Here is a 144,179-nt window from a genome sequence, read left to right on the forward strand (position 1 = left end):
AATGCTTACACATTACCTTCTAAGTAAATATTAGTATTTCTTTCATCTTAAATATACTATTATTATATGGAAACATAGCTCAGTCGGGTAAACTGTAGATAACAATTGAATATTATAAGTAAATCATTTTGTGGGTTCGAACCTTCGTGAGGGTTTTTTTCATTTTTTGTCTTTTTCTGTTTTTTTTTTCTTTTCGTTTTCATTTTTATTCCCGTATTTTTGTTTCTTTGTTTGATAGTTTGTATTTGTATGTATGCCTTAATATAAAACAATAGTATAATTATCATTTGCATGGCTTAAATGCATGCATTTAGTCAATATCATCTTTGATATAATGGTAAACTTTTCTGATCTGCCATATCGGCTTAAGATACTTCTCGGCTGTGTTGTCACAAAGTTCATGACGGAATCTAAATCTTTAAGAGAAAAAAGATTAATGTCGATGCTGAGTTTCGAACCCACACGGCAAAAGATCTATTTAACACGGACTGTATGCTTTACCACTGAGCTAATTTGCAACTGGTACAAAATCTAGACATAATTAGATTGTAACATGTTAGAAAAATGTTGAATTCCCTATGTTCCATTTTAATCTATTTATAGTCATGTTTGTAAATATCAAGTTATCGTTGGGGCATAGTACAGTTGTATTAGTGCACGGTAAACATTAAAACAACAATAACATCAACTGTTGAACGACCTTTCCTAAAGCCGAACTGTGCGTCAGATATTATATTATTGTTATCACAGGAAGCAACAATTCTATTATAAAGTTTTGCAGTAAAATGTTTTGACAAGCAACAGACTAACATTATATCGAGGGCTGAGCGCGAAACTATTGTATCTTGCTCTTTATTCATATACAGTTACAATAGTTTCGCGCCCAGCCCACGATATCGCGATAATTAATGGCGGTACAATAACATCATCGTACCATATTTCAGGAAAAATGCCAGAATCCAATATGACGTTGAATATATCACATAAATGAGAGGCAATAATATCTATACTCTCCTTAAAATATTCGTTCATTAGTTGATCACTGCTCTTAGCTTTATATCTTTAAGTTGTTTAACAACATTTACAATTTCATCAACTGTGATTTCACAATCAAAGTCTTCAAACGGAAAATCAAAATTATGCGTGGAACAAAAATCTTCTTCCTCCTTATTTTTACATTGAAATATATCGGTTTCTAAATTTGAAAAATAATCATAAAAATCTTTTAACGTAACCTCACTATCTTTGCTCCTTTTCTGTTTCTTACTAAATCACTTCCAAAACTGCTTAGGCCGACAATGTTTTAACTGTTCGATCATTTAATTTCCTCGCTTCGAAACACTTCTTTTTCTTGCAAGCAATTGCCTTATATTATTTTTACGTAAGTAAAAACACTCTCTATTTGAGGGGGATTTACAATTATCAAATAAGCGCAAAGATTCTAAATAATACGCCCTTGCATGCTGACAATCCGTATCAAACCATTCAGCCTTTTTACTCAAGGGCGTGTCACAAAAGGAAATATGTGTGTTACGTTTGATATGTTTTAGAAATATAGGATCCGCAACATCTCTTCAAATGTTTGTAAAACGGTTAACAGTGTTATTAACTGACGACCTTTGTGTACTATATATAGAACTTGTTAAATGGTTCAAGTCCAGTAATCTTGATGCAAGGCAAAAAAGAAAATTATCCTGACACTCGGCATTCCATTTATTCCTTATTTTATCTTCTACTTGTGTGGTAGTTATTTGCTTTTGGCATGATAAAGAAAATGTAACTGGGGCATGATCACTTCATTCATTCATGCTACCAATAGAGAACTTTACGAAACGGTCATGTATTTTTTATAGCTTTTTTATACAAATTATCAAAATTAGTTTTTTTCATACAAAAAAAATGAAAGCTAATAAATTTGCATATTATATGTACATAAAGGTCGTTGACTTCAAATCACTTGCCCCTCACCAATTAAGTTCGAGCCTCACTCGGGGCGTTGAATTCTTCATGAGAGGAAACCATCCAGCTGGCTTACGGAAGGTCGGTGATTATACCCGTGATGCAATAATGCATGGAGGGGCACCTGGGGTCTGCCTCCATCATCAAAGCTGGAAAGTCGCGATATGGCCTATAATTGTGTCGGTGCGATGTTAAGCCCAACAACAACAAAATGATAATAATGTATCCACAAGTTATGTTATTTTTAAACATGACGATAAAAGGATATCAAAATGTGACCGCTCTTTACTTGACGTTCGTCATTCTGTGTGACCATAAATGATACATGTAGCTCAACATTCTTTTTTCATCATGTTTGTAATAAGTGACAAAATATATATTCCTGTTGTTTACATTATAAATAACGGGTGTTATTTTCGTATGAAATATGCAGTATCTTTGAATTACTCAATACTGAAATTATGGCCGGGCAATGCAGTTATAAGCAAAAAATAAATAAGATTATCAAAGAATTTATAAAACTAATCCGTTGTGCTTTACAATATAACAGAAGAGCTTCCCAAACATTACGTCATGTTTAAGGAGATGTGTATTTTAACATAGGCCTAATCATGTGCGTTTCTTTTCCGTTGATAATGACATATTTCAGTTAGTGGAAAAGTAAATACTAACTTGAGTTTCTTCTCGAACCTTACTGAAAGATAAGAAATTAAATAAAGTTTAAAAGAAAATAATTGTACAAGTCTGGAATTCGAACTTACGACGAAAAATTCCGAAATGGAGCGCGTTCCCGAAAGTCCAACGAGAAATTAGTGTTTGCATCGAAAACGTTGTGTAAGGTCTAATATTCATGTTATTCTTTTGATTGTTTACATTTCAAAATGCCATAATACTGTGCGATATCTTAGGTTGCCTGCGCACATCAGCAATACAGGGTCGTCATAATCCTCTTGTCTCTTGTTTTGGCGGGTCATTAATTGTAATTTAATTGTTGCTCTGACCTTTGCAGTCATTGAGTACAGTTCAACTTTCTTTTTATATATTCTACATTAGCACTTTTTGTATATGAGCCGTGTCATGAGAAAACCAATATAGTGGCTTTGCGACCAGCATGGATCCAGACCAGCCTGCGCATCCGCACGGTCTGGTCAGGATCCATGCTGTTCGCTTTCAAAGTCTATTGCAATTAGAGAAACTGTTAGCGAACAGCATGGATCCTGACCAGAGTGCGCGGATGCGCAGGCTGGTCTGGATCCATGCTGGTCGCAAAGCCACTATGTTGGTTTTCTCATGGCACGGCTCATATAATCCGTTTGTAACCATTTCAAATGTGAGAAATTTCCCTGATGGTAATTACCCTTCTTTACAATTTCCTGTTATTCTGAACATGGTTTGTATGAAGAATGAAGTGCTGTGCACAATTGATCGTTGTTATTTCTGCTACCGACAATTCCAAGGATTGTTTTTACGCATCCACTTGTGAGCAGGTTTTACAGGGGTTGTGCTGTTCTACAGAAAAACAACGATGAATGGACAACGATTGCAACACCTGACCATACAACATTATGTTCAGATAAAACTTTAGAAAACAACAGACTATGAGCTGTAAAATTTATTTTATAAACGTTACTTCATAACAATATCCCTAAATAATACGAGAATCTGACTGCATAACTACAACAAGAAAAATCAACCAATAAATACATACTTTAAACTGAGGTAACGTTGGTAACAAAAACGTAATTCAATTACTATAAAAAAATGAAATGCCAAATTGTCCACATATCAAGAAAATATGAAATAACTATAAAAGTTGTTAAAAACTTGTGATCTATGTAAACGTTATTTGTAAAGTGAATGTTCTTATTAACCAAAAGACTATTATTACTAGGCCATGTGGTTTTGTACAAGAAGATTTTCAAAGTTTTTCCCCTATCATTACTAGGCCATGTGGTTTTGTACAAGAAGATTTTCAAAGTTTTTCCCCATAAATGTTAATATAAACCATGTGAACCCAGGGGCGAAGCTATATTTTACCCTAGAGAGATAATTTGAACGATCTTGGTAGAGGACTACACGATGATACTACATACCAAATATCAAAGCCATAAGCCCTGTGGTTTTGAACAAGAAGGTTTTCAAAGTTTTTCCCCATGTAAGTCTTTATAGACCATGTGACCCCCGTGGCGGGGCCAGACTTGACCCTAGTGATATTATTTGAACACTTTTGGTCGAGGCCTACTATGTAATGCTACATAACAAATATCAAAGCCCTAGGCCATGTGGTTTTGGACAAGAAGATTTTCAAAGTTTTTCCTTATAAATGTCTATATAAACGATGTGAACCCCGGGGCGGGACCATATTTAACCCTAGGGAAATAATTTGAATAATTTTGGTAGAGGACAACTAGATGATGCTACATACCAAATATCAAAGCTATAGGCCATGTGGTTTTGGACAAGAAGATTTTCAAAGTTTAACCTATATCTATATAAACCATGTGACCCCTAGGGAGGGTCATATTTGACCCTAAGGGGATATTCTGAACAATCTTGTTAGTTGGCCACTAGATGATGCTACATACCAAATATCAAAGCCCTAGGACCTGTGGTTTTGGCCGAGGCAGAGTTCAGTAAGAAATTCAATTTTTTGAAATATTTAAAGAAGAGCATTCAAGGAACATCCCTATGAAGTTTCATCAAAATTGGCCTAGTGGTTAAAGAGCAGATGTTGTTTACAGGAAAGTAGGTACGGACGATGGACGGACGCCGGACGGACCGGCCGCATGGCAGAGTTATGGACCTGACACGGAAAAGACCCTGTTAACCTTTGACCTCTAAGTGTGACCTTGACCTTAAAGTTAGGAATCGGGGTCTTGCTCATGACACACCGTCTCATTGTGGTAGTTATTTCAAGTGTGAAGGACGGAAGGACTCAGCCTATTTCTGTGTCCCCCTATTTTCCTCCGAGGACAATAACCTTTCATAATCTAACCAAATTACTTTGAGATACAGGAATTTGAAAATACGCGTTAAAAACACGCCTTAAGAAATGGTTTTAAAAACAAATGACAATTATTGTGCTGTAGATAAACATCATACAAATGTATATGTTTATAGGTTAATAGATATAAGTTAAACAAATTTCTGGACACAGCTAACATGTATTTTCGTAATATGTTTTGTAATTACTTAAGGTAGTTCTGCACGTTCGGGTCCAAAAAATTCTACATTGTAGAATTTGATTTAACCTTGATTTCTTTAAACTTCAGTATATGCTTAGAAAATTCGGCAAATATAAAAGATAAGGTCGTGTGTTTGAAATTTTGCTAAACTGATTTGAAAAATTTGGATATCGTACGAGTTTTCATAATGGATGTTTGTGGGTAAATCACAATTTGGATAACATTTTGTCCAATAGTATTCTTTTTACAATTACAGTTGAATATCGTTACCTCGATATCGGTTTGCTCGATACTCCGGTTAGCACGATGTGTTTTAGTCGGTCCCGATTTTTCCCTTTATATTTTAATGTAATTATGTATCATTACCTCGATATGGTTAGCTCGATATTATGTTTAGCTCGATGAGATTTTTCAGTCCCGTCACCTTACCTGTACTGCTTTTACACCTGGTTTCGTCGATATTACAGCTTGTCAAACAATATCCATGTTATTTGTAAGGTGTGAAAATCAACCTATTGTTGTTCGGCGATGTATTAATCATAATCAAGCTAGTTTGTGTGTTTATTTTGTTTGATATTTAATCTTTAATCCAATTTAAATGCCATAAAGTTTGCATTTAATTCCAAATAACTAGTCTTATAAAATAGCGTGTAAGCAAGCAAGCTGTTTTCCAATATAACAACTAATTTGGATGAAATATTTTTTCTGTTTGACGGAGTAAAATTCTGCCATTTAGGATTGAGTAACAATATGCGTATTTAACAGGCAAATTTTCGTTATCGAAACACAGTCAAAATGACTACTCAACTAGGAAATTACCGCTGCATTTAGACTTGTTTAGCGAAGGAATAAAAATGCTAATGTTTACACGTATAGTTTGAATAATTAAAAAGTTGTATGTATGTACATGTATGTACTATTTAATTATTATGTTTTATTTGTTAACAAAATTAAATCGTATTTACGTTTTATATCATTTATTTCCCCTTTCAAACCCTCTGAAAAACGCATTGTATATAATGACAATATAGACGTACGACACAAGTACAAGGTAGTCCCAGACAGTCGATATCGTTACGTCGAACTTCGGATACGTCGATGCTGTTTTTACAGTCCCTTGAATATCGAGGTAACGGTATTCGACTGTATTTTAATCAAATTTCTCACATCCGCAAATAAACACACGGTCTATAACATGGTTAAATAAATAATATTGGTCCGCGTGTTTGTTTTTGAAATATTTGCCCTTGGTTAAAGACATCTCCATATTACACACTGACTTTTAGACATTATTTGGGATTATTTTACGTGTCAAATCTTTTGGAATCATATTTTAACTCAATAAAAATAGCAACATTGCTGTTTAAATAGATTTACTAATCGGTTGCCATTAATTTATGTACATTTTCATTTCTGTATGGTACCGGGTGTGGGCTTTATTGTACGGTATCCGGATAAATGACGGCGTTACGCCAATACTTCCGATTTACCGAACGTACAGAACTACCTTAAATTTATACTAAGAGATACAATACATTCAATAATTTTCACATGAAAGAGCTGTTTTATTTGTACAACGGAACATAGACTTCAAGCAAATATTGGCGTAACTGAGAAAAACTTTCAGCAAATATGTAACAGTTGTATATCACAGATATATGTAAAATCACAATTAACAAATCTAAAATTCCCAACGCAGTTCGGGTATGTAAACTGTTAAATGCGGTTTTAAAATCTATTCTGAGGTAAAAGTCTGTGTAACATTGGTCACATAAAAATCTCAATAGGAATAAACAACAATTTATTAATATATCTAGTAATTTCGCTTAATTTGTTTAATCGAGATCTTCTATATGCATAGGTATATGTGATGTACTGACAATACTGCGTGACGTCATCGGTCTTCTGTCTTTTTGTTCACCGTCTCCATCATTCAGATCTTCCCTTGACATTTTGATTTTGTTCCTCGTATGAGCTCTGTAAATGTAAATTGTTCGCTTTATACAATATTAATAATAGACAGTTCCGCCTCAGCCGATGGCAGTTACGTTGAATAAAAAAATATCAAACACTTACAACAGCTACATGCACTGACGGACAGACAAGCTAACATGACTCTAAAACGTAGTTTTGTTTGGACAGAAATGTATCACTTTTCATCAAAATAATGGCATGTGTAAGTTTAAATATTTAATGTCAGCATATCTATTGTTAAAATGCATGTTTCATATATTATGTTCTTGGTTGGCATATATTGCTAATAAATCTATTTACAGTATGATAGACTAAGATTTATAAAGTTCAATAGTATGTCATTATCATCGTACCTTGATGCCTTGAAAGCTACTGCTGCAATTACTGCAGCAACGAGAACAGCGGCACATAATCCTACAGCTGCACCAATGATAACACTGTTGTCATCTATAAACAAAAATACATTTACATGGAATCTTTAATTGATAGCTTGTTTATTCTTTTCATGTATTTGTACGGATTGACTGAAGCGGCAGTTATGGCTTAAAGAGTGGTTAATACCTAAAATAAAACTACTGCCACGGATAGATAGAAAAGAAACAAGGATAGATAGAAAGAAACAAGGATAGGTAGAAAGTAACACGGTTGGATAGAAAGTAACATGGCTAGAGAGATAAGAAGCAACGCGGATAGACAGAAAGTTACCCGCGTATTGAACTGTCTTTTTTTCTGTTTTTTGTTATTTATTACAATAATAAAACTATCGCTATGGGAAACAATCCTCAGTCATAAAAATCAGCTTCAGTTTAAAGATGCCGTTTAGGTGTTCGAAAATTTCACCAACAGATGGCCACTACCATTGGCTACTTGTGGAGTGATTAACACCAATTCTTTTGTGTTTTGAAAGAGGGTGTATGATGATAAATGGAGTTATACAATAATTTCAGTTGACATCCTCTAAAGCTCTAATCACAGTGAAATGTTTAAGGTTCGAACCTCGGCCGCGGTGCGCAATTTATTCATCACTCTTGCAAGTATCAAAGACTATGTGCGATATAAAATATCACCGTTCAGATAGTTGCGATTCGTTTGATTATCTGAGAGTATACAAACCTGCAATTTAATATGATAGCTAGTCTATTTATAATTTAAATCGGTATGTGTGGTACAATTTAGTGTTCACTATAACAAAAATTAGTTGTTCGTACCTTTCTTAGCTTCGTCCACTTCTGAATCTGAAATTATACACACAATATTTTTTTATTTGATTTTATGTTTAATCTACGGTGCCCGTAAAGTGACATGTGAAACTTTTTTTTATTTCGTTTTTACGAAATAATAATTCGTTTTTACGAAATCTTATTTCGTAAAAACGAAATGTTATTTAGTAAAAACAAAATCTTTTTTCGTAAAAACGAAATAAAAAGAATTCACATGTCACTTTACGGGCACGGTATTAATCGGATATTGAACATTTAATACTTCTAACAATAACTATCATGGAAGCTGTTATAATGAATCATCTCATATTATCCTGATTAACCGCCGATAAAGACGGGTTGTATTTGACGCCTATCCCACTTTTACATGTAACAGAACTTTCTAAATATATTTTGAAAACGAGGACAACATTCTAAATTAGTAATAAATATGCAGCGTTTTAAGAACACGTCCACCTTAAAATCAAACACTTAGGTTGTATACAAATAAATAATGAAGAACCGATTTTCAACCTTAATCAGGTTACTGGAGTGAGCTGCATTCAATTATTTGATATTACACAAAAGAAACAGAAACTGAACGTTATCCTTCGAAAGACTTTTTAACTATTCTCTACCCTTCAGTAACACTTCCATGCTTGTTACCCAGTCATGCCGGTAGATTTACACGATGAGAATATTCCATTTACTCAGAACAAGCATTTGTCTTCGGCATAAAATAATTCGCACTTACACAGCACTTCGCTGAAGAAAACTGTGCGATGAGTCGAAATATCCAGAAAATAAAATGTTTTACTATGTAAAATGGAATATTGAAGAATTAAAGGCCATTTTTGTGCGTTTATACGGGTATAAACACATTGAGACTTCTTGTAAATCAATGAACCGGGCTCAATTCAATTGTATTTCGCCTTCCGATAAAAATACAGCTCCAGATTTTATTTTCTTTCCATACAAAATATACAGTGAATCGGGATATTCTCATCTAAAAGGTCAAATCCAAAAACAAGAGAACAACATTTATATTTGTAATGTAGTCGTAAGTCATTTTCATTAAAGGCATTGTGAATACTTACAGTAGCAGTCGTTCTGGTCGTAGCTGCCAGTGATATTTGTGGTGTATCCATCAGGACAGCTTACACAGGCGTACTGTGCTGCCAGTTCTTGATACGTTCCTAACGGACATGATACACAGTAACCGAGTCCAGAGTGGTACATCGTTCCCGGGGAACAGCCAACTGAATACATGTATAAATATCAGCTTTATTATATACAAATACATTATGAAAGTAGGGGCCTATAGGTTCTCATCCGAAAAGAAAAGAACCAAATAACAGTGTCCATTGTCAAAGTTTGTTCAGATAGAATGCCAACGCATTTACTTTTTTGTGCAGGTAAAGGTTACACACTGACAACAATGCAAGGTAAATATGTTATGTAACTAGTTTGAACAAACACTCCTTTGCGTGCTAAGGTGCTCACTGGTATTTTGTAAAATATTAGTCAAATAGGAAGCTGCCGTTTTTTTTTGTTTTTTTTTTTTAAGTACTAAAAGTTAAGACGTCGACCATGGTCTAGAAAGTCAACACAACGTACCACAGATGTCATACTCGTCTTGCAGAAAATACCCATTGCTACACTCAACACTTGCTTCTTTGGAAACGTTGCTTGAATCAGCAACATATGTAACACCATCTATCTCCACTGACAACCAGTCTCTCCCGTTTGTTGTAATAGGTGATAATTCTTCTTCCACAGTGTCCCAGTATACATCCATATCAGTGCTATTACCTGTTTCAGAAAAAATATAATTTTGATCGGGTAATACAACTAAACACGCTGTCCCGTCCTGACGTTATTTATTTTCATTCTGAAAAAAACACAGCTTATTACAAAACGATTGTGTGGTTTCAAGGTTTTGTTTATAATAGCAATAGTAAGCATACTATATGCAAAAGCTTCACGGAAGACCATGTTGATATTATTTTCCAAAACTATGCTGGAAGACGTATGAAACGACAAATGCATTATATTATTTTGGACATTTCTTCGGCACTCCCGAACCCTTATATCTGCCCCTCCAAACTGTAATGTACGGAAACCGGTACCAAGAAAGCGCTTTAATGAACCTTCTGCATGTAAAATTGTTATAACTTATACAGATTACTTCTCGTCGGCTATATAATATTGAGAAGCCGGATATTGTACTGACTAAAACATGTATAATGATGAAATGACGCTGCAATACGCTCATGTTATTATAGGTCACACACCGGTAAATAGTATTCCATATACATGTATATTCTATATAAAACTGACTGTTTTACATAAAAATCACACTGCTGTGACCTGGAAATACTTCTCATACTAAAACTGAGTTTCACTTCATCAAATACAAGACCAAACTGTCAAAAATACATCCACAATGAAATTTAAACAGAAACCAGCTTTAATTTAGACCTCTGTGGCCATGCTAAGTGAAAACTAAGTGTTTAAAAACCTGTCCGCCATTACGCGACTAGACCAGATGGCTCATACGCTGGTTCCTTTACTATAGTTAGGCTTATAGTGACGCTCATACTTCCGGTGGTATTACATGCGCAACGGAATAATGTTTGATCGTGTTACAATCACAAAACAATAACATATGGCTTATTCAAGGAAGGACATACTTTGATAAGGCGCACGTTTCATAAAATATAAAATTAACAGCCGTTTACAGCCCAGAAAAATATAATGTCACGATCATTTACAGTTCATGGCGATCACGTGTATAAACTGGGATCGCAAGGAAGTTCAAGTCACAAACTGTCATGTACCAATAAAACCACTTGAAGGAGTATAACCCTGCAAAGCGATGACTAGAATAATAACATGTTTCAGACATCTAGGAGTGATGGTAGATCTAATTCTATGTGTATAACGTTTCATTTGAAACATATGTAGGAAAACGCGAAGATACGTTTCTGAAATGGAGATGACCAATCAAAATCATATACTCACTCATTAACTTCGTTTTATAAGGTACAGAAACAGTATTTGAACTTTCTGTCTGATTCTATCAATACTTACCAGTCTCTGTATCGTTTCCGAAGTCAAACGTAAACGTGAACGTAATCTCGCTCTCGTCTGTATCAGTTTGGCGCCTTTTTCTGTTGCGGCACTTAGTCACAGACACCGACTTTCGACAGCTTGTTCCGCCTCTACATACATTGCCAGACACAATACTACTCATACGATCTTCAATTTGGAAAGCCTTGCCACAAGAGAATGCCGGAGAAACTGGCAATGTTGCTCGTGCATTAAGAAATGAGGGTCGGCCTGACCCTTCTGTTACATAAAAGAAAGGATATTCCATGTATATATCAATATATCTTTATATAAATGTTTATTATATACCTATATAAATTCTGTCAAAAAACAGCTTGCATTTCACAAGGACATACGAACAGGCTAAAAATCCCGTATTGTACCTTCCAAAAACCCGTATTGTACCTCCTGTATTGTATGTTGCCGGACTACTTTCGTTAATATGCCTGCGCTGACACAGTTATATAAATAGCGCACACAAAAACATCACTCATTTCATTTTAACATCAACAAACATTTAAGATTTCGTTCGATTACAAATAAACAAACTATGGAGGTATATAATAAATGAGACATTACAACAGAAGCTCGATCTTGGATTTTGTATTCGGCTCTCGTGGATTTTGCAAGAACGGATCACACTAGGCGCATGCGTGCCTCGTGAGATGGCAAAATCCACTCGAGCCGAATACAGCATCCAAGATCAAACTACTGTTATAATAACTCTATTATATTGTGTCGTCAATGGAAACTCTAATACAATATATACTGGACATGCTTTTAATTAAAAAAATTCTATTATCTTCATCACATAGAGAAAAAAAACAAGGAACAGAAGTCAACCAGGAACGGCAACAGGCGCCTATACAGCACTCTGAATCATATAAGAAGAGACAAAATGCTAACTTTGAACTGAGGATAATGGTCACTGTGTTGACAAGGATCAATAAAGGCGGTTTTAATGGAAGCATGTTTTGTTTCTTGACAAATGATAACTTAGAATAATGTAAGCTTTCTTACTGGAACAGGACGGCTTTTCGTCGGTTAGATTCCACTGGTAGCTAGAGAACGGTCCGCATTGATAGACAATTGCCCAAGTGTCTGCGCTGTATGTACTGTTCGGCGGGTAATATCCCGGAAGACATTTCATTGTACATGTAATAACATCTTCACTACTGTTACAACTTTTTATCATACCATAACGCCTACTTAACGAGGGACAAGCTGCTGAGGCAAAGGAAAACTTTACGCTGTAGATTATAAGGCTATGCAATAATGATACAAATATAATTACACTGACAATTCCACTTCTGGTGCCTGTCTGAATCACAAAGATAATTTAAGCGGCAGACGTCATGCAACAGAAAATGCTATTTCCGGTTGTAGCAGCATTTTCGTACACCACTGACCTCGTAATATTTCGTTCACTCATTGTAACAGTTTAGGTTGTTTTTATTAATTTGATTAAACCTTTAAATTTGTATGCATTCAAGTATATTCAATATAAGATAAAAGAAAATATTCGTATTTAAATTCAAATCACCTTTTCTTGCCGTTCTAGTATTTCTTTATTCTACTATAGAAAAATAATTGGAAAGGTTTTTAACAGCAATATTACTCTTATAACATACTTGCATACATTACATATAGTTGGACACCTTCCTGACAGACAGCTTTGCTTTACTACTATCAAATTTTTATCCTTACATGGGCATGAATTTTCTCCACACTCCCTCTCTTCCTTTTGGTTTCCAGCACAGTTTTCTCCTTTAGTTCCCAGTGTACATTCTCGTTGGCGTGCCTGTTTTCCTCCACCACAGGTTGCACTGCAGGAGTCCCAACCCGACCAGGCTCCCCATACACTCTCGTCTGTATTCGGATATCAAAATTATAACGTTATAGTTTTATTATTCCGTTTATTATTGACTTTCTCTTTAACTAAATTGATAAATATATTTGATCTAATATGATCGCTCAATTATTTAGTTGTTCTGATAGCACGTGATGTTTGTTTTTATCTGTTTTACTTTCCACATTCAAATCAGCAAACTAGTGGTAAATAACCTCATTTTCACTTCCAATATTTAAAGATGATATAAAAACAAGCTAAGTTTTAAACTACCTGGTTCAATTCCACAAGTAGTACCACTGTAGCCATCAACACACGTACAGGTGAACCCGTCTGCTGCGCTGACACATTCTGCAGAGTTTTCACAGGGGTTCGGAAGACAATTGTCAGGCGGTATAGTGCAGCGGGAACCAGTGTAACTGTCTTCACAACTGCATTTATACCCTGTACCATTGGTTGTACAACTGTGTTCGGTACCGCATGGATTAGACAAACATGCATCTGTTGGAAAATAACAGAAATATTTCATTTTCTTTTCTATACAAATGTAGTAGTTTTTCAATCATATATTTCCTACGTCTGTTGTTACTTGAGCCATTATTATCATCCAGTTTATAAGGAATAATAAAATTACAATAGGCTCTGCAGGCATAGCTTGTACTTGTAAATCGATTGTAATCGAGAAAAATAGTTTAACCTTACCAGACACTTGATATTACTGAAAGTATGCTGAAAAAAAACTACAAAAAAATTGAGTAAAAGAATGGGGCCTCTGTGGCCGGGTGGTTAATTTCGCTGACTACAAATCACTTGCCCCTTACCGATGTGGGTTCCAGCCTCACTAGGGACGTTGAATTCTTCATGTAAGGAAGCCATCCAGCTGGTAAACGGAAGGACGGTGGTTTTATCCAGGTGCCCGCCCGAGATGAAATAATGCATGGAAGGGCACCAAGAGTCTTTCTCCACCAACTTTCTCCACCATCAAAAGCTGGGAAGTCGCTAAATTACCTTTAATTGTGTTGATGTGATGTTAACCCCGATGTTAACCCCAACAAAACAAAACAAAAATCAAAAATAATTACCATAACATTCTGCATGACACATCTCTGTTTCCTCAACATTCCCATCGCATGTTTTACCGCCAGGTGACGGCGGCGGATTATCACATGTTCTGTTTCTCTGTCTCTGTCCAGATCCACATATTGCACTACAGTCACTCCACAAGGCCCACAGTCCCCACCCTCCATCTTCTGTTGTAATTAATAATTATATGACTTTAGGTTTTATTCTTTAAAAGTTATACCACATCACGCTATTGAAACTGTAAGCTACTATGAAGCTTATGCCCTGTTTTTACTGTGTGATTCACATACATATTTTTCAGACTATTCACGTATTTTAATACATGTAAATAATTACTGCTTTAAAATGCATTGAATCGCTTTAAATTTATTTTTTCACAATTACTTACAAATGACATTTTTTTCTGAATTCCGGTAAATTTTGCACACTTTTGTACCGACAACTATTTAAGAAATAATAAGTTCCAAAGAGTGGTTTATCGTAGAATAATATACGATAAATCACAATTGGGAACTTGTTATTTCGATTCTTACACGACATACTAATATCAACAGTGTTAGAAAAAATAGTAACTACTTTTTACGACCGTGCTACATACTTGGATCGGATGACGTCATTGCAAGCGAGTGGTTTATTGCAGAATAACCCTAAATAGATTTTGCTCTACATGTATGTAGGTTATTGGCTGGTCGTGTTAGAATGAAGGGATAAACTATAATAAAACACTACCAAATAACTGCCCTCCCAGCTTATCTCTGTCTTAAATATAATTTTAACCAGGCCACTTAAAACTACAGATAATGTTTATGCAAATAAACAACAACAAATTTTGACTTTTTACCTAAGATAAAATCTAAAAATATTAAAAAATATGTATTTTATTGTCATTTGAATTTATTGATTTTATTATTCATTGCAATAACATGTCTTTCAGAATGCAAAAACAGTTTTTAAAATAAACATTAAAAACATACGCGGATGAATATTACAGAGGTCCCCATTGTATCCCTCATCACAGATACAAGTATATCCTGATTCTGTATTGTTACACTGCCCATTCTCACAATTGTTCTGTTCACAAAAATCTATGTGCGTATCACATGTACTACCAGTAAAACCATTATTACATACGCAGGTAAAACCTTCTTCACTAGATATACATTGACTGGTTCCGCAGGGTGCTGTCTGACAATTGTCAACTGCAAAATAAAAGTTTAGACACTACTAAAACATTCTTCATGTTAATGAAGCTTAATTGATATTTCTAAAAATAGATCAGATTTTTTTTTGGATATCAAACGTTTCAAACGTTTTGTTTAAATCACACTGGTTAATATATTGGCTCATTTGAGACCGAAAAAATGTATCAGAAACGTGGGACCTTGTGATCAATGAAAAAAGAAGCTTTATTCTTCCAAAACAGGGTCATACCTATGCACGATACATTATTGCATAATCTTGTTTCTGACTGGTCAGAACAAGTGTGATTCTGTGAACAGACACGTGTCCTGCTGGAAACACCACCATTGCATGTCACCGTACATTGCGACCAAGATGTCCAGTAGGACGGTCCGTCCTCAGCTGAAAAGTTAATGAAATTTATTAAACTAGGCACGTGAAAACGCGAAAATAGTATTTCATACAATTAAGTGAAAATTTATTGTAGAAATTTGAAATAAATTCCAGATCGTTGTTTCTAGCCTGCGGAAAAGTAGCCATTTATGAGTTTTTTTTCGCTGAAGAACATAAAACCTAAGGTATTCCATTCACAATAATCTTTATGCTGCTGAAAACCCCTTTATTTGATACCGAATTCTGTACTTGTCATTACTTTAATTTGATATTTTTTATATGAAAATGTCAGGAGCGTTCAGAAAAGATGCCAACCAAATCATTACAGAATGTTTTCATAAATTAACCATAAATAATATTACATTGAAACTAAATAAATTTGATACAATACCATTGCTATAACCAAAAACATAGGTAAACCTTTTATCGTAAATAGTAAGGTACTAAAGGTTCATTTTGATAAACGTAATGTGCATAAATACCTTCATCGCATATCTCTCCGCCAAACTTCTCTGGACAAATACAAGTAAAGTTGCCAAGACCATTTTCGCACGAGCCTTCGTTTTGGCACGGGTTTGATTCACAGTGGTCAATCTGAGTCTGACACAGATCTCCAGTGTATCCGGAATTACATTTACATATAAAACCATCTGGGGTCTCCAAACACCTGTGTTCACTACATGGATTGCTTAAACACGGACTTGTTGCTGTAATACAAGGAATTTTCTTTTACAGGTTTCAGTCATACGTCACTTAATATAATGCTCGTATATTTACATGGTAAGACGTAATGCTGGCTAAACCTCAATACATAGTCTAAATAGAACGTATGATAGTCCTCTTGGTAGGTTCTTTATTATAATATGCAGAAAAGATTTTTTTTAAGATATCTCCAACACACTGTATTCCATACTTATTATTTCCGATTACATGGTTCTGTGTTGCATTGTAACACTTCTATTACATATACGCAATGCGTTCTGTACTAACTTTTACATGGTTCTATGTTACATTTTAACTCTTCAATTGCATCTACGCAATGTGTTCCATACTAACGGCCACATTGTTTTGTGTTCCATTGTAACTATTCTACCAATCTACACATTGTGTTCTTTACCAATTTTTACATGGTTCTGTGTTGTATTGTAACTCCTCTATCATATCTACACATTGTGTTCTTTACTAACTGTTACATGTTCTGTGTTGCATTGTGTTCCTTCTATCATTTCTACTTACTGTGATCTATACTAACTGTTACATGGTTCTGTGTTGCATTGTAACTCCTCTATCGCATCTAAAAATTGTGTTCTAAACTAATGTTAAAAAATGATTCTGTGTTGCATTGTAACTCCTCTATCGCATCAACATATTTTGTTCTATACTAACTGTTACATGGTTCTGTGTTGCACTTTTACTCCTCTATCATATCTAGACATTGTGTTCTATACTAACTGTTACATGCTTCTGTTTTGCACTGTAACTTTCCTATCATATCTACACACTGTGATCTATACTAACTGTTACATGCTTCTGTGTTGCGTTGTAACTCTTCTATCATATCGACAGGTTGTGTTCTATACTAATTGTTACATGGTTCTGTGTTACACTGTTACTCCTCTATCATATCTACACATTGTGTTCTATACTAACTGTTACATGCTTCTGTGTTGCACTGTAACTTTCCTATCATATCTACACACTGTGATCTATACTAACTGTTACATGTTTCTGTGTTGCGTTGTAACTCCTCTATCATATCGACAGGTTGTGTTCTATACTAATTGTGACATGGTTTTGTGTTGCAATGTGTCCCTTCTATAATATCTACACCCTGTGATCTATACTAGCTGTCACATGGTTCTGTGTTGCACTGTAACTTTCCTATCATATCTACACATTGTGCTCTATACTAACTGTTACATGGTTCTGTATTACATTGTTACTTTTCTATCATATCTACACATTGTGTTCTTTACTAACTGTTAAATGGTTCTGTGTGGCATTGTGTTCCTTCTATCATATTTACAGACTCTGATCTATACTAACTGTTACATGGTTTTGTGAAGCACTGTAGCTCTCCTATCATATTTACGGACTTTGATCAGTTAGTATAAACTGTTACATGGTTCTGAGTTGCATTGTAACTCTCCTATCGTATCTACACACTGTGTTCTTTACTAACTGTTACATGGTTCTGTGTGGCATTGTGTTCGTTCTATCATATATACAGACATTGATCTATACTAACTGTTACATGGTTCTGTGAGGCACTGTAACTCTTCCATCATATCTCAAACACACTGTATTCCATACTTAACGTTACATGGTTATGTGTGGCATTGTAATTCCTCTATTGCATCTACACATTGTGTTCTATACTTGCTGCTACATGGTTCTGTGTTGCATTGTAACTTTTCTATCACATCTACACACTGTATTCCAAACTTACTGCTACATGGTTCGGTGTTGCATTGTAACTCTTCTATCATATCTCCAACACACTGTGATCCATACTGCCCAGGACTCGGGTTATCACAGGCCCTTGACCTCTGTCTGACGCCTCCATCACAAGTTACATTACACACTCCCCAGCTTGACCAAGAACTCCAGCCACCATTTACTGAATCACAATTTATAATGGTTTTTTTTCTACATACCCTACATGCCAATACTTAGTATCTTTTTCTATAAAATTATAATGTATTACTATATATAATATTAGGTAAACATCTTCTAAAACATTATATAAATTCTATTTAAATACGGTTAGAGCAAAAGGTCCCCTATTTGTAAATAAAGATTTGATTCGAAATTTAAAGACAGTATTCCTAACTAGTTTGATAAGAATCAAAAGCATGTCACCTATCTTTGACATTAGTTGTATGATGTCTCCAATAGTTGATCGAATATTTTAAAAGTTGTAATATTGCTATATAAAAATGGACAAATCTTTATTACTTACTTGGCGGATTTTGACAGAAATGTCCTCGATAGCCAGGCGGGCATACACAGGTGTAATTTTTGCTGCTACTGACACACGTTGCTCCATTTTGACATTCATTCTGATTGCAATTGTCAGGTGCGATTTCACAGGTTGTTCCCTGGAAACCTCCAGCGCACGTGCAAAGGAAGCCTGACGTTGTTGGTGTGCACAAGTGTGAACCACAAGGATCATCAGCACAGTAGTCAATCGCTTTAAAGGGCAAGGAAAACATGATAATAAGTTTATTCGATATGAAAGTCATTCTCAAGCCTTTCATAACGCTGAAAAAAAATTAAAATCGGATCACTATTAAAAAAAATGTAGCAGTTTGTAATTTGAGAAAATGGCTGATCATGGAGGCAGCTAATTTAGTTTGTTTATGACGTCATTTACACACTGCTGAATTCTTTATTTAGCAAATAACCTTTTAAATAGATTAATTTTCGTATGTTTCTTAAGATCTCGAGTGTAAAGTATAAAAGCATGACGATTTCTTTCATTATTACTGGAAAATGTAGAGAAATTATTTTACAGAAATAAGTAAATACAGCTCAAATCTGAATCTAAAAATTTAATAAATCCGCCATTGTTTTTAATTTTTTTTTTTGCCATTGAAACAAAATGGCCGCCAATTTGACCAAATATTTAAATGCTCATAACTTTCTTATTTTTACTCCGATTTTGAATTTTTTTCACTTCTTTAAATGATTTAAGAAATCCAAAGAGCTATAAAAAATTTATACTTCTTTGAGAAATCCCAGCTGACGAAATTATTATATGAACAACGTTGCCTTTCCCTTTAATATAGGAAACATTATATAGTGATATTGCGGATATGAATATTTATATCCTATTGTTTCATCTACATTTTTTCTGGAACAAGATTTATTCCAAATTTCTCTAAATAAATATAATTTAATAAAATTAATAGCATAGATCATTCTAAAATATCCCGAATGTGCTGAGAGGATTATCAAAATACAATTCTAGCGGGGTATTTTTAAAATAAAAAAGATTCAATCATTTATAACATTCATTTTATTACATGTCAGCTTTTCCTGCTGAATCGCATTTAATTATTATAGACCAAGTTCAAGTCAATTCTACCAATATGTCCTATACTTAACGTCAACGCAAAATTACGAAATGACTTTATTTCACTCCGGCGACGTAAAACATGTAATTAAATTATAAAAAATGGAATTGAAAATATGAAGAAAAATGAATTTCTTTTCATTAATAACCAGGTGGTATTTGCGAAGTCGGTGATTAATGTAACACTAGGAGAGATAATCGCTTCTTGACGTTTGATGATGAAGATTAGAAAAAGATACATACCTAAACAAGAAGAAGGTTCAGTTAAAAGTCCACCATTTGCCTTGACAAAATCGTCAGAGGTAAAGTCGGCTGCTGATATGTCATATTCGCAGGAAGTTCGGTGGCTTGCTATTTCTGCATCCGTCAGCACGTGACTGTACAGTGCCAACGAAGTCAGATGCACATCTGAAGTTTACAATACTTTTCATATGAAACAAAACAATACATTTTTACGTAATACAAATCCTTAACATATGATAATATATACACCTTCATAACACTATACTACAAACGCCTTTATATAAAACATGCCTCTTCATATAATACAAAAGCCATCCTCTGTAACAGACTCATTTTTCATACTGAGTTAATTGCATCAACTCAACAGAAAGAACAGCAAGAGTGGCCGAAACGTTGCCGCAAAGAGTGATAATAAAAGATAGAACGATTAATGTCGCCATTCTTGTATTATTTAAAGGTGAATATAATAGGATTATTATAACAGAAGGTTTTATTATTTATCTATATACATTCTGTCAACACTACGGCATGTATTTTACAACTAAATATGAACAGGCAGAAAAAAATTCTGTATTTTTTTTACCTTTTGTATTGTATATTGCCGGACTACTTTCAATATGCATGACCTGACAAAATATAAATATCGAACATAAAAAAACTTCACTCAGTTCTATTTTAACATTGATAAACAACAAACAAAAAGGTGGAAGTATAAAATAAAAGGGTCATTATAACAGTAGCTAGATCTGCGATTCTGTAACCGGCCCTCGTGGATTTTGCAAGGTCGGATCACACTCGGCACCTGTGCGCCTCGGCAAAATCCACTCGAGTCGAATACATCATACCAGATCTATTTACTATTGTATAATAACCCTTTTGTATTCGGCTGGAGTGGATTTTGCTAGGACGGATCACACGAGGCGTTCAAGCGCCGAGAGTGGTCCGACCTGGCAAAATCCAAGAAAGAAATACAAAATCCCAGTTCTACCTACTCTTATAATGAACCTTTCTGAAACTGAAACTGAAACTGTTTCATTTGATTAAACGCCTATTTTTACGCAAAACATATTCAATGGCGTTTTACAAATACATAAAAATACGACAAAAATTAAGATATTTAATGACATATAACATAAATGAGCATAAATACCATTGTGAATAAACTATTTAGTAAGCATTAAAAAAAAAAAAATGATCAGACATCAGATAAGAGTAATAAAATATTAGAATATTAAGATACAGTAAGACAGCTGTTTGTTATTAAGTAAAAATAAGTTGGTTATTGCGACATGTCCAGAAGTTATTACAAACAACTGTATTTTGTATTTGTTATAATATAGTTCATTTTCGAATGTATTTACACAATAAAATCATCCAGTTCACGTTACTTCAGTTTCTTAAAAATTACAGTCACAGTCTCTAAAAGAGTGCAAAGTAATCTCCAAAATAATGAGTTTTCAACTTCTTTTTGAAAACATCTATTGAGTCCGAGTTCCTTATTTCGAGAGGCAATTCATTCCAGAGTTTAGGTCCAACAGTACCAAAACTTCTGTCGCTGAACGTTTTGCGCTTGTTGAAAGGAACAACGAAACACCCAGTAACGGAGTTTGAAGAACGCAAGTTCCTTGTCTGTGTTTGCTTTATGAGAAGTTCAGAAAGATATTCTGAAGAGTTTCCAACTGAACAATTATACATGTAGGTGAGCATTTTGCATGTGATTCTGGCTTTGATTGGTAGCCAGTGAAGGTCATACAGCGCTTGCTTGGAACTGTCATATTTTCTTCGAGTTAGGACAAGTTTTGCACACATGTTCTGAATTCGTTGCATTTTGTTTACTTCGCTTTGAGCAATACCATACAGAATGACATTACAATAATCTAAATGGGATATCACCAATGACAGGACAAGGGTTTCGGTAGCCTCTTTGGTAAGATATTTCCGGATACATTTTATTATGAAGTAGTTGAGCATTGCTGTTCTACACTTTCGTTTTACATGCTCTTTTAGATTCAAGTTTTCATCCAGGAATGCACCTAGATATCGAATAAAGCTCACTGATTTCACTTCATCACCTACAATGCATACTTTGTCAGTTGAACACTTAGAGAGCTGTTGCCTACTACCAAACATGATGAACTCGGTTTTGGAAGTGTTCATTTTAAGCTTATTTTCATTCATCCAGTTGTTGATTGTTTTAGCACATTGTTCAAGTTCTCGTATTGCCTGGGATTCTACTGTTGGAGATAATGGTTTAAAGCGTTTATTAGCAGTGTGGTCATCCGCAAAGCCGTAAACTGAAATCGACGGCGGAATAACATCAAACAGTGTCCCCGCATATGTCAAATATAGCCACGGTCCTAAGCAGCTCCCTTGTGGAACGCTACAGTTTAATTGGCGTGGAAATGACATGACTGAATTGACACTTACACGACAACTTCTGGGGCGCAGATAGGAATCAACCCAGCTCAGTGCGCTTCCACGAACGCCATACTGCTTGTTTAACACATCAACAAGAATGTCATGATCTACAGTATCAAAAGCGGCACTGAGATCGATGGCAATTAGCGCCGTAACTTCTTTCTTCTCCATAGCATCCAGTAAATCATTTACAAGACGTAACAGTGCTGATTCGCAAGAATGGTTTTTCCTGTAAGCAGATTGGTTTTTTGGCAGAAGATTGTGTTTGTTTACATGATCATTGAGTCTGAACAGAGCTGCTTTTTCAATTAATTTTGACAGAAACGATAGATTACTAACAGGCCTGTAGTTTGCGAATTCAAGTTCCAGTCCCATTTTCTTCAACAAAGGTCTTACAATTGCCTGTTTCCATTTTGTTGGAAAGATGCCGTCGCGCAACGACAAATTAACCAATTTGGTAATAACAGGCAACAGCTCATCCAAGTATGATTTTAGCACTTTTGTTGGTAGAATATCAAGTTCACATGATTTTGTATGTAGTTGGTTTATAAGTTTTCTAACTTCTTCCTCGCTCAGATCTTTAAAACTGTCAAAACAAGGAATATCTTTTTCGCATGGTTGAAACTTATCGAAATGTTTCAACGATTCTCGAATTTTTTCGATTTTATTCATGAAATGGTCTGCAAATTTCTCAGCCAGTGTACTGTCATGTCCAGTTGGCATAGGGTTCTCAGACCTAGTGCCTGTTGTCTCAGATACAAATCGATAAAGCTTTTTCGAGTCACCTTTTGCATTAAGAACTTTTTCACTCAGAGATGATTTTTTCTCATGTTTGAGTTCTTTTTCGTAGTTTTTACGTGCTGTTTTGAAGGCTTCATGCAGATGTGATTGTCTATGTTTCTTCCACAAACGTTCCGATTTGCGAGCCACTCTTTTAAGGTGAAGAAGTTTTTCTGTGAACCAGGGTTTTGGAGCGCGATGGATGATTGTTTTTTCTATAACCTTTCATTATGTATCTCTGTATTTTTGTTTGTTGTTTTCATTGTTATCTAAAACCTTCAATCATTTTAACGATATTATTTTAACTGATTATAATTTTTGTGTGCGCTATTTATAGAACTGTGTCAGGCCATGCATATCAAATGAAAGTAGTCCGGCAACATACAACACAAAAGGTACAATACGGATTTTCTCTGCTTGTGAAATACAAGCCGTCATTGACAGAATTTATTTGAACTAAATTAAATGGTACACATTTCGGCTCTTGTACTCATACCCAATGAGATTATCCATAGTGGGTAGGTACCAAGACCTGCTTTGCATTGTGACAAGTATGGAACACATGCCTGGTCTGTCTTCACCTGATTTTATCAAGAACAGTCCGCAAACGTTCAAAACATTCCAGAACATTCATCTATCACTCTACTGATTGTTTATGCAGAATATTTTGTGCAGTCAAAAGGAATATGGCCCATGTATGGCTCCTATTTGCTAATTGCCAATTGCTATATGCTAATTGCATTTTGCCAATTGCTATTTGCTAAATGCCATTTGCCAATTGTGATTTTGTACTTTTGCACTCTAATATGGGTTATTTTTCAATGGGTCTCCGTTCTATGAGTGTTGCCAACTTCAATGATTGACACCTGAGATAGATGCATCTATGTTACTAGTATTCACATTATTTTACATATAACCAAAGTACTATTTAGCAATGCCAATTAGCAACTAGTAATTTGCAAATGGCAAAAAGCAAAAACATTTATGTAACTGTAAATTTAAATAGCAAATAGCAGTTGAAGGTAAAGGCATGGTGTAACCAAAATTCCATATTCTTATCATAACAAACTGAAAGAATAGTTTATCATATGAAGAACACTTGACTGCATGATGACACTATTCATTATACTGACCAGTTTCACCGTCGTAGATCAATTCAGCAATTGCGTTCGCGGGTATTGATACTGGTGAAACAACTGGCTGTGTAATCAGAACTTCGCCATCGAAATATACACTGAACGTTGTGCTGGTAATTACAACAGCAAGATGGATCCACTTGTTAGACGAAGAGTACGGTAAAGGCATGTCCATAGATACCCCATTCCTAAATAACCATGCATGAGAAAGAGTTTAAAAACCCCTCAGGCAAACTGTATAGCTAAGCAATAAAATAGTAATGTAATGGTAACCACACACAATTAACAGAACAATTTTTAGTATGAACTTTAACTAAATTGGTATTCTTTTAAGAAGTCCGCCCACTTAGCTCAATAGGGTGAGAGCAGATCTATGAACACGGGGTCGTGACATCAATCCCCGGGCGGGGCTAAGTTCTCCGTGACGATTTGATGAAAGACATTGTGTCTGAAATCATTCGTCCTCCACGTCTGATTCATGTGGGAAAGGTGGCAGTTACTTGCGGAGAACAGGTTTGTACTGGTACAGAATCCAGGAACACTGGTTAGGTTAACTGCCCGCCGTTACATTACTGAAATACTGTTGAAAAACGGTGTTTAACCCAAAACCAACAAAAACAATCCTATTAAGAATTCACTCTTTTAATTTTCAACATTTCTCTTAATACTAAGTATGAAAGCTTAATCTTGGGAATTCCATGGTTAACTTTGTAACATATAATTAGAGCATTAGTGTACGAGTGTATGAAAATTTACAAATCGGGATTCGACTTCTAGGAAATGGAAAGTTGAAAACATTCTTAACCTAGACCCACAACATAATGTGGCTTCTATCTGTCTGATGTGACAAAAAACGATAAAAGTTTAATAAAATATATGGAAATAATGTGTTTGGGCGTGCCTATAGTAATACTGCTCGGTTTGTAATCACAGAGGGTAAAGTGATATTAGGAAAAAGACGCTAGTGAGTTATTGTTTGAAAATGGAGAAAATCAGCTTACCAGGATATGAGAAAATCTTCCGAGATAGAAATATTAACATCGCTTTCAAAACGAATATCAAGACGAGATCCATTGCTTCTCAGAATCCAGAGAAGGACACTGATTGTGTCCAAGGCTGTACTTGTATTCAAAGGAACAGCAACTTGTTGAGAATTCTGCTCATTCAGAATTATGTCATAATCTGAGAAAGGAAAACTTTTCATTTGAATTTATAATTTGTACACATTCTTTTTGAATTTGCTAGGTACTGGACACTTCCTAAGTACGTAAATCAGATCCAGATTTATATGCTCATACTAGTTAAGCATATGAAAAAGAGAACCTGATAAATTAGAACATCTGTCAATATAAAAAAATTACCTCAGATCGAGACTAAACTAGAGCTGTCACAGAAGTGACGAGTTATACCCCCACAATAGGACCTTGTCACTGAAGTAAGCCAATGTCAAAGTCGAACCTCAAAATCAATAGGGGTTATCTGCTGGTCATGATCAACCTCCTTATTAAGTTTCATGATCCTGGGCCCAAGCGTTCTCAAGTTATCGTCCGAAAACGGTTGAACTGTTCCAGATCACTGTGACATTGACCTTTGACCTACTGGCCTCAACATCAATAGGGGTCATCTGCTGGACATGACAAACCTTCCTTTCAACTTTCATGATCTAAGGCCTAGGCGTTCTCAAGTTATCGTCAGGAAATGGTTAACTGTTCCGGGTTATTGTGATCTTGTCATTTGACCTACTGACCTCAAAATCAATAGAAGATCCTCTGTTTAAGCGTTCTAAAGATATTATCCGGAAACCGTTAAACTGTTCCGGATCATTGTGACCTTGACCTTTGATCTACTGATCTCAAAGTCGAACTTTACCTGTATTTTATGATGCTACACCTGTGTACCAAAACTTATTTAAATCTGTCAAGCCTTTCATGAGTTATTGTCCGAAAACCATAAAAAAAAACAGACCGACCGACCGACCGATAGACAGACCCATCGACCGAAAGCTAACTCCTATAACCCCCTCAAACTTTGTTTGTAGGGTATAATGAAGTATCCACTTTTGCTAAAGCATCGCAACTTGTGTGATGGCATTCATGGATATATTGTTTTAACAAGAGAATCTTAAAACCAGAAAGGATAATTAACTTATTAACAGAAGACCAATCCATATTTGTTTGCATCTGCTCGTGATCTACAACAAATCGGTGACACCTGACATAAACATCATTGTAGGCACGTGATCTACACCACCGGTAGCAGGTAATCTATGCACGTTGGGCACGTGAGTAGCACGTGATATACACAAGATTGGTAGCACGTGACCTTCACAGCCACTGGTGACAAGTGATATACACACCACACTGGTAGCCAGTCACAGGGTTGGTGGCACCCGACTTTTACACCATTAGTGACATGCGATCTACACATGACTGGTAGCATACAGTGATCTTCATACCAAATATAGCATATGATATACATTCCATTGATGGCACTTGATAAGAAATGATGAGCCAAACAAATCATTTTGACGTGCAGACAAACAGACGGAAATAAACAAATATTGATTCCCATGCCGCAGTTTTGGGGAGCTCTTGTGAAATGTTTCACCATTGAAGTGATAACTTAGGTATTTTTAATGAGATAATTTCTGGTAATGGGTCATACACGAGCAATTTGATGATCCTATTCCGAAAGTAGTTTTTCCAAATTCGCATTTCCGGCACGCAGTCTGTCCAACAACATCCTGATAGTACCCGATGAGGCATGGAGTACATGGTTGAACTGCCGTCAATGATGAATAACCAACTGGGCAAAGTTCTGAAATAAGACGTTTAAATTCTACAACGGCTGTTTGTGTGCTACAGGTGTATGAAACAAATATAGAAATAATAAATCACAGTATAAACAAGAGGGTCATGATGATCCTTGATCGCTCACCTGAGTAATATGAGCTTCATGTTTCAAATGTCAAATTGATGCTAAAATATTAAGAATTAGTAGGTCACATTCATGGTCAATGAAATTCAGTTTTACGATCAATGTGCAAAACTGTGCATGTCATCCAAATGGCTGTATCTTAAAAAACAAGAAAGTAGGTCAGCAGGTCAAGGTCATAGTCAAGTGACATCATATTACTTAGGGTCATCGGGTAATTATTATTAAACAGTCTTGGAAATAAGATCAGATAATTTTTTAAGTATTTTTTCCTAACTCATGTAATAAATAAGTGCTTTTAACCCCAGGGGCATAATTTGAACAATTTTGGTTGAGGACTATAAGGTAATGCATCATACCAAATATCAAAAGCCTAGGTCGTGTGGTTTCAGACAAGAATATTTCTAAAGTTTTTTTTCCTATGTAAGTCTTTATAAAACATGGGACCCCCAGGGCAGGGTCTCTTTTCACCCCAGGGTAAAATTTGAACACTTTTGGTTGAGGACCATAAGACAATGCTACAAACAAAATATCAAAGGCCTAAGTCTTGTGGTTTCAGACAAGAAGATTTTTAAACTTTTTTCCTATATAAGTCTATGTAAAACTTGGGACCCCCGGGGCTGGGCCATATTTGACCCTAGGGGATAATTTGAAAAATCTTGATAGAGGACCACTAGATGATGGTACATACCAAATATCAAAGTCCTAGGCCTTGTGGTTTTGTACAAAAAGATTTTCATATTTGACCCTAGGGGGATAATTTGAACAATTTTGGTAGAGAACCACTAGATGATGCTATAAACTAGATATCAAAGCCCTAGGCGCTGTGGTTTTGTACAAAAAGATTTTTAAAGTTTTCCCTATATAAGTCTATATAAACGATGTGAACCCCGGGGCGGGGCCATATTTGACCCTAGGGGGATAATTTGAACAATCTTGGTAGAGGACCACTAGATGATGCTACATATCAAATATCAAAGTCCTAGACCATGTGGTTTTGTACAAGAAGATTTTCAAAGTTTTTCCTATATAAGTCTATATAAACTATGTGACCCTCGGGGCGGGGCCATATTTGACCCTAGGGGGATAATTTGAACAATCTTGGTAGAGGACTACTAGATGATGCTACAAACCAGATATCAAAGCCCTAGGCCCTGTGGTTTTGGACAAGAAGATTTTTAAAGATTCCTTTCGGTTGCCATGGCAACCAGAGTTCTGCTTGAAATTCGATTCTTTGAACAATTTTGAAAGGGTCCACCCAAGGACCATTCCTGTGAAGTTTGGTGTAATTCTGCCCAGTAGTTTTCAAGCAGAAGATTTTTTTAGGAAATGTTGACGGACACACGACGCACAACGGACGACGGACATTGACAGGTCACAAAAGCTCACCACGAGCCTTTGGCTCAGGTGAGCTAAAAATCCACCAGAATATAGAAAGACCCGTTTGTGAAAGAATCTTGTTCCCTAAACGAAGGTTACTGAACATTCCGTGGCAAGGTCACTAATTTGTCCGAACAGTTTTAAATGTTATTAATCATACTTTGTACGTTTGTTCTGTTACCTAGCCCAACCCTCCCTCCCTACCATTTTTGGTTGCGGGTTTATCCCGCTACCAAAGTTACAAGTGTATTTCTGACAATCATACAGCATCTTTATTTTATTCCAAATCACATCCAAAGGATGTTTCATGTGCTAGACAAAACAGTCCCATTCATGAACAATGCGGATGAATTATCAATGATCTAACAGTTCTGATTCAACCTGTATCCATTCACACTGGCCATTTAGATCATATAAGATCTATCAATGATCAAGTTTTCCAGCCCGTGGTTACATCAAAAGCTAGGTCACAAGCTAGGTCAGGCAGAATTCATCTTGGATATGAGGCACATTTGTATTTATAGATTGACATTTAAACAGAAAATAAATCTACCAAAACCCGCAACCACCAGACGTCTCAAGGCTTTGATTTTTCATATCCAAAGTAGTATCTTCTTGTTCTTTTACTATTATGTAAGTTATAAGGCTATGCGGCTACAGTTACACAATATTTCGAGGACTCTGATTTGTAATACAAAAATTGTGAAACTAGAACTGAAGCAATGAAGTACACGCAAAATGTTATACACCCCTTGTTACAGTTTATCCCAAAATTTTATACATGTATTTGTAAAAAAGGAATACTCACTACACACTGTGGATGCATGTTTACACGATATAAACATGTTTGTGTGTATATAAACAGTAGTCTATTTCAGGTTAAACAGTAGTATGTCTAAGGTTAAACAATTGTCTATTTAAACAGTAACATGTTTTAGGTTAAACAGTAGTATGTTTTAGCATGCATGCAGCGCTACATACACAGTTTTTTCTATTTATCCAAGTTAAATACATACATGATGAAGAGTTCCTACAAATTAGCATGCAATGATATATTATTTCAGGAACAGATTGGCACAAATAAACATTATGATATGGTAAAAATATCTCATTTTATCTTTACATTTGCGTGCTTAATGATTATTGTTTCACATACCAACACACATATCAGCAGATTTAGCGCCGGTGCCACTTGTACTTGTTCCATCAGGGCAACTTATACACATTGTAGCACCATCAGAATCCATATATGTGCCAACAGGACACTCCGCACAGCTTTTTACTCCATTGATTTCGGCAAGGTACATGCCGGCAGCACACGATTCTGACAATGAGAAATTAATAACAATATTTATTTATCAATATTTTTAAACTCAAAACCCGTTTTACCGCGTACTATGTAAGAGAATTTCAAGCATTAACCCTTCGATTATTTTTGAAATGAATACATCGTTTTTCATACATTGTAAAAAAGGTTCAGAATCGACGAAAGTCGCGTGTGAATCATCTTTAATATAAATATTGAACTGCTGGACTTACTACATTTAAAACCTTCTCCGACTTGACCGCTTCCCTCACACTTGATTTGTGAATAATCGTCCCTTTTATAAGTACCCGGAATCACGTCGTACCCATTTAAGTTAAAGGTACCGTCAACAGTAACGGCAGATTCTAAATTATCGGATATCCGAAACAGTTCATCTTCATACATAAGAAGTTCATCAAAATTTGAAACAGGACCGGTGACAATCAGTGAAATTCCAACGCGCACAGAAGACACCTGTCTTTTTCTCCGGTCTTCGTATGTATCTTTTTTCCTTCTTTTCCTTCGGGTGGCGCCACATTCCACAGTTAGATCATCATATCCACATGTAGAGCCAGCTAGACAATCAGGTGCTACGGCTGTACCAATAAAATCTTGGAGCAGTACCAAGACTTGGTCTTTTATAGCATCTTCTGTGGATTGGGAACTGCAATCACCCGAGTAATAGTACTCCACTGGGAGCAGGTTTAACCCAGGCCGGCGAGTTCCTATTATCATATATTAAGAGAATAGCCTTTAAAGAACAATGTAGATTTCTCTCATTTTGTTGAAATATCTAAAAGAAATCTTAAATAGTAAGATGATAAAAATATATGTATAAAATGCACGTGTTATGAAATTGCTTTTGAAACGCAGAAAGAAGAAATGACTCAAGATCAGTGGAAGTTAGGGTCACAAAATTGTGCAGCCAGTTAGATAATTGGCGGCAAAATTACACAAAATATAACATTATATACGACGAAATAGCATGATAACATATTCAATGTAAGACTATCAGAGAAAAACAACATATACTAACGTGTGCAGTCCGGGACCGTGTCTGGATTCCATAATCCTGAATCAAGACAGAAAATCTGTCCATTAAACTGATAGGGCAAGTCAAAATTCTCGTTACAATGCACAAAAACAATCGGTTGAGCATCATTTGTGGATGTAAGCCCGCCATTTTGTGGGGCACTCAGGTTCCTTGGACAGACCTCGGCTACAAACAAAAATTGATAAAACTTATTATCATGAAGATAAAACTTTGCAAGGCAATCAGATAAGATAACAAGAAAAGAATACCTGCAAGACTTGTTTTTAAAAGTAACATTAAGACTTACCCTCACAGTATGGTTGGATACTACCCTCGAACTCCCAACTTGTTGAGGGTGAAGAACCAGAGAACGTGGCTTCACACGTGATCACATCAGGTCCTTTCAACGTCAGAGAAGCTTGTTGGGGACAGGATGGAATGCAGGTGTCGCCCCATTTATATGAAGTACAAATAAAGTCCAGGTTGGTATCGTCAAAATAAAACTTCGGTTGGTTGCAATATACGGCTGAAAGCCAAGAAACGGAATATAAAGAAATAGTCCCTATGCCACATCTTTCTATACTCTTTACGTTAAAACGCTGTGTATTTACAGTGTACGTTGAGATACAATAGCGCATTAAAACCTTATACATTGATAGTTCAATACTTCAGATACTTTGACAAATATTTTTGCTTTAAAATATCATCTACGTTCATATATGTTTCTGTTTTAATACCGTCTAGCTAGACATGTCTATATCCTAATACCTTCTACCTTAACATTATATTTATATTAAAAAAAATTTAATATCGACTATGCTTATATATTGCTTTCTACATTAAAATATGATTACGTTTTAATACCTTCTACTTGACATGGAGTTATGCTTTAATAATCTCTGTTTCTGTTTTAATACCTTTTATGCTGATATGTGTTTCTGATTCAATACCTTCTATATAACATAAACATCTTTGTCTGTTTTAATACATTCTATGTTGATATAAGTTTCTGCCTTAAAACCTTCTTCTTTGAAATATAATCATATCATAATACCTTCTACATTGATGGTTATTGAACATGTGACAACCGATGGATTTCCTGCTGTATCAACTGCCCTGTAGTCAACCACTGTTGTCCCGATACTTATATTCGAACCAAGAGGAGGACCTGACACCTGCTCTATAGTGATATCACCCTGACTGTCTGCGTTGTCAATTGCAATGGGAACTATCCAGGTAGGCTGAGCAGTGTCCAAACCTCGTTCAACGTAAAATGTTTGATACGTATTGCAGTTCAAAATAGTTGGCGGTGTGATATCTATGGTATGTAAAACGTATTCCATGTCATCAAATTTATAATAGTTTACCATATGTGTGCATTTCGTACCAAAATGCTTGAAAATTGTTTAATCTCCCTAATACAAGTATACAATTCCACGATACTTCATAATAATTGAGCGAACTTTGTGAATTTTATAATAACATTGAAAATATATCGAATAAAATGCCACGATCTTTGAATAGAAGTTGTAATATAAATGTTATTTAAGCAATGAATAAAGGTATCCAACAAGGTAGAAGAGTGTGCCTACCCTTGCAAGTACTGTTTGCTGAAACAGCCCATTCACCTGTGGACTGACATCTTGCATAAACTGATTTGTCGGTGGAATATCCGCTCGAACATTCTAGTACACATAAGCTCTGATACTGATACAAAAAGTCAAAGCATACAAACTGTCCATTTGGTACACTTTCAGGAAGACCACATGTTATGGCTGTAAGAAAAGAATTAGTGCAGGCGGAAATAAGCCAACATGGAAATTATTTAAAGTATTTACAAAAGCAATGTCCATTCCCTTATGTTATTGATCATGTATGAATCATGTATACAGTGAAAGAGGAAAACAGAGTACGTGTCTAATTGAAAATGGGATATTATCTAGTGATGACCTCTTTATAATTTCATCGATCACAGTTGGAAAGTTGTCCTGACCAAGAACACTAAGAACTTTGTAAATAACACCACCAAAAAAGTCAGGCTGTGATACACCTTCTAGCATAAGTTATGTGAACGTAGCATTCCCTTTGTATATTCATCCTCGATCTTTCCCCTTCAACATCCTCCCCCACACCCCTTTCTCCCCCACACCCTTTTCTACCCCTTCCCCCCCCCCCCTCTATATATACTTTGCACAAAATTTAAATGTACTTGTTGGATTTTCGAAGCAATCCGTCTGTAATATTTTTCCGTTACAGCTTCTTTTTATTGTGAGCCTACTTTGCATATACGTGGCTTTGAGGCTGTGTTTTTAGTGCTCTGTGCTTCCGGGAAATCTACCTTTACCTATTATCTTTTTTATGATTACTATTAAATCTGAAAGCCAATGCTCAATAACCTTGGTATAACGTAGTAAAATATTTACCAAAATAGTTATAACCATACAGTTTGTTTTATTTAAAACAATAGTCTTATGGTACATGGTAAAGGTTGTTTCGAGATATGTTACATTTTCTGGTCCTTTCAATGTATATCCACTTAATACGAACTCGCTTGATACGATTTTTTGGGTATAACGAACAAAATCTGGATTCCTGGGCCGCGTCACTCTATTTTCTTTGAAAAAATATTTCGGTAACTCGCTTCATACGAATAATCGGCAGATTTTGAAAATACCAATTAGCTAAGATGTTATAATTTTCCATCTTTTGATACGAACTAATTTTAGAAGTGGCCAGCCATTTCGCCGATGTTACGCTTGATTAACAATTTGAAACTATACAATGTAATCGTAATGATTATCACATAAATGGTTAATACATAATAAAGAGATTAACGCTATGTAATTATTTATTTTATTTATAACAACCGTGCGACCACGATGTTTGTTTGGTACTATTATTCTATTACCGACAAATAACACAGTAAAGCAAGATTATTAGATTAAAACTCCAATTGTCATACACTGACTTGTGAAAAATGTCCAATTCAAAAATAGCAAAATTCAGCCAAAAATCATAAATTTCTTCAAATAAAATTTGGTAATTCCATGTGTAACGTGAAACATTGCTGTTGCTAAAATGCACTGACGTATGTATGTATCTCCGCCCGGATCTCTGTTTATTTATAAGTGTTAAACACTTTATGCTAAATTCTCAATACATTTGTACATAAATTTTAATTTTCATACTGTTTTACGTGTTGAAGTATGATTTTTGTTGAGTAATATCATTTTAAACTTTAACTTAATCAGTTTTAAACTGTTCGCTACTTTCATATACCGTTGAAACTGCCGAACTTGCTCGGACAAATTATCTGGGGAGCCATGCATTCGTTAAAACGAATTTCGTTTGATACGAACATATTTCCCAGGTCCCCATGAGTTCGTATCAAGCGAGTTCGACTGTAGGTAACAAGCTTAGCTTTGTAATAAAATGTAGTATGCGCCTTGTTGTCGATTTAATTTCCTGAAAATTGTTTTAATAACTTGATTTAAACTTAAAGAAAGCTCGTTCAAATGCAATTTTATGATGTGAAGTTTGCTTGATTTTACCAGAAATATTAATCGACGCTCATCCAACTTATATTTTTAAAGATGTTACTAAAAGTAAGAAAATCCACAAAAGTAGAGTACTTTATTATTGGTGCAAGGTTATTGAAGTACAGTCTTATATTGTAAAAGTTCTTGAATGAATCTTTAAAAATCTTAAAATTCAGACGGTCGCTCCCCTTTTATAATTAGCTTGGAAATAGTATATTGAATCCTATACAGATACAAAATTACTATTTTTACATTAATTAATTTAAGGTGAACCCTGAAACAAATTCTGCGGGATGAAATAAAATTCCTCTTAAGTTGGTGCTAGGAGACGTGAGGGGTGTTGCAATTTTGTTCCTCATACGGGCAGACAAAGTCAAACCGGGTCTGCTGTTACTTTGCTTGGATATGTTCAATGCTTCAAAATAAATGAAATTCTAGTTACATATGCTTCTACTACTCCGAGAGCGGTCTTAAAGTGCTGTGTGACGCCCGTAATCGGACTGAGAGCTGTTATCTTTTCTGGCTCTTTGGGATCATGTATGTGTGTAACAGAAATCAATTCATAAGTCAGTGCGTCAGTGCTATGTGCGTGTTTCATTAACCCTCAAGGACACATGCAACGAAACCGAGTTTGCTTTTTACTTTACTCGGCTGCGTCTTGTATTTCTAAAGGATCTTGTTATAGATTTTGTGAAGTATTAGCAACTGTTGCTTAGCAACTGTTTCAGAACTATGCATTTTTATGCTCTACGGTAATGATTATAACTTTTTAGTACTTTCTGTATACATGATATTCATGAAACGAGCTTAATCACCAAGCCTATTCTTTCCTTGGTACTGTGAAGTATCTATAGAAATGAAAGCACGTGCATTGTCGTTTAATACCATCCCTATAGTAACCAAAGGTGGCAGTAACGTACCTAGGATACCGTATGGGTCCATGAGCCATATGTACTAAAATTTACTACAATTATAATGTTTTCTTAGGAAAAAAATGACAAAAAGCCGTTTTGAAAAAAAATTTGCTCATTGTCACAGGTGCAAATTTTTTTTCTAAGAAAACATTATAATTGTAGTAAATTTAAGTGCATATGGCTCATGGACCCATACTGCATCCTAGGTACGTTACTGCCACCTGTGATAGTAACAGCAATAATGTATTTATTAAGATAGTAACAGGCCATCAACGGTATCAACATTCATCTCAAAATAAATGTGAAAAACGTACGGGTACACGATGGCGGCTGGTTACCATACGACCAAGTACCATCTTCGTCACAAACAGTTGTTGATGGTAGTGATACGTCATATCCTTCATCACAAATGTAAGTACATTCGCTGCCATATATATCTCCCAGGTCACATGTAATGCTTCCGTCTTCTGGCCACTGAGGTGAGGAACACTGTGTAACTGCAAATTAAAATCAAACAAAAGATATTGACGTAAATTTAAATGTAAACTGCGTTCAATTAATCACATTCCTTGGCGCCTAATGTATTTCAAAACACTAAATTAAAATAATGGATATTGCGCAATTATAGTGGAAGACACCATTTTATGAACGTGTTCATACCTTCAACAGTGATATGCATGGTGCATATTTCAGGATTTCCTGCCTGATCTGTAGCCTGGTACTTCACTGTCGCTTCGCCTTCTATACGATCACCGGGTTCTGGTCCAGAAATCTTTGTTACCGTTGGAATACTATCAACGTTATCGGTTGCTGATGGTACTGTCCAGTTTACCACCGCGCTCTCTAAACCCCTTTCCGCTTTAACTGTTAGCTCGGAGATACAGTCGGTAAATACAGGCGGTTCTGAATCTGTTTGAAATAGGGAGCAATTTTATAAAGCTGTTCAGAATATTATTCACTCTATAATGCTGTGAATGGATTAGGATTGTATTGTTTTACTGGTGTTCATGCATGTAAAAACCGTGCCGAATAACAAACTCACTGACTGTATAAAACCCCGATGGACCTTAGTATCAAATTTGTGCATTCACCAGAAATAAATCAATTTAATCCTTGTAATTCCATGTAAACCTAATTTTTCATTGTTAATGATTCTGCACTCCGCACCAAAAATTTCGATTTTATCAAATTTTGACTAGAAACCGTATAAGCAACTGATATAATAGGAAATGTACGGAAGGCTGGTGCGTCACGCTAATTGCCAAATGGTAACTTCAAAATATGTAATGCAAAATGCTGTTCGCAAAATGCTTAATGTTGAATACTGACTTTCAAACAATAGTCGTCAAATGCTGAATGCTTATTGTTAAACAATAATTTATTATCAAGTTATTTTTCGAATATTAGCGATGTCTGATTCGGCATTGGTGCACCACTGAATTGTATGCATTGATACAAAACAAAAAGCGCATGAATACAAAAATAATAAACAAGGTGTTCATCAATGTGTGTACGTCTCGGCTAAAATATGTTTCTACAAAACTTTTTAAGCAAAATGAAATTATCAGGATAAGTTGCTTTAACAGTGAATCACATACTTTAAATGATAATATTTGTGAATACCTTCGCAGTCAGGAGTGGAAGATGTTTCCCAAGACTGGTCTGCTTTGCATCGTGCGTAGGACCATTGTGACAGAGTAAATCCTTCGTCACAGTCTGCGTAACATATGGTGTTATAGGGGTACGTAATGGAAGGACATCTGTATACGCCATTTTCCGGAGGGACCGGTGCAGACGAACAAAGTACTTCTAAAATAATAAAAAACAACAACATTCTTATCTAAAGCAACAGAAGTCGAAGGTTTCTGAAAAAAGTTAATTCTTTTAAATCTTTCAAAAATTTTATTTAGCAGCGTATTCATCAAAAACGTAAACTAGCATGTAAGTGACAGAATTATGTAGATCTACTAATGGAACGGGTGACATGTGTATTAATTTTGCATCTAAAACTAAAACAATTTACCGCTACATACTGAGGCTGTTTACATTTATCTTCATACAGATTTATGAACATCGCAAGCATGAAACAAAAGAACTACAATTGCTTACTTGTACATTCAAATGTTGAGACAGACCATGAGCCACTTTCTAAACATTCCGCAGATGAAGTGCCACGGTTTTCGTACCCGTCTGAACAACCCAAGTTGCATTCGCTGCCATATATATAGTCCGCCGTGCATGTAACCTCCCCGTTAGAGGGTGGAATGTAGGCATCACATTCCGTCACTGAAAACAATATTGTTACTGTGCTCAATTGCATAAGCTCAAAACAAGAGCATCAGAATATTAATCTAAGCAGGTGTCGAAAAATCGGTTCTTCTTCAACATTTTTCTCAACAACAGAGCTGGCAGTTACTTGAAGAGAACGATTTACACCTAGAAGAAATCCAGGGACATTAAAGAATTATGTGTTGTATACAGTTTCATTTTCGGAGATATATCAAAACCATTAATAAAAACAGACATACATACACATTCTAAGGAGAACTATGTACATACAAATCCTAACACCTCTCCCTTACCCTTATTGATATCATAATGTGATATTATCCTGTCTCTATCACATAAAGGGTGATTTTAATCGTTTATTATTAAATTACACCAAAAAGATGAAGATTTTAGTACTAAAATGATCAGAATAAAGCATTAACAACTTGTGGCGCCCACGAAATCGAGAATAGCTGATGAATTTATGTTGGCGTGAATTTGTCAGAATATAGCATGAAAACGCCAGTTTCTATTTAAATGTGTTCTTTTTTATAGAAAAGATTAGTTTTGACTGAATGTCACAGGGTGATAACGGGACTCTAGCACCTGGCCGCGGGATACTGCTCCAATGCTCTACCGACTGAGCTACAAGGCCGCCTACACATTTTCTCCCAATTTTAATAATCAAGTCCTAAATACCATGACATACTGCACCTCTATATGAAATTCGTCTTGAAATTTCTAACGGGACAGAGAACAAGAGGGCCATGATGGCCCTATATCGCTCACCTGATATCATTGCACTTGAGGACAAGAAGGTCCTCAGAAAAAATATCTAAGTCCAAAGGACAGTAACAACAAAGGGAAGAAATTTAACCAAAAAGAAAAAAATTCTTACAAGGTACAGATATGTCAAAATACACGTAAAAATTGGAGGTACCATCCATGTTGTACCACAGAAAAGTGGTCTCGGTTTTCCCTACGGCCAATAATAAAAAAGTTACGAAATATAAGCTATTTATAGTAACGTAAAAGGAAAGTAATTAAAAAAAAATTATTGTAAGTGAACAAAAGAAGGATCTGCCAAATAAATCTGTTGACGTAAATGAAATTTCAGATCAGTATCTTCATTAGTTACGAAGATAACCCATTTTAATTTGAAATAAAGGGAGGTAATTTGACATAAAATCAGTCCATAGTTATCTACCCTGAATGGCTCAGTCCAACTAATAACAATAATGAAATTTCAAATAAGTCCTATAAGTACTTACTGATATAAATCCATTTTGATTACAATCAGGGGAGGTAATCAGATATAAAATAACTCTGAACCTACGCTTGGATCTGATTTGTCATGGAATCCAAGAATTATTGTTGTTAAAGTTATTTTGGAAGTTTGTATCAAATAAAACCATAAATGAAGTCTCTATATGGCTGCAAAAGCCAAAATAGCCAATTCTGGACCTTTGAGGGGCCATAACTCTGGAACCCATGAAGAAATCTGGCCAGTTCAAGAAAGGAACCAAGATCCTGTGGTGATACAAGTTGTGTGCAAGTTTGGTTAAAATCGAATCATAAATGAAGCTGCTATTGTGCAGACAAGGTCAAAATAGCTAATTTTGGCCCTTTCAGGAGCCATAACTCTGGAACCCATTATGGGATCTGGCCGGTTCAAAAAAAGAATCAAGATCTTATGGTGACACAAGTTGTGTGCAAGTTTGATTAAATTCAAATCATAAATGAAGCTGCTATTGTGCAGACAAGGTAAAAATAGCTAATTCTGGCCCTTTCAGGGGCCATAACTCTGGAACCCATAATTGGATCTCGCAAGTTCAAGAAAGGAACCAAGATCTTATAGTGATACAAGTTGTGTGCAAGTTTGGTTAAAATCAAATCATAAATGAAGCTGCTATTGTGCAGACAAGGTCAAAATAGCTAATTCTGGCCCTTTCAGGGGCCATAACTCTGGAACCCGTAATGGAATCTGGCCAGTTCAAGAAAGGAACCAAGATCTTATAGTGATACAAGTTGTGTGCCAGTTTGTAAAAATCAAATCATAAACTAGAGCTATCACTAAAGCTGATGAATGTACCCCCCACATGCACTGACACAGTACATTGCAATTCGACGCACACAAGATTGCATAATTATGTGGACTGTATGTATATAGACTGTATGTATACAGTATAGTAACAAAAAACAAAGTCCCATAACTATGCAGAATATTTATCTAAAAGAATGTAACATGCACCATGCACAACTAGGGTTGGTACTGATCACTTGTGTGAAGTTTCATTGAATTGTGTGTAAGGGTTTGGTAGATTAGGCACGCACAAGATTGCATATGCAGACTGTATGTACATAGTATGTTAACAAGAAACAAAGTCCCATAACTCTGCAATTTTTGTCGCTGAAAGAACCTAACATGCCCCATGCACAACTACTGTTGTTACTGATCACTTGTGTGAAGTTTCATTAAATTGTGTCAAGGGGATGAGGAGAGATGGTGCGCACAAGATTGTGTCTATGCATATAGTATAGTAACAAAAAAACAAAGTCCCATAACTCTGCAAATTTTTTTTCTGAAAGAACCTAACATGCCCCATGCACAACTACTGTTGTTACTGATCACTTGTGTGAAGTTTCATTAAATTGTGTCAAGGGGATGAGGAGAGATGGTGCGCACAAGATTGTGTCTATGTATATAGTATAGTAACAAAAAAACAAAGTCCCATAACTCTGCAAATTTTTTTTCTAAAAGAACCTAACATGCCCCATGCACAACTACTGTTGGTACTGATCACTTGTGTGAAGTTTCATTAAATTGTGTCAAGGGGATGAGGAGAGATGGTGCGCACAAGATTGTGTCTATGTATATAGTATAGTAACAAAAAAACAAAGTCCCATAACTCTGCAAATTTTTTTTTCTAAAAGAACCTAACATGCCCCATGCACAACTACTGTTGGTACTGATCACTTGTGTGAAGTTTCATTAAATTCTGTCAAGGGGATAAGGAGAGATGGTGCGCACAAGATTGCGTCTACGGACAGACGGACAGACAGACAGACAGACAGACAGACAACCTGAAACCAGTATACCCCCCCTTACAACTTTGTTGTCGGGGGGTACAATAAAGCTGCTATTGTGCAGACAAGGTCAAAATAGCTAATTTTGGCCCTTTCAGGGGCCATAACTCTGGAACCCATTAGGGATCTGGCCAGTTCAAGAAAGGAACCAAGATCTTATGGTGATACAACTTGTGTGCCAGTTTGGTAAAAATCAAATCATAAATAAAGCTGCTATTGTGCAGACAAGGTCAAAATAGCTAATTTTGGCCCTTTCAGGGGCCATAACTCTAAAACCCATTATGGGATCTGGCCAGTTCAAGAAAGGAACCGAGATCTTATGGTGATACAAGTTGTGTGCAAGTTTGGTTAAAATAAAATCATAATGAAACCACTATCGTGCAGACAAGAAATTGTTGACGGACGGACGCACGGACGGACAGACGACGGACGAAGGATGATCACAAAAGCTTACGTTGTCACTATGTGACAGGTGAGCTAAAAAGGTGAACATAAGTTCGGTGTAAATTCAGTCGGGCGCCAGTGTCACAGGGTCAGAAAAAATGTGCAGCCAGCCAAGCTCGTGGTCTTGGAATACCGCTCTGATGCTCTACCGACTGAGCTACCGGGCCGCCTGCACATTTTCTCCACGTTTTTATTTTCAAGAACAATTAGGTTTTACGGTAAAAAACAATATATACTGAAATGTGTGCATTAATTACCATCCACTTCGAGTACATAAGTACAACGGAGAGAGGGGTTTCCAGCAGCATCTGTGGCTTGAAATTCAACATATTCTATATCTTTTTCATCTACGGTATCTCCGCTGTTTGGTCCTGAAACTTTTCTGACCACAGGTGAAGGATCATAGTTATCTGTAGCTGATGGAATATCATACAGGACTGCTGCAGTTGTCTTTCCTTTCTCTGCTGAAAACGTTAGAACTTTTGTTCCTCCACAGTCAACAAACGTAGGTGGCTCATTGTCTGAAGAAAAATGGTTTTCCTAGTATATTAGAGATATTTAAAAGATACTTAAAGGCCTTCATACTTTGGTTATTATTATATCACTCAAGCCTGGAAATGGTATATGAAAGACTAATACCAGTACACAACTACAAACGCTAGCATGCAATCGCTCGATTTCACACACACGCACGCACGCACACACACACACACATGCCCTCGATCTATAACACGCACGTATAACTTCGATCGATTACACACATGTATGCCATCGCTCGATCAAACACACGCATACCTTCCATTGATCACACATACGCATTCATTTGATCGAGCACACATTCCCTTACAGAAGAAAGCCTCTGTGGCATACATGCTGCGTATAATTGCTGTGTATATGCCGCGAACACAGTAGTAGGCCAGAGGAGTACATTTTACATACACCGCATGCCGCGTACATGCCGCGTACTATTTCGACGAGTACACAGCATGTACGCAGGAGGCCACTAGTACACTTCAAGTACGCAGCACAGACTCTGAAAATTTAAGGAGTACACTGCATGTACGCAGGAGGGACTTGTACAAGAAAATAGTACACTGCATGTACACCGCAGATACTTCGAAATTTATAACACTTATATTTAGTTGCATTAAAGTTGTTTCCCCTTGATGCAGTTATGCCATTTTCTTCAGATGTTTACCAAATTACATGCTACAAAAATTGATTTATTTCATTGAAAAGTGGATGAAGAAAAGCATACTAATTTATTTGATAACATCAATCTACATTATTTTGGTAAGGGTAAATACTTATTGATGCATGTCACTTATCTTTTTTCTGTTTTTTTTCTGTCCAAATGATCAGCATTTGCATAAGAAAGTTGGTGGGGTAAGGAATTTACATTATCACAGCAGTTTTGCCACAAGAGTACACAGCATGTATGCAGCAGGAGTACACAGCATGTACGCCGCAGGACTCGGGCCAGGAGTACACAGAATGTACGCCGCAGGAGTACACAGCATGTACGCCGCAGGAGTACACAGCATGTACGCCGCAGGGGTAGTACACCGCAGGCTCATTTGCATGTGAAAAGTGTATGTGCCGCGTACATGCTGCGTACTATTTCCCGCATACTAAATTCCTCCAGCGTACATCCTGTGTACTATGTAGTCCACAGCATGTACGCAGCAAGTAGTACGCGGCAGAGCTCATTTGCATGTCAAAAGTGTACTACAAACGTACTATCGGTGTATGTGCGGTGTATATCCTGCGTACTATTTAAAGCCCTTGATTTCAGTACACATCATGTACGCATCATATACGCTGCATGTACACAGCAAGAGTACGCAGCAGGCCTTTTTCTCCTGTAAGGGTTGGCATGCCATCTCTCGATCACAAACACGCATTCCCTCGCTCGATCCCACACACGCATGTCCTCGCTCAAAAACACGCGCGCATGCCTTCGATTGATCATACACACGCATGCCCTCGCTCGATCACACAAACACATGCACACACGCATGCCCTAAATCGATCATACAAACGCATGCCTTTGATTGATCACATACACGCATGTCTTAGCTCGATAACAGAAGGGGTTGGTGCTGCAGTGCTTATGCCACAATATGTTATCAGAATATTCAGCGTTCTTACTAATCACACGATGCTAAATTGGAATAAAATGTCTCTACAAAACAGATATCCTAATCAGTATAAAATTAAGTTTTTCTCTTTATTTGATGCAAGAAGAATTTCAACTTATGAAACAAACGTGTAAGAGGATTTAGAACGAAAACTACAAAATTCTTTTTATTGTATATATCTTTGATCCTTTGTTTTTAAAATAAGCTCCGAGCCACGAAAATTATACTAGCATTCATATTTGAAAACTTACCTAAACACTAAGGCTGGACGCTTACCTAAACACTCAAGCTGGACGCTTACCTAAACACTAAGACTGGACGCTTACCTAAACACTCAGGCTGGTACTTACCTTCACTCTCGGGGTTGCCCGTTTACTTAAACTGTTGGGCTATACGCTTAGCTAAACTGTCGGGCTGGACGCTTACCTAACACTCAGGCTGGATGTTTACCGAAACACTTAACTTGGACGCTTACCTTAACTGTCGGGCTGGACGTTTACTTAAACTGTCGGACTGGACGCTTACCTAAACTGTCGGGCTGGACGCTTACCTAAACTGTCGGACTGGACGCTTACCTAATCACTCAGGCTCGATGCTTACCTAAACTCTCAGGCTGGACTCTTACCTAAACTCTCAGGCTGGACGCTTACCTAAACTGTCGACCGGACGCTTACCTAAACTGTCGACCGGACGCTTACCTAAACTGTCGACCGGACGCTTACCTTAACTGACGGGGTGGACTCTTACCTAAACACTCAGGCTAGATGCTTACCTAAACACTCAGGCTGGACGCTAATGCTGAAGTAAGCGATGTTATCCTTATCAACTGTACATAACGCCGTTGTGTACTGTTTTAGTTCAAATCCACTATTACACACTGGCTGACAAACTGACTGATATGTAATCGGCGAGGGGCAATAATAATAACCATTTGAAATCGTCATCCCGTACTGATCTGGTGGCATACATTCCAGAACTGAAACAAAATTAATTAACATCAACATTATTAACATACACGAGACTGAAATAAAATGCATAGTGTATCCATAGCAAATTAATATAATAATGTGTCAACTGTACGAAGTTTCGACACTTTAGTTATTATAAACCATGCCTATCTGACATTATATGTACGTGTTTTAAGCACCGAGTACCTCAACGCTCACCATCAGATTTAAAAATGTTGTCAATTCCTGTGCATAATGAATTTAAATTTAGTACCACTTTCCGTATTGGAACGTTTTGAAATGCCCTTGTATAGCCGTGAAGAATTATAGTCAAGATACAGCCAAACTTTGTGTGTAACAGACAGAAACTTGTAATGTTATTGCTTTCATTACTGATCATTCCTTCTTGAAGCCTTTCCAAGATATGTATTGACAAAGACTGATTTTGCACACAATGCGACAAAATGGCAGAAAAAAATCACACACTGATTAAAGCAATATCACACAGGATTAAAGTAATTTGAGCCGCGCCATGAGAAAACCAACATAGTGCATTTGCGACCAGCATGGATCCTGACCAGCCTGCATATCCGCGCAGTCTGGTCACGGGATCCATGCTGTTCGCTAAAGGTTTCTCTAATTCAAATAGGCTTTGAAAGCGAACAGCATGGATCCTGACCAGACTGCGCGGATGCGTAGGCTGGTCTGGATCCATGCTGGTCGCAAATGCACTATGTTGGTTTTGTCATGGTGCGGCTCATTTTATTATGATTGAAGCAAAGAAAGTGGTAGTACCATCGCAAAGCGGTGGTGTAGTGTCCCACGTGCCATCCTGACCGCATGTTGACACTGAAACGCCTTGTAACAGATACCCTTGGTAACATGAGAATGAGCACTGACTACCATAAATGAAACCTTTGTCACACTGGTACTGGCCATTCTGTGGTGCGGAAATGGACAAACATCTAGTTACTGAAACGATAATAACACATAATTTGATAATTATGAGACGTTGAATAAAGTCATAAACGACATAATTTAACCGCTAAATAAAATTATAGACAATATTGACGTTCACGTCGTACAAGCAGAAACTTCACACCAAATGAGATTAAACTTAGCATGTGAGCAACATGTGTGTACAAACCTTGAACTTACACGTGGGAACATGTGTGCACAAACCTTGACTTGCTCGTGAGAAACATGTGTGCACAAACCTTAAACTTGAACGTGAGAAACATGTGTGTACAAACCTTAAACTTGAACGTGAGAACATGTGTGTACAAACCTTAAACTTGAACGTGAGAAACATGTGTGTACAAACCTTGAACTAGCACGTGAGAAACATGTGTGTACAAACCTTGACTTGCACGTGAGAAACATGTGTGTACAAACCTTAAACTTGAACGTGAGAAACATGTGTGTACAAACCTTGAACTTACACGTGAGAAACATGTGTGTACAAACCTTAAACTTGAACGTGAGAAACATGTGTGTACAAACCTTAAACTTGAACGTGAGAACATGTGTGTACAAACCTTAAACTTGAACGTGAGAAACATGTGTGTACAAACCTTGACTTGCACGTGAGAAACATGTGTGTACAACCCTTGACTTGCACGTGAGAAACATGTGTGTACAACCCTTGACTTGCACGTGAGAAACATGCGTGTACAAACCTTTAACTTGCACGTTAAATGAACATTCATCCGATGGGTTTCCGGCGTTATCGTATGCAACGTATTTTACTGTGTGAACAACACCACTCTCTACATTAGAACCTGGCGATATAGATCCAGCAGTTTGCTTTACTTCTGGACTAGTGGTATCTTGACTGTCGGAAGCTGTTGGCAAGTCCCATGTGACTGTTGCAGATGTCATACCCATATCGGCTGCTACTACAATATCAGACGGACACCCGGACAGAACAGGAGGCTCCGAATCTGTTCTCCAAAGAAAGCAAAAGCAATTTTAGTATAATATAGCATCAATTAAGAGAGGAAAAAATAACACAAAAAAAGTTCATGTGGGAGAAAAAAATAGATCACTAGGTTGTGGTCGGTTTTTAAACAATAGGCGGGGAACTTTAAAGTACATCTACATACCTTTACAAACATCTGTACTTGGGACAGACCAGTTGCCATCAGCTTTACACTTTAGAAGGTACCATGTAGATACAGAATATCCTGAATCACAAACAGGGTAACACAATGCACCATAGGTGTAGGAGCTGCAGCTATACGATCCATGCGGTATAGTAGGGGTCGTCTGAGGGCATGGGACACCTTCAATACATATACAAGATTAGTTATGTTATTTTCACTAGAAAACCACAAAATGATGTTCTAAACAACTTTGGGGATACGTTTTAGCTCTACTTTTTCAAAAGGATTTCAAGGAGATGCATGTTTATGATACAGTGAGATTTCATATTACAGTTAAAATATTTTCCATTAAACAGATTTTGCATAATCCATTTCATAATTTAAGGAACATGCTTTTTAATACCTGTGCATGCGGATGACCCCCCGTTTGTCCACTGCCCGTTTGACTGGCACTGAATGCTAGATACTGTCGGCTCGAATCCATACTCGCAGGTATAGGTGCACGAATGGCCATAGCTGGTTCCCGAACAGGCGACATTTCCAGATACTGGTGCAGACGGAGTATAACAGTAAATTACTGAAAGATAAATGAGCCGCGCCATGAGAAAACCAACATAGTGGCTTTGCGACCGGCATGGATCTAGACCAGCCTGCGCATCCACGCAGTCTGGTCAGGATCCATGCTGTTCGTTTTCAAAGCCTATTGCAATTAGAGAAACTGTTAGCGAACAGCATGGATCCTGACCAGACTGCGCAGATGCCTATTAAAGATAAACACGTTAAACACATGTACTCAACTGAATATCAAGAAATAAGTTCATAACAAAGTCCTACCCTCGCTGGAAATATTTTTTGTCAGAAAGATTTTTAAAGGAGGGAATTTAACACCTTCTACGGATGCTGTTTGTATTGAATTAGACTAATTAACTAAATATAATAAAAGGGTTACTTAAAAACAAACCTCTGACAGATATTTGTATTTTACATTGTGCAGTTAGACCTTGAGAATCCGCCCCGCTAGTGTAATAAACGTTGTAAATTGTGCCAGTCGCTGAACCTTCCAACACTGCACCATTTGATGGTCCGCTTTCTTGAATTACACTTAAAATAACAAATGTAGATTCAATCTAAGATTCTAACAAACTCTAAACGGTATTTGATTGTTCAAAACGTATCTATGCAGTAACTAGTCATTATTATATTGATTTACTGAAAATCGCAGATTAAGATTTATCAATGAGATCTTGTGTGTTATAGGTTCAGCTGACATTAGGCCTATTCTAGCATAAAACCGCTGCTTTTGCCGTTTTCAGAGTGTATTAAAAAGGTAACTAAACTGGTTGTTTACATACATGATAGGCTGTTAACACATATATTTATATATGCGCGTCCCGTGGTAACGTATAAGCGTATTACGGCCATTTCTAACACGATCCGATTCATTTTCCTATTAAACAAAGAAGGCTGAAAACAGTGAATTATTATACAACAATTCACTGTTCTGACGTCACTATTATTACGTCATGGCGTCAAACGGCATAGCGGCGCGCTGAAAAAGAAACCGATTGAAAACGGGCAAATATTTAATGAATGCCGTCAAGGATGTACTTTAAAGTCCTTGGTAACGTGTTAGAATCGAAATAATATATCTCATTTAGTGATTTGTTCTTAAATAAAATCATTGTCGTTCAGATGCGTATTATTATATTACTCGGGCTGCGCTCTCGTGATATAATTCCTTCGCATCTGAACTCCAAACAATGATTTATTCAGCGACAAATCACTAAATGAGATATATTATTTCTTAAATATACCCTAATATGAACTAAGGTTCTATAGCCAGTACAGGAAGATAAAAAAAAAACGAGAATACGGTTCTTTATACCTTCGTGGACCATTCTCTGGATCAGTAGCTGAGGGTACCGTCCAAGTTACCTTCATAGATGTCTCCTTTGAGGGAGTGGTATATGACAGGGTGGATGGGCAGTTTGTAAAGTATGGTGGGTGATTAGGCGCTGCAAATATATTTAGACTATTTCACTAGGATAACAGTTATATACAGGTATATTTCATAAACAAGTTCATACTAAGTAGATCTATTTGAAAAATTCATGTCTACTAATGTCAATTTATCAATCAATGACAATGTAACTGTTTTCGTTTGATCCATTTATCACGTTTTTTTTTATCTATATAGACTGATCAGATTTAGATTTGTTTTATTTCTGGTGCTGAAACTGTAAACAATAAACGTACTGGAACAAGACTGGTACGGGCTCCTTCTTCGTCGCCTTCTCCACCTGGCTCGCCGTCTGCTTCTATGCGTACTACAGATCGAGTGAGACCGTTTCTTTCTCAATGAGTTTGGCTCTTAAAGAAATATTATTTTAATTGATGTATACAGTGTCAAGTATGACTAAGGTTGTCTTCAGTAGATTTAAAATCCGAGACTCAGTCCAACTGTTGTGAAAAATTCTTTGCAAGAATATAAAACAATGCTTTAATGCTATATGCGTTTTATTTATTAAATCGAAATATCGAAATAACTAGTTAGAGCTTTCGTCTTAGTAGGCCCAATTCGAAATTTCGATATTCGTAAACGAAATTTCTTGTTATTTATTCTTTGTTTGGCAGTTTTTTACTAAAAAATTTGAATCGTCTGTCCGTTTGTCAAAGGTCAAAAATGTGCATTGGGTAATTTTATTGACTCTTAGATAATTAAAATTTAAAGCGAATGCATCTACCTACACAGTAATATATTGTAACCAGCACATAGGGAGATGAACATATATACTAACATCAATGTATGACATACCCTAGTCTCTGGAGCTACTCTAGATTTCAAACTGTATCAAATATAAATACATTTATATGTATAGTATGTTCAAATGGTAGGGTTGGAACAAGGTTGAAACCCTTCCAGATAAATCTAAATAGTGAAATATTTACTTAATGAAAACTTTCAAGACCTAAAGGCACTGACCTCCAGATTTTGGATATATTTTTTTCTTTAAAGTTGACTTTTGGTCATATTATGAATATTAGAAAATATTTTTTTTTTTGGTTTCTTAACTATCTTAAAAAATGCCAAATCAAGAGAAAAAAAAAGAGTCGGAAATCGAACCCGTGCCGCCGCGGCAATGAAAACTTTTTCCCGCGGTCTTAACAATACACAAGGGAGATGTACGCACATAAGAATTTGTTAAATATAATATATAGATATCTATAATTAAGGTAGTTTAACTCGAGTAAAGCCGTACAAACGCTTATGAATTTTCAGTGTAAATAATAGTAAAAAGCAACACACTGTCAAGTGTTTCCATAATTTATTAGTATATAGTTTGTCAGTAGTTATAAAGTTTCAAAACTTTCTATAAAAATATAGCATTAATTTCCTGATACCTAAAGATTTTCTTCTTTTTTGTTGTCACACGATCTGGACCCAGTTGTTCGTAACTTTAACAGACGATTAAGCTTACGGTCGATTAACTTTTACGTTTATATTTCAACATTTTAAAAGACAGAAAAAAAATGTATAAGTTAAGGATTATGAACACTAAAATGTCTTTACAGTGAAATCCAAATATCATACCAGAGTTTCCCACCAAGACTAATACTTTGAAACAAAATTTAACCAGCGATTAGTTTAACAGTCGGTTAAAAGTTTCAAACAACTGGGCCCTGGAGGCCAGTGCCTTTAAACATGGTTAAAATAGTGATATTTGTAGTAGCGGGTTTTCTTCGGTCATCTTAAAGGGCTCTCTTGGGCTCACTGGGTACCTAATCCACATTTAGTTTCAAGTTAGTATCTCGAATTCTGTCGTACTCTAAGCGAGCTAACACATGAGTTTATTAAATATATAGAAATCCCAGAAGGGTTGAAGGAATGACCAGTTTTACTGTATTTAAAAGTACACTGGAATTGAACCACAGGAGTGTCTTATTTATATTCATACTGCGGATAGAACAAATTTTCGAAGGAGATGCTGTTTGAGTATTTTTAAAAGGAGTGTGTTATAGAAAGAAATATGACTACAACTAAATAGAACACATTAATTCAGCAACAGTTCTTTATTTACGCCAGCTGAAACTGTCAGGACTGGTGTGTCATTTTCATGACCTGGTTTGGTAAATTTTAAAATTTTCGACACCGCAACTGTATCTTGTACGCGTTCGCATACTTCTATTTCACAATAGTTTCAGCGGTACGGTTATACGTATTAAAATTTCAAGCGTATATGTATTAAAGCGTAAATATGAACTTTAAAAGGCAAACTTATTTTGTAGACTTTTCCATGCGTTTATAGGCCTACTACATATTAACTCTGTATTGCTAGACAGATCAGTGTAACAGACTAACTTATTTTGATAATGTTTTATTAAAGGGTTTGTATAAATGTCGAGTTAAATCGCATTTGACCTGGCTCAGCTTGAGCTTACTTGAAGTACAAAAAAAAATCAAATTAATATATTCCATGGTCACATGACAAACGGATGCAATCTTTAAAAGTAGGAAAAAGACATATCTAGCATACTGTAATCATATTTTGTATACATTAAATAGTACACATACGTGTAGACGTACATATATAAAAAGTACCTGTGATTGTGTCCATCCACTCTCCATCTACACAAATCATGCCAGGACCTTCCTCATCTGCAAAGAAACATAGGGTTCCACCTAGCACACTCTTGTCCACAATACCCGCGTCACACTCGATGTTTCCTTCAGGCACGAGACAGCCCTTTTCATCATTACTGGTTTTCTTTTTAATAAAAAAAATTATTCATTTTGTTTATTACGTTCTTTTTCAGCTTGAAAGACATTGTTAATTTCAAACAATGCTCAAAATCCAGTCCTGGTATAACATGTTTATTTCAAGAAATGCTCAAAATCCAGTCCTGGTATAACATGTTTATTTCAAGAAATCTTAAAATTTGTATACTTATTAACTAAGCTCGTTGCATTATTTAAACAACACACTGTATTATATGAAAATGAAATACATGTCAAAAAATAGCAAGGAGTCATTCAAAAATTTTAAACATGTCTGGTAAATGAATACTTTTTCGCGGATATGCAAGATAAATATTCATTTTCTAAATGTCAACTCGTAAAATACTGATATAAACCGGTGTCTTACAAGTATTTCTATGGTTTCTAAACATGTACAAATTTATATTGTCCTAAACTGTTGGCAAGTACATCTTTTCAAAATATAGAATTTAAGTAAAGATATTTTTAAAAAAAAAAGAAAAAAGAAGAAAAAAAACAGTACTTCATGAAAAGATTCTATTTCAGCAATTTCCCGGTCAACTTCATAACTATCTAACCCAAAACTTAAATAAAATAATGAAAACAATAAAAGTGTGGTAAAATCTCCGAGGTGCATTTTAGCGCTTGGCTCGTCTCTTTAGTTTGGACGGAAGTTAAAGTTCGTATTTATACACCTACATCTGATGAAGTAAGTCTGTCGTCATCATTCTTCAGAAATTGGAAGAATTAAACAAAGTAAAGTTAAGGAGAAGAGCGGTCAGGTTTTAATGACGGGTAGAAATTCATTCAATCTAAATCAGGAAGTGACCTCGAGTTTTATTCCGCCAATAAGAAGCAGTCAATTTAAACAAAGAGCTATAAATATGTATTTTATACTTCTTTGATTTAAATAAAGGTATTCACCTATCGTAAAACTATTGATTACAAATATTTTTTCTTGGATTTCTTTATAATCCTTATTTAATTCAAACGGTAAACCGGAATTCAAACTTTTTTGGTCTTTTTAAAACATAGTTGTATAGATATCATATATATATCATTTTTGTCCAAAATATAGTTATCAGGTATCTCTCTATTGCACTAAGTACCAGCAATTTACATCAAAGTTTGGATATTCATTGAATTAGTTAAGCATATTATATGTTCGTTCAATTATGAAAGAAAACAAAATTGAAACTTTAAATAGGCCGGCATTTGACACAGATTTTCATAATGAAATGTCATGTTTAATTACAGTAATCTTAGCACAACCACTCTCGATATTCAAAATCGGCACAAAACACATAACTGTTACTTGAAACATAAAAATGAAATTGAAAAAAAAAACGAAAAAAAAAAACTGTTGAAGCAAACAGTAACTAATCATAAATAAATGAGGCCAAACTAGAAATTTCAAATTATAACAAACAAAGTCTGTTTTAAAAATGTCCGTTTATATATATGTAAGTTCCGTCGAACAATTTCCGTCGAAGTCCAGGGATGTATTTCAAATAATTGTTTTTCCATTGTTTAGAACAACAGCTCCACATTTAAATTGTCTTTTTCTTGTGGATCGTGTTATACGCGGTAAAAAATAACGTTAATTCGCTTCAATTTCCGTAACACTTTCTTTCATTACCTTGTTTTAAACCATACAATATGACTGACATTATACATCAATCAAATGGTGTTAATATGATATCGAATTGTTTATTTTTCTCAAGAAATTTTGAGTTTATTGGAATTGCCATCATTCTCGACCATATTTAAAGATATAAATTCGAAACATTGATGGCTTAATTGATCTTTAAATAAAAATTGTATACATTTTAAAACAATACGACCCGAAGTCGTTAATTTGACCTAACAAATTTTAATCTTGTGACTCCTTTGTGCAATCAAGCAGAAACGTTGGAAAATAATCAATATTGCTTAATAAAAAAAACCAAAAAAACAAAACTGATCGGTACGGGAGCTCAGAGGTGACAAGTGAGCATTATTTATCTCTTGACCAGGAGATATTAAGACGTACAAATGTCATTAGTGTTATCTCCTGGTCACGAGATAATAACTCGTGAAAACGAGGTAGTATCTCTTAGACACGAAAAAATCGCACACTTGTGACCTCGGAACTTCAAGTTCCTTAGATCAGGCAGGCAAATTTTGACCTACACTTTTTGTGAAATCCAGCGTTATTTATAGTCGGTTATACTTCAGATTTTTAGATGAGCACTGTGTTTTCTTATGTTTCTTTTTGTTTAAACAAGCGGTGAAAAAAAAATACATATTTAGTAAATTGTCGCACACAGCGTATCACATTTTTCTACGGAATAAAAAGGACATATATCGCCGAGTAATAATACAATCGACTAAGCAGTTGTAAGTTACTTTTCCTAAATTATTAAAAGGTCTTTGCAACTAGAGTGATTAATGAAATTCGGTCTTTTCCCCCCTATTTTTAGCTCTGAAGACAGATGGAGGGTACAATTTGAGAGGTCCAGGAAGGACAGCTATACGTATAGGACTGGTCAGCCCAGTGTCAGTATAATGCAACTGGATGGAGAATCCGGTGTGATATTCCAGTGAGGCAGCACTATAAAGTTGGATATAGTACTCACTGCTACAAGTAGACACCGTCGTTTATTTGACTGAAAAACCCGAACACACACACGCACGCGCGTTTGCAATTGTAATGGAAATTGTACATCTGGCATGAAAGAAGGGTATGTTCCTATCGTGCTTTTTAGAGCAACAAAGTTACCCCTTAACCTGATAAATTCCTATAACGAACTTGTCCATCTTTCAATTTGGACAGTACCATTGGGTGCTTACCAAAAATACTGACTGAATGGCGAACATTGCAGGTCATGATCAGACTGCACGGACTCCCTTTGTGCTATGTTAAAAGAATTATCCCTTGGTGCTATGTTAAAAGAATTCTTTGTTTTATTATACTTTTATTATACTGTTATTAAGGACTGGAATTTCGTAATTGCACAAAAATAATTATAGTGAATTTTAAAATGTTAAAATGCCATTTAATTAAAATGTCCGAGGGTGTATAAATGTTACAGTATATTTTCAAGGCATCAATACTATTCATTTTAGAAACAATTTCATACAATATAATATAGAACATTTAATATATTGTAGCTTCAAAATTTCAAACTTGTCCTACTTCTTTTTCCAATTTATTTTCAGTCCTATAATTGTGTATTTCACTTCATTCTTAAGAACCAATCGGAAATTAGCTTCCGGGCTTTATGGGCTATCCTAGGCTATATGCCTATTATACTTAAACCTTTCAAAGATCTATTCAGTACTTAACATCGATCAATACTTGCTTCAATATAATTATGAAAAGAAATGATTATGACAAATGATATATAAAATGAGATTATTACAGATATTAAAATATCTGCTTGTCTTATGTGAAACATGCCTGAAATAAAATGAAAATTAAGCATTCTTTGGAAATAAAGTTTTATTCTTTTTATAACACATATGATAATGGAGAAATCATTCAAGCAAACAAAATGAACTGATATCCCCAATATAAGGCTGCAGAGATATTGTTTTTTTGTATACAGATGTGTTCTTTTTGAAACCAAATTTTGAAGCAATAACTGTCATAACTAGATGGCCATGATTACCAAGTGTGCAGCTTTGGTAGAAGAATATAACATGATCCAGGTATTGAAAGTCCCAGAAGCAGTAGGATTACATAAATATGTGTCACAGATGAAAAACATTTCAAACACTATATGCTTCTTAGGTCTTGGGTGGAAAAATTCATACAGAAAATTGGAGCAGTCTGAGGGTGTATTGGTATATCTCTCTATAATGGTTATCTGCATCCAGCGGTTCATGAGAAGAAGTTGTTTAAAGGTATTTCTACCTCTAGTCAAGTGCCCCCACTTGAACAAGTTTACAATAATGCTACAGAGCAAGTCTGGTGGCCATCCGTGGACGGTTTCATGAGAATAAATGGTTTAAATGTATTTCTCAACAGCTTTAAGTGGTCATGGGCCCCCATTTGAACAAAATCAGAAAATGATCTTATAAAGATGCTACTTAAATTTAAGGAGAGAGTTTCTAATAAGCTTGGTTTTCTACTCGATCCTTCATGCTGTAATTATGTAGCGTTTCATGTTGTAAATATATATGAATAAAATATTGTTTAAACCAAACATGCTACAAAGATTTATGAAGATCCATCGAGCGGTTCATGAGAAGTCAATTAGAAGTTTTATTTTTAGCTCTGGCAGCCCCTAAAGTGCAATAAAATTGACAAAGGACCGAGTTAGGATACTACTGGCTTTGTTTGGTACAATTCTGACCAGTAGTTTTAGAGCAGATGTTATCTGAGGAAAAGTGTGGAGGGACAGAATGGCGAATACAGTGACTCACCATGAAGTGAGCTAAAAAACCCAGCAGCAAAACGTCACATGCCCAAAGACGTACCTACAAAGTTTGATAACTCCAAGTCAAATCCTTTTTTGATATATATGCAACGAAAGCTTTTAATGCCTTTAACCTTTACCCTGCTAAATTTCTATAATGGACTGGTCCATCATTCAATCTGGGCAATACCATTTATTATTTGAAGGGGTGTTCATAGATAATTTACTGTCTGAATAGCAAACAGTGCAGACCATGATCAGACTGCTCGGACGTGCAGGCTGATCTTGGTCTGCACTGGTCGCAAAGGCAGAATTATTTGCTGCCAGCAGGCTGAGGGTTAAGCATTATTTTGACTAAATAAAGGGCTATAACCCTGTCTTGCAGAATGAAACTCCATACAGTTAAAACCAGACATGCTGGATAATATTCCTAAATAGATTCTGATCATTCATGGTTCCAGGTTAAATACTTTAAGAGGTCATTTTTGGGAAACTGTTGTAACTGTATGTAAATAAAGAACAAGAAACAATAAGTTTTGCAACCAGCTCAGCCCTCTATATATTTGGAGCAGAACAAACTTTTAGGTCCTTATGCATACTTCTTATCAAGTCAAGGGCAATAACCATGTCTTGCTGAGTGAAATCCCAACTGCACATGCTGAATAATATTTCTATATAGTAGTTTCAATACTCTTAAGTCAAATACTTTTTGAGATAAGTGCAATACAAATTTTCAGGCCCTAAAGTCAAGGGCCATAATAATTCTAGTTCTACTAAGTGAAATCCCAAACAAATACCCGGATGCACAGCCTCATATGCTGAATAACACCCCTTTTACATTTAATGACTCTAAGTCAAATACTTTTTGAGACATGTACTACACATTTTCGGCCAGGGGCATATTCGGACTGACACATAAGTGGACAAAGGTAAATTTAATTGCCCTACAAATTTTTAGAGCTGTCAAAGGATACAGAGCGATAGACTATTTCGGTGCTGGATAGTGAAACTGGGCACTTCTTAGGAAGTTGGAGCTGCCACTGGAGCGTTTAAGGTATCCGATCCACAAATAGGTAAATTTTGATGCCTGGTGACCCCATGTTTTTTGGTATCATTTGAAAGAGTTGTGTTTGCTGAACAAGAATTAGTAAATAAAATGACTATAAATAATATGCCCGAATCACTTACAGGCATTTTTTTTACTTCGAAATGATAAATCTTACACTGTAATAACTGGATTTCTGTTGAAGTATCATTGAAGACTATAAAGTAAAAAATTAAAAATTCTATAACATTTTTTGTCATGTAATTTATATTTTCTTTTTCAGCAGACAATACACTTTCAAATGATACCAATATTATATGAGCTTACCAGGCATCAATATTTGATATATTTCAATAGCACTGTCAAATAGAACTTGCTTATTTATGGATCAGACACCTTAATGACCCAAATGTGAATGAAGATATTGTACAGTTTCGTATATTTAGTAATAATATAGACAGAGGGTAAAGTGTATGAAAACATTAACTAAGTATAAAAGGGCCATAACTCAAGGAAACTCTGCAAGAATAATGCACCATGTATCATATCATGTGGCTAATAATGTAAAACAACTATTTTAAGTTTGAATCCAATTTATTTAGTAATAACTGAGACTGAGCAAAAGTGCATCAAAACACTAACCTGAAATTCTAAATAAAGAGAGTGCATAACTCATAAAATACTGCTGCTGAGTTTATTATGGTCCTTGTGTCATATGATGTGCAACCATTTCACGTTTGCATCAAGTCCATTTAGTAACAACAAAGATATGGTGACCCCACATTTAGACCCAGTTTCGAACTAGACCTAGAGATCATTAAGGCAAACATTCTGACCAAGATTCATAAAAATTGGGTCACAACTGTGGCCTCTAGAGTGTTCACAAGCTTTCCTTTGATTTGACCAGCTGACCTAGTTTTTGACCCTATATGACCCACTAGAAATCATCAAGACAAACATTCTGGTTAAGTTTCATAAAGATTGAGTCACAATTGTTGCCTCTAGAGTGTTCCATACTTTTCCTTCGATTTGACCATGTGACCTAGATTTTGACCCCTCATGACCCAGATTCATACTTGATCTAGAGATCATCAAGACAAACAACCTGACCAAGTTTCATAAAGATTGAGTCACAACTGTGGTCTCTCGAGTGTTCACAAGCTTTTCCTTTGATATGGCCTACTGACCTAGTTTTTGACCCCACATGACCCAGTTTCAAAAGTGGCCTACAGATCATGGCCTACCGATCATCAAGACAAACATTCTGACCAAGTTTCATAAATATTGGATCACAACTGTGGCCTCTAGAGTGTTCACAAGCTTTTCTTTTGATCTTGCCTACTGAACTAGTTTTTAACCCCACATGACCCAGTTTCAAACTTGACCTAGAAATCATCAAGACAAACATTCTGGCCAAGTTTCATAAAGATTGGGTCACAACTGTGGCCTCTAGAGTGTTCACAAGCCTTTCCTTTGATTTGACTGGGTGACCTAGTTTTTGACCCCACATGACCCGGATTCGAACTTGGCCTATGGATTATCAAGACAAACATTCTGACTAATTCTCATGAGTTTCAAACTTAAATTGTGGTCTCTAGAGTGTTCACAAGATTTTCCTTTGATCTGGCCTAGTGACCTTGTTTTTGACCCCACATGACCCAGTTTCGAACTTGACCTAGAAATCATCAAGAAATAAATTCTGACCAAGTTTCATAAAGATTGCGTCACAACTGTGGTCTTTAGAGTGTTCACAAGCTTTTCCTTTGATTTGACTGAGTGACCTAGTTTTTGACCCCACATGACCCAGATTCAAACTTGACCTATAAATCATCAAGACAAACATTCTGACCAAGTTTCATAAATATTGGATCACAACTGTGGCCTCAAGAGTGTTCACAAGCTTTTCCTTTGATCTGGCCTACTGACCTAGACTTTAATCCCACATGACCCAGTTTCAAACTTGATCTAGAGATCATAAAGACTAATATTCTGACCAAGTTTCATAAAGATTGGGTCACAACTGTGGCCTCTAGAGTGTTCACAAGGCAAATGTTGACAGGCGCCGAACGACACACACCAGACAATGACCAGTCACAACAGCTCACCTTGAGCACTTTGTGCTCTTATGAGCTAAAAAGGGGGCATGAATCATGAAAAATTGGTTCCAGAGTTTTGTACTATGTATCATATGATGTAGGTGACTTCACTATGACTTCATAAACTCAACCATGCTACAATGTTTAAAGGTTTTGGGTTAAGTAGTTCCCAAGTTATTGAGCGGAAATCATTTTCAAGGTTCAGGCCCCTGTGACCTCGACCTTTAACCTACTGACCCCAAAAACAATAGGGGTCATCCACTTGGTAAGTCTAATCATGCTACCAAGTCTGAAGGTTGTGAGTCAAGTGATTCTCAAGTTATTGAGCAGAAATGGTTTTCAAGGTCTGATCTCAAAATTAATAGCGGTCATCTGCTGGTCATGACCAACCTCCCTATCAACTTTCATGATCATAGGCTCAAGTGTTCTTGAGTTTTCATCTGGAAACTGATTGGTCTACGGACCGACTGACGGACCAACAGACAGACCAACCAACATCAGCAAAACAATAAACCCCCTTCATCATCCTCCCTATTAAGTTTCGCGATCCTAGGCCCAAGTGTTTTCAAGTTATCATCCGGAAACGGTTTAACTGTTCCGGGTCACTGTTACCTTTGACCTATTAATCTCAAAACCAATAGGGGTCATCTGCTGGACATGATCAAGCTCCCTATTATGTTACATAATCTTAGGCCCAGGCGTTCTCAAGTTATCGTCCGGAAACGGTTTAACAGTGCCGGGTCACTGTGACCTTGACCTTTAACCTACTGATCTCAAAATCAATCGGGGTCATCTGCTGGTTATGATCAACCTCCTTTTTAAGCTTCGTGATCCTAGGCCCAAGCATTCACCAGTTATCGTCTGGAAACCGTTTAACTGTTCCAGGACACTGTGACCTTGACATTTGACATACTGATCTAAAAATCAATTTGGGTCATCTGCTGGTCATGACCAATCTCCCTATCAACTCTCATGATCCTAGGCCAAAGAATTCTTGAGTTATCATCTGGAAACCGATTGGTTTAATGTGACTGACCGCCTTTAACTAAGAAACAAGGCAGTCTGAAAGACAGCTAAATCCCCCGCCATTGCTATGGATAGTGAAAGGGTAAAACCTTTGATTTTAGCTGTGACCTTGACCTTGAACTGACATGGCTGACTCATGAATTCTGCACAACGTCTTGATGAGGTGATCATTTGACCAAAGTTTCATGAAAATCCTTCAAGGGGTTTAGGAGATACAGAGCTGAAACCGTTGACCTTCAGTTGTGACCTTGACCTTGAGTTGACATGGCTGACTCATGAGTTCTTGATGAGGTGATCATTTGACCCAAGTTTGATGAAAATCCTTCAAGGGGTTTAGGAGATACAGAGCTGAAACCTTTGACCTTCAGTTGTGACCTTGACCTTGAACTGACATGGCTGACTCATGATTTCTGCACAACGTCTTGAGGAGGTGATCATTTGACCAAAGTTTCATGAAAATCCTTCAAGGGGTTTAGGAGATACAGAGCTGAAACCTATGACCTTCAGTTGTGACCTTGACCTTGAGTTGACATGGCTGACTCATGAGTTCTTGATGAGGTGATCATTTGACCCAAGTTTGATGAAAATCCTTCAAGGGGTTAAGGAGATACAGAGTGGACTCCAAATGGAAGGCTCAAACCTTCGACCCTTAGTTGTGACCTTGACCTTGAGCTGGCACGGTTGACTCATAATTTCTGCACATCGTTCTGATGAGGTAATCATTTAACCCAAGTTTTATAAAATTCCTTCAAGGGGTTTAGGAGATATAGAGCTGACACGAAATGGAAGGCTCAAACCTTTGACCTTCAGTTGTGACCTTGACCTTGAGCCAACAAGGCTGACTTATAAGTTCTGCACATCGCCTTGATGAGGTGATCGTTTGACCCAAGTTTGATGAAAATCCTTCAAGGGGTTTAGGAGATATGGAGCGGACACAAAATGGAAGGTTCAAACCTTTGACCCTAAGTTGTGACCTTGACCTTGAGCCGGCATGACTGACTCATGGGTTCTGCACATCGTCTTGATGAGGTGATCATTTGACCTAAGTTTTATAAAATTCCTTCAAGGAGTTTAAGAGATATAGAGCGGACACAAAATGGAAGGCTCAAACCTTTGACCTCGAGTTGTGACCTTGACCTTGAGCCGGCATGGCTGACTCATTGGTTCTGCACATCGTCTTGATGAGGTGATCATTTGACCCAAGTTTTATAAGATTCTTTCAAGCGGTTTAGGAGATATAGAGCGGACACAAAATGGCAGGCTCAAACCTTTGACCTTGAGTTGTGACCTTGACCTTGAACCGACAAGGCTGACTCATGGGTTCTGCACATCGTCTTGATGAGGTGATCATTTGACCCAAGTTTCATGAAAATCCTTCAAGGGGTTAAGGAGATATGGACCGGAAACGATTTTGTTACGGACGGAAGGACGGAAAGACGGACGGAAGGACGGACGGACGGACGCAGACCATTCCTATAATCCCTCCGCCACGGCGGGGGATTAACAAAACTATTCTTACTAAAATTTCAATAGTGACCTTGACCTACAAGCACAGATCATGTATGTGACACATTGTCTTGTCATGGGGCACATTTGTGTGCAGCACTACAGTAATCCACCAATGCACATAAAAGTTATGGAGTGTGTCCTTCAACAGTGACAGTGAACTTTGACAAAAATATAGTCTAATCATGGGGAACATTTCTGTGTAGTAATAAAAAAATCCTTCAATGCAATAAAAGTTATGGAGCAAAAACAATTTTTACTTTAACAGTGACCTTGACCTTTGACAATCAAGCATATGTAAAGTATGCGACATACTGTCTGGTCACGAGAAACACTTGCATGTAGTGGTAACAAATTCCTTCAATGAATATAAAAGTTATGGAGTGGAAACAAATTTTTACTTGCCCTTAAACACTGACCTTGACCTTTAACCACAAGCATAGATCATGTGTTAACACATTTTCTCATCATGGGGAACATTTTTGTGTAGCATAGACAATCCATCAATGCACATAAAAGTTATGGAGCAGAGACAATTTTTACTTGACAGTCAATAGTGACCTTGACCTTTGACCAACACATAGCTGTCAAGGCTCCACAAAGGCCACGAGTGTGATCAGGGTTCGAAGGGAAGGTGTGGGTCTGGAGGGCGATGATCCCTAAAAGCCGGAAATGGCCTCACAAGGAAAATTTAGATTTTTAACACAAAATAAATCTGGTTTTGAATAGTCTCCCTCTATGTTTACTTTTTGTGACGTTAATTCATGCGGTAGAAATAACACGTTGCACCGGTGAATGTAAAAGCTGTATTATACGGAATGAAAACACCGTGTCAACGTCGCCTTGCATGTTTGATTCAATAATTTTCTTCGAAGAACAACTGATTGCTTTATTTCTTTAAAATGCGTGATCTAGGGCAGGAATGCGTGTGTCTTGACAGGTATGCCAACAAGCATAAGTCATGTATGTTTGAATTGACATACTGCCCTCTTTTCACATACCAAGTTTTATGAACCTAGCTTGAATACTTCTTCAGTAGTTGCAGGATCCAGATTTGTGGATGGACAGACAGTGGAGGACATGCTTATTGTTCCCTCCGGTGTTCCAACGATAGGCAACTAATAAAAACATGCATATATATGAAAGGTGATATACAATGATAGAGATATCTGTTTAAATAATCCTTTTTAACCAAATCAGGGTTAAAAAAAACTCTGGTCATAAGATTGTTTCTCACATTTGCAGGGAAGCATCTACAAGAAAAAAATACCCACATCAAATATCAACTCAATGTTACAACAAGAGTGCCAGACTGTAACATAATACGCCCACCCAAATATTCAGTTAAGTATCATAAAAAGATTCTGAGTAATTCAAGGGCCATAATCCAAGAGTGCCTGGGGTGATTTGGCTGGTTATCGAACTTGGCTGAGATAATTTGCCCACAAACATTGTCAGCAAGTTTGGTGAAGATCAGATGAAAACTGTTCGACTTAAGAGAGCAGACAAGGCTAAATTCACAGTTTTTCAAGTAATTCAAGGGTCAAAATCCAAGTGTGCCTAGGTCGATTTGGCAGGTTATCAAACTTGGTCGAGATATAATGCCCACAAACATTGTCAGCAAGTTTGGTGAAGATCGGTTGAAAACTGTTAAGACTTAAAGAGAGCTGACAAGGCTAAATTCGCAGTTTTTTGAGTAATTCAAGGGCCATAATCCATGTGTGCATAGGTCCATTTGGCTGGTTATCAAACTTGGCCGAGATATTATGCCCACAAACATTGTCAGCAAGTTTGGTGAAGATCGGATATAAACTCTTCGACTTAGAGAGCGGACAAGGCTAAATCTGCAGTTATTTGAGTAATTCAATGGCCATAATCCAAGTGTGCATACGTCGATTTGGCTGGTTATCGAACCTGGCCGAGATTTTATGCCAATAAACATTGTCAGCAAATTTGGTGAGGATCAGATGAAAACTGTTTGATTTAGAGAGCAGACATGCTTTAAGATGGCGACCGCCCGCCACGAGTGTTCTTATAATACGCCCCGCTCTTTCAGAGATGGACGCATGATAAATTGGAAAGATATTGCTGCGTAAGAAACGACATACAAAATGTCACATGGAAAATGACATTTTGTTGTCATTTGTCAAATGTGAAATGCTACAAGATGTGCTGTTTAATCGGTTTAAGCTCAAAAAGAGCCAAGAATATCATAATCCCCATATTTAATCTTTTATATCAAGCACATATATGGTAATCATAATTCAAATATCTTTCAGTCAAACACTGAACACCTTATTATTAATGCACAAGTTCTGAGATTTGTGTTGCACTACTGACTGCATACTTATATTATTAAATAGTATACAAATTATCGTAAAATGTTTCTAGAATTAGCAGCAATTGCTAAGCAAATAGCAACTGACAAACAGCAGTTAGCAACTAGCAAATAGCAATACTGGTAAGCAACTTAACTATTGGCAGTTGGCAAAATACTGTAAAATCATTCGTGGTTTTGGTCAAAATGGCAATTTCATGGATATGAATTCGTGGATTTCAACTTTTGAACAAAAAGTGGATGGGAATTTTACTTGTTCATTGGGATTAAATTTCATGGATTGAGCCAACCACGAAATCCAAGAAAGTTAGTTCCCCACGAATATTAATGATTTTACAGTAGCAAATTTATATCATTTCGGTAATGGCATATTTTAACTTGTAATCAGCAAATAATTATTAGCAATTGGCAAATAGCATTAGGCAAATGGCAAGTGGCATGTACCAATCCACAGATGCTCTGCATCAACTCCTTCATATATACAACATATCAAAACATTTGCCTCAGATCACTATCAAACATTCCATTTATCAGCCTGGACTCTTTTCTATAAAAAAATCAAGGAAAGACATTAAATTTTATGATAATATTTCCACAATATAATGAAACTACAAGCCTTCTGACATTCTGAATACACTGGCCTCTGGTTATTAACAATGAGAAATTCAAGAATCAAACTTACTATAATTTTGTGGGAGTATAATAAAAGGTAGAGATTCTATCTGCAAAGTAAAATTTTAAAGAATTGATCAGCCCATGCCTGATTTTGTAGGAGCATAATAAAAGGTAGAGATTCTATCTGCAAAGTAAAATTTTAAAGAATTGATCAGCCCATGCCTGATTTTGTAGGAGCATAATAAAAGGTAGAGATTCTATCTGCAAAGTAAAATTTTAAAGAATTGATCAGCCCATGCCTGATTTTGTAGGAGCATAATAAAAGGTAGAGATTCTATCAGCAAAGAAAAATTAAAAGGAGTTATTTCAGCATATGTTCAAACAATGGTCTTGCAAGCCTAGTGTCTATCTTATCAACTAATGTGACATTAGGGGATTTCCCCAGAGATCCTCGCCAATCTACAACCATCATTCCTCTTGTATATTTTCCATGAAGCTCAACAGTTGCAAACACGTCTTTTGTCTCCAGTATTATCTTTGGATTAATCACGGTTGCTATGGCATTTAAGTCACATGACCTATAAATAGGATTTTTGTTCACTTCTCTCTGTCTGTATACCGCTAGCTTGGTGACAGCTTTATTGAATTTACCCTTCAGTGTATCAGTTTCAATCCACTCGTCAAACCAATCCTGGAACAGATGGAATACAAACACAACATAACATTATTTAAACGCATCATTATTGGTTTATTGATACCTTTTAAAAAAACATGTTGAAAACCCGAGAACAAACTATTAATCCAATTTTACAAAAATGTTTTGTATGGTGTCCTTTTCGGGCCACCTTAAAACATAAGTTTAATAAAATAAAAGCTACAGTAACGTATTGTGCCCTGTGAGATGACCTTATAATACCAAAGACATGTTTGAAGTTTAGAAGCAGTTGTCCTGGTAGTTTCTGTGAACCCTGCTTACATGCAAATTTTTTTTTTTTTGGTTTGGTTTAACGTCGCACCGACACATTTTGGGTCATATGCCGACTTTCCAGCTTTGATGGTGGAGGAAGACCCTGGGTAGACCCTGGGTAGAACCACCGGCCTTCCGTAAGCCAGCTGGATGGCTTCCTCACATGAAGAATGCTTACTTGCAAAAGTTTAACCTGAAATTCTAAGCTAAAATTGGGGCAAAATTTTGACAAAATAAAAGCTAGAGTTTTCTCACTTATCGGACAGAAAAATCTCTATTTTAGAAGTGCTGGAAAATCTTATCTCACATGGGTTATCCCACACTCCTGTGACGGACTACTTCATGCACTGAATATACATATTATGTAATATGTAAAATAATTAAAAATCAGGTACCTTTATCTTTTCTCTCCGTTCCTTATACTGTATTTCTCGATTCAAAATTCATTACTTTATGATAAGAACGTAACGTTACGCTACAAACGATAAAACTACAGTGGAACTTTGTTATTGTGCGTCACTGAAATGTCACGACGTCACTTCTGCTTACGGACGTCAATTTCCCGCGTTTAAAATAGTTTCATATTTTCATGCTTGTTTTGATTGTTTCTGCTTTCTGGTAAGTGAGAAATAGAATCCATCATTGGTGTTCGGTGAAGATCGGAAATCCCAACCCTCGGGCGCACCGCTCAAGTCTTAAACTCGGCTCAGCCTCGTTTAAGACTTGAGCGGTGCGCCCGAGGGTTGGGATTTTCTGATCTTAACCGAAGACCAATGATGGATTCTCTATATGTAATTTGACCTGTGAAGTTGTCTTATGATTCTAAAGACATGTGTGAAGTTTGAAAGCATTTGAGACACCTGCTTACAACACTTTTGTGACATCAATTCACACGCCAATGAAAGGGTGATTACAAAAGCCCTACTATTTGAAATTTCAATAGTCAAGCTAACAAGAGGGTCATGATGACTTCGATTACTCACCTGAGTAATATGAGCTACATGTTTCAAATGTCAAATTGATGCTGATGTCTTGGAAATAGGATCAGATAATTTCTTAAGTATTTTTTCCTACATAACTGTGGAATTTGCAAAGTATACAGATTTATTAAGTTATGCTGACTTTAAACTTGGCCCCACTGACCCCATGTGCAATTTCGACTTTCAGTAACCATGATCTTGACCTTCATTCCACTGACCCCATATGCAATTTCTACTTTCAGTAACTGTGATCTTGACCTTGATTCCAATAGCCCCAGGTGCAATATCTACTTTCAGTATACAATAATCTTGACCTTGATTCCACTAGTCCAATGTACAATCTCTACTTTCAATAACCATGATCTTGACCTTGATTCCTTTAGCTCCATGTGCAATTTCTACTTTCAGTAACCATGATCTTTGACATTGATTCCATCAGCCCCATTTGCAATCTCTACTTTAAGTAATCGTGATCTTAACCCTGATTCCATTAGACCCATGAGCAACTTCTACTTTAAGTAACCATGATCTTGACCTTCATTCCACCAGCCCCATGTGCAGTTTCTACTTCTAGCTACCGTGATCTTGACCTTGATTCCAGAAGCCTCATGGAAAGTCTTTACTTTAAGTAACCATGATCTTGACCTTGATTCCACAAGCCCAATGTGCAATTTCTACTTTAAGTAACCATGACCTTAACATTGATTTCCCCAGCCCCATGTGCAATTTCTACTTTTAGCTACCGTGATCTTGACTTTGATTCCGGAAGCCTCATGTAAAGTCTTTACTTTAAGTAACCATGATCTTGACCTTGATTCCACCAGCCCAATGTGCAATTTCTACTTTCAGTAACCATGATCTTGACCTTGGTTCCACCAGCCCCATGTGCAATTTCTACTTTAAGTAACCATGATCTTAACATTGATTCCACCAGCCCCATGTGCAATTTCTACTTTCAGTTACTGTATTCTTAACCTTGATTCCTCCAGCCCCATGCGCAATTTCTGCTTCCAGTAACTGTGGTCTTAACCTTGATTCCATCAGCCCCATATGCAATTTCTACTTTAAGTAACCGTGATCTTAACATTGATTCCACCTGCCCCATGTGCAATTTCTTCTTTAAGTAACCATGATCTTGACCTTGCTTCCACTAGCCCCATGTGCAATTTCTACTTTAAGTAACCATGATCTTGACCTTGATTTCACTAGCCCCATGTGCAATTTCTTCTTTCAGTGACCATGATTTTAACGTTGATTCCACTAGCCACATGTGCAATCTTTACTTTCAGTAACCATGATCTTAACCTCGATTCCACCAGCCCCATGTGCAATTTCAATTTTCAGTAACCGTGATCTTAACCTTGATTCCAGTAGCCCTATGTGCAATTTCGACTTTTAGTAACCGTGATCTTGACCTCGATTCCACCAGCCCCATGTGCAATTTCTACTTTCAGTAACTGTGATCTTAACCTTGATACCACAATCCCCATGTGCGATTTCTACTTTAAGTAACGATGACCTTGACCTTGATTCCACTAGCCCCATGTGCAATTTCTACTTTCAGTAACTGTGATCTTGACCTTGATTCCAGTAGCCCCATGTGCAATTTCTACTTTAAGTAACCGTGATATTGACTTTGATTCCACAAGCCCCATGTGCGATTTTTACTTTCAGTAACCATGACATAAACCTTGATTCTACTAGCCTTGTGTGCAATTTTTTCTACTTTCAGTAACTGTGACCTTGACCTTGATTCCAGTAGCCAAATGTGCAATTTATATTTTAAGTAACCATGATCTTGACCTTGATTCCAGTAGCCCCGTGTGCAATCTTTACTTAAAGTAACCATGATCTTAATCTTGATTCTACCAGCCCCATGTGCAATTTCTACTTTCAATAGCCATGACCTTGACCTTGATTCCACCAACCCCATGTGCAATCTCTACTTTCAGTAACCATGATCTTAACCTTGTTTCCACCAGCCCCATATGCAATGTCTACTTTCAGTAACCATGATCTTAACCTTGATTCCACTAGCCCCATGTGCTATCTCACTTTTGATTTTACTATAAGCTACCTATAGTCCAAGTAAACTTTCAGTATCTCATCCAAACTGAAGTTACTGAAAGAAATGTAAAACTTCACAGAAGCCACCAACCAAACTATCATCAATCTAATAACAAGGTTTTCAACTTGAAACTACTAGTTTGGAATGAACTTGTATCTTCAGAAATTATCAGTAACATACCCATGGATGGCCAGCTGCTGCTGTGAGGTTTATTTCCCATGGAAACAATGTTACTGGTACACATAATTCATTGAGAACAACAAAGGCAGCATCAGGGTCACAAGCAAAATTGAATTCCCCACAAAGTGTGCTATTCCCTCGTCCTACAATGAAATATATTCTAGTTACCAAATGGTATGTAAATCTGAGTTTGACAAGTATTACCCTCATCGACTGGGGAGGTACAAGCTAACAACCAAAACTATGAACACATGGGAGCATAATCTTTGTAAAAAAGTAGTCAGAGTTACAGAACCTGCCTCTGATGCTGAACGCAAAGATATGTCTGAAATTTCAAACTGTTCCTTCACCAGTTGCAGACAAATTAACTTACATGACATTTTTTGAATCTGACCTGTGTAAGCATGGTTCTGGTGCTTTTTCTGAAATATGTAGAAGTCCCTATCTATGACTCTAATTACCTACCCTGCTGCTCTGGTTTTTGTTTTTGTATGTTACTGAACTATATTTATGTAAACCTTGTGTACCATTGTATTTTTTAATGTTTTATCACATGTTTTAACACGGTGACCTGTATATTATGTATATATTCAGAGGCCCACAAGGAAGATTGGGAAATCAAATGTGTAGCCTCATTAAATAAAGTCTTACTTACTTACTTGCTCTGTTAAACGAGGTCAGAGTTTTGTTACACGGAAATAAAATAATCAGACCTATAGGTGACTGTTCTATGTTAGTAGAGAAATGCTAAAATTATATAGGTGGCTTAAATTTTATTTCATTGCACTCTTATAATGTTAGCTTAATTTGCTTAAACCTGTCAACAATTTGAAACATCCATTAAAAAATACCAACTAAAGATACAGCATGATCACACGTCAAAATTTAGTCTGACCCTAAGTGTGACCTGAGCACTTGTGCTAACTCCAGCACCCAGGATAATTCAAACCCAGTGCAAATTTAAGCATCTGGGTTAACTCACAGTGAAACACCACTTGCTCCAGTAACCGTGCTATTAACCACGGGCACCTGAGCTGATTCAAGCATCTTTGCAATCTGAAGCACCTGGGTTAACTCAAAGTAAAACACCACTTGCTCAAACACCAATGCTAACTCAAGCACTCAGGACAACTCACAGTGAAAGCCACTTAATGGAGCACCAATGCTAACTCAAGCACTCGGGACAACTCACAGTGAAAGCCGCTTAATGGAACACCAATGCTAACTCAAGCACCTGGGACAACTCACAGTGAAAGCCACTTAATGGAGCATCAATGCTAACTCAAGCACTCGGGACAACTCACAGTGAAAGTCGCTTAATGGAGCACCAATGCTAACTCAAGCATCTGGGATAACTCACAGTGAAAGTCACTTAATGGAGTACCAATGCTAACTCAAGCACTCGGGACAACTCACAGTGAAAGCCACTTAATGGAGCACTAATGCTAACTCAAGCACTCGGGACAACTCACAGTGAAAGCCGCTTAATGGAACACCAATGCTAACTCAAGCACCCGGGACAACTCACAGTGAAAGCCACTTAATGGAGCACCAATGCTAACTCAAGCACTCAGGATAACTCACAGTGAAAGCCACTTAATGGAGCACCAATGCTAACTCAAGCACCCGGGATAACTCACAGTGAAAGCCACATAATGGAGCACCAATGCTAACTCAATCACTCGGGATAACTCACAGTGAAAGTCACTTAATTGAGTACCAATGCTAACTCAAGCACCAGGGATAACTCACAGTGAAAGCCACTTAATGGAGTACAAATGCTAACTCAAGCACCCGGGATAACTCACAGTGAAAGTCACTTAATGGAGTACCAATGCTAACTCAAGCACCAGGGATAACTCACAGTGAAAGTCACTTAATGGAGTACAAATGCTAACTCAAGCACCCGGGATAACTCACAGTGAAAGCCGCTTAATGGAGCACCAATGCTAACTCAAGCACCCGGGATAACTCACAGTGAAAGCCACTTAATGGAACACCAATGCTAACTCAAGCATCCGGGATAAATCACAGTGAAAGCCACATAATGGAGCACCAATGCTAACTCAAGCATCCGGGACAACTCACAGTGAAAGTCACTTAATGGAGTACAAACTCACAGTGAAAGCCACTTAATGGAACACCAATGCTAACTCAAGCACCCGGGATAACTCAAAGTTAAAGCCACTTAATGGAGCACCAATGCTAACTCAAGCACCAGGGATAACTCACAGTGAAAGTCACTTAATGGAGTACAAATGCTAACTCAAGCACACTCCAAATGCTAACTCAAGCACCCGGGATAACTCACAGTGAAAGCCGCTTAATGAAGCACCAATGCTAACTCAAGCACCCGGGATAACTCACAGTGAAAGCCACTTAATGGAACACCAATGCTAACTCAAGCACCCGGGATAAATCAGAGTGAAAGCCACGTAATGGAGCACCAATGCTAACTCAAGCATCCGGGACAAATCACAGTGAAAGTCACTTAATGGAGTACAAATGCTAACTCAAACATCCGGGACAAATCACAGTGAAAGTCTCTTAATGGAGTACAAATGCTAACTCAAGCACCCGGGCTAACTAACAGTGAAAGCCGCTTAATGGAGTACCAATGCTAACTCAAGCACCCGGGATAACTCACAGTGAAAGCCACTTAATGGAGCTCCAATGCTGACGCAAGCATTCGGGACAACTCACAGTGAAAGCCGCTTAATGGAGCACCAATGCTAACTCGAGCACTCGGGACAACTCACAGTGAAAGCGGCTTAATGGAGCACCAATGCTAACTCGAGCACTCGGGACAACTCACACTTAAAGCCACATAATGGAGCACCAATGCTAACTCGAGCACTCGGGACAACTCACAGTGAAAGCCACATAATGGAGCACCAATGCTAACTCGAGCACTCGGGACAACTCACAGTGAAAGCCACATAATGGAGCACCAATGCTCACTCCAGCACTCGGGACAACTCACAGTGAAAGCCACATAATGGAGCACCAATGCTCACTCCAGCACTCGGGACAACTCACAGTGAAAGCCACATAATGGAGCACCAATGCTAACTCAAGCACTCCGGACAACTCACAGTGAAAGCCGCTTAATGGAGCACCAATGCTAACTCAAGCACTCGGGACAACTCACAGTGAAAGCCACTTAATGGAGCACCAGTGCTAACTCAAGCACCCGGGACAACTCACAGTGAAAGCCACATAATGGAGCACCAGTGCTAACTCAAGCCCCCGGGACAACTCACAGTGAAAGCCACATAATGGAGCACCAATGCTAACTCAAGCCCCCGGGACAACTCACAGTGAAAGCCGCTTAATGGAGCACCAATGCTAACTCAAGCACCCGGGACAACTCACACTGAAAGCCACATAATGGAGCACCAATGCTAACTCAAGCACCCAGGACAACTCACAGTGAAAGCCACATAATGGAGCACCAATGCTAACTCAAGCACCCAGGACAACTCACAGTGAAAGCCACATAATGGAGCACCAATGCTAACTCAAGCACCCAGGATAACTCACAGTGAAAGTCTCTTAATGGAGCACCAATGCTAACTCAAGCACCCGGGCTAACTAACAGTGAAATACCACTTGCCTGAGCACCAAACTCAAGCACCTAGGGTAACTAACTGAGAAATACCACTTGCCTGAGCACCAAAGCTCAAGCACCCGGGCTAACTAACAGTGAAATACCACTTGCCTGATCACCAAAGCTCAAGCACCCTGGCTAACTAACAGCGAAATACCACTTGCCTGATCACCAAAGCTCAAGCACCCGGGCTAACTAACAGTGAAATACCACTTGCCTGATCACCAAAGCTCAAGCACCCGGGCTAACTAACAGTGAATTACCACTTGCCTGAGCACCAAAGCTCAAGCACCCGAGCTAACTAACAGTGAAATACCACTTGCCTGATCATTAAAGCTCAAGCACCTGAGCACCAAAGCTCAAGCACCCGGGCTAACTAACAGTGAAATACCACTTGCTCGAGTACTACCAAAGTTAACTCAAGCACCTCTACAAACCTTCAAGCACCCAGGATAACTCTCTATAAAACATTATGAACACCACTTGCTTGAGAAACCAGGCTAACACCAGCACCCTTGTAACACAATGGGAACACCAATTGCTAGAGCACCTTGGCTAGTTTGCACTGAATACCACTTGCTTGAGCACCACTGTTAGTTTGCAGTAACCACCATTTTCCTAAGCACCCTGGCTAACTCACAATGAACACCACTTGCTTGAGCACCCTGGCTAAATGGGACACCAAGGCTAAATGGGACACAAAAGCTATCTCACAGTGAACACCACTTTCTTGAGCACCTAGGCTAGATGGGACACAGGGACACAAAGGCTATCTCACTGTGAAACACCACTTGCTTGAGCACCCAGGCTAAATAGGACACCAAGGCTAAATGGGACATAAAATCTATCTCACAATGAACACCACTTGCTTGAGCACCCTGGCTAAATGGGGAGCCAAGGCTAAATGGGGCACTAAGGCTATCTCACTGTGAATCACCACTTGCTTGAGCACCCAGGCTAAATGGGACATCAAGGCTAAATAGGACACAAAAGCTATCTCACTGTGAAGCACCACTTTCTTGAGCACCCAGACTTACTGCAGCACCCAGACTAACTTTTGCAGTCCTAGTGGTCCCAGCCATTTTTATTTAGTTGAACTTTGTTTGGATTGCCTTGCTCCTTGGATAATCTGCACATTTTGCGCATTGTTTTGCAACTTTGAGTATTTAGCATGGTACAGTATTACTAAAATTCACACACTAGTAACATGTAACATATTATATCACTGCCAAAGAAATTCTTGTCACTTAGCAAATTAAATCTTTTGTTAAAGATCACTTCTATGATAAACTTTCTGCTGAGAAACAACCTACCCATGGCAAACCCGCATTCTGTTCATAATAGTTTACTGTTATTTTCTGTATGCTGTCCAACACTACGTATGCAGCTTCGGGATCACAATAAAAATTAAACTCTGCACACGGGGACACACGACCAGTTGCTACAATATAGAATACTTGTGATCACAGTGATGCATATAAGGTCAAATCAAAACGTGATCACTGAAGTTGTTTGTAAGACCATGCCTATATGCATATAAGATTAAATCAACATGTGATCACTGAAGTTGTTTGTGACACCATGCCTATATAACTGTGACCATTGAAGTAGCATGTATGCAACATCAAGCCTATATACTAAGGCAACATGTTTGTGACATCAAACCTATGTAACTGTGTTTTTGTAAACTGCATGTACCTGAAACTGAACCTATATGACTGTGATCACTGAGGTAGCACCCTCTAAAATCCATCAAACAGTTCATGAGAGGAAGTGGTTTATAGATTTTCTATTTTTGCTTTTTGTTTTTCAACAGTATTTCAGTTATGTAACGGTGGGTTTTCTACTTTTAGCACTAATGGCCCCTAAAATGGATCAAGTGCCCATATTTGAACAAACTTGAGAGAACACCTTACAATGATACTACAGACCAAATTTCATGAAGATCCATCCAGTGGTTCATGAGGTCATTTAAAGTTTGTTTTCTATTTTTAGCTCTAGTGGCCCCTAAAAGGATTATTTATTTATTTGGGTTTTACAGCGCACCAACACAGTATAGGTTATATGGCGCCAAACAGGACTACAAATTTTGGTTTCATATCTCATTTACATCGAAATAAAAACATGTGGTATGGAATCAAAATTTGCATACCTGCTGGAATCACAGAGTTACAGCAAAACCAAGTGTTAAGACCCTATTAGTCGCCTCTTACGATCATGCAAGGGTAAGGCAGTGGTTCCAATTCTTTTCATACACAGATCGTGCCCAAAATAGAGAAAACTTGAGTGGGGACCTTGCCAGGTTGCTATAGATTAAGTTTGGTGTAATTCTTACGAGTAGTTTCAGAGGAGGAGATGTCTAAGTAAAACAGTTGACAGCAGACAACGGATTATCCACCTTGAGCCAGAAAGTAATTGTACATGGAAGTCCTAATGGCCTTAGCATATCAACTTCATATTGATGTCAGAAGTACTACATGTATATCAAGCTTCATTGCAATGGAAACTGCAGGAGGATAAGAGTACACAATATTCTGATGTAGTGGTAATAATTTCAGTGGTAATAATTTCAAAGTCCAAAAGGGTCATAATTCAGTCAGACACCCCAACAAAGTATGTCATTACCACTTCGTGTCGAGGATGCATATCAAGTTTTATTTTGATTGGATCAAATATGTAAGAGGAGCAAAGTACACAAGAGTGACAGACGCAAAGTGAAAGACACTTCAAAGACTATATGCCTTCCAGGCCTTTGACATCAGAAATTCCAAACTTCTAAACTTGTACTCCTTAGCTCATACTTGTGAAGGTGGCTGAGTGGTTAAGGTCAATGGCTACGAATAACTTACCCCACACTACTGCCAGTTCAAGCCCTGCTCAGGTCATCGTGTTAGGCAGTCTTCTAGCCAGCTAGTGGAAAATTAGTTATTCAACAAGCAACATTAACCTTGTTTATAATAGCTCCATTATTCTACCTAGGTGTCTGTTAGTGCCAGAAATAATGATAATGGCCAGGTGGGCTCCTGGGTTCTGCCGCCCAAATTAAAGTTAGAGGGTCACCTGAACTGGGTCAGCGACTGAAAACCAAACAACAAAACTGGCCTGTATGAAAAATGAAATCTTGCAAACCTTTGAAACACAATAATAATAATTACCTTGTGTATTTCCACCCATTATGGAAATCCTCTTCAGTTTTTTGCCAAAGTTACAGTCTTGTTTCAATGCTACTGCAATGTTAGTTAAAGGTGCTAAAGCGACCAGTGTGATTTCTCCTGAAATGATAGCATTCAATTCAAAGCAATAGCAACTAAAGTTCAGCACACATTTTAGTTACAGATTAAACAGTTAAGTGTAAAGTGCATGGGAACATTTTGTATGCAAGTAAAATTTAACTGAAACTTAACATTTTATCAGTGTGTGACAAAAGTATTTCATTAGATCTGATTAATTTACTTCTAATGAACTATATCCTCATTTACAAACTTTTCTATTGTTTGACTTAGGTTTTAAACCAGTTTCAACAGTATATGAGCTGCGCCATGAGAAAACCAACATAGTGGCTTTGCGACCAGCATGGATCAAGACCAGCCTGCGCATCCGCGCAGTCTGGTCAGGATTCACGCTGTTGGCTAACGGTTACTCTAATTGCAACAGGCTTTGAAAGTGAACAGCATGGATCCTGACCAGACTGCACGGATGCACAGGCTGGTCTGGATCCATGCTGGTCGCAAATGCACTATGTTGGTTTTCTCATGGTGCGGCTCATTTATTTTGACTTAGATTTAAACATTTTCAGCAGTATTTCAGTTATTTAACTATGGTCAGATAATCTCAACTACCACTACCACTACCACTACTACTACTACTGTATTCTGTACCAGTACTTATTTTTTCTAAAAGCTTCTTCACATCAATCAGAGATAGAAAATGAATGATTGCAGACATATTACTGTCAACTTGTCATGGATCTATATTGCCTCTGGACTGAACTCACAAACTCTCGGTACCCAATGTTGTATTTACTACTGGGCTAACTGGATGTGCCTTCAACCTCATTTACCTGGATATTCATTCACAAGTCTCAGTAAAGCAGAAACAGCATTTTCCTTCTGTATTCCATTCAAGGTCACCTCAGTGTCAAGGTCAGCATCACCTAGGCCATCGTTACCATGGTAATGTGTGGCTTCAATACCTTCATCAACAAGAGGAATGTTTGAACCTCGGTACACAGGTACCTAAAACAAGACTTAGTGTGACAACAAGCAGATGTGTGTTTTTTTATAAGAAACTTACATCTCCAAGTGAATTTAATCTTCAGAAGGCAGGTTCTTTATCTTTAAAAAAAACAGAAAATGGAAGTAAATGTTAACTTTTTACAGAGAAACATATATAATTATGAATGGTGCTGTAGACTTTATGTATAAATATCAAAGGACCGTAGCTCACAGAAAAACATTCAACCTAAAAACCCATAATATATGCATAATTAAGTTTGCTTTCGACTGTTACTATTAAGTTTCATTCAAATCCCGTAATGGATTTTAAAACAAGAGCACCGCCTTGCCGGTGCTGACGCTCATCTGATTTTTTTGTATAATAGAAATATTGTCCTACCCATGATTTTCTAAGTCTAAAAAGGGCCATCATTCTTGCAAAAAGCAGGACAGAGTTATGTTTCTTGATGTACAGCGTCCGCTTATGATGGTGAAAAATTGTTGCAAGTTTTAAAGCAATAGCTTTGATAGTTTATGAGAAAAGTTGACTTAAAACATAATACTCAACCAAGAAAATTATTTTCTAAGTCCAAAAAGGGCAATAATTATTGCAAAAAGCAGGATGGAGTTATGTTGCTTGCTGTACAGGGTCAGCTTATGATGGTGAACAAGTGTTGCAAGTTTCAAAGCAATAGCTTTGATAGTTTAAGAGAAAAAGTTGACCTAAAGATAAAACTTAACCAAGAAATCTGATATTTTCTAAGTCCAAAAAGGGCCATAAATCTTGCAAAAAGCAGGATGGAGTTATGAATTATGCTGTACAGGGTCAGCTTATGATGGTGAACAAGTGTTGCAAGTTTTAAAGCAATAGCTTTGATAGTTTAGGAGAAAAGCTGACCTAAACATAAAACTTAACCAAGAAAACTGATTTTCTTAGTCCAAAAGGGGCAATAATTCTTGCAAAAAGCAGGATGGAGTTATGTTTCTTGATGTACAGGGTCAGCTTATGATGGTGAACAAGTGTTGCAAGTTTCAAAGCAATAGCTTTGATAGTTTAGGAGAAAAGTTGACCTAAACATAAAACTTAACCAAGAAATCTGATATTTTCTAAGTACATAAATCTTGCAAAAAGCAGGATGGAGTTATGTTTCTTGCTATACAGGGTCAGCTTATGATGGTGAACAAGTGTTCCAAGTTTCACAGCAATAGTTTTGATAGTTTAGGAGAAAAGCTGACCTAAACATAAAACTTAACCAGGCAACGCCGACGCCGACACCGCTCAAGTGATGACAATAACTCATCATTTTTTTTCAAAATATCAGATGAGCTAATGACCTTTAAGGGGGTCATAATTTCACAAAAGAACAAGTGAATGAAGTATTGCCATGCAAACAATGGCAAATGATTTTCTCTATTGCAGTATAACATAATGATCGGATATCCGTCAATGATGTATAAATAATATTGTATTATATATACATTATGTTGTAACATGACATTTGAATAAAAAACTGCATACCGGTATATAAAAATCTACTATTGTTGATTGCTTATAATATCTATGTATATAGAAGTATTTAATTTCAATTTTGGTAACAGTCCATTTTGAAATTGGTGAGAAAATATGAGAAAAAATATAAGAAATCATCAAATCAAAGTGAAGTTATTCTGAAGAAATTACACAGACATTTTTTTTTTTTTGTAATACTATGTCTATATGACACAATTAGTCATGAGCTTAATTTTTTTTATTCAAATATTTTACAGACTGGACAGAAAAAGATCTGTTGTTGACTTTTGATCTTCAAGTGTGACCTTGACCTTTAAGTTATGTGTCTGGGTGTTGTCTCATAATGGGGTAACATTTGTATCAAGTAATATTAAAATCCTTTCATGGATGACAGAGTTTATATGGACTGAAAAGGAGGAAAAGAAAACAACTGACCTTTGACCTCCAACTGCAACCTTAACATCTGAGTAAAGAATAAGGCTGTTGCAACAGACATAGGAAACATTTGAGCCAAGTAATATTAAAATCCCTTAATGGATGATACAGTTATTGACCAGATTTGAAAAAAAAACTATTTACCTTTGACCTCAAAGTATGACCTTGACCTTTAAAATAAGGGTCTGACTGTTGTGCACAACACATTGTCTCAATGGGATATATTTATGCCCAGTAATAATAAAATTCCTTCATAGATTGTCGAGTTACAGACCGGACAAGATATAAGTCCTGTTGACCTTTGACCTCCAAATGTGACCTTGACATCTGAGATAGGGGTCTTGGTGTTGTGCAAGACATATTGTCTCATTATAGGGAACATATGTGCCAAGTAATGTTAAAATTCCTTTACATATTGTTGAATTGTAACTGACCGGACATGAAAAAAGTCCTGTTAACCTTTGATCTCCAAGAGTGACTTCAACCTTAGAGCTGGGGGTCCAGGTTTTGCACACAACATGTTGTCTCATCCAGAGAAATATTTGTGCCAACTAATATGCAAATCCTATTATGCATGACAAAGTTATGGACTGAACAGGGAAAAAAAATCTATTCACCTCTGGCCTCCAAGTGTGGCCTTGACATTTAAGCTAAAGTCTCTGTCTGGCACATGACATGTCAACTAACTATGGGGTACATGTATGCCATGTAAAATTGTTATCCCTTCAGGCTTTGATAGATAACATAGTTCTTAATGGATTGTTGACTTACAGACTGGACAGAAAAAAGCCCTGTTGACCTCCAAGTGTGATCTTGACCTTTGAGCTAGAGGTTCAGATTTTGCGCATGTCACATGTTCTCATCATGGGGAACATTTTGTGCCAAGTAATATTAAATCCCTTCATGAATGACAGTGTTATAGACCTGACATGAAATTGCTGACGGACGGACGGATGGCCGGAAAAGCTCAATCCTACAGTCCCTGAAGGGGTCTAATAATTCAAGAGGGATGTGCTAATGATATGCACAACTAGGCTACATACTGACACTTCTGTGAAGTTAACTTACTTAATCATAAATTCATTAATAATCCAAGAGGACCATTTCAATAATATGCACAACTAAGCTACATTCTGTCACTTTTGTGAAGTTAAACTTACCTAATCATAAATTTATGTTATACAATGTACCAGTATCTAAACTTGTTTTACATGACGTAGCAAAGAATGAAAATATTTGAAAGCATACCATACAAAGCAATCTAATTTTACATTGAAAAAAATGCATTATATCAACACAGAATTACATAGCCAGTGGATATATTTGTGCTTCCAAAGAATCTGGTATTGATGTCAATTAAGAATAGCAGACAAGATGTATAATTATAAATACGTAAGACCAGACTCTGTACTGATTACACAAAGTTGATTTCTTATACAAACTAGAAAATGCTTTTGTAAAAAAGCGCATGTCTCCCCCAATGCAAAGTCCTATAGGCAAGAAGTCAATAGGGGTCAGAAGCGAAAGTCAAAGAGACACTGATAGTTGGCTGCAATAGGGATCATCTACTTGGCATGTCCAGTCATCCCGCTAAATTTCAACACTCTTGGCCTAGTGGCTCTCAAGTCACTGTTCAGGCTCCTGTGACCTTGACCTTTGATCAAGTGACCTCAGAATAAATAGGGGTCATCTACTCTGCATGTCCAATCATCCTATGAAGTTTCAACATTCTAGGTCAAGTGGTTCTCAAGTTATTTCCAAAAAATGATTTTACATGTACAGGCCCCTGTGACTTTGACCTTTAATAGACTGACGCCAAAAGTTTTAACATTCTGGGTCAAGTGGTTCTCTAGTTATTTATCGGAAATGGTTTTCAATGTTCAGGCCCCTGTGACCTTGACCTTTGACAGAGTGACCCCAAAATCAATAGGGGTCATCTGCTCTTCATGACCAATTATCCTATGAAGTTTCAACATTCTGGGTCAAGTGGTTCTCTAGTTATTGATCGGAAATGGTTTTCAATGTTCAGGCCCCTGTGACCTTGACCTTTGACAGAGTGACCCCAAAATCAATAGGGGTTGTCTACTCCAGCAGCCCTACAATCCTATGAAGTTTGGAAGTTCTAGGTCAAATGGTTCTCCAGTTATTGCTCGGAAATGAAGTGTGACGTACGGACGGACGGACAGGGCAAAAACAATATGTCTCCCCCAGAGGGGGGGAGACATAATTATACCTACAAGGTAGGGAAGCATGCTAACTGTAAATCCTTACATCAAGTCTGCCACAGACGGTGAGAACTTTGAGAGTGTTGAGGCATACTTGGTCCACACTAACATTTCCAGACACACATGTAATGGCTATAACATCTATGTCAGGCCTTGACAATGCTAGCATTATGGCCTGAGCATCGTCCACTCCCGTGTCAACATCAATAATATACTTCTCAGACATGACTATAAAATATATAATATCCACCAATTAAATATAGGTACTAAAAGTGAAAATACTTAACTTTGTAAAATTACAAGATTTGACTGGTTTAACAACATGTCACCACCAATGTTAGAATCAATGTAATTTGACAAGATTTTCTTAAAATACAAAAATAACTTAATGCAGCTTGACAAATATTCTGAAACATAAACTGGCCTAAAACTTATTGGTCATGAGACAACAGTCACTGCAGAATAAGTAATTTACTGTAAAAGTAGAAATTTTCATGAGGATTTAATTTTCTCCATATTTGTGAGGCCCTACATTTCATGAAAATAAGGCCTCGCATAAATAGAGGATATTTGTTTGTTTTGAGTGAATATGGAATATATCTCACTGAGAAATGAAAATTTTCTCACTTCGAAGTGAGATACATGTATATTCCATATTTACGAAAAAAAAAAAATTCTTTTTATTTTATGCTTAATTACATTGAGATGTGGCATTTTGCAACAAATTTTAATCTCAGCCAAAGAACTATAAAATACACAGAATCAATGGCAACTGGGGATAATCCTGCGTCATCTCCTGTTAGTGCGTTATCTTATTTCAAAGCGTTTGCTGACTTGATCAATCATGATCAAATCAACAGAGGCTTACTGATGTATAAACTGGTGGTACGCCCGGCGCATAATAAACTGAATTGAGTCCAGTTTTCAAATGACAACTGTTGATTTCTCACACTTCCAATAATTATAAAATTCATTCCTTCCCTGTGTAGAAAATATTTATAACATTAAACAAGAGGGCCAAGATGGCCCTAGGTCGCTCACCTGAGAAACACACCATAACAGTGTAATCATGTTTGACCTAGGGATTTCATGGGAAAAAAATATTCTGGTCAATTTTCATTAGAATTGGACCAAAAATGTAGTCTCTTGAGTTTAAACAAGTATTTTATTTGATATGACCTAGTGACCTAGTTTTTGAAGCCAGATGACCCATATTCAAATTTGACTTAGATTTCATCAACACTGATCAAGGCAATCATTCTGACCAAATTTTACGAAGATCAATTTAAAAATACAGCTTTAATCGCATACACAGGGTTTTTCTTTCAGTTGACCTAGTGACCTACTTTTTGATCACAAATGACCCATATTCAAACTTGACCTAGATTTCATCAAGGCAATCATTCTGACCAAATTTCATGAAGATCAATTGAAAAATACAGCCTCTATCGCATACACAAGGTTTTTCTTTGATTTGACCTAGTGACCTAGTTTCTGATCCGATGACACATCATCTATCTTGAAAAAGATTTCATCAATGCAATCATTCTGACCGAATTTCATGAAGATCAATTGAAAAATACAGCCTCTATCACATACACAAGGTTTTTCTTTGATTTGACCTAGTTTTTGACCCCAGATGACCCATTTTCGAACTCGGCCTAGATTTCATCAAGGTAATCATTCTGACCAAAATTCATGATTCAGAAGATCAACTGAAAAATACAGCCTCTATAACATACACAAGGTTTTTCCTTGATTTGACCTAGTGACCTAGTTTTTGATCCAAGATGACCTATTTTCGAACTCGATCTAGATTTCATCAAGGTCATCATTTTGACCAAATTTCATGAAGATCAGTTGAAAAATACAGCCTCTATCGCATACACAAGCTAAGTGTTGACGGACAACAGATGACAGACGCCAGACATCGAGCGATCAGAAAAACACCTAAGCATGCTCAGGTGTGCTAAAAAGTACCAGGACAGACAAATCCTTAAAAGAAATTTAGCATGGCAAGGGTTAGGGCTTTACACAAGTTTGGATTATGCTAATTTTACAAATAACTCAGTTTGTGTAATCACCTAATTATAGACTATTTCACATATTATAAGCCATATGCTGTAACCGACTTTTGAGAAATAAAAACACAAAAACAGCACCATTATCATTATAAACAAATGATCCAAAAGTAATCTTATTTCAAAGTGATTGCCAACTTGATCAATCATGATCAACAGACGCTTAGAACGAGATCTCATTCAGTTGCCACGGGATGATGGCGAAATTTACTCTAATATGCCTAAATATTCATCATTAGTATAATTCAAATTGAAGTATGATACCATTTTTAAAATTCTGCGAATATTAAATTCGCAGACATACTCAAAATTTCAAATTCGCTAAATTTTGACCCACTGAAAATTTGTGCTTATACAGTAGTTAATACAATAAGCATAGATAATTTACCAGTGTGGGAAATAAGTCTGATACTTGAGCTAAACTGGTAACATACTTAGGGTTAATTAAGGTTTAGGATTTAGGGTTAGGGTCAGTCAAAGGAAGGAGCAAAAAATGTCTCTTAAAAGACAGGTTTTTGATTACCGCCTGGTAAAACAGTTTTAATTTGATCTGGAAGTATACAAATATGAAATAGGAAACATTGGCTGCTTAAGACAAGCGGATACTTGTATAACAGTATTCACACAATTTGTTCTGTACATACAAAGCTGAACTAGAATTATCACTTAGGCAATTAATTGATACCCGAAAATGCTGCTTAGATACAATAAAATTAAAATGTTTATAAATGACTTAAGACCTTCAAGTATGACCATGACCTTGGACCTGATGACCTGGACTGTGTAGTCTGCATGTCAACTTGATGAGGTTTACAACTGATACTAATTTTAATATGAATATATTCAAGTGGTTTATAATGTACTGAGTGAACACAAATTTACGCTATTTTATCTTTGACCTTTGACCTTGACTGTGAACATAGTGAACCAGGTCATGTACTCTGCATACTGTTTTGATGAGATAAACGACTGATATTACTTTTATTCAAGCAGTTTAGATTATACAAAGCCAACACAAAGTTAAGCTATTTGACCTTTGACTGTAAAGTATGACCATGCCTTTGGACCTAGTGACTTGGGTTGTCCGCTCTCTATGTTGTCTTGATTAGGTAGACAATGAATACTAGTTTTGTCAAAAGCTTCCCAGCAGTTTAGAAGATTTGGAATGGCCAAAAATTTAAGCTTATTGACATTTGACCTTCATGGGTTCCCTTGACATTGGACCTAGTGACCTAGCTGGTTTGAGTGCTCTGCATGTTGTCTTCACCAGTTTAATAATTGATACAGTTTTATGAAAATCAATTGGTTTAGAGGATACATAGTGAACACAAATTTAAGCTAACTGACCTAGGAGTGTGACCTTAGCCCTAGTGACCTGGGTTGTGTTCTTTGCATGTTGTGTTGGTGAGCTAAATAATTAATCTTCTTGATGAGGTTAATAATTGATGCTTTAGTTTTATGAAAATCTTCCGAGCAATTAAGAAGATACACAGCAGACAAGAAGTTAAGCTATTTGAACCTAAAAACCTCCAGGCTGCACCTTGACCATGGACTAGATACCTGGGTAGTGCGCTCTGCATGTTGTCTTTCAGATGTAAACAACTGATGGGAAGTTTTTTGAAAGTTAGTTGATATTAAGCAGACAAGAAATTAAGTAGCTAAAAAATTTCAGCTCAGAGATGTTTATAAGCTGGTATGGATCTCTGAGCTGAAACGAATCCTGTACTGAAACCTAACCAGGAATCGTGCCAGAAGTCTGTCACGCTATAATTTCATCAAATAAAATGCAAAGTGGACTCACCTTTATCTTAAAATATTTCTAATACATATTTCTTTTGATCTGGCATACAATAATCCATGCAACATAATTTGAACACAAGTTATACACACAAGTTTCAAATTGGTACCCCTGTCTGCAATATTTTGTCTACCATTGCAGTTGTCACCTGATCAGGGTAGTCTTCATTTTGAAAACCAATAGGCGGTATAGAATGGTTATTTATTGACCTTTTCTGAGAAATTAAACCGCCTAAGGTATGTTTTTTTTATGAATTTAATCGAAAATGGCTATATTTATGATTAAATCAAATTCATAAATAGGTAAATTTTGATCCTGATTTTCAAAAATAACCACGTGCTCTGAACTGTTGCATGACATCATCAGTTTCTCATGAGAGACTGTGCGAGATGTTGCGGTTTGATACAGGTTAGTTAACCAAATGGGGTTTCGCCATAACTTAATGGATGCAACCATCAGAAAATAAAAACAGCATCAGTTAAGTTAATTGGTAGCCAGAACTACTCAACCCATAGTCCAAATAATTGTACGGAAGAGTTGAATATCTTTATATTTTTTTAGACTGGTTGAGACATTGTAAAACATCAGAATTGACCATTTCGACATTATAGGATAAATCCCATTCTCTGGTATTTCCGTAAATAGGGTCAGAGGGGCTGGCGGGATTAACCGATATAAAGACCATGTACAATATAAGCCATTATTTTTTCCAGAAGATGAGGATTTATGAAAATTCTTACTTTATCACAATGAAAATACTAGTTTACGACCTTGGCAATAAAATCTTTGCACAAAAAATTTGTTTACCCTGAAAAATGCGAATAATTTCACACCATCTGTACAGTATCGAGCTACGGAAGCAGCAGTTTAGAATAAAAGTAAGATTTCAAAAATAAAGTAAACTTTGGGGATATTTTTGCTATATCTTAATTATACAACAATGTTTTATGATAATCTGCAATATTTTTTTTATACATTTTCTTAGTTTAAACCTTGAAAAAAAGATAATCTTAAACACTACCGCTATATAGCGTAATTAATGGCCAATAAATCTACCCGCCTCACGGTAAAACCGGAAACAGATATTTATTGGTGTCTAATACCGGAAAACGGGATTTATCCTATGTCGGATATGGAGAGTGTAATATTGGTCTACCAGAGGTATCATTATCATATTTAGACTACCCCCCAACCCAGTACAGTAGCCCCACCCCTGTACCAAGTCATCAATGTAGAAGGATTTTAGGAAGTTTTCTTTACGTTTATATTTTTCCCAATGGTACAATTAAACATACAGTGGTGTGTCTGACTGATGACAATCTGTAGTATTTCTTTAATTTTACATAATAGATTTTACCTAATTAATGAACTGTAATACATGTACAATGCTTTAGAGTAGTTCCCCTTGGAATAATTGCAACCCAAAGAAGAAAGAAACCCCAAAAAGAAATAAAAGTCACAAACATCTGGAATCAGATCTACTAGCTTATTTAAATCAGTTATCTTTCAAAAAAATAACAGCAACAACAAAAAACAACAACCCCCCCCCCACCAAAAAAACAACAAAAAACAACTCTGTAGATATACTGGTAAATATACCTTTAAATATAAATCAAATATTAATTATAACATTTAATATTATTATATATCCACAGGCCTTTTAAGCTCAGTCAATAAACTATATGCAGGTTAGAACTTTTTTCTTGGTAATTACCAAATGGTAGCCTTAATTCTCAATCTAAATACCAGTCAGTGGGCTGGAAGTAGATTGAGAATAAGGTGGGAGAAATATCCCACACTAAGATTAAAACTAAATAGTTATGTGTGCTCATGTTTGGTTACCTATACATAATTAAGTACTAAAGCGTTATCTCGCAGTACCAAAACATCCTATTATTTGTCTTCTTTTTCATCTTCCAGTTTACTGGCCATCTTCAACTGACTGAAGTTAATTGCCAGGTTAAATGCGCTGAGAGAATAGGAGAGAGTAAAAAGTGTGAAAGTATGTATACTGTAGTGCAATTTAAAACAAATAAAGGCAATTAGATAAAGAGTTGGGACTGTTGAGCATGGAATGACTCAACTGAACCGGCTGACATGAGGTCTAGCTGGTGGGAGACTGTTCCATTCCTTGATCGTGCATGGGAAGAAGGACTGTTGACAATGTTGTGTACGGCAGTATGGAATCTTGTAGGAGTGGATGTGTATGTTTCTGGTAGTGAAGGAGTTGTGTGGAATCAGTAAGTTGTGAGTTGTCTAGAGCGACTTTGTTGTTTAGGACCTTGTAGAGCATGATGAGTCTGGCCTCTTTGCGTCATTCTTGGAGAGGTTTCCATTGTAGGTCTGCTAACATGTCTGCGATGCTGGATCTGTTGTGGAACTTGTTCTTCACGAAGCATGAGCGCGGCGTTGGACCATGTCCAGACGGTGTATGTCTCCCTTCTCGTAGGGGACTCCAAGACTGTGCTAGCATATTCTAGTGTTGGGTGGACAAGTCCCTTGTAGGCTGTTTCTTGGGTGGATGTTGAAGTGATGTTCATGCAGGTTTCTGCGAAGGAAGCTGATGGTACGGTTGGCTTTGTTACAGATGTTATTGATGTGTTAGCCCCAGTCTAGTTGCAAGTTGAAGTGAGTATTTAGGGTGCAGCCGAGGTATTTCGCTGATGTGACGGGCTCTAATATGTGACCATGAAGAATGTAGTTGTGAGAGATGGGGCGTCTTTCCTTAGAGATGGTAAGGACTTGGCACTTGGAAGGATGGAATGACATTTTCCATTTCTCCTCCCAGGTAGCTAGCTTATTAAGGTCGGATTGCAGACTAGCACAGTTGGATTTGTTGGTGATAGCAAGGTAGGCCAGTGTGTCATCTGTGAATAGTAGAACGACTGCCTTGAGACCTGGTATGTCGTTGATATAGAAGAGAAAGACTGGGACAGAGGACTGAGCCTTGGGGGACGCCTGACTCTACAGAAGCTGTATCTGAAGTCACCCCTTCTAGAACATCGGACTAGGACCGGTTGCTCAGGAATGCCTGGATCCATTGGTTGGTCTTTCCTCTGATGCCGTAGTACTCCAATTTGTGAATCAAGAGGCTATGGCACACCTTAGCGAAGGCCTTGGAAAAGTCCATAATCAGCACATCAATCTGTTTGCAGTTTTCCAAGTTCCTGGTTATGTCGTCTGTGAATTCAAGTAGTTGCGTTTCACAGGACCTTCCCTTCCTAAAACCGTGTTGGATAGGGTATAGTGTTATTGGTCTCACCGTGGTTCATGATGTGGCTGGTTACAATGTGTTCAAGCAGTTTGCAACAGATGCAAGTTAAGGAGATTGGACGGTAGTTTTCAGGTAATAACCATTTGGACTAGAGGTGAAGAAGTTATTTAAGATATTTCTATTTTTAACACGCAGAACAATTTATAAAGCCTCGATCAAGAAAGGTCCATGTAAGGAAGATAGAGTCCAAGTTTGGCAAATGTCTATCAAACTGTTGGTGAGAAACTGTTTACAGGTTAATTCTATTTTCAGCACTGGTGGCCTCTACAAGGGAACAATGGGAATCAGTAGAACAAACATTTGAGAGACGTCCATACAAGGACCCTCCAAGCACAACAGGCCAAGTTTGATGAAGATCCATCAGGTGTTTCATCAGAAGAACTTGTCTGAAGATTTTCGCAGGTATAACCACTTGCTGCCAGCAGGCTAAAGGTTAATGAACATGAACCTTTTCCACTTCTGTAAGGAAAGAATAACCATTTATTTAAGTCTTTTCATCTAACCTCTCCAATGTAACTAACTATTGTTGTTGAATCATTGCTTTCAAAGGATCTTCTTACAGATTTAGTGTTACTTTTTCTGGCTCTTTGGAATCATAGTGTCTACTCAATATTTTTGTGTGTAAGTGTTGCCGGTGTAAGGAAAGTGTGAGGGGTGTTGCACATTTCATTATGTCTCAGACTCGATCAAACAGATTTTGTTTGCTTGCAATTTTTATTACCAAAGGATCTTCTTACATAATTTTTTGTATCACTGTAATCCAAGTTGTTGAAAACAGGGATAAGTTATACACTGTTCACGATGCAAATTGCCATTTAAATAGAGTAAGTTAAACTTTGTCTTTGAATTAATAGTACTCTGTATCAGAAAATAACCCTGGAATCTATGAGCCTATCAAATGCAACCAAAGCCCACACACTTGTTAATCTAGCCACATACTTTAAATGTAGCCACTAACAAATTGACACTGTATGTTATAGATAAGATACATTTTAGAGTAAATACTGTAATATAATAATAATAATTAAAAGGGACACAAAGTCACTTGCTGGAGGCTTCGGACGAAGTTTGGTGCAAGTCTTTCTATAGAATTGTGAGACAGAATTGCTTAAGCTATTTTTCTTTTTTTAGGCTATGGTGGCCAACAAGTGCAGCCGAGTGGATCCATTGAATTTTGAAATGCTTCCAATTTACTTTGGTATCAAACTTGTCCAGAAAACACTTGTGTAAAGGTTATTTATTTATTTTAGCTCTCACCGCAGTCAAATGGAACAAGGGCCATGATGGCCCAGTATCACTCACCTGAGTACCATTGCTCAAAATGATATGATCAAGTTTTGACATAGAGCACATAGGCATGCACACTAAATATCATCAGGATAAACATTTTCTTGTAACAGTCCTTTTTGACCTAGTCAGGGCCAATTTCCATACCAAGTTTGAGGGTCCTAGGCTCAAATGCTACATTTTTGTACTAACATGACTATTCCTTACCCTGGAAGACTGAAATAACATTTAAAACCAATCTCATTAGATGCTGCTGATATATATTCATTTACATAAAGTAAAGGTAGGTAACTTGTCATAAATTCAGTCAAAAGTTATCTACCCTGATTGTCCGAGTCCATCTGATGGCACAAATGACATTTCAAATCAGTATCTTCATTGGTCATTTTAATTTGAAACAAAGGGAGGTAATTGACATAAAATCGGTCCATAGCTATCTACCCTGATTGCCTCAGTCCAACTAAAGACAATAATGAAATTTCAAATGAGTACTATAAATATTTACCGAGATAAATCCATTTTTATTAAAATCAGGGGAGGTAATCATGCATTGGTATATGCATGTAGAAGATACAGAGTACAAGCTTATACAACAATATATTAGTAAAGTATTCATATCGATAAATGTTCAATCAAAAGTTATCTAATATGACTATTTCTTACCATGGAAGACATAAATAACGTTTCAAACCAATCTCATTAGAAGCTGCTAAGGTGTATTCATTTAGATAAAAAATAAAGGGAGGTAATTTGTCATAAATTCAGTCAATATGTATCTTCACTGATTGTCCAAGTCCACCTGTTGACAAAAATTAAATTTCAGATCAGTATCTTCATTAGTTACGGAGATATACCCATTTTAATTTGAAATAAAGGGAGGTAATTTGACAAAAAATCAGTCCATAGTTATCTACCCTCATTGTCTCAGTCCAACTAATGACAGTAATGAAATTTCAAATAAGTCCTATAAGTACTTACTGATAAAAATCCATTTTGATTACAATCAGGGGAGGTAATCAGATATAAAATAACTCTGGAACCTACGATTGGATCTGACAGATTCGTCATGGAATCCAAGATATATTGTTGTTGAAGATATTTTGGAAGTTTGTATCAAATTAAACCATAAATGAAGCCTCTATATGGCTGCAAATGCCAAAATAGCGAATTTTGGACCTTTAAGGGGCCATAACTCTGGAACCCATAATGGGATCTGACCAGTTCAAGAAAGGAACGGAGATCTTATGGTGATACAAGTTGTGTGCAAGACAAGGTCAAAATAGCTAATTCTGGCCGTTTCAGGGGCCATAACTCTGGAACCCATAACGGGATCTGGCCAGTTCAAAAAAGGAACCAAGATATTATGGTGATACAAGTTGTGTGCAAGTTTAGTAAAAATCAAATCATAAATAAAGCTGCTATTGTGCAGACAAGGTCAAAATAGCTAAGGGGCCATAACTCTAGAACCCATAATAGGATCTGACCAGTTCAAGAAAGGAACGGAGATCTTATGGTGATACAAGTTGTGTGCAAGACAAGGTCAAAATAGCTAATTTTGGCCCTTTCAGGGGCCATCACTCTGGAACCCATAAAGGAATCTGGCCAGTTCAAAAAAGGAACCAAGATATTATGGTGATATAAGTTGTGTGCAAGTTTGGTAAAAATAAAATCATAAATAAAGCTGCTATTGTGCAGACAAGGTCAAAATAGCTAATTTTGGCCCTTTCAGGGGCCATAACTCTGGAACCCATAATGGGATCTGGCCAGTTCAAGAAAGGAACCGAGATCTTATGGTGATACAAGTTGTGTGCAAGTTTGGTTAAAATAAAATCATAAATAAAGCTGCTATTGTGCAGACAAGAAATTGTTGATGCACGGACGCACGACGGACAAAGGGTGATCACAAAAGCTCACCTTGTCATTATGTGACAGGTGAGCTAAAAAAAAAAAAATTGATACTTTTGACCAAATTTGGTGAACAAGCTAAAGAACTTTTTTTTTCATAAGGTACAACATCTGATTTTTAGCTCTGACTACCATTAGAGGTAATAAAGTGGAAATGTTTGAACAAAATGAGAAAGTTCCATTTAAGGACATATCTGACCTAGCATGTATAGTGAACACCTATAATGTGGTTGTTTACAGGGTTTTCCCATTTTGAACATTGGCCATCAGCAAAACTGGACAATAGTCATTTGATGCCAGACCATCTGCAAAAACTTTCAGCTCATAACAGACTGTGTGGTAGGGGGTGGGGGGAGGGATGATTCTGCTGTTCAGTTTAGATTCTTATCACTCTTGAAAAAAAACTGATCAATCCACAGAGTCGAAGTAGAATGTACTATAGTACAATCTCAGAAAACATCCATTCAAACACAAAAGGAAAAAATTATGTGCTGTTTCTTATACTGTTAGTTAAGCAGTAACTCTAATACACTTCATATCATATTGTACAAAGCTTTCTTGTTGGTACAGATTAATCATAGTATCAATATAAACAGACAAAGAATCATAATAGAACAATCTACTTTTCCAAATTTAATCTCAGACATCTTAAAAGATTTAGCATAAATGTGAATATTTGGTACATGTTAGTATATAGAAGAATTCAATTTGATTAGTACATATCTATTTGAATCATCATGATTCTTACATTCCATCTAAATTACATCAGAGGTTCAATATAAACCCAAAACCCCCACCCCAAGATGAACCTCTACACCTCTAGTATGCAGTAATGCAAAGACCAGGAAGAAATTCTCTAAATTCTGATAGCTGAAAAATAAGAGGAAACCTCTTAACCTATATGCATTTTTTTTGTTATGATAAAGTTTTACAGCCTTATCATACTGGACATAATTGATCCAGCCATTGCGGCCAGTGCAGATCATGATCAGCCTGCACACCTTTTAACAGTTAATGGTTCTGTCCAAATTGAAAAATGGACAAGTTCATTGTAGAAATTTAGCAGGGTAATGGCAGATCAGAAAGCGTATCAACACTGGAAAATATTTCTCTGTAGTGTCACAATTCACAACTCTTCTAACCAACAAATATGTACCTGAGAAATCACATACCCTAAACTGTTCAGACACGATCCAATAATTTACAATGTGCCATAGAGTGAACTGTCCAGATGTGGTCACATTATATATAACAGACCTCTTTACACTTGTAATAAATACTGGATTTATTTGTTCATAAAACGTCTAATAATCACAAATATAACACATCCCAGCCACAGACATCTATCTTATAGCATCAGCTTCTGTTGACTTTGTAGAACAGGTGGGAAAAATAAGTTTTTCAAAAGTTTCAGTTCTTACAGGTAACAACTGGGCAACTTGGTTTGGATCTGTGACAACATGAGCTGGTCCCTGTAAACAGATAATATACATTTTCCTATACATATTATAACTTCTGTTTGCTTTTTGATTAATATTCATCATGTAGTCCTTCTCTAAGCTTAGCACGATCAGCAGACGCTGTATTATTACTGTATAATCATTTAATTTCGTGGGCATGAAATTTCGCGGTTTTGGTCAAAACAGTAATTTCGTGGGGATATGAATTCGTGGATTTCAACTTTTGAACATAAAATGAATGGGAATTTTACTTGTTCAATGGGATTAAATTTCGTGGATTGACTCAACCACGAAATCCATGAAAATCAGTTCCCCACTAATATTAATGATTTCACAGTATGTCTTTGATGGTATTCAGACAAAATTCCCCTGAACATGACCAGCAGATGCTGTATTACGATGTCCTTGATGGTATTCAAAGTACCCTGCACTGACCACTCATGAACATGAAAAGTAAATGCTGTATCACAATCTTCTCAAACTATTCAGAAAAGTACCAAGCCATTAAATGTGTGTCTAACATTTTATGTTACCTTGAAAAGTCTGTTACCCTATGCAAATTTGTGTTAAGAGGATCTTGCACTTGGTTAATACCCTTGATATATATATTATATATATTTGAAATTAAAGATAATTTTCCCACTATTATAAATTAGTAATTTTTGGGAGACGACTAGAAATTTAATGCTGATTAAATAATAATTATATGATTTCACAGTCTTGGCATAGGACATTTTTTAAAGCCACCTAGTCAATGTGTGCTTAAAACTAGTTAACTGATGGATATGAGAAAATCAACATAGTGGCTTTGTGACCAGCATGGATCCAGACCAGCCTGCGCATCCGCGCAGTCTGGTCAGGATCCATGCTGTTCGCTTTCAAAGCCTATCGCTATTAGAGAACCTTTTAGCGAACAGCATGGATCCTGACAAGACTGCACGGTAGCACAAGCTGGTCTGGATCCATGCCGGTCGCAAAGCCACTATGTTGGTTTTCTCATGGCACGGCTCAAATAACAAATCCATTACCTTTATATCCTGTATGTTACTATCTTTATAACTGTGCTCTCTTAGAATAAAGTCCTTCTCAGCCTGTAAAGCACAAAATATTTATCTATATATAGGTACTGTTATTAGTATCTTATATTTTGAGTACATCTGACTTAATTTATTTCAAGTACGTCTAAAATAATTTCAAAGAATCTTGATTCAAATACACAAAAATGTATTTTGGTTTACACTGAGGGGAATAAGCAATATTTGAAAACATAGCAATTTAGGAAATTTTTTCAGACCCATAGCTGGACTGATTTCAACTTATGCATAGCTTTGCTCCTCCCTATAAAGTGTAATGGGGTCAGAAGTGATAATGATGGCATTAAATATGACCGTTATCTTATAGTATTATTCCTATGCCACTAAATTTCTAGGCTAAATACATGTATAATAAAACATTAGTTCTTATGATATAATGACATTATCTTATTTCTATTTAATACAGCATTTACTACAAATACTACTTAACAAAACTGCATAGGAAAGAATCATGTAACCGTAAGTGGGCACATTAACCAGTTACTGGACTGCTATGGATGTGTAACGTCCTTTTTGACCTCATTTTACTTCATGTATTCATGTTAAGAAGTAAGTTAACATTGCTATTTTATATGATTAAATGATTTAAATGATCCAGTTCTCAATATTGTGTTTTGGTATATAATAAACAAGTCATTAAACCGCTCTAACATGCCTTGTGCGGTTGCTAACAATCCCAAACCTGTATTTGTAGGTTTAGTCATGCTAATAACTACTTGTCAATGTGGCACACTATTGCTGTTTAATAATTGGATAATTATAACACATAATGTAATGTTTATTTACAAAAATATAAGATTTAAACAGGAAGTTGTAAATTTCTCTCCTGCAGAGTTTGGGAACATAAATGATTGTTAGGTGTCATTGAGGTCATACATGTAATAAGCGCTAATACAAAGAGACACAGCAAATGCACTCAATCTTATGAGTGGAAATTAATTATCCTTGTTCAATTCAGTTTTCCTCCTTAAAATCTAGACCATGTTAGACAGTTATTAAAAATTGCTTCCTATTTGTGCTGTATTTTTATTTCATTTTAAATTTTCAAAAGGCTTCTATGCTGAATATTTCTGTTTGTAAACCTAATATAAAAGGGTGTCAGGGTGCTGAATGAAAAGGATTTCAGTTATTCTGTTCATCAATATATGGTATGGATTACCATCAATTGGTTTCATTGAAAAGCAAATCAAGTTTTATCAAATATAAAATTCAGCAAGTTTTGAATTCAAAAAAGATGTTTTATATCCTTTGCATTCTGTGCTTCCAAAGCATCTTTTTACAGATTTTATTATATCCATTTAAAAAGAGTGATTATGACAGATGAATGTATCCTACCTATGTCATAAACTATTATTCATACTGAAAATAATGACCTTTTTATGTAAATGTAAACTTCCCAAAAAAACTTATATAAAAGTTTGTATTTAACTTAACAAACACTATTATCTATTTTTGGCAAATGGCCAGTATCTGCATGGCAATTTGTGAAATGGCACAGTTTAGCACTTTATTCATTAGTCGTTTACAGTAGCACTTAAAGAAATGAAATTAAGCATAACAACGTATTAAATTATATGGAATATTTAGATAAACAATTTAACATTTCAACATGTCATGCTTGCACAATTACTTTTTTTTCTTTTTTTTTTTTTGGGGGGGGGGGGGGGGGTTTGAGGGTTATCACCGTTTTTCAACAGTATTTCAGTCATGTAATGGCAGGCAGTTAACCTAACCAGTGTTCCTGGATTCTGTACCAGTACAAACCTGTTCTCTACAAGTAACTGCCAACTTCCCCACATGAATTATCCGAGATGGAGGACGAATGATTTCAGACACCATGCCTTTTATCAAATCGTCACGGAGAACATAGTTTTATTACGCCCCGCCTGGGGATCGAACTAGTGACCCTGCGATCCATAGACCAAAACTTTCCCTACTGCGCTTACACAATTATAGTCAAACTTTGTTCACCTGAACTTCAGATTATTCAAATGCTACCCTACGTTCAAACTCCTCATTATGTCTCTGCTAAATCTCTATATAATGTATATTTTTCCATGGCTTGAACTACCGATAACTCGAACAAATTTTGCCGTTCCCGTAGAGTTAAAGCAAACGAACATCGATTGAATCTAAATTTATTTTAAGTTTCAAGTCAATAGCTTTGATAGTAACAGAGATACTGGACGTTATATAAAGCTTTAACCAAAAACTTCTAAGTTAAAAAGGGGCATACCTCTGTCAAAATTCAAATCAGAGTTATGGGGATTGTTTCTTCTAGTGTAGACCTTGATAGTTAATAACTATTCTAAGTTTCAAGTAAAAAACTTTGATAGTAACAGAGATATTTGACTTTATCAAAAACTTTAACCAAAAAATTTTTAAAAAAGTTTAAACGGGGCATGAATCTCTCAAAATTCATATCAGAGTTATGGGGATTGTTTCTCCTGGTGTAGACTTTGATAGTAAATAACTATTTGAAGTTTCAAGTCCATAGCTCTGACAGTAACAGAGATATTTGACTTTATCAAAAACTTTAACCAATGGCGATGCTGATGCTGACGTTGACGCTGGGGTGAGTGCAATAGCTCTACATTTTCTTCGAAAAGTCAAGGTAACAATGATCACAACTTATTTGGGCCACACTAACCTAAAAGTTGTTCATGGGACTTGTTCAAAAAGCATCACATAACTATAAATATTTGTTAAAACAGGAATGAGTGGAAAGCGAAGAAACAAACTTTTCTTGTGTTGGCTGTCCTTCAAACTAAAAAGGTAACAAACTGACCTTTCTATTGATGTGACTTGTACAAGATTTTGATCATTTAGAAAAAAGGTAACAATTCATTGGCAAAACAGTCTTGGAAAATGATGTAAACTGTGTAAAGGGAAGTAACTCTATGCAACTACAAATATACATTATGTCACATTTATAGTGGATGTTTACGTAATATCCTTTTATTGTGATTGAAGTCTATTTTAAAGTTATACAAGACCCAAATTTCATATCTCAAAATATGAGCAATGACTACATATAGTTTATGTATACATAAAAATAAGTTTATTTGTATTAACAGGACTATGCATTAGGTTTGAAACAGTATACACTTGATACAAATATAACTACCGTAAACACAGTATTAATGTGTACAACAATTAAACAATCTGAAGTTTTTTGACCAATCAACTGTTACTGCATGACATTTTGTTATAAAAGTAGCTCCACATACACAACTGATTTATATATTTAGTAAAGTTAAATACATTTGATAAGGACTTTTTTTTCAATCTGAAGTTAAAATATTTTAGCAAAACAAGCTAATTACACTGATTCTAATCTAACATGGGTTTTAATGGTTAAAAGGCACTATAATTATGTTTTTTCTATAAAAATATAAAGTTCCAGTTTTTTCTCAGTATTTCCAGCCATTCGCTTCTTGCAAGGCTATCTTTACCTAGATGATCTATCTATCAGCAATAATTAACAAGAGCTGTCACAGGAGACAGCGCACTCGACTATTTCATTGCTGGATAGTGAAACTGGGCACATCTGAGGAAACTAGAGCTGTCACTGGAGTGTTTAATGACTCCAATTGTGGATGAAGATATTGCACAATAGCCTGAGTCAATGTTAAAAATATCAACTTAAGGTAATAAGAGAGGTAAAGATAAAATGTATCAAAACACTATATAAGTATATCCTAAGCAAAAAGGGGCATAATTCATTAAATATTGGTGCCAGAGTTATGCACCTTGTGTCATATGGTGCGGGTGATGGTGTTGAACAACTATTTTAAGTTTGAATCAAATCCATTCTATAATAACAGAGAAAGAATGAAAGTGCATCAAAACTTTAACCTAAAATTCTGAGTAAAAAGGGGGAATAATTAATGAAAAATTGGTGCCAGGGTTATGCACCTTGCGTCATATGGTGTGGGTGATGATGCTGAACAACTATTTTGAGTCTGAATCAAATCCATTCAGTAATAACAGAGACAGAGTGAAAGTGCATCAAAACTTTAACCTAAAATTCAAAGTAAAAAGGGGAAATAATTCATGAAAAATTGGTCCCAGAGTTATGCACCTTGTGTCACATGATAAGGGTAATGATGTTGAACGATTGTTTAAGTTTGAATCAGATCCATTCAGTAATAACAGAGATAGAGTGAAAGTGCATAAAACTTTAACCAAAAATTCTAAGTAAAAAGGGGAATAATTCATGAAAAATTGTGCCAGAGTTATGCATCTTGTGTCATATGATGTGGGTGATAATGCTGAACAACTATTTTAAGTTTGAACCAAATCCATTCAGTAATAACAGAGGTAGAGTGAAAGTGCACCAAAACTTTAACCTGAAATTTCTAAGTAAAATCTAAGTTTAAAATCTTACTACCGGTATGTATTAAGTATAACCACTTTTAATTTTAATTTTTGTCACAATATACTTTAAACAGTACTTTAGATATACATTTGTGTATACATTATGTAGCCTATTGTACACAGTAATTTTTATGCCAAAATGTTTGTAACGTAACGTCATCTTTTATGACGTCATATATTCATGACGTTGTTTATTTCATATCATATTTGTTGACTTCCTGATGAAGACTTATAAATAGTCGAAACGTTGAATGAAAATGGAGTTAGCCTTGTAATTCTCCTGTTCTCTAAGTAAAAAGGGGGAATAATTCATGAAAAAATGGTGCCAGAGTTATGCACCTTGTGTCATATGATGTGAGTGTTGATGTTGAACAACTATTTTAACTTTGAATCAAATCCATTCAGTAATAACAGAGATAGAGTGAAAGTGCATCAAAACTTTAACCTGAAATTCTAAGTGAAAAGGGGGGATAATTCATGAAATATTGGTGCCAGTGTTATGGCCCTTATGTCAGATGATGTGGATGATGATGAGGAATAAGTATTTCAAGTTTGAATCAAATCCATTAAGTAATTACAGAGATAAGTTGAAAAAAGAGAAAGTGCACCAAAACTTTAACCAAGGTGGGGACGCTGAAAGACGCCGACGCCGGGGCGAGTAGGATAGCTCTCCTTATACTTCGTATGGTCGAGCTAAAAACTGAACATTATTCGAGTGTTGAATGTTGTGCAAGGAAGCCATTGTCACATGGCTGAGAGGATTACATTTTGTGCAAGACAGATATGGTCACATGACTGACAGGGTTGAATGTTGTACAAGGAAGCCGTGGACACATGACTAAGAGGGTTGAATGTTATGTTATGTGACTGAGAGGGTTAATGTTGTGTAAGGAAGCCATGGTCACATAACCGAGATGGATAATGGTTGTGCAAGGAAGCCATGGTCACATAACTGAGAGGGTTAAATGCTGTGCAAGGAAGTCATGGTCATATGACTTTGAGGGTTGGATGCTGTGCATTGAAGCCCTGGTTACATGACTGAGGGTTGAATTTTGTGCAAGGAAGCCCTGGTCACATGACTGAGAGCATTGAATTTTGTGTAAGGAAGCCCTGATCATATGACTGAGAGGGTTAAATGTTGTACAAGGAAGCCATGGTCACGTGACTGAGGGGGTTGAATGCAAGGAGTCCATGGTCACATGACTTAGTGGGCTGGATGTTGTACATTGAAGCCCTGGTCATGTGACTGAGGGGTGTAAAATGTTGTGCAAGGAAACCATGGTCACATGACTTGAAAGGACAACAAGAGCTGTCCGTAAGACAGCGCCCTCGACTTTTCTCAGTGCTTGACTCTGAATTAGAGCTTTGCCAGTAAAACAAATTCCAAGTTAAAAAGGGACATAACTCTGTCAAAATTCAAATCAGAATTATGGGAATTGTGTCTCCTGGTGTAGACTTTGATAGTAAATAACTATTTTGAGTTTCAAGTCAAAAGCTTTAACAGTAACAGAGATATTTGACTTTATCAAACATTTTAACAAAAAATTCTAAGTTAAAAAGGGGCATAATTCTGTCAAAATTCAAATCAGAGTTATGGGGATTGTTTCTCCTAGTGTAGACTTTGGTGGTAAATAAGCATTTTAAGTTTCAAATCAAAAGCTTTAATAGTAACAGAGATATCTGATTTTATCAAAAACTTTAACAAAAAATTCTAACTTAAAAAGGGGCATAACTCTGTCAAAATTCAAATCAGAGTTATGGGAATTGTGTCTCCTGGTGAAGACTTTGATAGTAAATAACTATTTTGAGTTTCAAGTCAAAAGCTTTAATAGTAACAGAGATATTTGACTTAATCAAAAATTTTAACAAAAAAAATTTAAGTTAAAAAGGGGCATAATTCTGTCAAAATTCAAAACAGAGTTATTGGGATTGTTTCTCCTGGTGTAGACTTTGGTGGTAAATAAGCATTTTAAGTTTCAAATCAAAAGCTTTGATAGTAACAGAGATATCTGATTTTATCAAAAACTTTAACCAAAAATTCTAAGTTAAAAAGGGGCATAATTCTGTCAAAATTCAAACCGGAGTTATGGGGATTGTTTCTCCTGGTGAAGACTTTGATAGTAAATAACTATTTTAAGTTTCAAGTAAAAAGCTTTGATAGTAACAGAGATATTTGACTTAATCAAAAACTTTAACTAAAAATTCTAAGTTAAAAAGGGGCATAATTCTGTCAAAATTCAAACAGAGTTATGGGGATTGTTTCTCCTGGTATAGACTTTGATAGTAAATAACTATTTTAAGTTTCAAGTCAATAGCTTTGATAGTAACAGAGATATTTGACTTTATCAAAAACTTTAACCAACGGCGACGCCGACGCCGGGGCGAGTACAATAGCTCTACTCTTTGAAAAGTCGAGCTAAAAATGGTTGGATGTTGTGCAAGGAAGCCATTGTCACATGACTTAGAGGGTTAAATGTTGTGCATTGAAGCCCTGGTCTCATGACTGAGAGGGTTGAATGTTCTGAACGGATTTTAATTTTTTGGGCAATTTTGAAAGGGGGTCACCCAAGGATCATTTCTGTGATGTTTGGTGTAAATCTGCCCAGTGGTTTTGAAGAAGATTTTTCTAGAAATTGTTGGCCCTTTCAGGGGTCCTAACTCTGGAACCAATTGTGGAATACGGCTGATTCAAGAAAAGAACCAAGATCTTATGGTGATACAACTTGTGTGCAAGTTTGGTTAAAATCCAATCAAAATAGCCAATATCTGGCACATTCAGGGGCCATAACTCTAGAACCCATGGTGGAATATGGCTGGTTCAAGTGATACAAATATATGTGCAAGTTTGGTTAAAATCAAACCACTATCATGCAGACAAGACCTAAATAGCCTATTTTTGTCCTTTCAGGGGCCGTAACTCTGAAACCCATTGTGGGCTATGGCTGGTTCAAGAAAGGAACCAAAATGTTATGGTGATACATTAACAAGTTATGTGCAAGTTCAGTTAAAATCAAATCATAAATGAAAGCACTATCGTGCAGAAAAGACCAAAATAGCCAATTTTTGCCTTTTCAGGGGCTGTAACTCTGGAACCCAATGAGGGATATGGCTGGTTCAAGAAAGGAACCAAGATCTTATGGTGATACATTAACACGTTGTGTGCAAGTTTGGTTAAAATCAAATCATAAATGAAACCACAATCTGCAGACAAGAAATTTTTGACAGACGGACCACGCATGACGGACATCAAGTGGTCACAAAAGCTCACATTGAGCCTATGGCTCAGGTGAGCTAAAAAGCCAAGATAATTCAATTGTATGATCAGTTACAAAGGACCATGGTGGCAACAATTTGATAGGAACACATAATACAAACTACCAGAACAAGTGAAGATATATCATTATTATGTATTTGAAGACAGGCACATACCTCATGATGTAATCTTGTATCAAGTACTCTCACAACAACATTATCCACCCGCATAAACTGCCGTAGTAAAATAAAGAAACTTGTTGGCATAACCCTCTGAAATATAACATAACATGCCAATCAAACTTATCTATTCCATCAAATTATTATTCTATGTGCAAGACTCACAGGCTTGTCATAGGACACTGTTTAGTAATGTAACTTAATGTAAGAATTATAACTTAAATGTAAAACTTTTAATTTAAATGAAACAAACACCAACACCATATAAATATATTACAAATTTTCATTTTTAACATAAATACTAACTTTTCAACAGTGTTATGTCTGTAGAGACAGAACAATGTTTATTTATAATAAATCTAAATCTTTTATTATGCATTTTACCAACAAATCTCTTCATGAAAGATGAAAGTCTAATTTCAAATAACTGCATAGAACAGATGATATCCAATGAAATTTGAGCCATAAACAGAAAGAACTTGCAACTTTTTCTATACTGGAAGGTCATTTAGATAACCATCACATCAAAATTTACCTAAAATGTGTATTATCAATTCTTACATTGTTTTCTTTGCATTTAACAGACTAAATTCAAGCAGTTCGTAAATGTGTTGATAAGTTAGCCATTAAGTGTATGGTTTTAAGGTGAAAATAAATACATGTATACAAAAAGCAGTCTGCTGTCACTTACAATTTTGACATTCATTAGGGATGAACCATTGTCAGATAACTCATCTTCAAACAAAAGAATATCTTCATAGAAGTGGATCTTCTCCCGAACTTTTAATTTTTCCAAATCTATTCTCTCATCAGTTTTTTCTACCTGTAAAAATAAATTGTATGCATACTATTTTACAACCCTTTTTTCTTAGCAAATAAATTTTTATTATGTAACACATCAAAAGGCAAAAATGATAAGACATTTTTAGTCACTGATACACAAAGGCAACATGCATTATAAAATGATATAGTGAACACTCCCTAATTGAAACCCCTCTAATCTGGAAACTTCTCTAAACCAAACAGATGATTTGGTCTCAATATATTTATTCATTCTCTATTGTAAAAATACCTTTCTAATCGGAAACCTCCATACTCGGAAAACCAAACAACCTTTTGAGAATTTTATATCAAATTACTTTTAAAATTCACCACTCTAATCCGAACCTTTGTAATAACCATCAATGACTCTGATGTTAACTCTTGCTTAATTTGACACTTTTGAGTCTGTTTACAACTTGAAAAGGGTGTCAACAAAGAATATGCCCCCAACACTGGTATGCACCACAAGTCATGACAGATGTTTAAACAATTACACTGGTGTGAAGAGCACAAGTAGTTTGCTTGAACAGAAATTTACAAGGATAGATATATTTGTGATAAGTACTGCCAATGTAATAGATCCTTATTAATTTGTTTGCACTCACATTCTTTTGTGAATTTTGTTCATTTAAAGCCAGTAATAGATTCTGTGTAAGTGGTACTAAATCAGATCGTGAGAATAACCAGACAAGTGAAATACTCTTATTTTAGTTACCTTCTGCAAATGTAAGAATGGTGAAATCGATGTTTATTTAAGAAATAATATATCTCATTTAGTGAATTGTCGCTGAATAAAATAATTTTTTGGAGTTCAGCTGTGAAGGAAGTATATCACGAGAGTGCAGCACAAGTGATATAATAATATTAAATATGCATCTGAAAGACAAACAATGATTTTACTCAAGATAAATCACTAAATGAGATATATTATTTTGATTCTAACATGTTACCAAGGATTTTAAAGTACATCTTTGACAACACCCATTAAATATTTGCCAGTTTCCTGTTCATTTCTTTTTCAGCGCACAGCTATGCCAGGTAACACTATGACGTAATAATTGTGACGTCAGAAAAATGAATTGTTGTTTAATAACACACAGTTTTCAGACTTCTTTGTTTAATGGGAAAATGAAACAGGCTGTGTTAGAATTATAGTTTAACTAGAGATGCTTTCGAGAAAAGCGCATGTCTCCCACAACTGCCTAATCATCTTTCGCATGCGCTTTTGTGCACCCAAAATGTACCCTATACTACTAATTTTGCATGCGCTTTCATATGCAGGCAAAGCGCACCCTATACTATTTTGCCTATACGGAAGCGCATGAGAAATGAGGATTTTTCAGTAATTCAAGGGCCATAATTCCAAAGTGCCTGGGCCGATTTGGCTAGCTATCGAACTTCGCCGAGGTCTTATGGTCAGACACATTTTGTTAAAGTTTGGTGAAGATCGGGTGAGAAATGTTCGACTTAAGAGTACGGACAAGCTTTGTGACAGACAGACAGACAGACACACAGACAGGAGTAAATCAATATGTCTCCCACACCACTGTGTGGTGGGAGACATAACTATGTTATACTCGTATTAATCCATTTACAAGCTGTTGGATATACATATCATGTATAATAAACTATAATTTTTCAGTCCAAAACAGAAACCGTTTTTCCTGGTCCTAGCATGTTTGGATTAGAGAGGTTCAACTGAATTGCATTGGGTATTGGAGAAATAAATCCTTTTGTCACAAGTTGTAAGGGTCAGTAATCAAACAGACTTTGATTATCATGAAAACCATTCTCATGAGACAGCCTGATTAGCTCAGTGGAAGAGCACAGGACTGCGCATCTGTTCCCTGGTTGACCCAAATGTTCTGATTTCAGAGAAAACTGTATGACTTTTGTCAGAAGTCATTCATTATCAATTTATGATGTAGTGGTTGTCAGTAACTTTAGGAGAACAAATCAAAGTCAACTAGGAACACTGATTAACTGATTTCCATTACATAACTGAAATATTACTGGAAAAATAGTGCTTAAGCAAATGTAATCAAACAAAATTTTAATATTCAAATCAAATATGGACAACTTCCTCTCAACTTACATAGGTTTTATTTTTCAGGTAAAACACAGATTCCATGCATAAGAAAAACAACAGTCTATAATGGATTTTTGACCAGTTGTCTATAACATATTACTGTTTACAAATCTTGTTTAATGGGCATTTGGTGTTTATGTACTAGATGGGTCATCTATATTGTTGCACTGAAATAGTCAAGTACAAACCTGTAACTGGGCTCCATCTTTTCCTATTAAAGTGCCTTTATATTCTGTAGTGAAGGTCCAATCAAAAGGCTTTACCACTTCATTTATATGTTCACAATCAGCCCTGAATGATAATACAAGAAATGTAGGACAAGATACAAAATATCAATTGACAGTAATTGAAATCCTACTCTGAAGTCATTCTGTAGAGGTACAAGATCCCTCTCCTTGCATGACAAAGAAAATAAGGGCCAACAGTCATCTTCGAATTCCTAAACATTGAAGTTGCTATAACGTCTTTCTCAATAAATTTGTTTTCTTGAAACATCACCTATTTCACCCATAGCAGATTGTGTGTTTATGTTAGGGATGGGAAAGAATACTGAAATCAATATTCGAATATTCGGTTTCGACATTTTTTAATGGCAGCTTTAAATTCTTATTAAATGATTGGCATAATATTATACACAATATATTTCGTAGTTTCAATGAGAATCATCATACGTAATAAGGCCTAAAAATATTTGTTCCCACCTAGTTAAACCCGCCACCCTAGCGTTTTACTTCACGATTCTGTCAGTATAATTATGAACATATTTAACTAATCCCGTGTTTGAGCTTCAAAAAGATAAAGAAAACTTTCAAATCGATTATAATTTAGAATGTCGCAACTTTATCTAAAAATAGCAGGCCGTCCAATTTAAGCACGTGTCACGCTGTTGTATTATCGCCGCCATTTTGAAAATTTTCAATCAGCGTGTAAAAAGCCGATAAACTTACCGAAGGCAGACTTAAACCTCCTTCAACATGATCTTATGGATCAATCATATGTTATTTCTTGATTTTATTATAAACTGCTTCGAAATTTATTTCAAATACAGCCGATTTCAATAAATGAATTGCCTGGGCGCTATGGATGAAAACCGATTCTGTGGACGGTCTGAAATGTCATACAAAATATTTTTATAAAGATCGCCAATATCGACAAGTTTGGTATTGTTTTCGAAAAAAAAAATCTTAAATTTGTTAGATGAAACAGGCGCCAATAAAAATGAACAAAAGATAAAAAGGCATCACATTTACGCCTATTGCAAACTGTTAATCCGTAACGATGACCCCTGCCAATTATGCATTGCAATTCTCTTGTTAATTGGACAATTTTTGACATGCAAACGGTTTTATTCTGCAGAATTAGCATGCTTATATTGCACAAATTCAACGATAATTTTGTATTTCTTTGTTATTTTTAAAAAAAAAAATCTTTTCACTAATTTACGAATATTCGAATTTGATTTTCATATTCGAATATTCGGCCGATTTCCGAATATTCGAACATTCGTTCCCATCCCTAGTTTATGTAAATTGATGTAAATTTATGTAAAAATCTGTGCCAGAAATGCAAATAAAGGACAAAAAGAAGTTTAAGAACTTAAGAACTGATCATCTGACTTAACCTTTACTTTGCTAAATTTCTAAAATGTACTGGTCCATCATTCAATTTGGGCAGCACCACTTATTATTCGAAGTGGTGTTCACTGAAAAATTACTGACTGAATAGCGAACGGTGCAGACCATGATCATCATGCACAGATGTGAAGGCTGATCTTGGTCTACACTGGCTGCAAAGGCAGAATAATTTGCCATTAGCAGGCTAAAGGCTAAAATATTGATGAATTTAACTCTGGGAAAACCCCTTAGATCCTTCCCCTTCCCAGGACAAAGTCAAAATATTTCAAAATTTATGATCAGTCTGAGAGTGAAACTAAACACATTAACAGACTATTTCAGTGAATCATAAAATTCTAAACACAGGAATGTATGTAGTCCAAGGTTGAAAAGCCTAATCTTTTCAATATTCAGAAGCTGGCAAAAATAACTTGGCAATTTTTTGGCATCAGGAATATTTTCTTGTAATAAAAACACTTAAGCTACCAAATATAAGTTCTGATAATACATAGATACATGGATTCAATTGAATCCAGTCTTAAATGCAAATTACTGCAGAGTCATGAAACAAATTTTGCCTGAAATAAATATAACTTCAGGACACTTTGCATGCTTACATCTCTGCATTAAGCCATCAAGGCACTTTGCATGCCCACATCTCTGCATTAAGCCATCAAGACACTTTGCATGCCCACATCTCTGCATTAAGCCATCAAGGCACTTTGCATGCCCACATCTCTGCATTAAGCCATCAATGCACTTTGCATGCCCACATCTCTGCATTAAGCCATCAAGGCACTTTGCATGCCCAAATCACTGCATTATGCCATCAAGGCACTTTGCATGCCCACATCTCTGCATTATGCCATCAAGGCACTTTGCATGCCCACATCTCTGCATTATGCCATCAAGGCACTTTGCATGCCCACATCTCTGCATTAAGCCATCAAGGCACTTTGCATGCCCACATCTCTGCATTAAGCCATCAAGGCACTTTGCATGCCCACATCTCTGCATTAAGCCATCAAGGCACTTTGCATGCCCACATCTCTGCATTAAGCCATCAAGGCACTTTGCATGCCCACATCTCTGCATTATGCCATCAAGGCACTTTGCATGCCCACATCTCTGCATTAAGCCATCAAGGCACTTTGCATGCCCACATCTCTGCATTATGCCATCAAGACACTTTGCATGCCCACATCTCTGCATTAAGCCATCAAGACACTTTGCATGCCCACATCTCTGCATTATGCCATCAAGACACTTTGCATGCCCACATCTCTGCATTATGCCATCAAGACACTTTGCATGCCCACATCTCTGCATTATGCCATCAAGACACTTTGCATGCCTATATCTCTGCATTTAGCCATCAAGACACTATACATGCTTACATCTCTGCATTTAGCCATCAAGACACTATACATGCTTACACAGTGTACGAAATTCAGATCGGACTCCAATAGCCCGTTCGGGCTACCAGATTAAAAATTTTCCAAGCCCGACACCAATTTCACTAGCCCGAACTTTAACACCTTAAAATACATAACTTTTGCACCATATAACATTTTGTTTTACAGACATCTCTATGCATGTTTGAAGTAATAAAAAAGACGTACAGTACTTTTGAAAAATTTTAACTCTAAATACTCCAGTCCAGATCAGCATCGTCAGAGTCTAGTCCAAATAATTGTACTCGAGAGTTGAATATCGTTATATTATTTTGACTTGTCGATATCCGCCTCTAGGTAGACAAAGTAAAATATCAAAATGTAAAATCGGTCTGCCCGAGGTCTCATTATTTAGACTACGTCAGAGTCCAAAAGCATTGGACATGACACTCCTTGCCAAAACGAAATCTAAACTGTTATGCCCGATTTTTTCGGATCCGCACTCGCCAATTACTGCAACTCGGACTGTTGACAATTTGTAAGATGTAATACCGAGTGCTGAATACACATTACACACACGCTGATAGCATAATTTAAGCTCCACCTACTGCAGGTACTTGTGAGATTTTCGCGAGAAGTGTGAAAGCTAATCAAATTATCCGTTACGCTAGAGGTGATTGTATTCAGCCAATTAGAGCTGCGGTTACGTCTTTGACACCGTGTTTGATTGTCAACACGTAAGAGTGCAAAAACCAATAATTCCGTAAGCGTTTCTCAGTCTGGAAAATCACGATGCAGTACTCGTTTAATTAGCATGTTTTTTTTAAACAAATGAGGAAAATTCGGTAGCCCAGTCGGGCTTGTACCTGTGGAAAATCGGTAGCCCGAGCTGAAATTTGGTAGCCACGGGCTGTCGGACTACCGTGAAATTCGAACACTGCTTACATCTCTGCATTAAGCCATCAAGGCACTTTGCATGCCTAAATCACTGCATTATGCCATCAAGGCACTTTGCATGCCCACATCTCTGCATTATGCCATCAAGACACTTTGCATGCCCACATCTCTGCATTATGCCATCAAGGCACTTTGCATGCCCACATCTCTGCATTAAGCCATCAAGGCACTTTGCATGCCCACATCTCTGCATTAAGCCATCAAGGCACTTTGCATGCCCACATCTCTGCATTATGCCATCAAGGCACTTTGCATGCTTACATCTCTGCATTATGCCATCAAGACACTTTGCATGCCCACATCTCTGCATTATGCCATCAAGGCACTTTGCATGCCCACATCTCTGCATTATGCCATCAAGACACTTTGCATGCCCACATCTCTGCATTATGCCATCAAGACACTTTGCATGCCTATAGCTCTGCATTTAGCCATCAAGACACTATACATGCTTACATCTGTGCATTATGCCATCAAGACACTGTTTTACGCCCATCATTACAATGTAATATGTAAGCCTGGTTACCTTGCTTCCTTCCAAGCTTGGGCCACAGCAACTTTGAGGGGGTCATTTTGGGCATCCACCATTTTCAATGCATCAAGAGCATTGAACTCGACACCATAGCCTGCATCATGTTGTACTCGTAACACATTGTCTGCAAATATCATTTCTGGTACCTGAGGTAGCTCCAACTCATTTTCAAACCTAAATATAAGTATTGTTAAAATGTATAACAAAACAGAAAAACATTAAAAATAACTATAGGGAAGTACAGTCAAAACTTTCAGTGACATTTAATAGAAACCACATTTTTAGCTCAACTATTCAAAGGATAGGTAGAGTTATTGATCTCACCCATGTGTCGGCATCCACGTCGGTGTCCCGATTTGGTTAAGTTTTTGTATGTAAGCTGGTATCTCTTTAACCACTAATGGGAATGGATTTAAACTTCACACACTTATTCACTGTGATAAACTGACTTACAATGCACAGGTTCCATAACTCTGTTTTGCTTTTTTACAAAATTATGTGACCTTGACCTTTTGCCTACTGACCTCAAAATCTATAGGGGTTATCTACTGATCATGACAAACCTCCCTATCAAACCTCCCTATCAAGTTTCAAGCCTCCTCAAGCAATCGTCTGGAAATGATTTAACTCTTCCAGGTCACTGTAACCTTTACCTCTGACCTACTGACCTCAAAATCAATAGGTATCATCTGCTGGTCATGACCAACCTCACCATCAATTTTCCTGATCCTAGGCCCAAGCGTTTATGAGTTATCATCCAGAAACAGTTTTACTGTTCCTGGTCACTGTGACCTTGACCTTTGACCTACTGACCTCAAAATCAATAGGGGTCATTTGCTAGTGATGGCCAACCTCCTTATCAAATTTCACAATCCTAGGCCCAAGCATTCTTGAATTATCATCCAGAAACCGTTTAACTGTTCCGGGTCACTGTGACCTTGAACTTTGACCTACTCACTGACCTTAAAATTAACAGAGGTCATCTTCTGGTCATGACCAATCTCCCTATCATCTTTGATGATCCTAGGCCCAAGGGTTCTTGAGTTATCAGCCGGAAACCGTTTAACTGTTCAGGGTCACTGTGACCTTGACCTTTGAAATACTGACCTCAAAATCATAGGGGTCATCAGCTGGTGATGACCAACCTCCCTATCAACTTTTATGATCCTAGGCCCAAGCGATCTTGAGTTGTCATCCGGAAACGGATTGGACTACATTCCGACCGTCCGAACGACATCTGCAAAACAATATTTCCCTCCTTCTTTGAAAGGGGGCATAATAACTGAATGAAACAAGTGCTTTCAGAGACAGTATGCTCCAATTTTTTGACACACGATAGTGAAATAGGGCATATCTGTGGAAACTAGAGCTATCACTGGAGTGATTTATAAGGTCTGCTTTATCAGGGGAAACAAAACATTTCATATTTCTAGTGTCTGAATTCATAACTTCAAAAAAGTGAAAAAAAATTGGGGAAAGGGTACCAACCAACTTCGTCTATCATGGTAAAAGAAAATGTCCAACTTTTAATGCACCTTGCCATAAATTTGTGGGTGACAGTATAATTTACATCTCACACACTGAAATTGTTTAGTTACCAGCAATGTAAAAATTCATATGTTTGAAAATGTACTTTGTTGAATTTTTGAAGCAACCTGTCTGCTATATTTTTCTGTTACAGCTCCTTTTTGTTGTGCGCCTACTTTGTGATGCATGGCTCTATGGCTGTGCTTGGAGTGCTCTGTGCTTCCAGGAAATCTACCCTTTTCTTTCATTTTTTTGAGACACTGATGATGACCTACCTTTGTCTTGCCGGGCCTTCAGACTCAAGTATATGTGACTTTACAGCTGTTAGCGTCCATGGTCCAAACTGGAACTGTGATGTAACAGGTTTAGCCTTGGTAACCACTGCACCTCGTACGCCGGAAGTTGTCATCTGAAAAAATTATGATCTATATCAATTATCTGTTTCTGCAAATTCAGCACGTTTCATTATTAACCCTTAGCCTGCTGGTGGCAAATGATTCTGCCTTTGCCACCAGTGCAGACCAAGATCAGCCTGCATGGGATAGCCTGCACACCTGTGCAGTCTGATAATGGTCGGCACTGTTCGCCATTCAGTCAGTATCTTTTTGGTAAGCACCCCTTTTAACAGTTAATAGTAGTATCCAAATTGAATGATGGACAATTTCATTATAGAAATTTAGCAGGGTAAGGGTTAAACATCAAATTGCAATAGTATTCTGCAAGAGAAGGTCAACAGTATAATTTAAGTGTATAGAGGTACAAATGAGGCCCAACTGCTAACTTAACAAATTTTTGACATTTAGGACAATTAACATCATAATTTAGAGAGCTGGCAACTATTAAATATCAGGCTATCCTAACAAGCGAATGAGTCGGACTAACTCAATGAGAACTGAGTAGGAGTGCAGACCTCATTTTAATCGGGTATTCATGCATATGAAGATACCAACAAGAGTAACATAAATGGCTGATCACAACAGTTGTTGCAGTTACTGCATACACTACTGCACAGTATGTGTGTCATACATATAACATTCAAATTGGTCAATTCTTTGTGTATGCATCTAATATCTCTTCTCATTTTACTAAATACATTATTCTATATGACTATAACAGTTACTGAACTGCATTAAGCCATCAAGACACTTCAGGGAACTTTGCTCCTGTGAGATCCAGCTTAACTACAACTTGTTGATGACCTTGGGAAAAACCTCACAAAAGGCAACCCAACTGATCTTATTTTAGATTAAGGCAAGGCTTTTGACAAAGTCATACATCTAAAACTACAACATAAACTGCAAGAGTATGGCATCAACAACACTACTTTAATATGGATGAAATCTTTTCTGACAGCTTGCACACAGTCAGTTATTCTTGAAGATGAAAAATCAACTGTAGTAGCTATTACATCTGGAGTACCACATCATTCTGTAGTTGGACCGTTACTATTTCTATTAATTATAAATGACCTCCGATAAACCCTCAAATCCCAGGTTTGTTTATCAGCAGATGACACTGCTGTTTACCTTACTATTGACAGTCTTTCTATAAGAACTGATCTAATAAAACTGGAACAAGAGTGCCAGACTGTCACAAATACGCCCGTCTAAATATTCAGTTACGTATCATAAAGGTAATAATGTTGATGTTGTATGCCTTGTTAATCCCAAAAAAGGAGTAAGAAGGAATCAAGGTATTTGTGAGGTTCCATGTGGGATGAAATTGACAATCGGATCAAAACTGTTTGAATGGACAAGGCTAATTTCGCAGATTTCGAGTAATTCAAGGGCTGTAATCCAAGAGTGCCTTGGGCGATTTGGATGGTTATCGTACTTGGCCGAGATATTACACCAAAAAACATTGTCACCAAGTTTGGTGAAGATCTGATGAAAACTATTCGACTTATAGGACGGACAAGGCTAAATTCACTGTTTTCGAGTAATTCAAGGGCTATAATCCAAGAGTGCCTGGGACGATTTGGGTGTTTATCAAACCTGGCCGAGATAATATGCCCAACAACATTGTCAGCAAGTTTGGTGAAGACCGGATGAAAACTGTTCGACTTAAGAGAGCAGACAAGGCTAAATTTGCAGTTTTTAGAGTAATTCAAGGGCCATAATTCAAGAGTGCCTGAGGCGATTTGGCTGGTTATTCTGGCCGAGATATTATGCCCATAAACATTGTCAGCAAGTTTGGTGAAGATCGAATGAAAACTGTTAAGACTTAGAGAGCAGACATGTGGGATGAAATTGACAATCGGATCAAAACTGTTTGAATGGACAAGGCTAATTTCGTAGATTTCGAGTAATTCAAGGGCTGTAATCCAAGAGTGCCTGGGGTGATTTGGATGGTTATCGTACTTGGCAGTGATATTACACCAAAAAACATTGTCACCAAGTTTGGTGAAGATCTGATGAAAACTATTCGACTTATAGGACGGACAAGGCTAAACTCACTGTTTTCGAGTAATTCAAGGGCTATAATCCAAGAGTGCCTGGGGCGATTTGGCTGGTTATCAAACTTGGCCGAGATATTATGCCCACAAACATTGTCAGCAAGTTTGGTGAAGATCGAATGAAAACTGTTTGACTTAGAGAGCAGACATGCTTTGGACGCCGCCCTCCGATTTACAGTCAACTTGTCCCCTAGTCAACTCATCCCCATTTTCAAATTGGTAATTTTGTCCCCCTTGATGGTTTCATATTGGTCATTTCGTCCCGCATTTTTCAGCACCTACTTTTTATCCCCCGCCGATGAAATTAGGTGGGTATTGAAATGGCATTGTCCGTCTGTGCGTGTGTCAGGCCGCAGCCATTTCTCAGTAACTAGCAGACAGAATTTCATAAAACTTGAAATAAACATGAACCAATTACATACTGCGATGATGCCTGTCAAGCTTTTTTTGGGATTGGTCAATTTTCCTTAGAGTTATTGCCCTTGACTTAATTAAAATTCCATGTCTGGAGCCATATCTAGGAAGTGGTTGGGAATATTTATTAAATAAAACTTCATAAACGTGTTCACCACTATGAGGTTATGCGGCCCGTCAAGTTTCAGTCAGATTGCCTAAGTAACACCAGAGTTATGGCCCTTAGAAGTTTCTTGTGTTAACTATATATATATAGGGTACTATAAATATGGCAATTTCTGCTTCATAACTTGTGATATATTTGACCTAGAACAATGAAACTTTAATTGAATTTAGATCACCATAATGTGGTTGAGAACACACAATTTCGTCCGGATCTCTTTACTAACTTTAGAGTTATTGCCCTTTAACTGTTTAAAAACCCACAGATTTGTACATAACAAACCAACCAATTGGTAGAATTTCATTAAACTTCTTTTATTCTTGTGAGTTTTCCATGAACATTTATTATAAACATGTGAAGTTGTGTACCCACACCTGGTCGCCACCTTGCCTTGGTCACACCCCTTCCCCCCCCCCCCCCCACCCCCAAAAATAAAAATTTTCATTCCTATTTTTTTTTTTCAAATCTTCCATGAATATTTATCAACATGCAAAGTTGTACTGTTCCCCCACCTCACTCCTCCACCCAGTCATTCCCACCACCCCGATCATGCATCTCCCCCCCCCCCCCCCACCAGTCCTCCATACCCAATTTTTTTTTTTTTCATTTTTAATTTTCCATCAATATTTATAATCAACATGTGAAGTTTTGTACCCTTACCTGGTCACCCCCGCTGCCCCCCCCACACCATCCCACAAAAAAAGCATTAATTTTCTGTTAAACTGATTTTGACTAATGAAATTATTTGCTTCTTAATAACATCCTTAACTTTTTGCCAGGTATATTTTTTGGCCATTCCTCACCACAAACCCTTTCGGTGGGGGCTACCAATACATCAAATTTGCTTGTTATACTTATCTTTGTCTAAGTTTGCTGGAAAATGAATAATATGATTATGATGTAAAATATGTGTTCAGTAAAATACGTCCTGCATAACTACATTTTTTTTTGTTTTATATAAATATCTAATTGTATGTTAAAGTGCAGAGTGCATGCTCATTTCGTCGCATTAATTGTAAAATTTGCTGGAATGTTATTATTCTAATGACAATTGTTTTGAAATACAAGTATCTTTACTTGCTTCATTATATTTTTCTGTAGCTTATCTATTAATTGATAAACAGTTTATATGCTGTTAAGTAACTCACTTCTTTCATTCTTATTATAAATATATGACTTGTAACAATTTCAACGCATCAGCTATTTTCTAAAATTTTAAATTACAAGTTAATTTATCTTAACTCTTATTACCCAATCTTTTCCCAGTATTATACTCTAATTGTTTTAAAGGTTTTATTACATATAGTTAACAGAAACAATTCCAATATCACTATTTCTAAAATAAAGTTAGTAAATTTATAAAGGATTTATATAGTTTATACCTAATTTATTTTAGGTCGATTGTGAAACAAGTTCTACAACTGATGTTAATCACTCTCGACGACTCATTCCTGATGGAATCCATCACCACGAGGGTATGAGAGAAGAGAAGCCGGTTTCCCTTTTAGTGCTGAGCGTCAAGCAAGGGAGCTGCTGGTACCATTTTTTACGTCTTTGGTATGACGCAGCCGGGGATCGAACCCACGACCTCCCTCACTTGAAGCAGACAGTCTACCACTAGGCTATCCAGGCGGTTAGGATAAAAGGATTTCAAAGTAAAAACAGTGTGACGAAATGAAAAAATATATGCAAGGAGGACAAAATGACCAAAATGGGGATGAGTTAACTGAATATTTCAAGATATAAAGATATATAATGAAGGACAAAATGACCAAAACAGGGACAAATTTGTTCTCCTGCCTACGCTTGAATCTTTTAAGCAGGCCATATGCCAACACACATGCAATTAGTTGTAGCAAATTAGTGCCTTTTTAACCTGAGTTTACTACTCTTGTCTGTATATCCAACACTTTTAACTGTTTTCAGTCTCAAGTCTCAATTTCTCACTTTGACATCTCGCTGTCAATACTTTTGTAAAAATCTTTGGTTTGTGGTGAGGAGTGACCAAGGCGGTGGGGGTGACCAGGTGTGGGTACACAACTTCACAAGTTTACAATAAGTTTAATGAAATTCTACCAACTGGTTAGTTTGTTATGTACAAATATGTGGATTTTTAAATGATTAAAGGGCAATAACTCTTGTTACAAAAGAGATCCTGACAAAATTGTGCGTGCACCACCACATTACGGTGATCTAATATCGTTTTAAGTTTCATAGTTCTAGGTCAAATATGTCACAAGTTATGAAGCAGAAATTGCCATATTTATAGTACCCTATAACACTAGAAACTTCTAAGGGCCATAACTCTGGTGTTACTTGGGCAATCTGACTGAAACTTGACGGGCCGCATTTCCTCAAAGTAGTGAACAAGTATATTAAGTTTTATTTAAATATTCCCAACCACTTCCTAGATATGGCTCTTGACGGACAGCGCCAAAACTATATCCCTCCGCCTGTGGAGGGGGATAATAAATGGCAATGGCTAGGTAGCTGGCTCTTTATATACATATCCTATATGAACATGTAAGTCAAGGTAGCCGGCTCTTTAATAAACTGTATTATATAGGATCATTACATCAGTTAAATAAATTACATTTCTTGTGATTTATTATTTACTATTTGTGAATTACCTGTTAATTTCACCATATTTATGCACTCATATCATAATCGGCCAACATTTTGTTATGTTATTAACGAATGATCAGAGTGTCGTTATCGTCACTGGCTTGTTTAAATGGCGTGTTTATAAATTATTAAAATATTAATGAATTTTTGCTATTTGTTATATATTGAAAAACATTTTTGATAGATGATGTCTATTGTTGGTGATCCTTTAGATTTAGGTCTTTTGATATATGTAATTATCAGTGCTCTGCCTAGGATCAAAAATGGTGAGGACATAATTATGTCCCCTTGGCATGAAAAGTGTGTGGACATTTCCAAAATCTTGGGGACAACAACTTTTGACCATAATTATGTCATTGAAATAAATCAGTTACATAACTGTACAATAGAAGTCTTTATTGTAGTCCAACCACTGGAACTCTTTAAATCAACCCTCCTGAAATTTAGAGTCACTTTTCTTTTTGGCTTCATCCAAATTTTCTACATCCTTTGTGGTTTGATTTTGTGATGTATTTTCAGTTTTGGAGACAATAAGATAGTTAACGGACTTGCTTTCAATTTTACCTGCCAAGACAGTGGGAAGAGAACCGTAAACAGCATCGGGGTTTGTGTAGTCTATGGGGCCGTTTATGAAGCGACATGAAGTACTAGGCTGTTAATCATTAGACTGAATGTTTTTCTTGTCTGCAGATGTATACAGACACATGGCTTAAAATTGTTCACTGTTTGTCAGTGACGTTTTTGCGGGAAACACTACTATTTGGATGTGGAAGAAATGTGAACAATTCGTACTCAGTTCCGGTCATCCCACATGCACATTTGTCCCTAAAATTTTTGTAACGCGACAACTGATGCTTCTAGACCAATTTTAGTGCGACACTAATAATTTTTATGCGAGATCGCCGCCTTTGCAGAACACTGAATTATCTTTCACATTTAGTATACTCTGCCTTAATCATGTTATTAACTCTGAAATAAAAAATTGTACAAAATTTCAAAGTTATGACAGTAACATACTATTTGAACAAAGCTTTTAAATTTGTTTTATAACGCATGCATTAATTTTATTAATAGAATTTAGGTAGAAATGACGAGTCGGAAATTCTTCCCATCATACAACTGAACGCTCTTCATTGCTTCCTGCACAAAGATACTTCAAAGGCATGGTACCAGCTGCAATGGTATACAAACAATAATAATAGGCCAACTTGTTCGCTGTAAATTTATGCACTAAACATGTTAACAATAATTATTCAATCCATTTTAAACACGCTGATGACAATAATGACATAAACAAGTAAAATCACAAATAGTATCCTGGATGTACCAATTACCGGTGTATTAATGATTGATATTCCACAATAAATGACATTTGATAAATAATAAATCACAACAAATGTAATATAATGTGTCACGTAATAAACTCCGGTGATAAGGAATAGTAAAACAACACTTTGAAAGTCAACAGTTTTTATTTAAAGTTCAACCCAGGTTCTTAAGGAAAAGTGAGACGCACTGACAATGATAGCTAACCCATAACTAATAGAGTCTATTCAGTTCGGTTCCCCGTGCCGTTCTAAGCTTTCTCCCGCTAATCAGAGTTATATAGGAAATATATGCAAGAGCATTGTTGATAATTAGCTATCATGTCCGAGCGTTATTACAAATATGGTGATACGACATTCTGCGGACTGCTGAATCTGCAATGTATAATGGAAACATGCCAGCGTCCAGTTGGCTACCTGTATGCCTGGTACAGAGAAGAACTGTACTTTGTTAACCTTAGGATAGCAATATACAATTATACATGTGTATGAAACGGGTGTCAGACGTTTCACCCCCAAGACTGTTCCTCCCAAGACTTTTCACCCCCAATTTGGGGGTGAAAAGTCTGGTGTTTTATAGCATATGAAGACTTTTCACTCCCTATTTGTTTTTATCATTAAATATGATTATATCCTCGTGTGCCCGTGAGCCGTTCCTTTAAGGATTTCCAGCAAAAATGCATTTATAATCTATAACACTTTAAGAAATTTTTTATCTTTGTATAGGAAATAAGCAATACATCTATTGTGGAAAAAATGTTATATTAAAATTGTTTATATCGCACATCGTTTGTTGTCGACAACTTAATTATTAGTTTTTGTTATCCTTTATAGGCAAGTGATGCAAGATAAATTAAGTCTATCAACCGTTAATTAATTGGCAGCATTCTCTTGCATGTTTTAGTATATATTTTGTCCTTAAAATGATAAACTGTACATGTTCAAGTTATATCAATAAATTGAAATAATAACAAATTCTCGATTATCTAATAAGTCGAAATAGTTTGATGAATCTTGTTACATAATAGCAAAAAATAATTTCAAGAAAGCAAGAAATACATTTGTGAAAGACAAAAATGAGAGAAATAGAATTAATTTTACAAGCATGCGAACTAAGTATAATAGAATAAGAAAAAAAAAGATAATATGCTAAGCTGCTGGTTCCGTTTACTAAATTCGAATGAAAACTCACTACAAAACAGAATTTATCATATGCTGTGCAACGATGCAGACAATAACATTACTGTACATATAATAATTCAAACTGGGCATTTCAAATAAAAATGCTGTTAGAAAACCTGGGATTGTCGGATATATGGATAGGTCAAGATAGTAACAGTAATTCTTTTTCTACAGAGAATATTGGACAATTATTATCAAACTTGATATGCTAACATTAACAATTCTCAACGATTACACTCTAATAGTAGATTTAAACATTCCTTTAATCTTGAAAAATACTTAAATATAATTAAAGAAAAAAATTTAGAACTGCATTCAGTAGATTTAGATTATCACAACATAATTTTGAAATAGTAATTGAGGTAGATATAACAACACGGATCAAAATGATATAAAATTTAAATTTTGTAATCTTAGTTCTTTAGAAAATGAATATCACTTTCTTCTTGTATGTCCGTTGTATAAAGAATTATGAAGAAAATGTTTAAAACCAAATTACTGTAGATGGCCCACTCTGTAAATCTGATGTTTACGGAAAATAGGAAGGAATTACTGAATTTGTCAAAATTCATTTATTTTGCAAATAAACTTAGACAAGATATTGAAAGTTCATTTCATTTTTGAAGCAACATCATTTTTGAGTGAGTATAATTTTGTTTGTTTTTTGATTTCCATAAGATCAGTCAAGGTTTAGATTAATTAAAGTTTAATATACTGTAGGTTAGCCAGTTAATCCATTTATATTTTAACACTTATTCCTGTCAATCAAAAGGTGTTGATTAAATCACAACACCTATGAAGAGTTTAAAATATTGACAATTTCTATCAATCAAAAGGTGTTGATTAACACAATACCTATGAAGAGTTTAAAATATTGACCTACAATGAAATGAATGACATCAAATTGTAATATTAGTTTATTTATTTATTTATTTCAGTCTCATCAGCATACATAAATAACATCACAGTACATACATGTATTACATATAATAACATTTAACATATCGAATGCTGCCACTCAATACTGAGTTACCTGAGACTATATATCTTGTTAAATATATAAAAATATATCATAAAAATAAATACCACATCATATTGCACTTATAAATAACCATATTACATGTTATCACAATTGGGCTATCATTATGATACTAAAGGATAAACATATACCCTCTAATTCTAACCCCTAGTTAATATTTACATCTACTATTGTAATCTAAATCTACTCATATTTTTCATAATTATATTACATAATTAAAACTTGAATCCATTTGAATAACATAGAAAACAAAATTAATCATTAAGAAGTCTCAACAGTTTACATTTAAAAAGATCAGTTGATTAAGTTGACTACATGTATGATACCCTAAATTCAGTGTATATTTTGTAGAATTATGGTCCGTAAAGTAACAAATTATCTTCATAAATGCCCTAACAACCTATACAAAATATATAAAAAAGATTTTAAATATCAAATAACAAAATATTTCACGATATTTTCAGTATATTCAAAATTGGGGGTGAAAAGTCTAGGGTTTGTAAAATTGGGGGTGAAAAGTCTTGGGAGGAAATGTCTTTGGGGGGTGAAATGTCTAGGAGAGGAAAAGTCTTGGGGGTGAAACGTCTGGAATTCGTATGAAACAGAGAGAACAATATTTCGTCGAGGCAATATTTTAGAATACTGAACTGTTTCTATATTACTTTATGTCCTGAACGGCCATTACATTACAATTTCCTTTCTTTCTTCTCTTTAAAATAAAATAATAATTTAAGTATGAACATGTCATAATAATAAAGTAAAGCTTAACTGGCCATTACATTACAATTTATCCTTTATAATACGCACCCCTTTATGATACAGTTTATTAAAGAGCTAGCTATATACCTTGACTTACATGTCCATATACGATTTGTATATCTAGAGCAGGACCAAATTATTTAGATTTAGATAGTATACATGTGATACGTCCGTCAACTACTCAATTTGATCAATCATCCTTTTCAAAACTAATATTAGATTAATACTTACTTTTTCCTGTCTTCCAAAAAATGATTTAATATCATATCAATTTTCTATAAACCCTAATGAATCTCTCAAGATGTTTAAAATATCAACACCAGAAAATTTGTTGTTGTTAATACTTTTGGCATGCAACTCTTCTATTTTGAAAACAAATTTTTGACCAGCGTGGAATGGAGTGAGTACTGTCGTCAAAACAACAGTCCTGTAACTATCCGAGCTTTTTCTCTAGTAAACACCTAGTAAAGTTAAATATCACATTTTCAGTCGACTGACTTAAATTTTAAGACGCATAGATTGCTTAACACGAAAGTGTTTTTTCTCCATCTCAACTGTTTTGGACCAGACGTTCCAACTCAACTCGTACCCAAGTCATTCGCACCAGCATTTGTTCACTACCATGTAGAATTTGATTAAACCCTGATTTTTCAAAACTTCATAATATACTTAGAAAATCTGGGAAATACAAAAGATATGGTGTTTTTGATTTTTGTAAGACTGATTTCAACAGTTTGGACCTCTAATGGTAGGGCAATCTTTAACAAGGACTACAGTCAACTCGCCAATAGAGAATCACTGCCAATAGAGGGTCACACTTGAAAATAAAATGTGAATCTCTCTTAAACATATTAGAGTATACAATGTTTAAGTATCCAGTTATATAAACTTATCATTTAGCAATTATTAGACAAAAGAAGATGGATCTAATCTAAGGCGTAAAAAAAAAAATTGTTTGTTTCCGGTGGCCCGACCTACTCTATTTTTTTACCGCCGACCCTAAACTTTTTTAGCGGTAAAATCGGGCCGCATATTTTTGCAAATAAGTATATTATTATTTTTATAGCTCTTTGCAGGAATGGACTACTCCACCGATCGGGCGAGTGGTTTTTACATGGTAACTTTACCAAATTGAGAAATTAATACATCAGGCAAAATTACCTGGATTGACTGGAATTTACCAGCGAATTGTAAAAATATCAAAAGGTCATGCTGGTCATTTTCCATTCCACAAACACTGCGCCCTATCGTAATATCTTATTTACATCGCGGTTACTTTTGACACAGTAAACGCGCGCGGTGCATTCATTTTTCAATGTAATCGCTTCAAATTTTCAACACCGCTTGAGAACTAATACAGTTTGAGTTCTATAACAATTTTAATAAGATATCGACAGGAATGTAGGCAAAATTCTTTAAAAACGATCAGATTTTCATATAATGTTTTGTAAAATTTCAAACAGCGCGATCTTGATTATTTACTTCTTTCTTGAAGTAAATAAACGGTACATACTATGGTAATAAAATTCAGACTCTTGACCAGAATGTACAAAAAACACAATTAAAAAATCTTAAATAATGAAAAAGCGGCAGCAATTTAAATACATGGAGTAAAACAATTTTTGGCAAACATATTTCTGTTAGCACGGCAGAATAGGTTACGTGACCTCGTGAACGTAAATAGAAATGTGGTTTTAAAATAAAGCAGTATGATGTTGTTGCGGATTTTAATAAGTTTTAAATTATTCATAGTACATGTTCTTTTTGACACAACACTTTGTTAGATATTCTTTTCAAACAATAATGTAAATTCCTTGAGGGCAAATAGGTCACAGAGGTAGGCTATCCGCTATCATCGTTCACGACACATTTACATGTCAGTTTATTCGGGATATTGCACATTCACTTCTAAAAAAAGATAAAGAAAAAACTTTTTTATTGATTTCTTCTCAACAATTTAAGGAATCGAGAAAGTACGATCAGACAGTGATGTGTCACATGGCGCGAAAACATGACGTAATGCCATGACAATCTCGGGCAACTATACTGCTTTGATCTCCACTTCAGATGCCATAATAACTGACACACTTCTTTTAGCTCTTTGAGGGGGTGTTAATTGATGATGAAAACAAGGCTAATTACTTAGTTTATCATCAGAATAATTACCGATAATTATTAATGTTTTTTTTTTTCACTTTCAACACAGGTCGACGTCGGGTGGATGATGATTATTGTGTCCATATTTTGGGACACTTTTCAAAATAATTATTTTTCGGGATAACAGATTGCTACAGTCTTCCATTTTTAATTATTTTAGAAATAAGTCCTGTTTCTTTGAGTCATATGAAGTTATGACGTCTACAACATCACAATTTATGTGATAGAATTGGTCTGAGCAGCTCTCCTAGATTTCAGCAGTTGGTGGACCTGCTGAAAAAAGTTAAGGTCGAGGCCTGCAGAGTCTTGAAAAGTCAGGTTTTAGATGGGATTTACAGGGTTTTCCCTAGCCCCAAAAAAGGTGGTAAATTTACCACTTTTCGAGGTCCATGTCCCCCTTTTCTTAGCAAAGGGGGGCTTGAGTTTTCCCATAAAAACAATTTTTCAAATTAATTAAAAGTTAATTTCAATCAATTTAAACTATTAAAAGCCCAAAAGAGTATCAAAGTATTCAAGCAAATCCTAACATGTCCCCCAAAATAGTCTCTTTTTTCCAGAAAAATAAATTTGGGGGGACATGATGTCCCTCAAAATAAATTTCCTAGGGAAAACCCTGGATTTATAGTAGTAAGACGTTGAACAACCACTTGCAGCTTTATTAATTCACAATTTGGGCATACCAGTCAAAACTCCATTTTCTAGCATTTCCAGTTAATCCAGAATTTTAGACTGGGGTAGGGGGTGATGGTATTAATCTCAGTGCAGATCAAAAGATGCAAATCATATTCCTGGCCGGTGTGCTTTTACTTGGTTTTAGTTTGAAATATAAATGTTGGTTGTTGAATAATATTCAATGTTAAAATTATTATTTAAAGAGAGAATCCACAGCAAGATTTCATTCAAGTTTCATGTTTAATCAAATATAAACCATATTCTCCGCAAGTAATTGCCAACTTCTCCGCATGAATTAGCGGCGGAGAATGAATGATATAGGACACAACGATCCTATGACCACTTGATCCGTAGATCGACAGCTCTACCTATTGAGCTAATCGGATGGGCTACTCTGGAAATGAAAAAACAACAAAACACAAACATAAAGCATATATTTATTTCATAATATTTAAATACACAATCAAATGGCATTTTATATTGCTAAAACATAATCAAAGTCATTGTACATTCAGGTGTAAATCAAACAACAATAGGATGCATGTTTATAAGGTTTATAATCTCCCTGTTTGAAACTAGGATGGTGTTAGGTTTAAAAAAAAAAAAAAAGAAAAAAAAAAATGCCTACCTACCTACCCTATTTTTGTTGGCCATGTCACTGGAAACAAACAATTTTTTTTGTTAGGCCTAATGAGTTTGAGTTCCATGAGTAGATAACTCTTGCAACCATGTTTCCTGACTTGGATTTTAGCACTCTTGAATTCTTCGAAGTAGAATATTTTTGAGCATACCTCACAATTTCTTAGATGAAACCACACAAATTTGGTACCATTTTGAAGAGTGAAACACACATTTTCATAGGAATAATATAATTATGAATTTTAGATTGACTGAAAAAAATTGCCATCAAATAGAGGCGGTCATTCAGCCAATAGAGAATCACCCATTTCAGGGATAATCAAAAGGTTGTTTATTTTGCTTAAAAATACAAATCAAAGGTTGATTTGATGTTGTACTGGTTTGAACTGGCAAATCTAGATAAATGAATAAGGTTCCGTGAATCAATATTTTGATTTTAGTTTTAGATATAGGTGGTGCTAATTATGCATAGAAATATAACTGTGAAAACTAGTGCTATATTCTTTGACTTAATATCTCCTGTTTGAAATGTAAACATACTGTCTCTCATTATATTCTGTCTTGAAATGTTTATTTCTAATACCGCAGTAATGTTTTGTCAGAAAAAGACAAATTTTAAATGGATAAAAAAAATGATAAATTAGGTGACCCCCTATTTGCAAAAGTGACCCCCTATTGGTGAATCAGACAGGTATAAATATTTTGTCATAACTTGAGACGTAAAAGAATGATTCAAATAAATCAAACATTGATATGAATGCGAGCAACAGTTTTAAGTGTTAGTAAGTTTAGATATCATGAAAGTCTAAACATTCTTCATTATATGCTAAAAGTTTAGATAGTGACCAGCTATTGGCGAGTTATCTGTATAGTAGATATACATGGGTGATTTATCTGAAAAAAAAGAGCAAGATCTGAGTCATCAAACTGGAGTAATTTTAACCTTTGTAACCCCTGTGTAACCAAAGGACTATAGTAGTAACCCTGTAACCAGATATACATGGGTGATTTATCTGAAAAAAAAAGAGCAAGATCTGAGTCATCAAACTGGAGTAATTTTAACCTTTGTAACCCCTGTGTAACCAAAGAAATATAGCAGTGACCCTGTAGCCAGATATACATCACATGGGTGATTTATTTGAAAAAAAAAGATAAAGATTTGAGTCATCATATTAGAGTAAACTGGAGTAACCAAAGACATAATTATATGATGTAACCTGAGTAACCAAAGAGACAGAAGGAGTTTCAAATGAATGCCTTTGCGCAGAAGTGCACATTCCTGGCCATAACTAATCTTTAACACCCCAGGGAATCAGCTCTACGGAATGAATTACATTGTCATAAAATGGTTAGTTACAGACTCACATTCATTCCGTAGAGTTGCTACCATGATGCCTAAATTATTTTGAAAATTTTTATCTTCTCAGTCACATTTATATACTCCTGGTTTAGTCGAACTAATCCGACGTATACAGTTTGTTTTATATTGTGATGGTCAATCTGTAACACGCAGCAAAAGTCAGAAATTAAAAAGCAGCCACTCAGCGACAGTAAGCTTGTCTACTCCTGGTTTAGCCCCGGTTGCTAACCAGGAGTATATATGGCATTCATTTCGTTGATACCATGACTCCTAAATTATCTCTATTTTTAGCTCACCTGAGCAATGCTTAGGTGAGTTTTTCTGATCGCTCGATGTCCAGCGTCCGTCGTCCGTCTTCTGTCGTCTGGCTTCTGTCGTCTGTCGTCCGTCGTCTGTCAACATTTAGCTTGTGTATGCGATAGAGGCTGTATTTTTCAATTAATCTTCATGAATATTGGTCAGAATGATAACCTTGATGAAATCTAGGCCGAGCTCGAAAATGGATCATCTCGGGTCAAAAACTAGGTCACTAGGTTAAATCAAAGAAAAACCTTGTGTATGCGATAGAGGCTGTATTTTTCATTTAATCTTCATGAATATTGGTCAGAATGATAACTTTGATGAAATCTAGGCCGAGTTCGAAAATGGGTCATCTTGGGTCAAAAACAGGTCACTAGGTCAAATCAAAGAAAAACCTTGTGTATGCGATAGAGGTGGTATTTTTCAATTAATCTTCATGAATATTGGTCAGAATGATAACCTTGATGAAATCTAAGCCGAGTTCGAAAATGGGTCATCTGGGGTCAAAAACTAGGTCACTAGGTCAAATCAAAGAAAAACCTTGTGTATGCGATAGAGGCTGTATTTTTCAATTCTTCTTCATGAATGTTGGTCAGAATGATAACCTTGATGAAATCTAGGCCGAGTTCGAAAATGGGTCATCTGGGGTGAAAAACTAGGTCACTAGGTCAAATCAAAGAAAAACCTTTTGTATGCGATAGAGGCTGTATTTTTCAATTGATCTTCATGAATATTGGTCAGAATGATTGCCTTGATAAAATCTAGGCCGAGTTCGAAAATGGGTCATCTCGGGTCAAAAACTAGGTCACTAGGTCAAATCAAAGGAAAACCTTGTGTATGCGATAGAGGCGGTATTTTTCAATTGATCTTCATGAATTTTGGTCAGAATGATAACCTTGATGAAATCTAGGCCGAGTTCGAAAATGGGTCATCTGGGGTCGAAAACTAGGTCACTAGGTCATATCACGTAAAAACCTTGTGTATGCGATAGAGGCTGTATTTTTCAATTGATCTTCATGAATTTTAGTCAGAATGATTGCCTTGATGTTATTTAGACCAAGTTCGAAAATGGGTCATCTGGGGTCAAAAACTAGGTCACTAGGTCAAATCAAAGAAAAACCTTGTGTATGCAATAGAGGCTGTATTTTTCAACTGATCTTCATGAAATTTAGCCAGAATGATTACCTTGATAAAATCTAGGCTGATTTCGAAAATGGGTCATCTGGGGTCAAAAACTAGGTCACTAGGTCAAATCGAAGAAAAACATTGTGTATGCAATAGAGGATGTATTTTTCAATTGATCTTCATGAAATTTGGTCAGAGTGATTGCCTTGATGAAAACTAGGTCCGTTTTGAATATGGGTTATCTGAGGTCAAAAACTAGGTCACTAGGTCAAATTGAAGAAAAATCTTGTGTATGCGATAGAGACTGTTTTTTTCCGTTGATATTTATGAAATTTGGTCAGGTTGATTGCCTTAATGAAATATAGGTCGAATTTGAATATGGGTCATCTGAGGTCAAAAACTAGGTCACTTGGTCAAATCAAAGAAAAAACTTCTGTTTGTGATAGAGGCTGTATTTTTCAGTTGATCTTCATGAATTTTGGTCAGAATGATTGCCTTGATAAAATCTAGGTCGAGTTTGAACATGGGTCATCTAGGGTAAAAAACTAGGTCATATCTAAGAAAATGCTTGTTTTATCGCAAGAGACCAATTTTTTGGTCCAATCTTAATGAAAATTGGTCAGAATATTTGTTTCCATGAAATCACTAGGTCAAACATGTTTTACACTGTTATGGAGTGTTTCTTAGGTGAGCGACCTAGGGCCATCTTGGCCCTCTTGTTTATATTCTTTGACACTTTTATATTCTCCTGGTTTAGATCCTGGGGCAGTTTGTTACAGCATGACTGTATTAGAAGGATATCAGACTGTCCATTGTCCTATATGTTAGAGAACAGAATATTGGACCATTGTTAAGCAATCTGTATCACTGCATAAATGTTGGATGTAAAATAAAAAACTGTCAAATAGAAAATAATGTAACATATATTATGTCCCTTGGAGAGTTCTGCGCTACATGTTCAAGAAGAGTTACATTTCCATCAGAAATTCGTAAATGAACAGGACAGAACAGAAAATTGATTTTATACTTTAGCATCCATACAACATGATCCATACAATCAAATTCAAGCCATGAAGTTCAATGAACATGCACATTTTAAACAATTTGTAAAAAAAAATGAAATGCATTTGTGGTTAAAATAAATTTTTAGAAATACATGCATGAACATTTGCATGCATTTCAAAGTACATTGATATGACGTGCAGAGCGCATGTTTTGGATGGCTTGCTTCAAGGTCAAGGTCACATTTAGGGGTAGGGGTTAAAGGTCATATGACTTTGTTTTGTGTCCGCTCTGTAACTCTTGAACTGTTTGAAGGATTTTAAAGAAACTTGGCACAAATGTTCACCACATCAAGAAGACATGCAGAGCCATGTTTTGGATGGCTTGCTTCAAGGTCAAGGTCACACTTAGGGGTCAAAGGTCATACTTTAAGGCATATATTGCTCCGCATTGCAGTGCTCTTGATATAACAGGAATAGAATCTGATGTAAAAAATCTATATACTTTTTAGCACACCTGAGCAATGCTCAGGTGAGTTTTTCTGATCGCTCGATGTCCGGCGTCAGTCGTCTGTCTGTCAACATTTAGCTTGTGTATGTGATAGAGGCTGTATTTTTCAATTGATCTTCATGAATATTGGTCAGAATGATAACCTTGATGAAATCTAGGCCGAGTTCGAAAATGGGTCATCTGGGGTCAAAAACTAGGTCAATAGGTCAAATCAAAGAAAAACCTTGTGTATGCGATAGAGGCTGTATTTTTCAATTGATCTTCATGAATATTGGTCAGAATGATTGCCTTGATGATATATAGGCCGGGTTCGAAAATGGGTCATCTGGGGTCAAAAACTAGGTCACTAGGTCAAATCAAAGAAAACCCTTGTGTATGCGACAGAGGCTGTATTTTTCAATTTATCTTCATGAATATTGGTCAGAATGATTGCCTTGATGAAATCTAGGCCGACTTCGAAAATGGGTCATCTCGGGTGAAAAACTAGGTCACTAGGTCAAATCAAAGAAAAACCTTGTGTATGCGATAGAGGCTGTATTTTTCAATTGATCTTCATTAATATTGGTCAGAATGATAACCTTGATGAAATCTAGGCTGGGTTTGAAAATGGGTCATCTGGGGTCAAAAACTAGGTCACTAGGTCAAATCAAAGAAAAACCTTTTGTATGCGATAGAGGCTGTATTTTTCAATTGATCTTCATGAATGTAGGTCAGAATGATTGCCTTGATGAAGTCTAGGCCAAGTTTGAAAATGGGTCATCTGGGGTCAAAAACTAGGTCACTAGGTCAAATCAGTGAAAAACCTTGTGTATGCGATAGATGCTGTATTTTTCAATTGATCTTCATGAATGTGGGTGAGAATGATAACCTTGATGAAATCTAGGCCGAGTTCGAAAATGGGTCATCTGGGGTCAAAAACTAGGTCACTAGGTCAAATCAAAGAAAAACCTTGTGTATGTGATAAAGGCAAAAAAGTTTCAACTGATCTTCATGAAATTTTGTCTGAGTGGTTGCCTTGATGTAATCTAGGTCACTTTCCAATATAGGTAGTCTTGGTTTAAAAACTAGGTCACTAGGTCAAATCAAAGAAAAACCTTGTTTATATGATAGAGGCTGTATTTTTCAATTGGTCTTCATGAAATTTGGTCAGAATGATTGCCTTGATAAAATCTAGGTCAGTTTCAAATATGGGGCTTCTGGGGTCAAAGAGTAGGTCACTAGGTCAAATCAAAGGAAAAGCTTGTATATGCGGTAGAGGCTATATTTTCCAATTGATCTTCCAGAAATTAAGCCAGAATGATTATCTTGATGAAATCTAGGTCAAGTTTGAATATGGGTCATCTAAGATCAAAAAGCAGGTCACTAGGTCAAATCAAAGAAAAACTTCGTGTATGCGATAGAGGCTGTATTTTTCAACTGATCTTCATGAAATTTGGTCAGAATGATAGCCTTGATGAAATCTAGGCCAAGTTAGAATATGGGTCGTCTGGGGTCAAAAACTAGGTCACTAGATCAAATCAAAGAAAATACTTATTTATACTCAATATTTTTGCTCAGTTTTAATGATAATTGGTCAGAATATATTTTTCCATGAAATCACTAGGTCAAACATGTTTACACTGTTTAATATATTGTTTTATGGTGTGTTTCTCAGGTGAGCGACCTAGGGCCATCTTGGCCCTCTTGTTTAAAGTTCTGCTGATACTATTAAAGTAAGAACATATATGGTTTGTCTATGTGAGAAAGATGACTTAGCTTTTATGATGATCCAGAAATAATGAAAACTCATGCAGCCATAAAAAAAGCTAGTTTGATTTTAAGGGGAGTTCTGACATCATGTATGTTTTAAGTGCCTAAAAGTTACTATTTCCAGTCCTGTCATTAACATAGTAAATTTGTCACACATAGATCATGAAGGTGCCACCACAAGTCAGAGAATGAAAAGAAGCATGCATGTTTAAAGCATCAGACGAATTTGAGATTAAAGCAACAAACGAATCTGGAGAAACAGTAAAAAAAGTTATATGTCATTTTAGTTCCATATTTTAACAATGCAAAGCAGTGTCAGGTCAAAAAGTCTTTTTTCCATAATCCAACTGACCTTCAAAAATTATCCTTGTCTTCCAGTGATCCATGAATCTGAACCCTGAGATATGATGATAAAGTTGCATGCTGTTTTTGCACACCTAAACAAAAATGAGCCATTACCATTGGTCAGTATGGTACAGGCACAGAGCACTCTAATTTGATAGGAATGTCATCCAGCCTTCTGAACTCTGCGGGTGACACTATAAGACAAACAGTCAACACAACGGTAATAAAAGAAACATGTGTCAAAGGTAACAGTGTTACTTAGATGTCAATATAAAAACAGACAAGGTAGCAACATTGTAATTAATGAAACAAAAAATCAGTAGTTACTTTGAAAAAAATATTCGTTAATATATCATTTTATTTCTGTGCAGGTCACGGGTCCAATGAGTACAGATAATGCTTCTGTAGACCATGTAGGTCAGCAAAAGAAGAAAAGGGTAGATACAGGTATTTCAACATTACCAACAAAATAACTTATAATATGCAGTGCTACTTTAGTACTGGTAGGTTATTTAACATTTTGCTGAACATTGTTCTTGAGTCCAGTATGTTTTTCTAGTGGGCATACATGTATGTCTAAATACGGTATGTCACATATTGTGGAGAAAAATGTTAAATAATCTTTATCTTGATTCTGTACTTATTGTTGAGCTCATTTGGTTTATTACTTGTATTTTCACGTACATAGATGAATTTTCAAATAAAAACTGAGCAGATCATTCAACATGTCAGCTGCAAATGATAGATCTAAAATCAAAGGTTAAGATTACACTTGGAGATCAAAGATATTATGTCATTTTTAGCTCATCTGTCACGCTTTTCTCCTAAACTGTCAAAGCTATTGCTTTAAAACTTGCAACACTTGTTCACCATCATTAGCTGACTCTGTACAACAAGAAACATAACTCCATCCTGATTTTTGCAAGAATTATGGCCCCTTTTGGACTTAGAAAATGTCAGATTTCTTGGTTAAGTTTTATGTTTAGGTCAGCTTTTCTCCTAAACTGTTAAAGCTATTGCTTTGAAACTTGCAACACTTGTTCACCATCATTAGCTGACTCTGTACAGCAAGAAACATAAGTCCATCCTGCCTTTTGCAAGAATTAAGGCCCCTTTTGAAGTTAGAAAATCAGATTTCTGGTTAAGTTTTGTATTTAGGTCAGCTTTTCTCCTAAACTATCAAAGCTATTGCTTTAAAACTTGCAACACTTGTTCACCATCAAAAGCTGACTCTGTACAGCAAGAAATATAACCCATCCTGCTTTTTGCAAGAATTTTGGCCCCTTTTGGACTTAGAAAATGTCAGAGTTTTTAGCTCATCTGATTTTTTGAAAAAAAATGATGAGTTATTGTCATCACTTGAGCGGTTGTCGGCGTCGGCGTCGGCGTCGGCGTCTGCGTCGGCGTTGCCTGGTTAAGTTTTATGTTTAGGTCAGCTTTTCTCCTAAACTATTAAAGCTATTGCTTTGAAACTTGGAATACTTGTTCACCATCATAAGCTGACCCTGTATAGCAATAAACATAACTCCGTCTTGCTTTTTGCAAGATTTATGGCCCCTTTTGTACTTAGAAAATATCAGATTTCTTGGTTAAGTTTTATGTTTAGGTCAACTTTTCTCCTAAACTATCAAAGCTATTGCTTTGAAACTTCGAATACTTGTTCACCATCATAAGCAGACCCTGTACATCAAGAAACATAACTCCATCTTGCTTTTTGCAAGATTTATTGCCCCTTTTGGACTTAGAAAATCAGTTTTCTTGGTTAAGTTTTATGTTTAGGTCAGCTTTTATCCTAAACTATCAAAGCTATTGCTTTAAAACTTGCAACACTTGTTCACCATCATAAGTTGACCCTGTATAGCAAGAAACATAACTCCGTCCTGCTTTTTGCAAGATTTATGGCCCCTTTTGGACTTAGAAAATATCAGATTTCTTGGTTAAGTTTTATGTTTAGGTCAACTTTTTCTCTTAAACTATCAAAGCTATTGCTTTGAAACTTGCAACACTTGTTCACCATCATAAGCTGACCCTGTACAGCAAGCAACATAACTCCATCCTGCTTTTTACAATAATTATTGCCCCTTTTGGACTTAGAAAATCATTTTCTTGGTTGAGTATTATGTTTAAGTCAACTTTTCTCATAAACTATCAAAGCTATTGCTTTAAAACTTGCAACAGTTTTTCACCATCATAAGTGGACACTGTACATCAAGAAACATAACTCTATCCTGCTTTTTGCGAGAATGATGGCCCTTTTTAGACTTAGAAAATCATGGGTAGGACAATATTTCTATTACACAAAAAAAATCAGATGAGCGTCAGCACCCGCAAGGCGGTGCTCTTGTTGTTTGCATTTAGGTCAACTTTTCTCCTAAACTATTAAAGCTATTGCTTTAAAACTTGCAACAATTGTTCACGATCAAAAGCTGACACTGCACAGCAAGTACCGTAACTCTGCATTGCTTTTTGCAAGAATTATGGCCCCTTTTGGACTTAGAAAATCACGGGTAGGTCAATATTTCTATTATATCCTTTCGGCTACCATAGCAGACTAATACGTACCATAAAAACGGGGGTCGCTATTACCGCTATCATACACCGACTGACTACCGCAGACGCCTAAAACGTACCATCAAAACGAGGGTCCAGATTACCGACATCGTACAGCGTAGGACTACCGGAATTTTTTAATTTTTCTTTGTATCTGGGGGGAATTTGAATGCTTTTTATTTCTTGCAGAATTTGATCTGAAGTGTAAACTTTCATTTATGTTATTAACAAAATGGTATAAAATCAGTTAAACTAATAAGTTAAATTATTCATATGACATACTAAATAATATTACGCAACAAATTACAGGTCTCCATAAAATTTAAAAACAAAACCAAACGTCTCGTGCACAATAATGTTCTAAAATCATTGTTATCGCAATTTGTTGATAAGAAAATCCTTTTCAGACAATTAAGGGATCATTACCCTCCAAAAATACCCATTAGTTTTGATGGTTGCTCGTCGCGGTAATTACCGAACTCAGTTTTTAAAACTTAATTAATTACTCATTTCTACGCTACGGTATTTAAAGCTATTTTACTACGTCTGCATTATGCGGCTCCGGCATTCTAGAAGTTTGAAAACCACGGGTCTGCCACTGATGCGTTTTGTAGACTTTTCACCAGTTACTTTCACTGAGGCACTACGGTAGTTCTGAACTTTTTTCCATGAAATGCAAAATTTCACTGTGGTAACCAGAAATAGTGTACATTTATACACTACGGCAGTAATATTTTAAATTGTTATTGCACATGGAACGTACATATATACACTGTGGTAATTCTCTACAGAACGCTTCATCGTTTTTACGCCGCAACGGTAATACATATGCACACATCGCTTCTTCCAAATGCATACTAGACGTGTGTAAATTTATCCACTATGGAAGTATTGTACTTTTCAAACTTTAAACTCAAACTTTAGGTAAGAATGCATTTAAATTATCCCAAAGTACACAATGGTAATTTTGACTTTGAGCTCCATGCATTATGTATTATAATGCATGGATACTCTGGAATGCTTTATAAATGGTACAGTATTCAGTATTTCACATGTGCCTTTGTATACTCATTATATTACTTTATAGTCCGGGTCCGTAATGTAGGAGATACATGCGTGCACTTGTAATCTCTGAATCCTCTCACTGCCGGAGGTTCGCAGGTTCGAGCTGTGCTACCGACTAGGATTTTTATGTGAGAAAGAAGGCAATTGCTGTTGCTTACGGACTTTGGCGTCTAGTACTGGTCTTTCCCAAGAACGATGGTTAGTTGAACTGGCTGCCTGATATAACTGGAATAATGTTGAAAATGGCCGTAAATGCAAACAAAAACAGACTCTAAAATGATTTGTTTCCAAATCCGTACATGAATGTGCTTTCGGTGAAATGAGATCTTACAATTCTTCATTATATGATTAAACAATTGATACCTTAATTGTGACTTTAAAGAAAAGTATCAACGGAATACAGCTCGCATCTGGGATACGCTCTAATTTAGATATAATGCTGTTAATAAATTCAGATATTTTAAAATCTGTTTGAAAGTCAGTAAGGCATAACAAACTAAGAAAAAGACACTTTTAGCTACTATTATAAGTTTTACCACGAAGTGTCATTCGACATTTTTGAGTTTTGTTTTGGCACTTGCATCATATACACCACAAAAACAGATTATGATTAGAATAAATCTAAATGAACCTTAATAACGTATAGTTGACGCGTTTACATGGTCCGATCCACTGACATAACTGGTAGGTGACTAAAAGTAAAATGCAACAAAACATTTTATAACAGAAAATAATAAGATAAAATAATAAAATTAACAACAGAATGAAAACACTACAGTACAGGCAATCAATCTCTTATGAACGGGTATGAGTAAGAAGAATCATATATCAAATGTTACACAACCTGAACAACGTATTTTGGACTAAATTTCATGGTAGACAGTCTACCTATAGTCCGATCCGGAGAAACGGGTAGGAGACTAAAAGTAAAACATTAAAAGCAAACAAAAACATTTGACAGAAAATTGAAAAAAATATATATAAACGAAAGCAAGTTGTAAAAGCTATAACAGATGAGGATCATTCATTACTTACAAATCATCGCAAAAGGTAACATAGAGCACATGTAATGTTACACAAAAAGTTCACTAAAAGTCATGAAATAATTCCTGTTTTTTGTTGAATTTGTACTGTAGTCCGTTTAAACTGAGTAAGAATGAAACAATTTTGTCAATAACTTACGACAATAACCGTTAATCTATATATACATGTATTTTTTGAATAGCCGTCTTAAGGCAAGGGGGTAGGGGTTACGGGGGTAGGGTAATTAGCATTGTTAATGACGCATAGAAAGATAAAATGTCCAAAATTCAATGTGATAAACATGTCATCGGTAGAACTGTTTAATAAGTTAGTTATGTATCTATATTTAATATGCCCGGTTGTATGATAATTATTTCTATACCATATTACAATGTATCAAAATGCACAAGAAGCCAAACTTTATGAAACATGTTTTTCTTTAATTTCAAAACTTTAACTCTAAACACCTTTTCCCTTGAGACAGCTCATATTAGAAAAGTATATTGTATGTGAAAATTAATTATCAAAAGATGAATCTATCAAACTTTCTCATTCGTACTAAAACATAACATACATATACACACGACACATAGTAAAAATGTGTACACCATGTAATGTTGTCACTAATCTTAGACACTGTCTGTTTCTTTCTCAAATGAGCCTCGATATAACCTTAGAAACCCGGAAGATGTCCGCGGAGTTCAAGCTCGTACCACACTTTATTTTAATTCATTTTTACCTTCGGTAATTCGGGACTGGAATTTACTGCCTCTAAATGTTCGACAATCTTCATCACTTTCTTCATTTAAAAGTTACCTGAACAAAGAAAAAAAAAACAAAGTCCCATCCTACTACTATGTAGGCACTAGAAGACTACAGGTCCTTCACACACGTCTTCGTACAAAATGTAGTTCTCTCAACTATCATCTGTTTCTGAAAAAAGTATCCCCTACACCTTTGTGCAACTGTGGTGAAATTGAGACAAACTTTCACTTTTTCTTCGACTGCAGGTTTTATAATGGCATTCGTACAATTCTGCTTGGCAGTCTTCAAAATTTTAATATTAATCTGGATACACTATTATTTGGGGACCCAGCTCTTTCAGATCAAGATAATTCTCTCATTTTTACATTAGTACAATCTTATATATCAAGCAGCAAGAGATTTCTCAACTGATTCAAACATCCAACTCACCGGAACTGAGGCATTGCTTTTCCCTTCCTCTTTTCTTCCTTTCTTTCCTTTCCACTTTCAGTCACTGTCATACATTTTGCAAAGAATTTCTTTTGTTAGAGTTTTGGTCATTTTCATTTTTTTTTTCAATCAGATATTCCATATTTCGTTAATCTTAAAGCTCAGGGCAGTAGAAATAATAAAATACAAATATACCAGACACAGGAGAAGAACTCTATAAGACATTGTCTTTCGTTCTAATCCTGTTCATACAGATGTAATATATGCTTATGTAACTATATGTACATATATATGGAATAAATATGTTTAAACTACATTTTGTAAACTAAACTGTTTCTTTCTCCAGTTTGTGCTTAGTGTCCGCTTGTCAGACAGTCATTTTCCAAGATAATTTTGTTGGCATTTTACGGGGTGTTTCTATTTTAATATGTACCTTCCTGTGTGATTTTTTGCAACCGTTATGTAGCTAAATTGAAGGAAGGGATTTCTTATTAAAATGTAGTAATTATGAGCAATAATAAAACGTATCAAATTATAACATTTAGTGATTTGCAATGGTTATATATACTAAAATCGATTTACTGGAGTTTACAATTTTGCTCTTGTTGCCACGGACGTTTTTGGATTGAAGGTCTGTATGGACTTGTCCTTTAGTTAGCCAAACCCAATTTCTGGACGAATGATACGAAAGAAAGCATTCCCTGAAAGTATTATTTAAAAGATCACGGGGATTAACCCTGAAAATAGATGACAAATATTTTTATGTAAGCAAGACATTTTGATTTTCAACTACAATTATTGCACAACTTCTCTGGAACTGGCTTTTGTACTTAAGGGTTGGATTTCTCGAAACATTTTATCCTGTACTAAGAAGATTAACCTGTTAAGAGCAGTCGAATATATAATGCAATAACATACTTTTCCTCTTCTGACATGCTTAAATATTTCGAGAATTTTGACCCAGAGCGATAATTTGAGTACATTTTTGGATTTGAGCGACTTGTTGACTCAGACCCAATTTATATACATGGAGTAAAAGAAAGTACGTTCACGTAACATAGCAATGACTCAATAATACCATGAAACCTTTAAAACTACTCATTAGATCAATATAACTTTTTAATATTAATAATAAAGAAGAGTATTGTCATACCTGTGTAAATTGTCTTTACACTGCTTACAACCAAATGATGACGTTGGTGTTCGGAGACCACCGGCGGTCTTTAGTTTCTTCATACTGCAAAACTGACAAGCATTTGTTCGCCCTGACATTGGGATAATTTCATGTGAGTCGGCAAACTCTCGGTCAATGGTATCAACTACTAATTCTTGAACGGTAACCTTCCATACTCTACCTACCATGTTTCCATCTTTGATTTGACGTGTCATATGCTGTCCTTTGTTTACTGTACTAACCAAAACCAGGAATTATAATGTATTACATGTTTTACATTATTCCTGCCGAAACATCCTTCTGTCAGACTAATTTCTGTGGTTTCAAATCATATGGCAAGAATTTTCGCCCTTATTAAAAGACCAACAAAGATGGGTTGAGCTGGCAAGAAACGCCTGTGCCAAAGGGATTTGTCTAGAAGCACTATACGGTTCAACCAGATGTTCAACAACCTTCCTTGTTAGTTCTACTTCTTTTTTCCTCTTTAAACTTTAAACTTCCAAAGATATGCAGAAACTGCATCTGCTAAAACGAATATTTTAAAGCCTCTCTTTAATACATACTATTAACTAAATGTTTATCTATTTATCTTTTTATACTGCATCGAGTATTACGTGCAGCTGCGCGCCTGTACAAGAATTTTAAAAGTAGAATGGACAGGAGAATAAAAGTAATACACGATGTGTATTGCAAGAATGAATACAGTTGATAAAGTGTTAAAAACAAGAAGGATTTACAGATAAAAGCAGTTTAAAGAAACAGGTCTATCATGTTAAGCATTGTGTGCAAGTTTGGTTACACCCTGCTTAAAGGTTCAGGGTTGGGGCTTGCACAAGTTGTACTGGAAGGGAATTCCAAAGCACTATGGTGCCTGGAAAAAAAGAGTACTTATAGTAATTACAGGGAGTGAGGATCTAAGTATAGGAGTGGGGATGTATATGTTTTGTTAGACGGGATTGTGGAGGAGGAGGGGCTGACGTAAGGAGGAAGTGGTATGGCAACCAAACCACTCTGCAAATAATTACCACAGTAGACGTTTGCAGGAACAAATTTCAATGTAGTACCGCAGTGTAGTTTTACTCGTCTTATTACTAAGAACTATAGTAGACTTTTGTGAGAAACTTGAATTTTAAGACAGTGCCATAGTGTAGTTATACATATTAAATGAAATTAAGAGCACTTCCACAGTGCTGAGAAAGTTACCCTGCGAAAGGATTATACTAGTAATCAAAACTTATCCTGTAGGAATTATTTATTCCCCCGATTACCACAGTAGTTTAATGCAGGGCATGCGAAACCAAAGAGAGTGCCGCAGCGTATTAATACATATTCACACAAAATAGCATGTACTGCCACAGTGATGCAGTGGCCGTATAAATATGTGACTTTTAATAAATAACATTAACTGTTTGTTTTATCTGCATATAAATACCATAGTAGACTATTGCAGGAAACAAGAAACTATAAATTGTGCCACAGTGTAGTTATACCAATAACCACACAATGGACATAACTACCATAGTGTAGCAACCGTTTTACATAAAAATTACCGCAGCGTAAAAATGTAGTATATTTTTGTTAATTCCTTCTATTTTCAATTGCGAAAAAGTACATTTTTTACCCAAATACTGCATTATGCGCTATGGAAATGAGCACACCCATTTTTCTGGTACGTATTAGTCGTCTGCGGTAGCCCGCCTGCAAAACAGTAGCGGTAATGGAGAACCCCAAAAATATAGTCTGCATATGGCGTCTCAGGTAGTGCGTCGGTGTACGATAGCGGTAGTCGAAAGGATATAGAGACAAAAAAATCAGATGAGCGTCTGCACCCACAAGGCGGTGCTCTTGTTCTTAGAAAATCTGTCGGTTCCATTTGTGATATGGAAGATTGTGTTGTATTACCTCATTGTTTCTCTCTTTCCAGCTGAAGAAAACTTGACTTCAAGACAAGACAGAAAGAATGAAGAGGAAGCAGGAAGTCTGAAAGACATGCCCGGTATAGAAAGTGACATAGTGAAGCTGCTAGCTGGAGATATAGTTGACACAGGCTCGATTGATCTCTCATGTAGACCACAATCCTCTGCTGCACCCAATGGTAACATAATACCACTACTTGCATGTAAGAAAAGAAGTAAGGTACAAAGTAAATAATCATGCATGTCTGTTGGTCTGTCTGTCTGCCATTACCACTCCATATCTTCTTAAACCACAGAGGAGACTTTCATAAAACTACATGTAGTATGAATTTTTATTATTAACCTCAAGACAATGTGAAGAGTGCAAACCCAAGTCACTAGGTCAAGGTCACACTTGGACGTCAAAGGTCAGATAGTTTCTTTTTGTGTCCATTCTGTATTGTCTAAACTTCTTGGAAGATTTCCATAAACCTAGCCTCAGTTATGTACTTCATCAAGATGATGTGTAGAACATATATGGCATGGGTCAGCTTCGAGGTCAAAGATCAAATAGCTTTAAAACTTTGTGACCGCTCCATATCTTCTTAATGATTGGATGAATTTTCCTAATTTTAGTATCAGTTGTATTTTCAATAGTTAGGTCTTAGGTGGAGTGGGATGGTAAAAATGTTATTCTCTAAAACTCTGCAGAAGATTATCTTTTTGATTTAAAAAAATGATGGTCTTTACTTTTAAGGTTTTGACATTATTTTTTACATCCATATTAGGTATAAAAAATAGTGAAAATCAAGTGACTTGAGTCATTTGAGGATAAAAAGAAACATTCTACTTAGGTTTTTCAAGTTAAACTTTGATGTTACTCATCGATGCCAGATATACATTTTATATGAAACTCGTGTGTTATGTTAAAGTGTTCTATTTTATTTAACCAAGTTGATGAATATAAACCAGTGGTTAAGCGTACCGTCTGCTATATCGTGATGGCATTAGTGTTTGACGATGAAGGACGTGTGATACTGATACAGGAAGCCAAGGCCAGTTGTAGAGGATTATGGTATATACCAGCAGGACGGGTCGAACCAGGAGAAAACTTTATTGTAAGTTGTCACAAATAGAAGATATAGAACCATAACTAAAAGGGGTATCTGTGGCCAAGTGGTTAAGATCCCGGACTTCAAATAACATGCCCCTCACTGATGTGGGTTCAAGCGTTGCTTCGGGCATTGAATTCTTCGTGTGCGGAAGCCATCCAGCTGGCTTACGGCAAATCGGTGGTTCTACACAGGTGCCAGCCCGTGATGAAATAATGCACAGAAGGGAAAGAAGGGTCTTCATCCAACATGAAAAGCTGGAAAGTCGCCATATGACCTATAATTGTGCAGGTGTGACATAAAACTCGACAAAAACAGAAAAAAATGCCAGTTCTTGTACATATACCAGTATTAGATTGTAAAGGTAGACTCGATACTCGTGCTCACTGTAGACTGGTGCATACTGCTTTTAACCTTAGACCTGTAGATCATTTTATCTTCTCAATACATGTATATACTATATATAATTTTAATTTCCATGCACATAAGATATCTTTTAGACTAGCAACTGCTCCTGACAAGCACCTGCCAAGTGTAATCAGTACTGATTTTATGGCAGTAACAAGTTGAAGTTGACAGCTCCTGTTGTAGGGATGGGTTGGGGACCTTTGGAAGTTTGTTTGTCATGGTTATGTAGGGTGTCAACAGACTGGAAAAGAAGGAAATTAGGAAAAGTGAAATAAATCACCATGCAAGGAAAAATCAGGGAATTTGAAAATTTTGGAACCTGGAGTTGTCGTAGAATTGGCGATAAAAAACATAAGTTACTGGCTGTTTTTCAACCTATCACTGCTATACAACTTTATTTCTTCTGTGAAAATGAAAACAAAATGTATAAAATCGAACTGTTTGTACAAAAAAATAAAGAGCTTGGATTAAAGATAGTGATTAGGTATGGTGATAAGTGGAGGATAGAGGTCAGACATATGCAGCTGTATGGCAGTTGTATGGGGGGAGGGGGGTGCTGTATGATATGATAATGATCAGGGAAAACAACATTCAATCAGTGAAAAGTCTTGGAATTATCAGGGAATTCTACTTTTAGATTTCTGTGGCTACCTTTCAAAAATAGTTATTTTCACTTTTTAACCTACAAAAAGGATGGCGAAACATTATTATTTGGTAAAATCTACCATGAGCATTTCTATCAAATATTATGTGGCTTATGTTATAATGGCACAGGAAGCTGCAAAGCGAGAAGTTTTGGAAGAAGCAGGTCTTCATTTTGAACCTTTAACTTTGCTGAGTGTGAAATCACAATTGCAACGGAAGTGGTTTAGACTTAACTTTGTTGGCAGAATGAAAGGTAACTACTGGAAAGTCGGAGAAATGATTTTGTAGTCATTGTTCATAGTTTGCAGTGGAAATTTTTTACTAGTATTGACTTGACAGAGTGAAAATGTTGCAACAGTTTAGTAAGACAAATTTACTTTTAGGCAATATCATATATCTCTCAAAAGTTTTTTCTCAAAATTTATCAAAAGGAAATATCAGAAAGATGATACATTCTGTCATGTCAATAAAATAGACTATTTGCGTGATTTATGTGAATTCTCCCAATTGCTCAGTTCTGACCAGATAATTGGTTTGCTTAAAGTGCATTGTTTCATACGTGTATGTCTATGCGAAACATTGTAACTGGTTGTAGGTAGAAAAATAGAAGCAATAGTTTCATACTCGGAGTAACTCTGGTGACAATGTTTATACAATTTTGAGAATCTGCACACTATATTTGGCACAATATGTGAAACTGAAACCATGCAAGTTTGGGAGAGTTCATTATAAATTAGCTTGATTTAGATTAACACTAGAAGAGTTTACTTTTGCATATAGGATGGTGTGAAACGTGAGGTTCTAGAAGAGGCTGGCTTCGAAATTGAACCTTTGACTGTGTCTAGTATTGAAGCATACGGATCACAAGACTGGTACCGCATTGGTTATGTTGGACGAGTCACTGGTACGTTTGCATGTGCATGCTAATGTAATATAAGGTAGAAAACTTGAATTTTCATTTAGGATGCTCTTCATCATGAAGTCTTAGAGGAGGCAGGACCAGAGATTGAACCTTTGACATTGTTCAGTGTTGAAATGTATGGAAAGGTGGACTTTTACCGCATGGTATTTGTTGGAAGGGTTGCTGGTAGGTCGTATATACCACATGATGTGTTATGTAGCTTATTCTGCTTGCTTTGTCTAGATATGATGATACACTAATTCTTCTCATGAATTTAGATATTTATGATTCTTATGGCCCCGGCATCTACTGATGCAAGAGGCATATAGTGATTGTCCTGTCCATCCGTTTGTTCGTCAGTCCGTCCGTACGAGGTTAACCAAATGGGACCGTTTCGTCTAGCATCAATACCCCTTACTAGAATGACTTGATACTAATGCAGATGTAACCTGTGATCATTCCTCACCTTCAGACATCACCTGACCTCAGTTTGACCTTGACCTCATTTTGGACTTAGGTTGCTTTATATGGGCCATCTCTTGGTTAACCAAATTGGAATGTTTCGTCTAGCATCAAAACTGCTTACATGAATGAATTGATACTAATTCAGATGTAACCTGTGACCATTCCTCATCTTCAAACATCACCTGACCTTGACCTCGTTTTGGACTTAGGTTGCTTTGTATCGACAAGGATGCCACCGGGGGCATCAAGCGTTTATTGAACGCAGCTCCTTGTTTTCTTGCAAGTTTCCAGCAGGATAATGTCAAGTTTTAGTAACATATCTGTATTATAATGAACTGATGAATTTTACATGAAAACTTGCTGCAGTCCCAGGTCTTGCATCTGTGTTCCTTGAAACATTTACAAACAACATAAACTAGAACCTAGAACTCCTGTAAACAGTTTTTTGGGACCAAAGTGTGTTAGACCAGGGAGGATTTAATATAGTGTTTGAACTGTCCAGCCATTATGACCATTACATTTTCTGTTGTACTCTACACCTGCTACAGTTTCCAACCAGTACCAACCTGGCATGGACCTCTCGCAAGCTTGTTTAAATGGTTTAGCTTTGTCCCTTTTATGGTATTCAAGAGATAAAAATAGAAAAAAAACCTTTACACAATATCTTCTCATGAACCCCTTGTTGGATCTCCATGAAACTTAGTCTATAGCATCCTGGTAAGATCCTGTCTTAAATTTATTATCCCCCGCCGATGAAATCGGGAGGGGGGTATTGAAATGGCGTTGTCCGTCCGTCAGTCCGTCCGTCAGTCCGTCAGTCCGTCCGTCCGTCCGTCCGCAGCCATTTCTCAGTAACTACTTGGTAGAATTTCATGAAACTTGAAATAAACATGAACCAACATACTGCGATGATGCCCGTCAAGTTTTTTTTTTTGATTGGTCAATTTCCCTCAGAGTTATTGCCCTTGATTTAATAAAAAATGTCTGTCTGCAGCTATTTCTCAGTAACTAACAGGTAGAATTTCATCAAATTTGAAATAGACATGAACCAAGATACTGCGCTGATGCCCGTCAAGTTTTTTTTTTGATAGGTCAGTTTCCCTCAGAGTTATTGCCCTTGATTTAATGAAAAATGTCCGTCTGCAGCCATTTCTCAGTAACTAGCAGGTAGAATTTCATCAAACTTGAAATAGACATGAACCAAGATACTGCGACGATGCCCTTCAAGTTTTTTTTTCGATTGGTCAATTTTCCATTTAGTTATTGCCCTTTAATTGTTTAAAAATCCACAGATCTGTACATAACAAACCAACCAATTGGAAGAATTTCATTAAACTTCTTCCATTCTTTTCCATGCACATTTATTATAAACATGTGATGTTGTGTACCTACACCTGGTCACCCCCTTCCCCCCCACTCACCCCCCCCCCCCCCCCCCCCCCCCCCCCCCCCCCCCCCCCATTTTTTTTTTTTTTTTTTTTTTCATTTTTCGTTTTCTACCAATATTTATAATCAACATGTAAACTGTTGTATCCTCCCCCCCCCCCCCCCCCACCCCTCCCCCCACCCAAACAAACCATTCATTTTCTTTTAATTTGATTTGACTAATGAAATTATTTGCT

The 144,179-nt window shown here is 36.3% G+C and overlaps 4 protein-coding genes across 7 annotated transcripts in view; 1 reads left to right on the forward strand and 3 right to left on the reverse strand.

Moving 5' to 3' along the window:
• Positions 1 to 3,556: 3,556 nt before the first annotated feature.
• Positions 3,557 to 52,259, reverse strand: LOC123552073 (sushi, von Willebrand factor type A, EGF and pentraxin domain-containing protein 1-like). Its single transcript, XM_053541624.1, has 40 exons — positions 51,965 to 52,259; positions 51,286 to 51,451; positions 48,942 to 49,055; positions 48,571 to 48,700; positions 47,647 to 47,786; positions 47,089 to 47,262; positions 46,686 to 46,865; positions 46,260 to 46,523; positions 45,376 to 45,552; positions 44,406 to 44,609; positions 41,750 to 42,013; positions 37,803 to 37,979; positions 37,317 to 37,502; positions 36,354 to 36,602; positions 36,008 to 36,190; positions 32,833 to 33,015; positions 32,295 to 32,558; positions 31,548 to 31,766; positions 31,244 to 31,426; positions 30,441 to 30,932; positions 30,058 to 30,225; positions 27,252 to 27,404; positions 25,589 to 25,769; positions 24,585 to 24,775; positions 20,254 to 20,418; positions 18,895 to 19,125; positions 18,382 to 18,552; positions 16,415 to 16,639; positions 15,792 to 15,941; positions 15,335 to 15,559; positions 14,360 to 14,527; positions 13,551 to 13,778; positions 13,136 to 13,297; positions 12,449 to 12,652; positions 11,411 to 11,668; positions 9,935 to 10,129; positions 9,415 to 9,576; positions 8,327 to 8,353; positions 7,472 to 7,565; positions 3,557 to 7,121 (listed from the first exon to the last, which is right to left on the reverse strand). Exons 1-40 carry the CDS (start codon positions 52,076 to 52,078, stop codon positions 6,980 to 6,982), a joined length of 7,563 nt encoding a protein of 2,520 aa, XP_053397599.1. The 5' UTR covers positions 52,079 to 52,259; the 3' UTR covers positions 3,557 to 6,979.
• A 7,609-nt stretch (positions 52,260 to 59,868) lies between these two features.
• Positions 59,869 to 85,979, reverse strand: LOC123552077 (uncharacterized). 3 transcript variants are annotated; one of them, XM_053541625.1, is made up of 6 exons: positions 85,896 to 85,979; positions 80,706 to 80,887; positions 76,336 to 76,510; positions 75,431 to 75,547; positions 68,666 to 68,808; positions 59,869 to 65,161 (listed from the first exon to the last, which is right to left on the reverse strand). In XM_053541625.1, exons 2-6 carry the CDS (start codon positions 80,883 to 80,885, stop codon positions 64,832 to 64,834), a joined length of 945 nt encoding a protein of 314 aa, XP_053397600.1. In that variant the 5' UTR covers positions 80,886 to 80,887; positions 85,896 to 85,979; the 3' UTR covers positions 59,869 to 64,831. The 3 variants fall into 3 exon arrangements, with proteins under 3 accessions (XP_053397600.1, XP_053397601.1, XP_053397602.1); XM_053541626.1 differs by lacking the exon at positions 68,666 to 68,808 and adding an exon at positions 73,589 to 73,716; XM_053541627.1 differs by lacking the exon at positions 85,896 to 85,979 and having other exon boundaries at positions 80,672 to 80,792.
• A 5,645-nt stretch (positions 85,980 to 91,624) lies between these two features.
• LOC123552080 (TIP41-like protein) lies at positions 91,625 to 120,836 on the reverse strand. The gene is made up of 8 exons (XM_045341469.2): positions 120,498 to 120,836; positions 110,580 to 110,713; positions 108,772 to 108,951; positions 104,470 to 104,572; positions 102,062 to 102,193; positions 101,368 to 101,463; positions 93,493 to 93,555; positions 91,625 to 92,476 (listed from the first exon to the last, which is right to left on the reverse strand). The coding sequence occupies exons 2-8, from the start codon at positions 110,711 to 110,713 to the stop codon at positions 92,348 to 92,350; spliced, it is 837 nt and encodes a 278-aa protein (XP_045197404.1). The 5' UTR covers positions 120,498 to 120,836; the 3' UTR covers positions 91,625 to 92,347.
• The window catches only part of LOC123552079 (8-oxo-dGDP phosphatase NUDT18-like), a 32,598-nt gene continuing 9,077 nt past the window's right edge, over positions 120,659 to 144,179 (forward strand). Inside the window, exons 1-6 of one of the 2 annotated variants that reach the window (XM_045341468.2) lie at positions 120,659 to 120,695; positions 129,940 to 130,041; positions 130,497 to 130,572; positions 139,056 to 139,226; positions 139,981 to 140,144; positions 141,321 to 141,444. In XM_045341468.2, the coding sequence (XP_045197403.2) occupies positions 129,985 to 130,041; positions 130,497 to 130,572; positions 139,056 to 139,226; positions 139,981 to 140,144; positions 141,321 to 141,444 (592 nt within the window). In that variant the 5' untranslated portion in view covers positions 120,659 to 120,695; positions 129,940 to 129,984. Of the gene's footprint in view, positions 120,696 to 129,939; positions 130,042 to 130,496; positions 130,573 to 139,055; positions 139,227 to 139,980; positions 140,145 to 141,320; positions 141,445 to 141,971; positions 142,096 to 144,179 lie in introns of both variants that reach the window. The other variant, XM_045341466.2, reaches the window with a different exon arrangement.

This window comes from Mercenaria mercenaria, chromosome 4 (assembly GCF_021730395.1).
Source record: "Mercenaria mercenaria strain notata chromosome 4, MADL_Memer_1, whole genome shotgun sequence".
NCBI lineage: Eukaryota > Metazoa > Mollusca > Bivalvia > Venerida > Veneridae > Mercenaria > Mercenaria mercenaria.

Coding starts and splice junctions, on each gene's coding strand:
- LOC123552073 (XM_053541624.1), bottom strand. CDS start 52,078: ATGCACCTCGGAGATTTTACCACACTTTTATTGTTTTCATTATTTTAT. Junction 46,866..47,088: donor GGGGTCATCCGCATGCACAG/GTATTAAAAAGC, acceptor TATGTATTGAAG/GTGTCCCATGCCCTCAGACG. Junction 14,528..15,334: donor CCTCTGTAATATTCATCCGC/GTATGTTTTTAA, acceptor TAATTACAACAG/AAGATGGAGGGTGGGGACTG.
- LOC123552077 (XM_053541625.1), bottom strand. CDS start 80,885: ATGTCTGAGAAGTATATTATTGATGTTGACACGGGAGTGGACGATGCT. Junction 68,809..75,430: donor AATGGGTGGAAATACACAAG/GTAATTATTATT, acceptor ATTTCATTGTAG/GACGAGGGAATAGCACACTT. Junction 65,162..68,665: donor CAGCAGCTGGCCATCCATGG/GTATGTTACTGA, acceptor CATCTGTTCCAG/GATTGGTTTGACGAGTGGAT.
- LOC123552080 (XM_045341469.2), bottom strand. CDS start 110,713: ATGACAACTTCCGGCGTACGAGGTGCAGTGGTTACCAAGGCTAAACCT. Junction 108,952..110,579: donor GAAGGCCCGGCAAGACAAAG/GTAGGTCATCAT, acceptor ACTTATATTTAG/GTTTGAAAATGAGTTGGAGC. Junction 101,464..102,061: donor CCCTAATGAATGTCAAAATT/GTAAGTGACAGC, acceptor GTTATATTTCAG/AGGGTTATGCCAACAAGTTT.